Below are 105,862 nucleotides of genomic sequence, written 5' to 3'. Positions count from 1 at the left end.
ATGCAGTCCAGGGATCATTACGCTGTGTAGCAGCGATAGTGTCAACGTCCAGAGAGGATAATGTGCACTCTCAGGGGTAGTCGTGACTGGCCTTCGGTGGAAGCGGTGATCGGGATAGCGCATCAGCGTCGGAGTGCTTTCGCCCGGAACGGTACACCACACGGATGTCGTATTCTTGTACTCGCAATGCCCAGCGGGCAAGGCGGCCCGATGGATCTTTGAGTGTCGACAGCCAACATAGTGCGTGGCGGTCGGTCACTACGTCAGAGGATCGGCCGTATAAATATGGGCGAAACTTGCCAAGCGCCCACACAATGGCCAAACACTCCTTTTCTGTAACGCTGCAATTGGTCTCCGCCTTGGTTAACGTGCGACTCGCGTATGCAACTACGTGTTCTGGCTGGCCAGGGTGACGCTGTGCCAACACAGCGCCAAGGCCTACACCGCTCGCATCGGTATGAATTTCGGTTGGCGCTTGTGGGTCAAAATGGCGAAGAATGGGTGGCGTCGTGAGAAGAAGCCACCCATATATATATATATATATATATATATATATATATATATATATATATATATATATATATATCGCCTCCGCGGCACTTGTAGCCGCATTGTGCGCACACATGGGGCCCACGTTGCCGGAGCCGAGCGTGACGTGGCGAAAGCACGCGGTCAAGGGGCGCTGCTCGCTTACTGCAGTCGCCGCTTGGCGAAGGCTGTCGGCCCGTTTGAGTGACGGTGGGGCTCAGAGTGCAATTAAGGCTTCACTTTTGTATAAGGACGAATCGCTAGGAGTCAGGCATCGCAACATCGTCGTGGAAGGTGGGGGCTTCTGTACGTGACGCGAGTGCAGCGTTCGCACACTTTCTGAAGCATGCGCTGTCTGCACTAGGACGCATTGAGGAGCAGGAGGAGGAGACCACAAGCAAGAAGAGGAAAAGCAGGGCGGTCAACCAGACGACCAGCCCGTTTACTACCCTGCACTGTAGGAGCAAGGCAAATGCGGAATAGAAAGAGGAAAAGAGGGAGTGAGCGAGCAGTGTTTGTCGATGTCTATAAAGGCTATAGGACAGTCTTGTTACAAAAGTACAAAATCAAGGGGCTGACAGATGGAATAGCACACTGTGGTATAACGGTTACAAACAGGGATAATGTGCCTCAGAAATTTTTTAAGGCTGGCCAACGTTTCCATAGGATGGCTTATCTTCGTCAAAGGCGAAAAAGGCCGCCTTTGACGAAGATAAGTCCTCCTATCGAAACGTTGGCCAGCCTTTCTGAGGCACCTTATCCCTGTTTATAAACTTCATACCATAGCACAAAAGTGCAGAATGTCTATAACATAGCCTGCTGACTTATAGCCTTAGACATTTCGTCAACCATTGCCCGTAGGTTTTCTGCAAATAACATTCGCTAGAGGAAGTCTAACGAACAACACAGAACAAAAATAGGCCTAGTAACTTCTGTCCATTCGTAGTCAGTATATTTTTCTAAAGTCAGCGTAACCAGCATATAAGAACAAGCAGACTGATTTTAGCCTTATTAATCTCTCTTGATATAACCAGCACAAATGCAGACACAGATCACAAGAAAAGCGACAAGGACAAGGGCTTCTTGTGTTCTGTCTGCTTTTGCGCTGGATAATCAATATGGAATACAAACTAGCTAGCCCGGTCTCACACCTTTATTGATCTCTCGACTTCCCAAACATACTGTTACAAGGAAAGACAGGAATCCTAACCAAGGAACGTTGTGATCATGCACTTTATTCAAGAACAGATATAGAAAGGTGGGGGAAGGGACAAAAAAAGTTCTCCGGCGATTACCATACGGCAATACAGCCTTTAACCGGGTTCCGCAAAGAGTAGTCCACTGTGCTATACTCAGTGATAATTGCCGAGGTTTTACGTGCCGAAACCAGGATCTGATTATAGAGTGTTTTATGTGAGCGTCTTTACGGTCCGCTCCGCTCGGGCGGAGGGGCGGGCGATTTTCACGTTTTAAAGCGAAAGCTTTACTGGCCGCGAACTTGCGATTTCGCCGTGGCGGTGCTCCGAGGAGGCACATGACGTCACAACGCGCGCCTCGCCACGGATATTTCTCTCTCGCTCGTTCCCTGGTTACTACTGCGCATGCGCCGCTAGTAGCACCGAGCCATAGGTGTTCCGCCGCTGCGCAGCGCCGCGCCTTTCCGCCGCCGCCGTTTAGCATGATCTCGCGCCGCATTCCTCGTCGTTGCGCTCGCCTCCGCTCGCTTCGCCAGCTGCGTCGCATGCCTGATAACATGTCGGAGGATTGAAAAGGAGAGCTCGCGTGCGCCGCAACCACAGTTGAGGCTTTAGTATGGACGGCGACAATTCTGTAAGCAGGAGGAGGCCTTGAATCGACATCAGAACGAGATGAAGAGGAAACGAATCGCCCAGGAAACAGACGAACAGCGCGCCGAACGACTGGCTAAACGCCGCAACATAGCTAGACAACCGGACTAACCTGGACTTGCAATCAAGATTAACCAAGGCTAACCATGGTTAATCACCTTAGCTTTCGCTACGTATATCCTGGCATAGCCGAGCTAAGCCACTGCCAATTTTTCAGTTATATGTTTACGTAGCGGAGAGGACCTTTCGTAGTTGCAGCGCCCCCTGGCCAAATTCAGGGTAATGAAAGAAAACAAAAACACCCATTGATCACTTTTATGACGTAAAACAAATATATATAACTTGTTTGACCATGAAGTATCTAGACGTGCGCTTGCAATGCGTTGCCGGTCCATTTTATCCAGTAGAAAATAAAGCGCCGTCTTGGGGAATGCCACGTGATAGCCAGCGAGCTTGCTTTTGCATCCAATCCAATCCTTTCTGAGACCAACGCTAGCCAACGCGCTGCACAGCACTACAGTGTACTAGAATAATAGTTTACTGTAGCAGCACGCTCCGCTCAGGCCGCTTGTAAGTGGACCGTGCCTGACGCTCCGCTAGCCCGCTTGCGGCTAAGTGGAGGGCGCGTGCGCATTCGACAAGAACACCACATGTTATGCTGACGCCGCCAACCACGACCTCACGAACTCCAAGGCAGTAACCACAGTTCTGTACAACACACTCTAAGCACTTACCAGCGCCTCCATACGCTGCCACAACATTACCGAGGCCGAAGAAACAGCCATTGCGCTCGCTCTTGCCCACGGCTACAGGTATAGACAATCGCTCACAGTTCTGACGGACTCCCAGGCGGCTGCCGCAACTACCTACAAGGGCGCATCAGCCAACCTGCCCACAATATCATCCTGAGCGCGACAGACACTGGCGAGCGTACTAATGCATTCTTATGAGGCATGCCGTATTGGGGGACTCCGGATTAATTTTGACCACCTGGGCTCCTTTAACATGCATGCACCTAAATTTTAATGCACGAGCGTTTTTGCATTTCGCTACCACCGAGAGGCAACCGCCGCGGCCGGGATCGAACCCGCTACACGAGCTTAACAGCGCAACGACACAGCCACTGAGCTACCGCGGCGGGTGCCACACTGAGTAAAAGTTATTTTGTTCATTTAAGGCAGCATTTCGCAGCATTTAGAACAGTGCTAGACCACGGGACAAAGAAAGACAGCTCAAGGGCGCAGATAAAAAGAAGTTATGAGGTTTTACGTGCCAAAACCACGATTTGATTATGAGGCACGCCATAGTGGGTGACTCCGGAATAATTTGGACCACCAGGGGTTCTTTAACGTAGACCGACATCTTAGTACACGGGTGTTTTCGCATTTCGCCCCCATCGAAATGCGGCCTCCATGGCCGGGATATAGAAAGACATTGGTATAGAGACAGAATGAAATATAGAGGGTGCCCGTTTATGTTCGGCACAGTGGTGTTATGAAAAAAGTTGGCGCGTATACCTTATTGTAGCTCGAAGCTACAAAGTAAGTCCACGCGCATTTCCTCCGAAAGAAGGTTTCGCAGTTGAAGAAATATTCCTTTTGTTCCGAAGAGCAAATCCGGCACCACTGGCTTTACAAACCGAGTAAGACAAGGAGGCTATGAGCGAGGGCGAACCAGTATACAACTCGGAAGTGCAGAAACCATCTATTAACAAAATTAGTTCAGCGGTCAACCGCAAGGTGGAGTTAGATTTACTAAAAAGAATAACAACTGAGTAATACGAAAGTAAATGGGTTGCGAGAACATTCAGCTATCTGTACAGAAAGAAACGTTGACTCACAATGGAGGAAAGGAGCTAGGAAGCTTACCAGCAAGTAAGTGACCGGTATGGTAAGCAACATGGCAACAAAGAACTTCAAACACAAAGTCAGAGGCTGGGAAAATAATGATATGTGCTTATTGCATGTTTCTTGTGGGCGATGCACGCGGGCGCCCCGACAAAGACGACGAACTCTCTCTGGCTCTCGAGCTATCGGCTGAACTAGCCTTGTTATCATTATCATTTTTAGGCACCTAATTAAACCGCCCGATTCTTGGCCAATCCCCCACTACGGGTATGTGCCACGGCCACTCAGGACAACGACAACAACAACAACAACAGCCAGCGCTGCAGTTATCCTTTGTAAATATACTTTGTAAATAGTATCCAGTTCTTAATCCTTCGTTCGCCTAACAATATCATGGGTGGCGGCAATGGAAAAGAAACCTGCTGTAGCTACCTAAGATGAAAGAATGAAAACAGGAAAGAAACAATTTATGATAACTCAAAGGGAAGCTCCCTACTTTTCGAAGCGAGATCAGGATGCCTTAGAACGCGTAGCTATAAAGCGAGGTACACCAAAGAAGAAGCAGCATGTGTTTGCTGCGGTAAAACCATGGAAACGATGCAACATGCTTTAATCACGGCGGCCTCATTTTGATGGGGGCGAAATGCGAAAATACCAGTGTACTTAGATTTACGTTAAAGAACCCCAGGTGATCCAAATTTCCGGAGTCCCTCAGACGGTGTGGATCGTGGTTTTGGCACGTAAACACCATAATTTTAACATGCGTCATTAGAATGTGAAGATATCTTCCCAGCTGTCGCTTTACGATCAACTGGCCTCCTTGAAGCCCTTCGGTTCAGGGATAGCAGGGGGAAAGTAAACATGTCCCCAATAGAGACTATAGTAAGAGGCGATTGGAGGTTTGGTGGCAGAAAACTAGGGAGATCAAAAACAAGCGAGGCGTACAAAAACAAAGCTCCGAATAGTGTTTCAGAAAGTTTGTTGCTTGCGATTATTTGTGTATGATTAACTCTTTCCGTACCGCGCCCATTGCGCATCGTTAGCCCTCTAACGATGGTTTGAAACGCCGATTTCGAGACCTTCCGCGCCGCTCACGGACACACTGCGCTATCGGACGTGAAGGAGAACTATATCTTTATTTTCTCAGCAGTTCGCTTTTCCTTCCAGGCCGTGATTTTTGAACCCGCTCCGAAGTTTTCGCGATCGTTAAAGTAGAAAGCAACCAGCCGCGGTTGCTCAGTGGCTATGGTGTTGGGCTGTTGCGCACGAGGTCGCGGGATCGAATCGCGGCCACGGCAGCCGCGTTTCGATGGGGGCGAAATGCTAAAAGACCCGTGTACTTAGATTTAGGTGCACGTTAAAGAACCCCAGGTGGTAAAAATTACCGGAGTCCTCCACTACGGCGTGCCTCAGAAAGTGGTTTTGGCACGTAAAACCCGATAATTAAAGAAATAAGTACAAAGCAAAAATGGCAGCCCGCTATAGATGGTTCGAAACGCCGCTTTCGACATCTTCCGCGCCACTCACGGGCACTCTGCCGTAGCCCGTGAAGGAGAACTATATTTTTGTTTTCGAAGCAGTTCGCTCTTTCCCCGCCAGTCATTAATTTTTTAACGCACTCCGAAGTTTTGCGATCGTCAGAGTAGAAAGCAAAAATGACCACGTCCGGGAGCGGCGCGAGATCTGCGATCTTTCGAAACGCGCGCTTCGAAAGATCGCAGATCTCGCGCTTCCGCTGTGCCTGCTTATTTATTCAATGGATCGAACAGTATAGAGTCTAAGGATGCTGCCTTCTGGTCGGGGTTGGACTCCGAGAGCGACGACGACGCAAACCAGCCCGGAACATCGGCGGCCTCAGCCCGGCAAGCCTAAATATAGTGCTTGCACTTAAATTTTTGTAGTGGTATACCTGTTCAATGAAAAAAATTTGATTTTTTTCAGAGATGGTGCCTATTAGACGGCAGTACATTGTGCATATATCGTAATTTTTGTTACACTTTTTGCTTAGTAGATACAAGCGTGTCTTTACAAACTTTGTTCAATTTTACCCCGTAATCTTGATTATGTCAATTTATACCTTTTTTATGACATGCATCTCGCTAACAAAACTTTTATGCTTGAAAAACGCATTCGTTCTGCTTTTTGTGGTAGGGAAAGAGTTAACAGCGTGGTAGGGAAAGAGTTAAGCGAAGTAAGAACAAGAGCTTGGTGGTGCAGTCTAGCACCCCGTTTCAAAACGGACGCTCATAGCATCCATCCAGCATCCATCCAGAAAGTTGGCATCCACCAATTATGGGAGCCAACGTTTCCTTTCATGAACCTGCTGTCACCTTGCGGGCTTTTGCAAAGCTAACTACAGTGTCCAATACATTTTGTTCAATATTCTGGAAGCAGACAAAGTTCCAAGGTACAAAATCATGGGACGTAACCAAGTGAAAACACATGCAGTTGCCAGCGGCATCCAATCACAAGCAGAAACCTTGTACGGAAGAGTTTCCTTTCACGCACCTGATTGCGTGACCGTCGTCTTTAATTTGTACTTCACAACATTAACACCGATGCGCGCTTCGTGCATCACTATCTTTTCATAAGGAAGTTCATACACATGGCTATATTGACATAAACGGCACATACGCGTATTTCACGATTACACAATGTAAGAGTACAAAGAACGACAACAGACATGGTTACAAGCGCCGCGATACGCGAGTATGAAGATGACAGCACACAGCCCTGAGCTTAAATAGACACTAAAGATAAATACTAAGTCAATTTGGCTCTCGTACAGATTATTCCTTCAAAACTCTCCCTGTATTTTTGCAGCAGAGAAAGATTGGTTATTGGTAGAGAAGATGAAGGCCAATCTCGCCTTATTGAATTTCGCGCCACGACCTCGGCGCCGTAGATGTCCACTGTGGCGTCACGTGTTTCAAGGGCATTTGGGTTCTCTTCGCACGAGAAAAGTCCGCAAAAGATGTAACGCTAAGTGTCTTGTTTGTATTCGAACACGATGTAATCATGGTGTTATCAATGAACACTTGGCTAGACTAGGTCAGATGTGAAAATTTCTGAAGATCGCGAATAGCTGGTTCGGGAATCGTAACATAGCGGCGACACCTTCTTTTCATTTTTACGTCACTCGTGGAACACTGAAATCCAGTTCACGGTGGGACGGACATGCGTATTTGCAGCTCCAGAACCGTAAATTTCAAGTATATATGCACATAATACTTCTCTTTAGTGTCCCTTTAAGCTGACCAGAGGTGGCACGTACAGCAGCGTTGTATGTAACAGCTCTGTATGGAGTCTGGCGTAGACCCCTCACAATAACAGGAACGAGACACGTGAGAAACAACAGAAGGGGTACAATACATGTATACAACAATGTCGCCCGTGCAAAATTGCATAGCGGTCATCCCAAAATTGGCACATGTCACTAAAGCTAAAGAGCCTGACAGGGTGCAATCATGCAGTAGCTACAAAGTTACTAGGCATTACACGCTACCAGAAGTTCAAGCTCATCGTGCTTTTCAGCGCACGAACTATTGGTGCAGGTTTAGTGACTGAGCCACGACAGTGAGGATTTACTTGCGGTCTCGCTAACATCGATTAGGAATGCTTCGACACTTGTTTGCTCGAAATGCATTTACTGTTAAAGACTAGCGCCGCCTGTATGTGTAGGTACTCTACATGAGACCACTAGGCGTGCCAACTGGCTCTCGGCTAGCTTTGTCTCCTGAGCATTTCAACATTGCAGGCACGTAAACAAAGCTGCGATGATGCATCACACATAATCACGGTTTCGATTGAAGCCCACGACTACATTTTGCGTACTTTTGACCAGCACAGTGTTCAAGGGCGGAGAGGCGCGGTGAACTACGCATGCACTTTATAGGTGTTAAGGCGCAGTGTTGCCACAGCGCCAGCAACGGCTTTGCCTACAATACGCAAGCATTCGGAGCGCACACGCTCTGACGGCATCGACTGCGAGTGCTGTACAGAAGACGCAACAGCCATGTTGGTATCTTGAGCCAATCAGCGAAGCCAAATTAGCTCCGTGCGCCAATCAGAGCTGACAAGACGGCGAGTTTGGCAATATAACAGGATTTTATAGCATTCAGAGTAGCACCAAGAATATTCAGTGCCGTTCAATGTCCGAATCGCCATATCTGTCACAACGATATAGTTTTCTTTTAACGTGTCTAAAGTTTGATCGTTACTTGTCGTCGCGATGGCCGAGAAAATGTGGTCTTTCTCTTTCCTTCCCCATTACCTTCATTTTTGGTCCCGTTTCCACAAATGTAGGAATTATATCCCAGGCACGCGAGAACCACCAAGGGTTTGTGACTTTCATTCAGGAGAAGTGCTGGCGCAACAAAACATACACACACAAAAAAGTAACAAGAGATAAAAAGCGCGCACGGCGCCCGCGCGTAGATCACCATACCGAGCTCACACATCTACACATCAACGTTTCGTCAAGAGGTGAGACCATTCATAACTCGCGCTAACATGCGGCGAAAAGCAACGTAAGAACGATCAGAATGCGGTGGACGCTGTTCGCACAGTTCCGTCGACGACTTGCACGCGGCGACCGCTTCAGAGGTAGTCGGACTTGACCTTGTACGCCCTCTTCCAAATGTCGCACAGGCACACCGTGCTGTGGAACCTGAAGAAGATGGTCAGCGGCGCCGTTACGTGGGTGATGATGGTCCAGGCCCAGAAACCGTAGAAGGTCATCTGAACGGGGTTCGAGTCGGCGCGGCGAGTCTCCAAGGTGTTGATGGCCCACATGGAGAAGTTGCACACTATGAGGAACGTGACCATCTCGCGGCCAGGCTTGCGATTGGCCTGGTCGCTGCTGCTGACGTAGCGGCGCGACGCGTCCAGAATGAAGATGGTCTGCAGGGAACCCTGGATGAGGCAGGCGAGCGCCGTCAGCAGCGCCAGCATGGTGTTCTGGTCGAGCGTGAAGTGGCTGCCTATGATGCTGAACATGGTGTACAAGTACAACCCGCTCTGGGCCACGATGAGGAGGATGCTGTCCAGGTCCGTGTTTCGCAGGCGGTTGTAGCGCAGCTCGCGCACCTGGAACAGCGCCGTGGTCGTGGCCAGGGAGGCGAGGAAGTAGACGGCCAGCTCGGCGATGTGGGCCTCCATGACGGCCAGGTTCCGGTACTGCGGCTTGTTGATCAGCACGAAGAACAGGATGAGACTGATGATGGACAGCACAAGCACCAGGATTCCCGTGAAGAGGCCCTTGTTGGCCTTGGCGCAGTCCACCTGGTAGTAGTGCCGCTGGCGTGGTGTGTGCACGTGTATGGAGCTGTCCGGAGTGTTGGGCACGGGCTGCGTCGAGCCCACGTTCTTCCACATGATGTACAGGATGCCGGCGCTGATGAGGCTGTACTCGATGGTGCAGGGAAACAGGAACGGGCTCGCGTTCTGCACCAGCTCGCCCATGATGTTGGCGCGGCGGCAGTTGTGCGTATCGTGGTGCAACCCGTGCTCGCCGGTCGACCTCTCGATGCGGTGGTGGTCCTTGGAATGCGTCTCGTAGTGCACTGGGTTCAGGTGCTCCTCCTCCTCTTCGGACGCTATATGTGCGCAGAAACAAAGAATGACATAAGCGAATGAACTGGCAGGTCCTGTGACGGCGACAGCGCAGTACAAGGCCAACAAAATCGCAACAGCGAAGGCGTTGACCATCGTAGGCGACACGAACGCTAACCAAGATACCAACTCTGTTTAAAGGTACCAGAAACTCACTCTGTGCAGGGATCTACAGCTCGCGTGCCGAACGTGCGAAATATTCAGTCCGCCCACTGCTACAAGCATAATACTGGTGCGAGTTGTCCCTTCTACTGTCCAATGTCGAACACTTGGTCATCGACCACAGAGCAAACTGTAGGTTTTACTGAGCTCACTTTGGATCAGTGGCTATAAAGTTCTGTGTCTACTCTAACAATTAGCAAGGTCAACAACAATATGAACTTAACGCATGCGCACTGACCAGAGAATAGATGTAAGATTATGAGCCCGTGGTGACATCATCTATGTGAGACGAAGAGAAATACACCTTATTGAATGTTCTCACTCAGGTAGGGGCGACGTTCACATTTTCACAATTCTAACTTTTAATTCTGACCTTATTCTAAATGGCAGTCACAGCCGTCTCAGGCACAGCACAATAAAAAAGCAGCGCCGTCAGGGACACAACAGAAAGAAAAGCAGCATCTAGCTAGCGCATTACGCGTACGGCTGGGGGAAAAAGTTCAAGACCGTCCTGAAGCCTGTTCCTGTTCCTGCGTCCTGTTCTTTCTGCGTCGCTGAATTTCGCCTGGTGTAGCGAGCACAACGAGGAACTGGGTGATGCAATACGATTCCCGAGCGAGGAAATATAGTTGGCCATCCTCAGTTGGAAGTTGCATGCACAGGCCTCTATGGTGAAACTAACCGTTTTCTCTGAGGGCGTGGTTCACTAACTTTTGTTCCTAACTGTGCGTCCCTGTTTAGACTGGTTTAGATCACTTCAAGCAGATATCACAGTTTCAACGAGGACCTTACACCTCTGGGAGTGGCCGATTTCATTTCTGAGACTAAGAAACTGACAGAGGTAACCCACGTGCATCATTTCGACCGCAGGGAAAGGCTGGCCGCACAAAGAGTAGCCCCCTGTCGGCACACAACCTGGCAATCACTAATTTAGAGACGGTTAGCGCACAAGTCGCTAGAAAAAAAAAAAGTTTCGTTCGAAGCCAAAGCATTTATTGAGAGCGAATTATTAGACAACTATACGAAGTAAGTTTAATCGTTTTATCATAAACATGCATAAACTGCTGTAAACACTCGCTTGCTAACTAAATTAACAAGCGCGTTGCCACACGCGCACAGTGCTTGTGCTTAAGAAAAGTGACCAGTTACATATACTGGATTATCGTCCGATATCACTAACCTCCCAATGCTGCAAAATTTGTAAACATAGTGCTAATCGTATACACAACTTTTGGAATTCTGCATAGTGCTGCATTAACAGAGTACCAACATGCCTTTCGAAAAGGATAACCAAACTAATAGCGGTAGTTCACCTATTCGCTTTATCTCTCGATTTTAACGGCCAAATAGGCATAATGTTTCTTTATTTTAATAAAGCTTCTGACAAGGTCCCGCATGACAGACTAATTTTAAAGCTTAAAATCATAGGTATCCCTGGAATATTTATCATATGGATTTCCGCATACCTGGGGACCAGGAAGCCGCACATTGACATTGGAGGACAACTTTCTGCCCGTCTGACAGCCACGTCAGGGGTGCCACAGGGTAGTGTCCTAGGCCCCCTGCTCTTCTTGGCTTACATTAACGATATTGTAAAGGTAACAATTTCAGGTGGGCAAATTCGAGCTTTTACAGATGATTGCGTTTTGTTCGAATAAATATTTTCTCACACTTATCAAATTGAGCTAAACCACAACCAGAATAACACATTGAAGTGGTGCAAAGAGTAGGGGATGGTTGTTAACAACGACAAAACTGTCTCTCTATTACACGTATAAAAATGCACACCTGCCTTTTGCTTACAAACTCGGTTCAACTTCGCTGAAGAAATGTTGATAATTATAAATAGCTAGGTGTTACATTAACAACTAACTTATCGGGATTATATACATGTTAATAACATTTGCTCACCTACCTTTCGAAAGCTCTGCTTCCTAAAGCTCAACTTAAAACCACCCCAAGCAATGTTAAACTATTATGCTATTATTTGTTTATTCCGACCCAAATTAGAATATACCAGTACAGTATGGCACCCACATACTGAACTAAACATTTAGTGCATCGAAAGAATAGAGATGAGAGCAGTCCGGCTTGATTATAATAAATGCTCACGATCTAACTCTCCGTCGGAAATAATGAAAGCTAATGACATTCACCTTCTTAATGCGCATCGAAAACAGTTTGGAATTGACTTCCTTTCACTGCTTCGTAATCACCGTATATTCACCCTTACTAACCAGAACCACAAGGCATCATCAAGCTCCCTAACATCTTATTTTGCTAGAAATGACACTTATATAGCTATTTTCCCAGAGCAGTGACACTGGAATTCGCTGCCACTGGAGATTCTTGCATGTAGAGATTTCGCTGCAAAACTTTGGAATTACTTGATTAGTGATTACTGTTCTAGTGTATTGTACTCTTGGTGGTGAGGCTGATGTGGCTGTTACCACTGACTGAGTTTCTTTCGCCCCTCCTGCTTAGACCAAGATCGCAATATGTATGTAAAAATAAATAAATATTCTTACTTTCCATGCACGGTTTCGGATTGTAACGAATTAATCCAGGCATCTTATTAGTCTCTGTTGCCACACCAAAGTACCATTGTTGCACTAATTCACACACCTGTTATCGCAGCACCCGTTAGTACACTTATCTTTAAACAGATTACATTGTTGTTATTTTTCATTCATTATCTCTGTTATTATGTATAGTATGTAATTTTGAAACTGCCCCTGCTTGGACCCAAGGGTCTGCAGTATGTACTAAATTTTAAAAAAAGCACGAACACATCCTCACTCAATCACCGCGAACAATGGCGTGATGAGCGGCAGCAGCGGCGAGCAAATTCTCTTTCGTGCTTCACCTCGTTTCCACGCGAACTAGGCGCGCGAGAACACAACGCACACGAAGCCATCGGCTATCTCCGGTCGGCTAGCCTTAGAACCCAGCGCTGACTGCCTCCACAATAGGACGCGCGCCTGGCCGCGCTTAACCACCCCGGCAGGAGTAGACGAGGAGATTCGCGCTAACCTGCACCCCCCCCTCCTCCAGTGCGCGCGTGAGAAGACGGCGCGCATCCTCCCCGCCTTCCTCCCTCGCGAGCGCGAGAAGACGGCGCCACATCTACAGACAGACCCCTACAGCATACGGCGCGCGGCCGCGATGTTATCGCACTTTATGTGGAACGTCACGGCGACGCCGATGGCGGAAATTAGCCTGGAGTTTCCAGGTGATTGCTATCGTAACAAAAACACAGTTATTGCGTTCCATTTAATGTGTTCCATTTAACGTTTTTCATCTAATGTAACGCAAACAAAATGAAACAACACATACCGATGTTGGGTATAGGATTCATGGCCATGGCTAAGAGATTGGTCTCGTTCCTCTGGATGAATTCCAGGAGCTGGTGCTTTGTTTCTTGAATTAGGACGTGAAGCCACACGCAGATGTTGGCGGATATCATGTGCATCAGGCCGAACCTCGCGAACGTTGTGAACTTGTTAATGGCAACCTATAAGAAAAAGAAGAGCACGAAACCTATTCAATGTCGTTTTATGGGCAGCTCCAACCAGCTCGCCATAAAGCACTCCTGCGTCGGAATTTTGCTACCACACCATTGCGAACCATATTCTTGCGAGTAATGCTACCGGTTTAATTATCGCCGCGTTAACACCTCGTGTCATACAGTATACGAGAGTTCCAACTATTTTGTCACGCGTATAAAAAGAAGACAGGCACCGATAGAGAAACCTCCAGCGCTCGACTGGCCTCCTTGGTTTGAAAAGTCAGGAGTCGGAAACGCGGACACGAGAGGAAAGGAAAGGAAGTCTAGTCCATGCACTGTCCGTGTTTCTCAAACCATGAATCGTTACTAGCCCGCTCAGCCTTCTATCGTACTAAGTGGTCTCCACGACCCGGTGCGCTGTCTTTCTTTTTTTGTCTCTTTATACGATGAGCCGTATATGCATACTTCACGCTTCCATACTTCACGCTGTTTCCTCTCTACGAACGTGCATCGACTTGTTCAACTTTAATGTTCTTCTGCAAGTACGACCATTTGGTCGGTAGAAGTCACATGCTCACGGATTCTACGCAGGCTAATCCGGCCGGAGAATGTCATCAAAAGCGGTGCCGTCGTAGCAAACACGCTTTCGCAGTGAAAAAGACAAGAACATTTCGTATTATGCGAAGAACTGCATTAGAATCTTTTTAACAGGAACTGTAGAGGTAGCGCATCCTTCATCACGTGCATACACCCGTGAGAAAAAATGCCCAGACCACAGGTTAATATATATATATATATATATATATATATATATATATATATTAGTTCGTGTCGTGTGAAGTTTGGACCGTAGTAGTCAATTTCTAACCACGTCAAATAATTGCGAAGAAATTTAGCTTTTCTTGCGCAACCCGTTGGCAGTGCACACTTCTTCCCCTCGCGGGCGCACGTAACACACATTTATAAACACCACATGTTAATAAGGGAAGCGCAATGAGCGGAAATATTTCAGACGAACTACCATGTCGCTTGCAATGCACCAAGAAACCAAGGGGCGCCTCTAAATGCTATGAGCGGGCAACAAGTAACTGACCATTTTATGCTTATAACGGACAAGCATGTCTGACAGCTTCCGGAATTCGCTCACCGATAATCGCCTGACTGTCAACCGGAGTTTAGGAACAGACGCTTTCGTAGGTGACGCGACAGACATTGAAAAGGTTTTCGCAAGGTGCCTCGAGATCGATTGCCGTCGCATAGCGCCACGCGCGGTTGAGACGCAAAGGTAGCAGTTTACTCGCTGAATCCGTTGCCTTTTCTGTTTCCTGGATGAACGGAACTGGACGTACGCACAAACGGCGATCTAAATATTGAACGTATAGTAATGAGCACTCGAGCAGACACTCATCGTAGCCGATAAGCTAATGCAAGAGCTATTTTACAGGGCGTTTCTTGCAGGGCCGACAGCGAGACCCCGCTGACGCGTGAAAAATGCCGCAGCGGCGGCCCGACGTCACGCTAAGCACCACCTCCCTTCACCACTCCCCACATATGACCGGGGAACAACACGCGCACGCCCACTTCCGCCGGCAACGTAGAGAGAGAGAGAGAGAGAGAGAGAGAGAGAGAGAGAGAGAGAGAGAGAGAGGAAAATAAAGCACATTAAGCGAGAAAACGATGTTTCGTCTTCCCCGAGGCATGCAGCTGCGCGAGTTCATTGACGCCGGCCAGCCAAGGCGAAAATAACCTACGTTCGCGTAAGGTACCGCGAACGACGAAAACAGTCTAACCATTACAAGCAGAGAAAGACGCTTGCGAAGGTTTATTTGAGCAAGCCGCGATTTTTTTGCCGTTTATGTTCACTTTTAGAAGGCGGTCAGCAACGTTTCTATTTTGAACCATTGCTACTGCGCTGGCGATGTTGGTGTAGAAAGTGCCGACACCGTCACACGATCAACAAAAGTGAGTTGCACGGGCGTCATTCGCACAACTGGAGACTCTCTGCGACGGTCACGCGTAGGGCAGCGAGTGGGCTTTCTTCTGTCTCTTTCGAGGAGCGAACGACGCGGTTTCCTGTCTACGTTAGGGGAGCCTCAGAAATCGGGGGACCCAGTGTTAGGGGACGCAGACTACCGGGCGTACAAAAGAACGCAAAAGAGGACAAAGGCACGCAAGAGGTACGACAATGGACATTTGCCTTTTGCTTATGTTTGGGAAGGCACTCTCTAATGCCCCCCTATTTCTGCGGCGCGCTGACGATAAGATCCAGGGGCTCGACTGTTCGTTAGTTACAACAGTACGAAGAAATGAGACAACGAACCCACATAAAGCATAAATGAACTGTTATGGTTCATTGAAATGTAGAAATAATACAGAAAAAGGAAACGAATGCGGTCGAAAAGACAGCTTGGCGCAGTTGTGAGCCGAATCCGTATCCTACCACTTTACGCGTGCGCGTGGCAGATGAGCGACAGTGGAAGCGCTTCGCGATTGTTTAGTTTCGATTGTTTAAATGAGCGCTTCGAGCTCACTTAGTGCGATAGCAGCACAGCAGGCTTACGTGTACACCGCCGTCTTGTAAAAAAGAAAATACACACACACACAGATATTATACATATATATATATATATATATATATATATATATATATAGTTCTTTGTTCTATCCTCGTCTGCAACGCACAATATACGTCGTTCTCGTACGCTGCAGTTACTGCCTGCAGGGGCATGGCTTCGAATCCCGGTACTGGGCAAAGTTTCATTTTACGGCGAGAAGGATGGTGAGGTGTCCTTGTGACGTAAAGGTCGACCGGACGCAGCAAACAAGCACAACTTTGAGCGTCTAACTGCTCCCACAAAAAATGTGCTAGTCTGCAGAAAAAGAACATTGGGGCTATTTGTACGCACGAAGTATAGGAAACGCTTCGTCAGTGCTGCAAATATTCCGCGTTACTCAAGAAGCATTTTGACAAAGATAGCAGAGGACACTGTTGCGAAGATTCAGCCCGTACACTGTGCCCCGTTCCATTGCAGGTGATTTGATGGACCACTTAGCATGTATTCTCTAGTTGTGGGTAGTTCCTATCTACGCTGTTTCGTGTCCAACGGCATTCGCTTGAGATTTAATTGACATCTTGGACTCGTGGCTACGTGGATTGTTTTCCAGGAAACAAAAACAAGAAAGCTACTTAACACAAGTTCCGGGTTTCAGCAATGCTTGAAATTTAAGAAAGCCGCTTACCCTCGAGTTGATGAAGATGAAATAGAGCTGAAAGAATGTGAATGCCATCCGCGTGGCTGGCGTCAGGCTAAAAAGAATGTTGTAGCACTTGGAATCGGACTCCATCTCGAAGAACTGCCCGAACTCGAGCCCCGAATAGATCATGCTCCCGGTTCCAAAAGCTGAAAAAAAAAAGGCAAACAATTGAAGCTCTTGATTTTGGCAACGCTATGAAACAAAACAACAAATTGAGCAAGAAAATACAGACAAAAGAAGAAGGGAATGGTCAACCAACTGCCGAGGTTAAAAAAGCCAAGGTCGACGTGCATAGCGGTTCCAATGATTCTATAAATAAATGTTGCTTATACCTCTCTATTCCGTTTCTTTTTCATGTTCCTTATTCACTCATTCCGTATTTTATTCGTACGGCATTTAACGCACAGTTACGTCGACCTTGTCTTGTTTAGCTTCGGCACTTGGTTGACCACTTCTTTTTTCAACGCTTGACACTCTAGAATGCGCCCCTCGCCTCGGTTTACTTGTTGATCTTTCAGGCTAGTGCGAGGTACAGGACCTTGTTAGCCCCGACTACTTATGGCTCCTTCGATACACCCGCCCAACTCAGTGGCTATGGTGTTGGGCTGCTGAGCACGAGATCGCGGGATCGAATCCCGGCCCCGGCGGCCGCATTTCGATGGGGGCGAAATGCGAAAACACCCGTGTGCTTAGATTTAGGTGCACGTTAAAGAACCCCAGGTGGTCAAAATTTCCGGAGTCCTCCACTACGGCGTGCCTCATAATCAGAAAGTGGTTTTGGCACGTAAAACCCCAAATAATATTATTTTATTATCGATACACCCGCCCAAGGCGGAGGCGACGCACTGGTGGGGCCGGCGGCTCTTCGTTCCTCTCGGCTTTTCTTCGTCCCGCATGGATGAACGGATACGTGCGATACGAGCGTCCCCTTCGAAGCTGGACGCCAAGTGCCGTCATCTGGCGAAGGGCACGAGATTTGAGTTCGATGGCGCTTGACGGCGGCACGGCAGGGGGCGACGTCGGCACACGCACTCAACTGCTTGACGTCACTTTGCACTCCGAGTGCAAAAAACAAAAAGAAAAGGATCAGATATCTGCAGCGATAGCCCCGGCTTCGAGCTCGTTTACTGCGATAGCAGCACAGAAGCAGGCTTAGGCGTACACCGCTATCTGCTAAAAAAATTATATATATATATATACACACACATATATATACATATATATACACACACATACATATATATATATATATACACACACACATATATATATATATATATATATATATATATATATATATTTCTTCGTTCTATCCTCCTTTACAATGAACAATATACGTCGTTTTCCTGCGCTACATTTAATGTCCCGTTTACGGTTAATTATACTCTTTTTTTATTACGTCCTTAGTTTATAATTATTGCTACGCGTTCTCATCATGGAAATGAATCATTTGATGTACTTTTCAATGTTCATGCACGACATCTATAAGTCGTCCAACCGACCGTTCTGTTTCTGGAAGTGTTACGAGATAACCAGGACCTCGATACGCCAAACCATGAATTAATCATGCAAATCATAAAAACAAGCAGCATTTACGTCCTTTTAGACAATCGGCCTTTGTACAGTGCTCCCCCTCCTCCTTTTTCCCACTGCAGATAGCTTATTTAGACACACATGATTAAATGAAAATATATGATGGCATACGGCAGAAATATGAAGGGTTTAGTCGCAGTCGTCGTAAATGCCTCACAGGTCTGCGTTTATCATCAGTAGAACACAACCACCGCTCAATATGGATGACTTCCTAAAAGGAAGTAGAAAGATTAAGATAATGAAAGATGACCAACGATCAACAAATGCTAGGTGACGAACTTAGAAACGGGCGGCTACAACGTTGACATTACGCGTGTAAGCGTAATGGCGTTCAATTTCGTTCGGGTTCTCCTTTGGTCAAGTTCTCGGTGACATAACTCGATGGGAGCACTCGCATCGCTTCCAAGAGCAGTCCCACGCCGAGGTACTGGGTTAGGCTTTCGGACGCCGATTGCGCAATAGTTCAGCAAGGCTCTCCACTCGGTGCACGTTCGTGGGAACCACCACCGAGCACGGACGCCGGACGCGACTGTTCTCGGAGCGCCCGTACAGGAAGCACGCTTCCCCAAAAACCGCCGCAGAAGCCAACGTGTCGAATTGAGTGCGCCCCACACAGCACATCCTCCTGGTCGCACTCGGTGCGACGCTTATTCTCTGCGTTGGCGGTCCTCTTCACTCTCTTCGGCTCTTCCTCCGTCGGCGATTCACTTCCATAATATAACAAGCCAACATAGTTATGCGGCGAATGGCGGCTGCTTTCTCAAGAAGTTAACGTTGATGCTACCTGGCATCATTAGATAATACAAATTCAATTCTACACTTCGTGGTGTCTCCTAAGGAGTTTACAGTGTCCTTGTCAAACGGCGCTGCTATGTTGTCAGCACTGCGGCATGAATCTCAGACGCGTTACAGGCCAGAGAAGCCGACCGTTCGTGCGGCCTTAGCATTTTCAGCTCCATCGCCAGACAGTGCTCGTAGAGGCGATTTCATGGGACAGCATTTTCGATCAATCACATGTGGGGCCACTCCTTTCGGCGCACGCCGACTGGCTAAATCATAGAAAGGGGACGTCACACACACACTATCCGTCGCCGTCACTTTCACATCGCGTGTTGATTGGATGGGAGCCACATGGGGCCCCACATTTAGGTAAAGGACAGGGACAAGTTGCCCTGGCGACGAGAGGTAGCGCACTGCTGTACTAAACAAAATCACTTTAGAGAGGACTTTATATTCGTCGTTGTTCGGTTCATAACTAGCGACAAGTGGTTATAAGGGCTATATCTTCGAGCCATGGTAAACCTTTCCAAATATCGCGCCGTGCCAGAAATTGAAATTCTACTTCTGTCTTGTGCGATACGATACGTCAAGCTAGAATGATCGGTGAGGAGAGAATACGGCCCACTGTGTGCCTTACGCGACCTGCCGCTATCGAGAACGATCGACCGATTGGTTGATAAGTCAATTGATCGCAACGTGCGGGAGTAATACCATGGGCTACGTGAGAAACCGTGCAGGGCGTCCGACGATCGACCGCCCGTGGTCGTCGTCTCGCGCGCGGGCGCCGCGAACGTACCGACTGCACCCAGCCTGAGGTAGAAGCTGCCGGCGTGCGTGGTGGCGTCGTGCACGCGCTTCTTGGGCGTCGGCGGGATCTCCATGTTGGTGCCGCGCGAGCTGCGCATGCCCAGCAGGCGGCGCACCTTGTCGCTGAAGCTGTCGGTCAGGTGGTCCAGCTTGGAGTTGACCTTGTCGTGGCGCAGCAGGAACACGTACACGTACAGCAGGAATGCGATGCTGCCGAAGTACAGGTACAGGTAGAAGCCCTGCAGCACGCGAGGCACTAGCCGTCACCGCCTTGCCCCCTGAAGGCATCGTGTCGAGATGCAGCGGTTGTTTTAGGGACGTACGGCTGTCTCTCGTTGTTAAAAGCAAGGGAATAGAAAACGCGGGCATACCGATTATGTTGCTTGTATAAATTCGTCGCAGCGGAGGGCTTAAAAAATGTCTGATTGTCGCTCGTAATCTTACTAATTAACTAATTTCATTAATTAACTCATCAGTTATGTAATCGCACATGTTGAAAATGCGGAGATGTAGCCTGTCAGCGATCAAGATTAGTTCACTCTGCACCATTTATGAGACTCCTGAACCACGTTAGATACATCTGCTTCCAAACTTACGGCGAATGCACTGGCGCACCACGGATAATTTCGCCAACGAAACCCGTGGCCTCCGCGATCGTAACGACAGACCTCTGCGATTTCGGAGGCCACGCGAAACTACACAATTTTCGTCGCATCCGCAAGAGTTGCACGCGACGGTGTCAACCAATGCGATTATGGACGAAGAGGTGCTCTCGAATGCGACGTCCAACGCAATGGTGAACGAAAGAACGAGAGAGACACAAAGGACGCTACAACATCGCCCTCGATTTCCAACAATGAACGTTTATCACGCGACTACAAGAGCTTCAAGTATAGCAAAAATGAAGCCGTTGTGGGTGTAACGTATGTGTACGGTGTTACACAGTGGGACATAAAACAAGCAGATGCCGTTTAATGTCGACGCGGTGAGCGTGCGTGTGCTTACCTCGTAAAACGAGACGGGTATTTTCTTTGAGATCACTTCAGCCAGGGGAAAGCAGATTCCCATGATTACGAGCAGCTTGGCGTAGAGAGCACTCAGCATAATGACCAGAGAGTCTCTGGAAAATAAAGACACAAGGTCACATATGCAGGTACCCGTCACATTAGCTGTCTGCACTTTCTCGGTGATGGCGCGAAGTTATTTTGTGCATCCTATCCTGTCCTCCTCGTAGGCTAATGAGAATTTGGATTTCACTCCCAAATTGACAACATTTGCGACAACGCGCACGCGCAGGTGCCAGACACCTCTGTATGCAGGGCCGGTGCCATCCGATAACTTCGGGTCCGATATTTCCCGTCCAATGGCGAATTTCGTTAGATTAGATTAGCAGCAAATTTTCTGCTGGCTTTCTGAATTTAGACATAATGATTTTTTGGTAAAACGTACAGTCGGCCATGTAACTTTAAGGGACTAACGAAAAATCTCAATTCCCGTGAAGCATGGGCACATATCCTCGGATTCAATGTTTCAGACAGTAGTGGTTTTTGCTGCCCACACTGCGATCAGATTACATACACCATGCAGCAATTCCTATTTGTCGTGGAACTGGTGTCCCAAAAACGCTTGCGGCCAACTGCACAAGTGATTCGCAAAGCGGCCTCGCAGCCGTCGCACTGCCTTCGCATCATCGGAGCTCTCCGATTGAGGCACTCACAGGTCCCCGTGCGTCCGGCGCGCGCTGAACATCCTCCCGTTGCTGCTGGTGGGCAGGCTGCACAGCGAGCCGCCGTACGAGCTGGCGCGCGACGGCGGGATGCGCTGGATGTCGATGGTGAGCGCGGGCTTCTTGCCCCGGGGGCTGTTGCCGGTGCCCAGGCCGGAGTCGTCGCTCGACTTGCCCGGCGGAGGCGGGCACACCTCGGCGCCGCCTGAAAGAGGAAGGCGAGGGGGCGACGTCAGCACGCTGCCCCAACGACCGAACAGCCGAAAAAGGATAAACGGACCTCACTTCAAAACTACACGCGAGAAACTGCAACGACGGACGCGCGGTCGCCGCATGCGCCTCGCGAGATGACAAATCGAGCGTCAATGCACATAAACGATGCATTTAGTGAATAAACAACCTAAAAAGCTTGAAAAAAAGTAGCGCCAGAAATATTTTATCTCGTTTTCATTGCTTTATTGGTCAGCCGTCGACCCACTAATTACGTTATGCGAAACCTCAATTAGCCGAGAGCGCAGCAAATAATTCATTACGTTACCTTTTATTTCGGCAAGTTCAGAAGGCGCGCCGAGAGAAGCGTCGTTTCGTACGTGAAAAAAGCGCGGCGGTCTCGTGGTTCACCAGGTGCGCCCGACGCGCACACACACGCACTACGGCCGTGCTGAGTCAGCGCTGAGTCCACTACGTGGCCCCCTGCATTTCCACAAGATGCGAACAATTGGAAGGGCCAGTTTGGCAGCTTTCGGCGACGCGGTCATCGCATGGCTTTCAACCGCTACACCCCACCACCTCCGCTTTCGCCGACACGATGAGTCATTTTTCACGCCCGAAGCCGCGATGCGCTTGACACGTGTCTTGAACGTGTGGTGCAGAATTTTGTCAGGATCAGACCCAAGTCGCTATGCTTTGTTGCCAACAAAAATCGAGAGAAGACAGAAGAAGCGAAGTAAGAACAACAAAGCTCAAGACGCGTCCTCTGATGAAGCCTGTATTACACATCTTTCTGCAGATCTCGACGATAAAACGCTTCACACACTGTTCTCTCCTATACTACCTATGAACCTGTGCCCCTGAAAGGAAAAAGTTGCCATCCACCCGAAGATAGCACTAAACTGCAAAGAAACGCATACGAGGTTCCGAGAAGCGATGCTTCGTAGATTCGTAGAAGAGAAATTTATCCATGCCCAGGGACCCACCGAGTGGAATTCATCTCCTTGAGATGAATTCACTCACTCCTCCACCACTCGAAGTTCTTTGTTTTTCTTTCAATCAATTCAAATAAACTTTCTATGATTTTCAAAGTGTAGCTTTCTTTGCTTCTTGCAGGAGCTGGCTGCTGCTGTCTCGTCGATAATACAACATGGGCCACTGGGCATGGGGCAACGGGTATGCGAGCATTCTTGGCCGATCTGTGCCACTGGGTAGGTGCCCCAAACGACAAGCAGAACAAGAGGTAAACAACGAAGAAGGAGCTGAGTGTCAAGACGTCATGTCAAAGAACAAAGTTAAATTAAAGAACAAAGAAAGCTTCGCTTATAACCAATTCCCACATATCCGTATAATCCGCCGACGTGTTTCCTTTTTTTTTTCTTGTTGAAGTACTTCTTGCTCTAGCCTCCTCGTTTATGCATTATATGTAGGGCCTCGGAGGTGTGCCTGCCTTTTCTCCAAACCAAAATAAAAGTCGTTTTACGAAGACTACATGGAGCACGACCCCCGACGGTTTCAGATGAGTTGAAATTAAGGCCGTCGTGCTGAACTCATACGTCACCCGAAAGGTCTGAACAAATAAATACTCGGCTACTCTGTGATTGTGGAGGAGCGGTGCTGTAGGCGAAAGGTGAGAAAGAGGGCGAGAGCCACATACTACAAATGTTAGTCCATCCGCACTCAATCGGTTTAATATAAACGTGCTCACGCAAGGTGCCCAGCGCGCGCGCGCACTCACACACACACACACACACACACACACACACACACACACACACACACACACACACACACACACACACACACACACACACACACACACACACACACACACACACACACACACACACACGCACACACACACACACACACACACACACACACACACACACACACACACACACACACACACACACACACACACACACACACACACACACACAAGCTCGCGCACGCACAAGCACAAAAATTGTGAGAACAGGTAGTGTTGACTTCAGGAAGTTGTTAAAAGCGCGAAAGGCACGGACGACCAAGAAACGACATACAGAGTGTCGTCGCCTCAGATGTTCCTGCCTTTCGTTCTGTTCGCAGTATGGAAGTAAAGCGTAAACTTGTGACGGACCAAAGTGTCCGGCAGTGAGCTCTCACGTGAGGCGGCCGAAACAGACTCCTCAGGACGACGGTGGCCCGTCTGCTGGTGGCGGTCGACGAAGGTGAGCTCAGTCCATGGAAGGGACTGGCTTGCCTACCTACAGTCGTAATCGAAGCCGCTCCTTACACCGCCGAAGCACGCACGACAAAGAGTCCCGAACAACTCGCCACAAGAACGCGCGCTTTTCCACTCCCCTCGCGAATCGGCGCGCTTCCGCGATTCCTCACTGTCCCCGACTGCTGCTGCTTAAGCGTCGCACCCACTCTGCGCGAGGGAAGTGCGGTGGCTCAGCAAGGGTCTGTGGAGCAGGCTGCTGCAGGCGTATGCTAGAGGGTCGCGATCAGTACCGACGAAGGAAGACAATGAAGAAGGTCCTTGGCTCGGAGAAATCCTCGTGAAATACTGTTGTGTAACGAGTAGCTCGTAAACTTGGCAGCCACGCAGTCAAGGCAGTTTGTCAAAGCGTAAACTCGACGCTGACAGCGAGAGTTTGCACGGCTGGGGACGACGACGGTGATAGTAAGGAGCAGCGAAGAACTCACTTTTTCACGTTACGCGTTTCTACAACCTTGGGGGAAGGAATGAAAGTAAGAATTTATCGTACAACGACGCTGCTTGTCTAATAGAGATCACGTGCCCGTCGTAAGGCGCCACCAACATTGACGTGGCTTCACCCTTTAGAACGGGCGGGCGCTAGCGCTGCGCCATAGTCGTGATGACAAGAATTAAAACAATAAAATAACAGTTTCACAAAAGAAAGGAAACAAACAAAATAGTTTTAAAAAATTGGCAAAAGTCTGAATTGTATGACTGTGCGGAGTTCATGGACGTCCGCTTGCTACACTCCATCAGTGGTGTCCACCACCACCGACGCTTTAGAGAACAGCGCCACCTGCGGCGCAGGCTTTTTCCGTGTCATGTTAAAGGGTCCCTCACCAAGTCTGGCCATTCTGAGTTGACAAGCACAGAGCATACAATGCGCGATCACGATCGCGTCTGCAAAGTATTACATCGCTACGCGCCGCGGGAAGATCTCAAATTTCAAACCGAACTCCATTTGCCCTTCTCGCGGCCGCCGCACTCCAAGCCGGATGGTGACGTACACGGCCAGTACGCGTACGTACGCGTGTTTGTGCTGTGACGTCGCTCGTGGTGACACGTGACTTCGAGAATTACCTGTTATTTGAGTAATATGTTGCTAGAATAGACGAATTGAAGCTTGGATAAATAATAAAACACACAAACCGAATGTCTGCGTGTTTTCGTCTTACTTCGCACTGCAGCAAGATAGATGTACTTCTGTTTCGTCTGCTTGTTCCCACGTCGTGCAGTCGCGCGTGCAGACACCGAAGCTAAGCCGTCTTCTATCGTGTTCCAGCGCGCCATCATGGTCTTTGATCCGCTTGTATCTCCCTCAGTATTCGTCTAGCACTGACTTATACCGCTAGCCAGATGTCCTCGTGCACAGCGCGCAAAATCGTGCGCTGCGCGAAGAGCTTTAGATTAGGGGGACTCAAAGGTTGGAGCCCGCTAGCGCTTAGGGGCACGGTACCGCTCGTGTGCTACGCCGTCAGCGGAAGTGCGCCGCGCCGGAAAAAGCGAGGAGAAAAAGAATGAAGGCGGGGCCCGTGCCGCACGCGTCACGCGATCCTCGAGCTCCGGTATGGGAAAACGCAGGGAAGGAACTTCGCTTGCGGAAGCTAGACAGCGCAAGTGGAGAGAGCGTCGATGTTTGACGTGAAGCTCGGCTTCTAAAATCATGGGTTCGCGGAACTGAAATATTTCTACCTCGGCTATTAATGAGCCGATCTGAAGTTCTTGCGGAAGAACGCTCCGGAGAGGGCACGTAACAACTTCCAGCATATAGCCGAAGTTTGCTGTGTAGCCTGGTGAGGGGCCCTTTAAGCAGGCTACGGACCGGAGAAGAAATGCAGGGTACGATGTGCAATCAGCTTGCTTTGCACCTTTCGCACTCCTTAAGTGATCCTGTGAACTTTGAACACAAAATAACTGCCGCCCGCACAACCAGTGGCATAGCGAGATTTTTTTTTTTTTTTCTGGGCGGTAGAGGGGTCGTGGAGGCACCCACTGTACGGAGGTAAGGGAGGATTGGGGGCCGGGGAGGGGCGCTGTAGGTGGTGTTGGCGCTGGGCTTACAAACGCAATAATTTAGGGGTGCACGTGCACTTCAGGTATGGTGCCATGCAGTGGCGTAGCTAGGTCGTCTGGCACCCGGGGCCCATAGGTCTTCTGTCCCCCCTCCACCCCCCGGGTGTAGTCGAGGAAGGCGAGGATATCGACAATTTCCGGGTGTCTTCAGACGTGTATGCCCCCCCCCCCCTCCTTTGCTACGCCACTGGTGCCATGCTTCAAGTAATAGTTTGATAGACCACTTCTAGCGTACCTGCGCATCCTCCCACGTGCACTTCGTGCTCACTCTCTTCCTCTTCTTTCTTATTCCCCATTTTCCTTACCCCCAGTGTAGGGTAGCAAACCGGACGCTCGTCTGATCGACCTCCCTAACTTTTCTCTCGTTTCTTTCTCCGTCTCTCTATGAGGGGAGGGCATTCGCCCGGCGTGCCACGCCCAGGCTACGCCTCTGCGCGCAAATGTTTGTGCGTTTACCATGTCAAGACGCACGAATGAAATACTGAATAAAGCGTCAATGAAACACTCAGTGCAAACAAAGCAACAACTCCACGCAACGCAGAACCCTGGCCAAGAGCGGTATGTTCTGCGTGTAGCTGGCTTCCTTTGCGTTGATTTCTGCGACAATGATACTACATATTTTGCTATCAAAGCACGCACTAAAACCGGTCTCTTAAGACAGCCACTGTTTCTGTGGCATGCTGGCACGGCGAGCGTAAAGTGCTACTTTAGGACGTGCACGATCAGCGCCGCCCCGGAACTCCCACTTCCCCCTCATGGGAGACCCGCACACGCGGTCTGCGGCAAAGAAGGGAAAAGCTACAAAGGGAAATTCCGCTAAATTAACAACGCTTCTGAGAATAGTTGCAAAGTCTCACTCGTGCCAGCTGCAGCAATTAAACAATTATATTTGTACGGCTTATTTTCTAACATACTTTCTTCTATACTATGTAGTTATTCTAGGTTTTTGCAGTGATAGTTATGCATCATTATGTACTGATTGTATCAAGAACTGTATCAACTGCGTTTGTATGTATAATTATGCACAGAGTAGTTAATGTGAGATGCTTTTTGCTAATTATTATACCTAGTGTTTCGTTTTTGTATCATGTTACTTATTGTTAATTACTTTTGTTTATTTTAATAACAATGTGAAGTAAACAAGGCACTGTTCGCCAACTACAAATAAAGATTTAAAAATGCTAAATTGTGTTTTTTCTTTCTGGGGAGGTGAGAGCTGGTCATGCCATTTTGGGCTTTCTTCCTCTCTCTCCCCATCGCTGTCTGGATGCAAAGTTCTTTCCGTGTTATTATTATTATTATTATTATTATTATTATTATTATTATTATTATTATTATTATTATTATTATTATTGGAAACAAAAACACCTGATTTAATTGATATAGCGCTTATATTAAGATAAAATACACCACATCTGTGTCAGATATTTGACTTATTATGTTGGTAAATGCGAAACCGTCGCACACGGTAGCTACGCTGATCACTCCCCACCCGCCAGTATCGGTTCCGAGAAACCAAAAGCGCTGTCAAACTCTGCCGGACATCTGCAGAAGCTCCTGTAGCTGTCGCTTCACTGCCGCAGGTGCTCAGAGCACTACAGACCACCGAGCAACACCGACCTGCGGCCACATTGGCGCTGTTCCGCTGGCTGGTGGAGGGGAAATTGAAGGAGGCGCTGCGCTGGATGGTGACCGGCTTGGGCCCCGAGGCCTCCATCAGCGGGCTCGTCTCCGGGCAGGCCGAGGTGCCGTCGGGGCTCTCTGGCGGCGGCGTCGGTGACGACCGGTCCAGGCCGTCCCAGCTGCGACCACCGAAGTGTAAAAGAGCGATGGTAAATTTAAGGCAATTGCTGTAAGCTTCTGTCTTGCTTACATTGTTTCCTCTTAACTTGAAAGATTACCGCGAGTACGCATATCTAAGAAGAGGATGCTGACCGTACGCGGAGCATCGCTTCATCATCAGTCAATATCCTGCCCAATGAGAACAACTTGCCAATCACTCTGCAAAGTCGCACAACTGGGAAAAGACACCGTAAAGACGCAAGCGTCGACACACATATAACATGCATCGCTACTCATACCAGTAAGTTGAATACTTGTACAGTGCGCTAGCCTCGAAGACAGCGCCGGCAAGATTGCGCGATAGTGTTCTCTTATTTTTCGTTAAGATTTTATAGTAAGTGAAGAGAAGTAGCCTCAAACGTTATACGGCGGCAAGGACTCCTATATATTTATTTAAAATAAAAAACTATTTTTTATTGATACCAGGAAACATCAAAATAATTGGGTATCGCACTGCGCTCTTTCCCTTAACGTCAAGACAAAATGTAGTTCATCAGTGGATGGCTCTACCCGTGCGGATGCAGAGCTATATGGTGCAATAACCTTCCCCGTGTTGCATGAGAAAACAGCCTGCTCACGAAACGAGCATCCCCGACTTCATGCTTGATTACTGTTATCAACGCGGCGTCGATATGTGGAGTGCAGGAAAAAGAGAAAACCCTGCGTTTCGCTCCTTTTTTTTTTTTCTTTTTGTCCTCCCCTCCCCCCCACCGAGAACAAGTTTCCATGTCGCTAACATAAATTGTTCAGATAATCCACGACATGGCATCCGAAACCCAAGTGCGCAGCGAAAACCTCGGGTCGCCTCATGCTCAAGGGTTATAGGCAGCGAAGACCTCCCGCCACTAGCGGAGGCCGCACTACCACTGCGATTGGGACTTCATCGATTGGCGCGTGTCGCTAACAGGCAGCTCAAGTTTGGTGCCGCAAGAGGCTTCCATAGTGACCCGTACTTAGCCTTCTCCCTTTGCTCTAATAAGCTTGGTTCAGCCGATCTTACCTGTAAGATTCCAACTCGGTCAAGTATCATGAGACGGCGCACAGAACTCGTACGTGCGTTTTTTTTTTTCATTAATATCTTTGAAAACGTGACTTTCCCGCCGACACTACACCCCTCCCCTTCTGCTAAGGTAAAATGGGCAATGACAAAGAGCTAACACGAATGAGGTAACATGCCACAGCAAAGATGCCTGCACATAAACACCGCAGCTCAACTTCGAGACGTTTCACGCTCACGGAGTGTTGCTATCGGCGACACTTTATATACAGAAAGTGAACATAGGATCTGGTCCACGGTGCTCTGGTCCTATACAGGACTTGGCATACTAGAATAGCACGCTGCTCCAGATGGAAGAGATGTAGCGCGCACACTTCGCGTTTTCTTTCTTTTTTTTTTTTTTTTTGCGCATGCATCCCGCGCACACAAACACGCGCAAGCGCCGAGACACTATATATATTTACCGAGCCACATCGAGTCATCTGTGGCGCCGGACGGAGTGGCTCAGAGGACGTGAAAGACAGCGAGCGCGGTGGACGAGACACAGGCTTCCTCCGCTCGCAGCTGAACATGCTACCGCACTGCGTGACCCGGTTTCCACGAGCCAATTTGCCGCCCACAATGGCCTTGCCACTGAGCAAGAACAAAAAAGAAAGGATAGTTCGGTTGCAAGAATTTTGTAGTCACACGCGCGCATCCGTTTTCGTTCGTTGTTCGTCTCAGACGGCAAATGGGCTCGAAGAAGCCGCTGCGCTGTGGTATACAGTGGCACTGCTTCGTTGAGCCAGAGAAGGGCGTTGCTCCGATGTACCAAGGCCGCACCACTTCACATGCACGAGCTACATATGGGAGAACGCTCGGCGCGTGTCTCGAGTATCGACGGCGAAGTCACAATACGAGCGACGGCAAGGAAGACGGCAGTCGAACTACGAGGTGACGATTAAGTTGTGGCTCGCTGAACGGACCGAAGTAACGAAAAATGTGATGTAATAATAGTCATTACAGTTCACAGCTTCTTCAGATGGCAAGGACTGGCGTTTCTTTCTTCCTTATTTTTCTCTCATTCTTTTCTCAACCGGTTTATTTATTTAGTACATGAATGGTAATGATTACCGTAAGTATTTGTGTTCCACCCTTAAGACTCTTGACCACAGTGACCTTTATCAAATGTAGATCGGAGTGATGTGCCGTACGCCGATAGCCACGGCGAAGGTCAATGGGGCAGAGAAAACACCCGCTCGTCTGCAGGGTCATAAACGCACCTGCAGCCGAAGAATAACCCACGCCTGTCTCTTATTTACACAAGTGTGGAGGCGCAAAGCACGTACAAATTTATTAGTTTTAGATAGGGGACGCAAGCCGCTTGGATACCAGCAAAACCCAAGCCTACATAGGGTTCTTCAGTGTACGCAAGCCACTTGCGTCCTCTAAGTCATCGCTCTCTATTGGCAAGGTGAGAATAGGGGGAAGTTACAGACGTAACATGAAGGAGATTTATATGCTCGGAAGAAGCGTTGCTTCTGAAGAAATATGTAGTAGCAAATCAATTGTAAGTACATGAATACTCTCAGAGACGCTCACGCATTCTCTACACGCTATAGTATCGAATGGTGGATTTTTAAAGGATCCTAGAAAGGTGGCGTATTACCGAGATGCTGGCACGCTGACGAAAACGCATGACAGACGCATGCGTTTTGTGACCACTTGCAGTATCGTGAAATGATGGCATAAAATACTAAATGCCGGCCGAGCTGTCACGAGACAAGGCATGTATCCGCGTGTTGCATACACGGATTATGCACGTGCAGGCGAGGCCATCGTGTGGTAATCGCGAAGTCCACAAGATTGACACTCTGGCCAACTGTTCAGACCGATTAGTGAGATTTATGCGCACTTCAGCAAGCTGAAGTGGTCCTACAAAAGAAAGTACTCCATGACGTCCGGCCGATAACGAGAAAGAGGGCATTTCCGCTGTGCGTCGCAGACGCCGCTCCTTTTTAGAAAAACAAGTATGCGTACAAAGGCGTACACAACGCACAAAAAGCTGATAAATCGATGACGAAATGATCCGACAGACTCGTGCGAGCTGCAGTATCTTGGGAGCAGCCCAACAATCACTCGTCAGCGACGTTCGCGCGACGTTAACAAAGGCGAGCGGGGAGGTGTGTATCGAAAGAAAGAAAAGCACGTTCTGTGCACTTCAGACAGTGGCAAGTATATAGGACATTGCTTTCCGTGGCACAGTCGCACCTGAAGGCATCCGTGTAGCTCACCAAGTACTTCATGAGCCGTCCACCTCGTGATAAGATACTTCTGTGCGACTCCGAACACCGCGCTGGTTCCAAAGTGAAGACGAATACCTACCGCATCCGCATAGAGCCCCCCGGTACGCGCACTGTAGGTACGCACTCGTTCGCCGTTCCCTCGCTCTTCGAAAGCTCTGCCCCGGTTTATCAGCCGCTATCTCGAGCCCGTGCGATCCAGAGGAGGCCCCGGGCGTGCCTCTAGATGCGCAAAACTCTTTTCGTTCTGACCTTTCAGCGGAACTGGCCAAGACGCCGCGCGCTTATCTTCGTCGCCTTCCGCACCACTTCAGGAGGCGCCGAATGCGTCGAACGATAGCAGCCTATACACAGCAGATCTTCGCGGCGTTCGAGAAATAGCGATGCAGCGCGATACGGCTCGCGGAGAGCAGATGGACGTCCACGTACACGTGTGCTGCGCGATTGTGTCTACACGACCACACTCAGTCTCGTTGCATCGAACAAGATTCGATAGCAGGCATGTATACACATGCATACTGCGTGTTTTTGTGCGTAGCGCGCGCGTGGTCGTAAACACTCTAGACACTTGCAGCTACTCGACCAAGCCGAGTGATTCTCAGACGATTAAGTCACTACAGGCCTTTAACAAAGGTCAGCCCTGCGCCCCACTTTACTAAAGCGCGCTTAAAACACGACCGAATAACGACAGCGACATCTGTCAATTATGTAATTGACGGTGGATTCAAAGAATATGCTTTTTTTCTTTGCGTTAGTGCGACTGCCCCTGCAACCAAGTCTCCGAAACAACTCTGAAGCTGCAGAAGGCGTTGCTCTCAGTGCTTCGCCAATTGCCATTACAGCGCTAAGTACAATTAACTCTGCGGTAGCTACAATACTGAATTTGGTAAGTGGGTCAATATACAGAAACAAATAACAGACAAGCACGAAAATGAAGCAGAAAACAAAGAAGATGACAGAAAAACGCGAGAAGTTGGTCTCTCAGAGACAAGTTTGTTTTCGTTTCGCTTTCAAAAAAATGCCGCACAAATCACTATATCCGACGCCAAACAGCTATCGCTATTAGAATGTTTGTAACGGTGCGACGTTTTCTGAAACGCTCGTCAAGCGAATTGAGGATGCGCTAGGCCCGGAGGTCCAACAAGGCCACATATATATATAACAGGGCGGCGAACTGGGCCATTAGTTCCGTTGCAAGTAATACCTGTTATTTCTTCCTCCTCTTCCTCGGAGCAACGAAGAAGGCGCGACGCAGAGCATGATAACAACTACCGAGTTTGTTATAGTTTTACAGCTCGCGGGTCCGACACCTACCACGACGGTATCGATGAGGGCGAAATGACAGAACATTCGTGTACTTCGATTTACGCTCATGTTGAAGAAAGTCAGGTGGTCCAAATTAATCCGGAATGTCCCACTACGTCGAGCCTCATAATCAGATCGTGGTACCGGGACGTAAAACAGCACAACTAAATTTACTTAACTTTTTTCGCTTGGTGTCGGGCGCAAGTAATGAAGCCGCATGGCATCTCGTCATTCTTGCGTTCTTAAGAATGCCGCCCCCACACGCACACACACACATGCGCACATGAAAACACGGTTCGAAGCCGGTCGCCTCAGACAAGCCGCCGACCGCGATGCAACATCGCTCAACATCATCGTGCAACGTGTCGAGCAACCAGGAAACCATCGCCGGTGTTCTCCCTGATAAATCACTATCCGGCAACTCAACGGAGCGCGGAAGAAAAAGGCAAATCGAGGATATACGGGTGAGAGAGCTTTACCGTACGAGAACCGCCTCTTTCACGCAGCGCTCGGGCGATGGCGCACAAGCCGGCTTTCCAGGAAGACGCACGAGTCGCCGCAGGCTCTTGAACTGCCCGTCGTACGCTGGCAGCCGGGGTGCCACCCAAACACGTCCAAACCCCAAACTACACCGCGCATTGTGGGACGATGGCCAGTGCGCGCTCTTCCGCGAGAAGAAAAAAAAAAGTAATTATAAGACAAAAGCACAAACGTTGGAGAAGGAATCGGAGCCGTTAAAAAGCGTGGGTGGGTCAGAGAGGGGGAGTGAGGAGCAGCCCGTCCTGCTGGGCGAAATAACCGACGGCGCCCGCCCCCCGTGGCTTCCGAGAAGCAGCTCCGCGGGACGCCACCGTACTGAGCCTTGCTTCAACTGTAGGCCTTCCTGGACTGTCTCCTCCTCCTCCTCCTTCCTTCGGCTTCTGTCATCCAGTTCATGATTTTCTTTTTTTCAGCGTTTGCGCCTCCTTCCTTCCTCATGCCTATATAGTTCCCTTTTCGTCACATATGTCCATATGCGCGCTGAAAAACGCGCTCCCTTTGTGACGAGCAATCGCGGACGTGCCCGCGTCTCGAGAACGCGAAAGCGTCGGATGCGAGAAGCGCGTCATCTTATGCTCGCTCGCGTGGGCGGTGTGCTGCGCCCCGTGGACTGGGGAGCACCGAGCCGATTCTCGCAGCAGCCGAAAACGGCATGCTGTGGACGGGTGAAGCCTGCGGCTTTTTGCCCCTGCATACGCAGCCCCGACAGCTCAGAACGCGATACGTCATCCCGTTAGCGTGGGAAACGCAAATAACACGTGTCGACGGGACACCTGGTCCTGTTGTGCAGAATAGCCGCCAAGAACGTCTTTCAAAGAATTGCATGGGAACAAACACAGAAGATCTGAGGCAGACTTATGCAGTGTGTGCGTTATGCATAGATGTAAGCTTCTTACCCGACGTTATGACATGGTAGAATTGCAAGCAACACGGCAAAACCGGCAGGAATTAGGTGACGGGCAATTTCTGTGACAAAGCCCGTTAAGATATTACGTGCCACTTCCCTGGAGTAATAAAGAAGATGACAAACGCCGTGCCACTGCGCATTATTCCCCTTCGGCCATCTTGCCTATACTTCTATCCGCTAATTATCGGTAGATAAACGATGCCTTACTTTTCGTACATTTGGGCGATCGGTCACTATATATATATATATATATATATATATATATATATATATATATATATATATATATATATATATATATATATATATATATATGCCATATCCTATCCGATGCCATATCCTATAAGTTGATCCTTCGTTTGTTTTAGTACAAGTTGAAAGTAGTCTGTTCGATGGGTGTAACGCAGCAACGTGCGAAGCAAGAAAAAAAAAAGCTCAGCACCAAAACAGTGCCCATATGCGAAGACATCCTGGATGCCGACACAAGGAAGTAATTTGCCACATCAAAAGGGAAGGGTAGCAGCGACAGACATCGCTCACCTCCTCGCCTCTTATCAACGCTTCTCGCCCTTGGCACGAGGCTGGCGAGCCAGACAACTTTGGCGACGGAGAAAGGGTTTGTTAAAAGGGAGCTCGAGGCTGTTTAAGGATAAATTAGAAGGCCGATCGAACCAGGAATGCTTAATCCTACGCTCCATCTAGCGAATTCCGTGCAGTGTAGCGAAATCTACGGCTCATGCCAACCAATCAAGAAGCAGAACCGGATTCGCGTCAGAGAGAAAGCAAGGATAGATTTCTTGCCAGTCGTTTATCCATCGATGATCCTTCTATTCAGCCGGCGTCGCACGCTAGGAGATTATCGGCAATCAATGATTTTCCTTCCAGGCTGGCTCACACCACGCATACGTCGTGTCGGCCAACCTGAACGGGTGTACCCGCTGCTGTAGTGCACGGGCTTTGCGAGAGTTGGCCGCCTGTGTAGAGGCAGAGGATGCCGTGGGCGCAGGCGCCTTCGCAATCTGCAAACAGCCATACGCCGAGCATCATGCCGCCTCAGAATCTATTTGTGTAGAGCGTGGAATCGATAGAACTGGCCAGATCTCCTAACGAAAGTCAAGCGAAAGCAGTCAACCTGGCCCAAACGCTGGATAAGCATGCGTACAGAGAAGATGTCTGATAACATTTACGCGCATGCTGTTTGAAACCTAACTAATCGGTTGTCCAAGCTTCCTCATTGAGAGAGAGAGAGAGAGAGAGAGAGAGAGAGAGAGAGAGAGAGAGAGAGAGAGAGAGAGAGAGAGAGAGAGAGAGAGTTCATTGAAAGCTAAAGATGTCAGCCCTGTTACATTTATGCGGGCATGCTACTTCAGATGGGGCGACTTAAATGACATGAAGAGGAAACGAGAAGAAAGGGGGTTAACCGAGGGGCCCGATTTTTATTAATCATATCACGAGAAGCCAACAAACAAGAGAGAGAGAGAAGGGGAGGAAAGACAGGGAGGTTAGCCAGTGTACTGTACGCTAATAACCAAAGACACCAAGGAAAACATAGGGGAAATTACTTGTATTTCCTAATTGAATTAAAGAAACGATACATTAATGAAAATTAAAAAAAATTAAATTATGGGGTTTTACGTGCCAAAACCACTTTCTGATTATGAGGCACGTCGTAGTGGAGGACTCCGGAAATTTGGACCACCTGGGGTTCTTTAACGTGCACGTAAATCTAAGTAAACGGGTTTCGCATTTCGCCCCCATCGAAATGCGGCCGCCTTGGCCGGGATTCGATCTCGCGACCTCGTGCTCAGCAGCCCAACACCATAGCCACTGAGCGACCACGGCAGGTATTAATAGAAATGAAAGTGGATGAAAAAACTTGCCGCAGGTGGGGAACGATCCCACGTCTACGCATTATGCGTGCGAAGAGGAAACGAAAGATGATACAAGACAGAAGCATGGTGCGTATTACGTAATACGACGTTGTCGATATCAATTACTGGACCTCTCTGCCATTATTTAAACAAATTATATTTCTGTCTCTTATATTACTGCGCTGCAGAATTTAGCACTGAATTCTCGGGAATGGTGCGAGGTACATAGTTATATAAGAGTGTGTTTTGCGTGCTGGCCGACTTCAATTCTACTATTACAATGTGCCCCCTGCAGTTATTAATTGAAAATTAATTAGTGAATTAAAATATATTAGTCGTACATGACGCTTACCGCATAAATACTCATGTGCACACTGCTGCTATGCAACTTAAACAGCAAATAAATATAATTTCGCCCGTACACTTAATTTCCGATAGTCGCCGCAGAAACATGCAGTACAGCATAGGTGTTTTTCGATAGCAATTACTGGGCCTTTCTCCATATAAATTATATCTCCTCGTTACTGGGGCTCTGTGAATCAGTCTGCAAGCAGCAGTTCCTGAAAAAAAGCTCCCTCTGCATTTTTCTTTTCTTTCTTTAAGGGGCAATGTTTTTCTTGGCGAGTTATCGCCACATTTCCGGTTCGCCTAGAAAGCTTTGCCTAAACCTATAGGCAGAGAGCCAACATATTGCTGGACACACGTGCAAACACTCTGGCATGCCGCAAACGACGCGTTGAGCGTACACCAACAAGCCCAGATTTTAGAGCTCTCGCGCCGCTACCGATGCAGCCAGTGCATGTAAGACGCGTCATGAGTCCACACGCAGCGTGATCGTGGCGAACGCCTCATAACGCAACGACCAGAATAAATCTGAATACGAAAGGAGAAACATAAACGCCATTATACTCTTCGTGTGGTGCCTCGTGTTTCGCTTAACCGAAAGCACATAGACGGGAACCTAAAAACGAGAGAGAGAGAGAGAGAGAGAGAGAGAGAGAGAGAGAGAGAGAGAGAGAGAAAAGCCGCGTGGTTGCTTTGTGCATGTGCTATGATGTGTATGCAAAACAGTCCGCCGAAAGCAGCGACGTTTCCCAAGACCCAGAGATATACGAAGGCAGTCCACGTGCTCGGTTTAGCGCGGTTGTTTTGAGCGCCTCTTCCCCGAGAGACATAAACAAGTACGGCTACACTATCGTGTACACCGTTCGTACAAGTCGCGCATCATGATAAGACACCAAGGCAATAAACACTCCGCAGAATAGTCGATTCGCCCGTTCGTGCAATGTGCAACGGTGCCTGTCCTTGGGAATCTCACGACTGTCGCTACATGACAATAGGGAGTTTTAGAATAGGGGCCCCAATAGTTTGGGGCCCCAAAGAGCTTTGCGGGTGTTAGCGTTGGGACACGAAGGAGTGAAGAGTTTTAGAATAGGGTTTTACGTTCGCGGATAGCGTCTTGCGCTGACAGCGCCACTACGGTGTCAAAGGAAAGCTATTAGAAATAATTAAATAAAATATACCATTTTATAATAGGAATAATAATTTTGACTTGCGTGTATTCGCATTTAATTACAATTTAGAGGCTATTCTGTAAGCAGCAAGCAATTAGTCGCGCTTAGTTTTGAGCAAACCAACTTTACTAGCCTTCAACAGCCAAGCTAGCCGTGTTAGGCCTACGAGCCATAAAATCCACAATCGAATTCAAAATCAGCGGCGTCTAATGAGTCAATCTTCATAACACACCCTAGTTGAGAGAAAGCGATAACCGCAGTTACTTCTCCTAGCTTGCGAACTTCACGCGTTACCGCGAATCGAACCCAGTTTGGTGCTAGGTTAGAGCCGTCGCTTCGATGGGTGCCGCCATGTTTGCCGACGCAAAACTTTTGGGGCCGCTATCTGGGCTCCCGCTAAATCGGTGAAATAGCGTTCCCAACGCAAAACCCAAAGGCAGTTTGCGTCTTGCGCATGCGCAGTGGCTTCGACGCTATTTCTTTGGGGCCCCAAAACGTTTGGGGCCCCTATTCTAAAACTCCCTAATGCCTCTGGCGATCTAAACCCTCCCCCCATCTCCCACCCCCAAGCCATGGTGTTAAGCTCGGCGGCTTCGTTTAGCCGGCAGCGGTGTAGCCACAATGAGCTGCTGATGGCCAGTTGTCTCGACGTTGTTGATTCATCGCACCACAGTCGCACCAGAAATATTTAAAGCTGTGTACACGCATAACAAAGCATTGAAACATGCTAAAATGATCTTTAGGCCGTCAACACGCCTAAAATACAAGTTGTTTACTAACTGCGACAGCATGGGAATTTTGACTAATGAAGAGCCTGCCATCCCAAAATATAGCTAAACACCACACATATAAAATGAACGCTACAGCCCAAACGAAAAATTAGTAATGAAAAGCTTTTTCATTCTCAGAACAACCGAGAGCCCCCTTGATGCCACATATATCCGCTTTCCGGATGACAAAAAAGTTACTAAAAAAATAAAAATAAATAAGGAGTTGCTGTAATAATGCAATATCTGAACATGCATGGTACAATTCAGCAAGTGTGATTCAGAAAGAGAGGCAAGAGGAACAACGTAGTGTCTTCCGCTCACAAAAATGTCTTGCAAAAGATAACTTAGTAAAAGCGTAGGCGGTACTTACGAAGCATAAAGTGTTCTGCCGCGCACCGCTAGTGACGTGGGTCTGGACATGGAACACAAACGAAAAGCTTATAATGCAGCACCTACAACATCCCGCGATCCCAGAACAGGTGTTTCACACACAACCTCGGCTAAAGGTTTTACCCAGCAAGACATTTCACAACATATCGCTGTATAGAAGAACCGGCAGAAGAAGAAAAGAGAGAGTTCTGAAAAGGGAAGCCAAAGGGGGTGGGTTGTAGGAGAGAAGTAGAAGATGCTGCATCCGCACAGCACGTACCTCTTCAGGTTGCATTTCCTGTACTGCACGAGCCTCAACAGAGGGCTCGCCGACATGGCTGCGTGTTGCAGACGTCTGCCTGTTCTTCAAGCGCCGTAAGAACTTGGTTCGCGACGCTGGGTCCGGCTGTATAGGGGTCGATGGTGCTGGACAGCAACCTTCTTTGAGCACCGGCGCTTACGGTGCCGACCGACCCGGACCGAGCCTCGTCGATGGGACGCAGCGTCGGATGTAGCACGCAACGGGGACGCCGGGGCGCGCCGTTTGCTTCGACCGCAGCATGGAGATGAGAAGCGGCGGCCGACCGACTGAACGCGACAAGCACACACGCACGCGGCTATATTCAGCCACCACCGTCAATGTCGCGCGATTGGTGCGCGAGCAGGCGCAGCCGCGGGCTCTTTAATCCTTATCTCTGCCCCGTGGCCGAAGGGAGACGACGACGCTGTAGCAGAGTTCCGGGGCTCCTCGACGCGGCGGTAGCCAACCTGTCGCTTGCACCAACCTCCTCCTCCTCGTTGAACGGTGCACGCGACCCGTGCCGCGTTGTGCACCTGTGCACGTGAACGCGCGGGCAGCCAGGTGTGCGCGCGTCTGTGTGCACGCCCACCACTCGAAGTCAAGAGCGATGGCCTTGGAAAAAAAAAAAAAGAAGGGGTATGGACGCCGCACGACACGAAGACACGCCGTTTGTGCACACCTTGTGACGACGGGCCGCCCGCGACGACAGGATGAGGCGGGAGCAGGCGGGAGGGGGAGGCAATCGAGCTTGCCAAGCGCTCGATTGCGGCCGGGGCGTGGGCTTTCCTGTCGAGCGCGAGAGTCTCTTTTGGACTGATAAGTCCTCTATATGTGTGCTTGTGTGTGCGCGTGTGTGCGGGAGCGTCTAATTAATCGCGCGCGGGCTGCTGCGCCCCTACGCACATGAGGCCGGCAGGTACGACGAGTTCTCACGCAATCCCCGCGTGCGTCCGAAGCGCGTGCGGAGCTAGGCCGAACGTGTGTGTGTGTGTGTGTGCGTGTGTGTGTGTGTGTGTGTGTTTGTGTGTTTGTGTGTATGTGTGTGTGTGTGTGTGTGTGTGTGTGTGTGTGTGTGTGTGTGTGTGTGTGTGTGTGTGTGTGTGTGTGCGTGCGTGCGTGCGTGCGTGCGTGCGTGCGTGCGTGCGTGTGAAAGAGAGAGAGAGAGAAAGAGCTTTCATATACCGCTGAAAAAGAAAAAAAACAGCAAAGTGAGGAAGGTAGAAAGAGGGAAAGAGACGCGAACAAATACCGACATGGAAAACATAATACAGGGAGGTTCAGAGGTTTGAGTGAGGGGCGTTGAATGTCGTGAACGCACATGTAATGTTTCACGCCTAAACGAGGAAAGTAGGGAGCGAAGAAGAGCCCGTAACTAAATTACTCACTCTCCTCACTTTTTCTTCGTACATGTCCACTCTCCCAGGTGCTGATGGGACGACGTAAACGCTTTCTCTCACGCCCAACATGCCGCCATTCGTAGCCGCCAGACGGAGAAGCGAGTGTAACGAATCAAGAATTATGAAACAAAAACTTCGAAGGCCTACAGTGCGTGAGGAAATAAGCTTCACGGCACTGATGTAACCACAATTAAAGAAATATGAAGTAATAACGAGTCAGCCAGTCTGATGACCTTTTCAGAAAAATACATCGGCGCGTGACGAGAGAACTGTTCAGACTCCAGATGACACGCGTATACGTTCCTCTGTCATTCTGCCCCTGGGGAAATTGCAGGAAACGATAACAAGAAAGGCTTATATACAGCGGTAAATGATTGCCTCAAGCACGCTCGAAGCAAACGCATTCAACATGCTCAAATTCGTGCGCGAAGCGGAGCGTCCATTTAATAACAGCATCATGCTAGTGCAACCGAGTGCGCGTGACAGACGGGAAATTGTTTCTCTTTTCTTCTTCCGCACTCCTACAGACAAGCGGGCCCGTCTGGCTCACCTCCGGGCTATTCAGGAGGGTACCGCGCGCGACGTGGCGCACATTCGGCGGACGGCGTATTTCTAAAGGCAGAAAGAGGACGGTTGCGGCCATTAAAAGCGTAACGACTTGCTTTGGCGATGTCGAATATGAAAGCTGCGTTGGCGAACATTGTGCTTTACGTACGATAACGTTCGTGCGCTTTGCGTAGATATCGGGCTGTAATCCTGTATGCCATGTGTAACCTTGCTTCAAAAAGAGCTTATATAGATGCGCAAAAAAATATCGAAGAGCGCTAGTATATATTGGCAGCAACTACAAGAGGCGGATCTCTGGCGTATTTCAGGCGTCGCTCGGCGCCGGCACGTCTATTTTACGTCTCGCTGTGACCGCGGAGCAATCGAGGCCAAAATTTGCTCTATATACTGTGTGGTCATCGATCGGAGCGGGCAACCCTTGGCGCGTGTTCTGCCCATGGTAAGGGCGTGAAAGCGGGGCGCTGACGCGTACGCGGGAAGTACGCCCGAAATATGCCTCCGTGTATACGTGCCACTGCGAATTTACATGCACTCAACGCAGACCCGTGGATAAAGGTGGGAGGGTGGGGCTGGTGGAGGGTGAGGGCTGACGAAACCGCGAGCAACATCAAAGGACGCAGACACCAATTGCGTTTGTTTCAGTCGAAGGGTCATCATACACGTTTACACGGAATGGCGCAAACGAACGAAAAAAAGCAGGGAGCGCTGTTAAGAACGGCCAGCTGCAGTGCAAGTTTGCCAGCCATTTACGCAACGGTAGCAACCTCATCTTGGAATTCCGCCGCCAACCTCTAGCCGCGGCGTGACTAAATCGACTTTGTGTCGGGGAACAATACGCGCACCCTCCACTCTCCGTCGCTTCAGCTAGGATGCGTTGTGACTGAAGGAGTTCGACGAAGCAGGCTTTGTGCGCAACACGACAAAGCTGACCTGATCTCCTACGAGCGGGGGAGCTGCCGCGGGAACGCCGACGGACGCTCCTTCCCATGCACCGACCAAGACGCAAGACAACGCGCTACCCGGGACGGCTCCGAGTTCTATGAAATTCGTGTGGTGTCGGTTTCGGACCGTAAACACGTGTGTGTGCGCATGTGTGTGTGTAAACCGACCTGCGGAGAGGTGGCTAGTTTGCGATTACTAAACGAACGCTCGCATCACCTTCTATCGCGGGAGGACCGAGTGTTTAAAAACTGCTGTTGTGCGGATGCTCGACACACTTCTCTTAAGCAGTCATGTTGGACTGAGACTCTCTCTCAAGCAGTCATGTTAGACTGATGTGCTTTCTCAAACAGTCATGTTAGACTGATATAAATACTGTAAATAAACCCATATTCCTCGTTCTCGATGAGAAACAGTGCTTCCCTTCATCAACGTCCTCAGCGTGGATAAGTTGGACGACGGCATGGGCCAGCTACCTTCTAATTCATGCCGGACTCCAATCTTGACAACGGATCACGAGCGATGGGATTGAGCCCCCAATCCTGACAGCGCGCGTACGCGTACACAAACTAGTGCGTGTGCGTGCGCGCGCGTACCGCCTCGCCTGTCCCGTCTTGTAGCGCGAATCCCTGTAAACATGATGCTTGACGAAATAGCTAGGATTCAGAGTGTGGGTCAAGGGCTGTCATTTGTCTGTCGCGCGTTCCCCGCAATCCCGAAGCAAACCCGCAGCCTACGTCACCTATAGCCTTTAATCCTTTCTGGAAGAAGCTTTTCTTCTGTCAGGATACGGAGGTCCCCAAAGAGCTGATTGCGCTCTGTTCGTTCAGAAAGTGAGCAGCCCCACGTATGCGACTAATCCGGCCGTCAAATATAGGAGGCCAGGCAAATGAGTCGACTCGCCAAACCACCATGTATTCTTGCGGCAACTTCCAGTTGTATAGCACCGGTGGCCCACAGAGGGCCAGCAAAGATATAAAAAGTACAAGAAGGAAATTTAGGAGGATGAAACGAATAAGCGTTTCTCTTGTTTGATCAATATCGGCCTATATATGTACACTTAAGGCTCGAAGCTTGGGCTCCAAGCGTTCTCCAATGATCTCTGTCGTGAGTAAGTCAAATCATTCCGGTTATGCCTGCAAATTTCCTAATCTGCACCAGCATACAATTGGCGTCGAAAGATCATTTTGCCGTTGGCCGGCCGCCTTCGCTAATAACACGCCCAGCACCAGGATTGACTGGTATATGTTCTTACGAACAATTCTGTATATCGCAAGAGCAGGTCCTTGCCCTGAACTACGTTTCCCCCTTCCCTTGGCACCCATTCTGTATATACTTTCACGGACCGAGTGTTATCTGCTCCACGCATTACATGAACTAGAAAACTCCACGTCTTCCTCTTGACTATTTTTCTGATGCCTGATCCCAAAAGCCGTCATCGAGCCCATCCATAGTCACCGTCACCCAACCGGCAACCGTCACGAAGGCTGTGTGACTGCTGTATGAATGAGGCTTTATAACAGAGCCATAAGAAGTCGATCAATCTGACCGACAGCTTCTCGACACGGTGTTAATAAGCATTGCTGTCGTCGGAGCTCTTCCACGAGCACCGCCATGCACCGTATATGAAATGAACAGTGGACTTCCGATTTTGAAAGATTTGGCGATTTCTGGCGCGCGGGCGAGTCCTGAAAAATAAAACTCCGGCAGCAGGTGCCGTCGAAACTGTAGCCTGCGGTGCTTCTAGGGCTTTCAAAATCAAACAAAGTTAAATGTGCGCTTTTGGTGGATTCATCTACATGATCTTTTAAATGAAAGCATCATTGGAGACATGTATAGGAACGTCTGTCGGGTTGTCTAATTTCCCGCTCTGACACCTACGCTGCTTTAACGATGCCTCAAAATTTGGCACATGGCCAGACGCGCTCGTTGTTTTGACTATTACGTTCTACCAACATTGAGTGCAACCTCAATTTTACCTCGCTATTATCGTTTAGACAGCGTATGTATGCATGTAGCGTAACATGAGAAATCACTCTCGTCGTGTGGAGTTTTCACTTCCACAAGAGCATGCAGTGGATTTCAGGTCACATTTCGTGGAGGCTTGGCAATAGCAGTCTGATTTCATGCCATTTGAACACGTACAGGTTGTGCAAACGTACGCAATTTGAACTATCGTATAAAGAACGCGATGGCTTCAGGGTGCTTTATGGCGCACGACTAGGCCAGCTTGCTTACAGAGGGAAGCTGATCGACCGCGACAATCGAGTGTGAGCAGGACAGTAGGTGTTCGGTCAATCGTGGAGGTGGGGCGGCGGGACACGCGACGCCTGCGATCGGAGACGTCGGTTTCGACGGCTGTGCACGTGCAAATTCACATCCGAGTCGCGCACGCGATATTGCTGTTCCCCGACTCGACCCGAGGGGTCCTTCGTAGAATGCCTTGAACGCCTTGTTACTCTTCCGCGCGCTCCAACGCACTTCCTCAAAGCCACCATCCACCAGCCCTTTAGCGCTGATGGCATTAAAAAAAAAAAGCACACTGAGAAAGTTAGGTCAGCCTGAGCCTGATCTCTCTGCACGAGAACTGCGCTTGTTAAAGTGGGAATGCGCAAGCATTGACTCTTCCGCGCGGTACTTTTCACTTGGTCATGTGCTTGAATTGGGCAAAGTCAATTTTGACGGTGGGCCACCCAAATTTTGGGGGTCGGCCAAGTCAATTTTGGGAGTGGACAAGGCCGGTTTTAAACGTGGGTCAACTCTTGACTGCCATTTCTTGTGCCATGTTGTATTTTCATGCTTTGTACAGACCCTCCTGCATGGGCCAAAACTGTTGCCCTGCAGCATTTTGAAATAAAACAAATATATAACTGAATTTTCGAAATCGGCCAAGTAAATTTTTGGGGTGTGAGTCATCAAAATTTTGGGGGCAGGCCAGTCAATTTTGGGATTTGGGCCGCTCAAATTTCGGAGCTGGGCGAGGTCGGTTCTGAATGGGTCAATTCAATTTTCGAATTGTGCAAAGTGAATTTTTTTCATGCGGCTCCCTGAATTTTCTTTTTTTTGGGGGGGGGGGGGCAAGTCAATTTTGGGTGTATGCCAAGTCAATTTTAGGAGTGGGCCAGGTCGGTTTTAAACGTGGGTCAACTAAATTTTCGAATTAGGCAAAGTACTTTTTTTTTTTTTGTGGGCCACGGCTTCCGTCGGACGCCGTGGCTGTTCACAATGGGATTTCGCACTGCGAGCCCCAGCATGTCCAGCGCCGGGATCGTGACGTCATCAATTCGTTACGCGAGTTTTGGTACCATCAGAGATTAACGCCGGACGCTCGCAGGATTTTCCGCTTCCTAGTAAAAATGCTATTGCAATTATGGACCACGAGCGAAAGAGAAGAAGGGGGAGGAGGAAAAGGCAGCGAAGTTATCCAAAGCCCAACATCTACAACTAAGGCCGTGCCCAGTTGGCTACTCTGCCCCTATAGGACGGGAAATGGGGGATATAAACAATAGAAAAAGTAAGAAAAATATTACAGACGTGCCGCAAACTGGGTGACGCTCCCAAAGAATGCAAATTACATTAAAAAGAGGCAGTCACTATGAACACACAAGCAAAGGAATGTTCACTGACTGTCACTATCTCTCCAAGAATCATTGTACAGCTCAAGGAGAGCACCTCTCGCCCGCTCACCCAGATGACACAGAGCTCGGTAGGAAATTCCATCAGGTCCTGGCGCTGATGCACGGCCACACAAAGCTAATGCTGCCTTGAGTTGACGGATTGAGAATGGCAGATCCATGCGGTGATCACCTGGTGGCGGACTCGAAGGCGTTGGAGCTGTAGTTGGTTGAAATGCATGCTTTGAACGGCAGCCCAAACCACACGAGCACAGAAATAACGTACACATAATTACTCAGCGCCGTCTTCTCTGTATACGTGTGTGGTCTGAATTGCTGTCCAAAGTATGCTGGGTATGACGGGCCCTGCCTTCATTTTTTTGTCGCGTCGCTTTTTTTTTTTTTTTTTTGCGGTGCGGCAAACTTCCGCTGACGGCGTCGCACGCGATTTGTTGTGATTGTCTCGTTTCGCGCAGCACACGGTTTTGCGCGCTGTGCACGAGGACACCTGCCTAGCGGTATAAGTCAGTGCTATACGAATACTATGGCAGACACACGCGGATCAAAGAGCATGATCACGCGTTGGAACACGGCAGAAGATGGCTTAGTTTCGGTGCCTGCACGCGTGACTGCACGACGTGGGAACAAGCATAGGAAATGGAAGTACATCTGTCTTGCTGCGGCGCGAAGTAAAACAATAACACACAGACATTCGGTTAAGAATACCTTAGTAACTTGCGATTCGCTGATGATATTGCCTTGCTTAGTAACTCAGGGGACCAACTGCAATGCATGCTCACTGACCTGGAGAGGCAAAGCCAAAGGGTGGGTCTAAAAATTAACCTGCAAAAAACTAAAGTAATGTTTAACAGTCTCGGAAGAGAGCAGCAGTTTACGATAGGTAGTGAGGCACTGGAAGTGGTAAGGGAATACATCTGCCTAGGACAGGTCGTGACTGCGGATCCGGACCATGAGACTGAAATAATCAGAAGAATAAGAATGGGCTGGGGTGCGTTTGGCAGGCATTCTCAGATCATGAACAGCAGGGTGCCATTATCCCTCAAGAAAAAAGTATATAACAGCTGTGTCTTACCAATACTCACGTACGGGGCAGAAACCTGGAGGCTTACGAAAAGGGCTCTACTTAAATTGAGAACGACGCAACGAGCTATGGAAAGAAGAATGATAGGTGTAACGTTAATGGATAAGAAAAGAGCGGATTGGGTGAGGGAACAAACGCGAGTTAATGATATCTTAGTTGAAATCAAGAAAAAGAAATGGGCATGGGCAGGACACGTAATGAGGAGGGAAGATAACCGATAGTCATTAAGAGTTACGGAATGGATTCCAAGGGAAGGGAAGCGTAGCAGAGGGCGGCAGAAAGTTAGGTGGGCGGATGAGGTTAAGAAGTTTGTAGGGACAACACGGCCACAATTAGTACATGACCGGGGTAGTTGCTGAAGTATGGCAGAGGCCTTTGCCCTGCAGTGGGCGTAACCAGGCTGATGATGATGATGATTCGGTTTGTGTGTTTTATTATTTCCTTAAGCTTTAATTCGCCTATTCAAGCAACATATTACACAAATAACAGGTGTCTTGAATAAATATCGAAGTCACGTGTCAATATGAGCGACGTCACAGTGCAAACACCCCGTGTACGCTGGCGCACTAGCCCGTGTACGTCATCCTCCGGCTTGGAGCGCGGCGGCCGCGAGGAGAAGGGAAAACGGCGTTAGGTTTGAAATTTGAGGTCTTTCCGCGGCGCGTATACGATATAGTACTTTGTAGACACGATCGCTATATCGCAATGTATGCTCTGCGCTTGTCAGCTCAACATGGCCAGGCCTGGTCAGGGGCCCTTTAAAGGAATTCATGGAGCACGTTTGTTTTCAAGCAGTTGAGGAGCCCTTGCATCTGTTTTCACAAATTCAAGGGTTTTCAAGGATTTCAAGGACGCACACGCACCCTGTGTAGCACAGTGATAGCGTATTACCTTTCTTTTTACCCCGCAGGAGATCGAGCGGAGTCACCACCTGGTGGACAATGGCTGAACCACGCATAGTGCGGCATGGCCTCCGTGATCGGCCAGCTCGCACTAGTGTGGATGGATGGAGGGTGGCGTCGTCTGCTAGCCACTACTAGAGATAGACTTCACTGCCTTTCTAATTTATTAAAAAGGCAGAGAAGTCAGCCTGAGCATAGTCTCTATGCGGATTGTGTTTAACGCACTCCGCAAACTTGCACTATATCCTTTGAAGAGTGTTTGTTGCGTGGTTGTAGCGCCGACGTAAATGCTGGTATGCATTTTTGACGATATAGAGACGCATGTCGCCTCGCGCTGCATAGTCCTTGCGCTGAAATAAGATCAGTGACCGCACGTATTGAGCGTGCGATGTGTGACCATGGCGCCTTCCGTTCATCACAATCATTCCAATTTTATTGAGCATTGTGTTTTACGTATATCACACACACACACACACACACATTATATATATATATATATATATATATATATATATATATATATATATATATATATATATATATATATATATATGTGTGTGTGTGTGTGTGTGTGTGTGTGTGTGTGTGTGTGTGTGTGTGTGTGTGTGTGTGTGTGTGTGTGTGAAGCCGTTTTAAACCAATGAAATGGTCGCTGCGAGGCCTGAATATGCAGCCCTTCAGCGATAACTTGCCGCGATGTGTTGATCATTCTGCATGAAAATAACTCAACAGTAAGAAAAAAGACTTTTCAGCATTTATATGCTATATAGCAGGATGCACTTGGATCTTAGGCGTATAATTGCATGGCTGTAGCTTATGGTTACGCGACAATCCTTAGCTATTCCTGAGCTGTCCTATTATATGTATATCCCACTACATATAAATACTAATTTCGCCTCGCAAATGAATTTTGGTGCTTTGTTACATTGATTATGTGCTACAAGATACAAGCGGAAAAGGAGTATTACTAGAGGATCGTGCAGAACATTGTGATCGCTAGACGAAGGACGTCATAACACTGAGTTGCTGGCGGCAACTATAATGCGCTCTTTAGTGTGGTGTTGTTAGCTTAACGGCAGGTAGCTGAAATTTGCTTAAATAAACAGAACAACGTAATAAGTTTGGCCCTTAAAGGGCCCCTCACCAGACCCCATAGAAAATTTGGTTATACGCTGGAAGTTACGTGTCCTTTACGGAGCGTTCTCCCACAAAAAAAAATCAAATCGGCTCGTTAATAGCCGAGATAGAAATATTTCAGTGCCGCGAACCCATGATTTCAGCAGGCGGGCTCCACTGCCAAGCAAGACGCTCTCTCCACTCGCCCCGTCTAGCCTCCGCAAGCGAAATTCGTTCCCTGCGTTCTCCCATACCGGAACTCGAGGACCGCATGACGCATACATCACAGGCCCCGCCTTTATTTACTTTTTTCTCCTCGCTTTCTTTTTCGGCGCTACGCATTTCCGATGACGGCGTCGCGCGCGAGCTGTTGTCTCGTTCGCGCAGCGCACGATTTTGCGCGCTGTGCACGAGGACATCTGCCTAGCGGTGTAATTCAGTGATACACGAATACTGAGGCAGAACAAGCGGATCGCAGAGCATGATCACGCGCTGGAACACGGTAGAAAATGGCATAGTTTCGGTATCTGCGCACGTGACCGCACGAGCGTGGGAACAAGCAAACGAAGCGGAAGTACACCTCTCTTGCTTCGGTGCGAAGTAAAACAAAAACACGCAGACATTCCGTTTGTGTTTTATTAGTTCTCTAAACTTCAATTCGTCAATTCAAGCAACAGATCGCACAGCTAACAGATGTCTTGAATAATTATCGAGGTCACGTGTCACCACGAGCGACGTCACACTGCGGAGGGCAGTACGTAGGCGCAGGCACACGAGTACGTCAGCGGCCGCGAGGAGAAGGAAAAACGGCGTTCGGTTTGAAATCTAAGGTCTTTCCGCGGCGCGTAGCGATGTAATACTTTGCAGACACGATAGTTATCGCGCAATGTATGCTCTGCACTTGTCAGCTCAACATGACCAGAACTGGTAGGGGGCTCCTTAAAATAATTGCAATTAGCTCACGTCACTATTACGCACGTAATCATGCAAGGATAGCTTTGTGTTTCAATGCTACGCTTTTGCTGTTAGTTACCGTGTTAAAGAAAACAGTCCTGAGAGAGAGAGAGAGAGAGAGAGAGAGAGACTTTTCTATACCGGCGCGCGCCTAGCCAACCACTTCGGAAGGGGATGATGAGAAAATGTCATGATACGTACATTGCACATCACATGCACACAATATACACAACGCACCGTACACACATGCAAGCTAAATAAAGTGTCCAGTTAAGACCATTGTCTATCAGAAAGGTTAAAGCTGACTTCGTTGTTCCCACTGTCAGCACTCTTCCATCTAGAGACTCGCTTCGCGGTTATACTATTACGCATCACTGCCAAAACATAATCCAGACACAGCTAAACCGAAAAGCCCCTCACGCAGTATAGAGCGATTTGAACCATGCACCTTTTGCTGACGCAAGTTCGTTAGCTATCGTGATTGGCTAACACACATGTCAGTCGGTCTATAGCATGCGAATAACTTCATCAGTTCGTCTTCTTGTTCGATGACGCCAAGCGCCCCCTATATCTTTCACAGCGCCGCAACGTTTCAGTGTGACATGCCGATCAGTAAACGCACTACGCTTCACGATCAGCCCGCAATAAATGCCATGGATGGCCATCGTGGAGAGAGACGGCGCTTACCGAACATGAGATCCGTCACTCGTCCTTGGGCGGCAATGTATTGTCTAGCTTAGCCAGTAGATTATAGTTAAGAATTTGCGTTGCAGGAAACGGCGTATATATATTGGTGGCGCGACAATGTGCGCGCGTACGTCAGCATCGTTTCTGGGAATCGGATGCTACAAGACCGACAGACACTTCGTCTCAATCGCGCCGGGCGGCGCGCGTTCGCTCATAAACACATCGGCGCGTGCCAAGTGCTAGATTAACCGCCCATATATGCAGGCCAAGAAACCCGACGACCGATCAGCACAGAGGAAGCGGCTAGTTTCAGTCCAATGTAGGGCGCCTGGACGCGGCCTCGTGCCCTTGGTACTCGTTTACAGCAGACAGCGTCCCCGATGTCGGCCGAGAAAGGATTCTCGATCGTAGTGGCGCACCAGCGGCCACACAGACCTTTCTACCCAAGCGATGCTTCTTAGCACCATGCACTGCTCGGTTCGAGGCATGTGGTGCTTGTGCGCGAAGCTTTAAGAGGTTTTAACGCGTTCGTATATATCGCAGTTTATAGAATACCAGAGAGAGTCACGCGCGGCAGCGCTCTCGTGGCGACGACGTCAACAGCGCACGAACAAACCTAAAGTGAACTGTGTGACAAAGCAAAAAACTAAAGACCTTTTAGAGCGAGCGGTATGCCTACAGCGCGCCAGGGGTCGCCACAGGCCTGTCGCCATTGAACGCCCTCTGAACCGAGAGCAAGCAGGCATCAGCCGCCGCTGGGCGTGCGCGCAACGTTCCGCCGAGACTCGTTTAATACTATTTACTTCATATGTGGAAGAGCAGAGTAGTAGTAGTAGTAGTAGTAGTAGTAGTAGTAGTAGTAGTAGTAGTAGTAGTAGTAGTAGTAAAATTTATTCAGAAGTTTCTGCATGACAACTATAGACGAGCGGATCTAGGGCCACTGTCTAATGTACATAAACACTTTCACTTCTCTTATCATCACCATCCACCCCAGTATTTTCACTCCCTCTGCATGCCCATGCAGTGAAGAGTAGCACAGTACAGCGCACTAGCTCAGGTCGACCTCTCTGTCTTTCCTATTAACAAAATCTATATATTTTATTTAGAAAGAAAAAATGTGTGCGATGAACTGGGCAGAGAAAACGTGTCCTGTCGTGAGCTGCAAGAACTGCGACATGGACTTGTGAAACACAGACTGCGTGCGAGTTTTATCCACCTCAGCTGCACATGGAGTGCCCGCATTTATGACCGCTTGTTATGCACACCTCTCCGCAAGGTGTGCGCAACAAGCTCTACCGCCAGCGCTGGATAGTCAATTGCCCGCAATGACGTTCAGGCTCACACCACCTGCAGCAAAAACACATCGCTGCAGCCACCGCTGGAACAAAATATCACGCGATGTTGAAATTCGATAACCATGCAAGTCAACGCTACGTCCTCCACACGCAAGCGCTTTCCAGCGAAGTCGAAGGCAGAATAATAGGCAGGAGCCGCGAGTTTTCTCTTACACAGCAGCAGAGCGATCGCTAGTACATGCACCATTTTTTTTTTCGCCACACTTACGCGAACATATTGTTACGGTGAAGGGAAGGAAGAAGTTGGATTGGACTAGAGGAAGACGAAGTTTGGCAGGTGCCTGAACGCCATTAAGCTCAGTTGTAAATATACATTATTTTACACTCGTGGGCCTGCTTTCTTCCTGCAACGCCCGGCGGAGGAGCTCCGTCCCGGTGCAAGTTATAGAGCCTCACTTAATGGGGGGAAATAGGGCTTCAGCCTGGCGACGTGAACAATATTTTAATCTACGCTGTAAGTAATGAGACCACCATTCCGAAATTATGTAATCAGCGCTGGCGACAAGAACTGTGCGGTCGGAACCAACCAGCGTGGTCGAAGCAGGTCGCGAACAGGCTTTTTCTGCGCGCGCACACGCCTGTCCCCGCACGAAATTGTTTGCACATACAGTTAACGACAACAGGCGCATGGCCGTAGCAGCCTTACAAATCCACTGCTGTAAAGGCTACAATTTAAAAGGCATAAAAACAAGCACCAGGCTGCTACATTCGTCGCCTTTAACCGGCAGGCTTGCAATGCACGATAACACTGCAGCGCAGACAAAATGGATACATGAACGGTATACTTACACTGCCTCTGCAATTTTGGACCGCAAGCGGCTTGCATACGTAGAGACCCCTACGTAGTGTTCTGCGCATGCTCAGTACCGTGGTTACTTGTTTTTGCGTAAACAAGCCGCTTGCGTCTCCTAATCTAAAGCTATATAATATACCTATGCTGCGTAGCGTATACGCACTCACTGCTCACCGTGGTGGCCGAAATAGCGGCTACATGGCTGAGCACGTGCCTGCGGCCACGTGGCTATTGTAAACAAGTGAACAAGCGCCTATCAGAAGGCTCTGAATGGGGGACGCTGTCATGTTAGAAAACATGGCGGCGCCCATTGCTATGGTGCTGTAAAGTGTCTACACACACATTTATTTTCCTGCAGCGCCTAAAATACCTGCTCTGAGTTAAATGTCGTTGGGAACTTCTTACTTAGTTACCAAATGGAACAGGCGTAACTATAACAGCACGTCCATGTTCTACTTAGCTAGTAGTGCAACGACACTGACGGCAATAATAACTTCCGTATATTTGATTCCTTTGCTTCCCTTTTACGAGAACGAGGAAGCAACACAGACGTTTTAGAGGCGTTGTGGTCGAAGCAATTGCCACGAGTTGGCGCTAGCAGCGCTGCACCGCCGTCCACGTCTCCGGTGTTCCGGTATTCTGTAAACTGCAATACGCATATTATAAAGTAAGGCTCTCTGTGGACGCGCAAGTCACGCAGAGGCAACACCGGTTCCAGTAGCCATGTTCCGTCTTTATTTACTCTGATCCAGCGCTCTAAAATAATATATATGAATGTATGGCGGTGTGTACGTTCTATTTCAATTCTTATTTCCTAGGGGAGAAATAAATGCTTGCAAATTGAAATTGAGGTGACGGAGCAAGGCTATGGCGCAGACTAAGTATGCTTCGCTAAAGCTAACTATTGACGCAACGTTACCTCAAAAGGCTCAGGCTGTTAAGCGCGATATGTCTATGGGCTCCTGCCGAGTTGTCGTATAATCCCGCATAGTCTCGGTCATCTCGCCTATGATACGGCGCGCACCGGTAATCACGCATTACTGAGCTCAGAGAACTTTACGCAGTGTATAGGATAATCTGTCCTGTCTATTCCATCTTTACGCCTCTATACGTTAAGCCGTGATGCAGTATTCAAAACTCGTATGTGGCGCCGACGATATGTCCCTGATTATCCGCGTCGGATTTACTTCCCTTGACGCTTATCCTAAAGACCGTGCACATTTTGTCTCTCATGCAGACCTTTATAGGGCTATTGCTTGCCGGTGGTTCTTGAAGGGTCAATATCGAGCGCTCCGTCGCTGATACTTCCGGGTGCTGTGCAGGCCGCACTTAAACGACGACTTCGTGCCCTCGTGATGCCACCCGCCACAACCCCCTTTCCCTCAAGACCTCTCTCTCTCTCTCCCGGGCCCTCGAGCGCACTGAACGGCCCGCCGCGCCGACCTTGGAAGGGATGTTCCTCCCATGGGCCATTAGCTTGGCGATCAAGGAGGCCGTCTCGTAATCACGAGCACTTTGCCAAGCCTCTGCAACCGCAAAGCCCTGGGAAAGGCGTGCAACGGCCCTCGCATAAACTAAGGTTCGGCCGCACGCACTGCCCGCTGCGATACAGCGCGTGTACAAGTCACCGCCGACACAGCGTCGAGTTGATTTCTCTTCGTTACGGCTACACAATAAGCCGTGGCATCAAATATACCGCTGTCGGAAGTGCATAACAAAGGACAAAGTGATCGTAAAGCGAGCATAATTAAGGATCAACTTCGAAGGACGCTCCGCGCTGGACCAGAGTTTGGTCGGAAGTTACGGCGATGAGCATTACTTAGACGTTAACCACCAGGCAGTCCTGTCATCAGTGCGCGCCCAGACTGTGAAATAGACTGTGACGCGAAAGCAAAGGAGCTCACTTCAACGCACAACTACTGCGCAGATCACTCTACCTGAACATGACCCTGAAAATATGAACTAATTGACGAAAGGGGGCCAGCGTCGAAGGCCAGATTGCTACGCGCTTGCTCCGTATACGGGGGCGAAGACCAGCGGAACGATCCGTCGGCATGGGCGAGATTTTGCGACCGATTCGACGATTGTGGTTCGCCGAGACACAAGAGTGCTTTAGTTGAGCGTCTTTACAGTACGCTCCGCTCCGAGCTGCCCCGCTAAGCCACAGAGGAACGGCGGGCAATTTTCGCGTTTTAGCCCTTTTTCCTTCATTCCTACTAGCACGTACTCATTCCTGTGCCAGGTGGATTCCTGGCCCAAACGCCACCTCGAGCCGCAAGAGGAGTCACTGCACAAGCCGTCTAACTTTGCTCATGTAGCCCGGACGTTTGTTGCGGCGACGCCTATCACACCAAAACAAAGCCAGAATTAACTTTATTTGGTTACAAGAGACCTAATAAGTTCGGGTACTTTATAGTGCTAATATAAAAAACTATAAAAAGGAAGGAAGAGTTCTTGCGGCTTTAGCGCTTGTTTATTAGCTGAACAGCACTGCAGCAGATTAACTACCATACTGCGTTCGCAAATGGGAGATGTGGTCGAACGTTCGGATAAATCGGCAATATCAAACATGAAGCTAATTAGGATAGAGCAGAACAAGTTTTCCTTCTGTAAGCCTGCACAACGTCGACTCCACACTTATACAATGACATCGGTCGTGCCGAAACAGCTCGCTTCTTTCCAATAAATTGCGAACAGCTCAAGTCGACAGTACACGAGTAGATCGCTCTCCCGAGATGCCTAACGGAGCAAACAGGGGGGACAGGGTGCCGAGTTCTGGCGCCAGCAAGGCGACGTTTCGGCCCATCGCTCCCGGACGAAGAAGAGTCCCTGGGAAAACACGAAGGGAGGGAACCGATGGCCCGTATCCCGTTACGGCCAACTCGATCGCCAGGAACATTCCATGGCTTCTCGACTCCCTGACCTCTCCTTTCCTCCACCTACCCTACATTCTCAGATGAGCTAACGAGACTTTTAGACGCGCCCTCACGAAGAGTGGCACGGAGAGAGGTCGCGACGCGAACCCCTGCCGAAACGCCCCGCATCGTCGAAACATCTGGACGACAGTTCGTGCGATAGCGAGCTACTGGCCAGCGAGGGCCCGCAGAGCTGGACACTACGACAGGAGTTCAGTGCAGCATTGCCCGAGGCAGTAGCCGAGGACCAGCCACTCCCGTGTCTTAAGCTGCGCACATCAAGCAGCAACGTTTCAGCCTGAGCGATGCTTGTAGATTACTCGTCAAGAAGTAGAAAAGCGCCTCCGTGAATACGGTGTCGCACCCCTCTTAGTGCGAGCAAATCTTATGAGAGTACGAAGCGACGAACGGTGCAAGAAGCCGTGCCTAATCTGAAGGGATGAGACATCCCAACCAGGGACGGTGCTGCACGAAAGCAACAACACACAGCGCATGCGGGCTCTCCCCGCCGGAAACGGTAGATTGGCGCCGTGTTCGCCCGGTCGGGGAGCTTCAAAGGCGATTGCTTTCGAGGAAGAGGGCTCGGCTCCACGTACGCCGGAGCGCAGCCGCCGGGACTCCCGTGCAGCGGCAACGCGCCATAACTCTCCGGGAGTTATATGGCGTCTCTGCTGCAGCTGACGCGCACCGGCTATTTGAGAGTATACGCACGAGGTGAGACGCGCGTTCTTCGCCATGAACGAACTCGGTCACGCGTGTCAAGGACGCCAGAGCCGCATTCGACGTCCCAGCAAGGAAATATTTGAAGCTGAACAAAGGTGCGGCCTCAGTCACTAGCGCCGACATTTCTGCAAGTCATCTCGTCTTCGTCAACGCTCCAGCAGTTATATACTACAGGAATATATATTTTGCGTGGGTTCCGCACTATCAGGAGTTGTTTCGCCTCGGAACGCGCATCAGTATTTTTGCCGCTGAGGACGAGGTCGCGGTTTCGATTCTTGGCTGCAGCAGTCGCACTCCGCACCTCGTGAGGTCCTGGTTAAGAAACCAGCGAAAGGTCAACCTGCATGCATCACGTTCTGTAATTCCGTTGACCATATAGCCTTCCCACCCGGATGTTGTGGTGATGGGTTCATATTATAGAGCAACATCACTTAATTGTGTCGGAGCCAGGTAGCCAAAACTGCGCATAAGAAAAAAGAAAAAAAAAAACTGCGGGCACGCGGAACAGATTCCAAGTCGAGCGTCTTCCACCAAACCGTGCCCACGGCGCCTGAAAAAGGCAAAATGGGAGCTCGCGCAGAGAGGGCCCGCGGGGCAGGGGCCAGGAAGATGGGGCCGCGGGGTTACGTACACATTCAAACACGCACGCGCGCGCGGCGGCTGTGAACGGTTGACTTCGCAAAAACAGAGGCCAGCACTGCAGTAAGCGCGCGCGCACCACCCGCGTCCAAATATATCCTCGAGTTCGCGCGGTCGCTCAGTACGAACGCCGTTTTACGCGTCGAAAAGCGACGGCTTGGGAAAATACACACATTCGACGAGACCGCGCTCGACACGATCGACACGGAAGCGGCAACGGCGCCACTGCGGCGTGAACGCCGAGGCTACTGCCCAGGGCATTGACCCTCATCACTGTGCACAAACACCCACGCGTTTTGAGTGAGCGGCGAACGAAATCATCGCGCGGGAAAGTTCGAATATGTGCAGGAGTGTACTGCACTTAATTAGCTGGTTGCATGCTATACACGCTGAAGTAAATCGAACGGCGCTAAAGGCGTCACTAGTGAAGACGAAGTCAGAGCTGCGTCTGTCGTCACATGCACCGTGACACGCTATACGTTTTGTCAATTCTGCGTTCACGAACTCGAATTACCAGCGAGTAAACAGGCGAACCAGAGAAGAAGCTCAGGAAGATGACATTAGTTGAGATTACGAGGAGAGTTAGGCAATGTCATGTAATGCGCAGAGGAGATAACCGGCTGGTCTGTTACAGAATGCGTGCCAATGGAAGACAAACGTAGTCAACGACGGCAGGAGATTTGATGGCGCGATGAGATTAGGAAGCTTGCAGGCACAGTAGGGTCGGCTGAAGCAAGGGTCACTGTGACTTTCTTCCAGCAGTAGGCATGCTGACAATGGCGATGATGCGCACCGCTTCACATCTAAAATGCAATAAAAATTAATCTGCAGTCGACAGGATTGCATTAAGCAATAAATAATAAAATAACAAAAAGAACACGGAGCATATGTGCTCGGGAATATTAGGAAACCTACATCTGTAAAGGTAAAGGAATGAGCAGAAACGATCATGCAAGAAGTGGACGGTACAACGGGGCGCGCTCAAAAATGCTCGATGCTGATGGCAAAACATTTCCGGATATTTCGCACTTTACACCGCACTCTTCAACATCCTCGTACCACGTTTTCGCGATCAGAATATATAAACCATAACTGACCAATTGCACGGAAAACCGAACAAACTATGAATCGATCTCTCTTTCTCGCTCTCTTACGAATAAAAATAAAGTGTTGCAATGGCTATACCACGCGCAACAAACTGCACCGCCAGTGCAAGAACACAAATTCCGTTAATTAACGGTAAATAAAGTACGACATCGTGAGATTGATGCGTAATTAAATAAGCTAATCTTGGCGACGATCAAAGCGTACACATAGTTGTTGAAAAGGCAGATGATAATCACTCGCAGATGCTTGCATTGCCAAACACAAGGTGAAATTCTCGAAGAGGAGTCGCTTCTGACCGCCTTAATCCAGCCCCGTCAATTGAAAGCCCGAGTGTCGAAGACGATCTCGTATCTCGGCAACGCTCAGGATGCCAGCTATGCAGATTACGGGCGCGATTGGCGGCGGCTTCCTTCGAGAGCTGCGCCTTCGCCACCGTATAGACGACGATACCGCGTGCGCGACATAGGTAAACAGTGCCGACAACTGCCGCGGTAATGCGACCGCTTGTCCGATAACAGGCGAGACGTGACAGACTTGGGCGCCCTTGCAGCAGTAGGCTCACACGGCGGCGGGGCCTTCTATCGGCCGCTTCTCTGTTTGCGTATACGGTTTGCTCACTTTCTGACCTGGTTGTAGCGCATAGACGTGGTGGTGGTGAAACAAGACGTAAAACCGCGAACAAAGTACCGGCAAGTGCGCAGCATATTACGCAGTGTAGCCGTAAGGTTGGGTGTCTCAAGGCTGCGCTACGCAGGATCGAAGCAGCAGAACTGCCCGCATACACATTGAGGCGAAAGGGAGGGGATCTTGCTTCAGGAAAAGCACTGCGGTCGGTCTGAGGCCATATGCTACACGTACACACGGACGAGAATAATATGTTTTATATGCGGGATGTGTGCGTATGTACGTGCGTATGTATGTATGTATGTATGTATGTATGTATGTATGTATGTATGTATGTATGTATGTATGTATGTATGTATGTATGTATGTATGTATGTATGTATGTATGTATGTATGTATGTATGTATGTATGTATGTGTTTTAATCTTCAACAGAAACTTTAAAAATCACCCGTGGCATGTAGCACGATTCTATATACTTCTTGAGCATGATTGCTCTCAGAGGCGGACATTATTCGAATGAGAAATCAAAATGAATATTTGAAAGAGCGTAGGTTAGGGCGTGTTGGTATTCCATAACTGAGGTTTTAGTTTTAGCGCTGTGTCCGCGTCTTGCCTCTGCCTCTCGTCCCTTTTCGTGCGCTAAAAACCTCAGTTATGAATATTTCAATAAGTAACAAAGTTTCGCTAATTAACTATTAAACGATTACCTTACGGCATATGGTAATTTATGAATTGCAGTAGGCAGCTTAGAAATTCATATTGTTACGAACAGCCTGCACAGGTGCCGACCTGCAAAGTTTTCCCAGCCAGTCGCAGCCGCGGGGCTGGCGTTCTTCGGGGAAGCGACCGTCGTCCCCAGCCGATCGGTGCCGGGATGTCTGCTGCGGCGACAACCTGCTTTGTGAAGACCAGAATGAGCCGCGTCAACAGGGGGACGGCGCCGAGATATGTGGAGTCGCCGCCGCCTTCATGGTCTGTTTGGAGCAGGGGAGCTCCTGGAAGATATTTGGCGGTGCCGTCTCACGTAGCTTAGAAGTCGTAAGTGAATGGACAGACTCGGCGGCCATTGTCTGCGGCGTCGACTCTGGGATAAAGAGCCACCTGCTCGGGTCAAGTACCCTGTCTGCGAGAACCCTCTCACTTTGGTGTGGTCAGTGCAGCCTGTGCGGAAGTGAGTGCGTAAACCCTCACCCTCAAAGGCGGGTCGGCTACGATGACTTTGGACACTCCGTTTGGTCGAACGGCCGTTTTCCCTCACCTAGGGATCTAAGAAGGACAGAGTGGCTATAAGCAGCCGCTGTCGGCTCTTCAGTGTGCATCCCTCTTTCAGTTATGTTTGACTGATGGACTGTATCGTTCTCATGTAGATACTGCAAATAAATCCCATAGTCCTCGTTCTCGATGAGAACAAGTCTCTCCCTTCAACAACGTCCTCAGCGTGGATAAGTTGGACGACGGCATGGGCCAGCTACCATCTGTTTCATGCCCGACCCCAACCATTACAATATACACTTAGTACGAATTCTGATAATGATACCATAGCGCAATTCTACTCTTTGAGCTATTACTCGAAGAGGCAGATACTATTTACACTAGAAACAAAACTAACATAAACTAAATAAAATATCCCTAAGCAACTTTCTAACTAATTATTCTAGCGCACATAATGCAATATATGAGTTTCGCCAGTGATTTTGCAAGGCACATCCAATTGGAATGAATTTTGAAACTAGCACGACGTGACGCCAATTGACGTCATATGTGCACTAACCTACACCGTAGAGGGTGTATCCGGTGTTTCAGTATTCCGTAATCTCCAATACATTATACTGACGGCGGCTGTTATGCCGTATAATGCACAACCTTTGGGTGGCATTCCCACCAAAGCGACCAGCGCGACCAAAATGGTCGCAAGGGTCGCTTTGGTCGAAAAGCGGCCGTTTCGGGTCGGCCTCTCCCGATTTCGCAGCTTCGCGAGTGCAGCCGCAAGCCTGGTTATAAGCTAGACAGAGGCACAGGAGCAGGACCTCGGAATACGGCTATTTGACCTGGCCGTGCGAGCAGATGCGAACGGCACCCATCGCAAGACATTTTCGGTGTGGTGCGATCGACGTGCAACGGGTCGCGCTTGCCGTCGATCCACCTGTCGCCGCGAGTCGCTGCTCGATCACCAACATGGCGGTGGCTCGCGCGAGCTCTGTCAATCACCGGCGTGAGAAGATGTGAAATCTATACACAGGCCGTGCGAAGCGGATCGCTAGACACGCAAGAAGACATCGAGCCTATCACTGACGCTTTCTGCGCATGCATCGTAAATCAAGTGCGCTGGCTATAGACGACACGCGCAGAAGACAAACATTCAGCTCTGAGCTGACTTAGGTGGTTTTGACGCACAACGAACATGTAAAGAAAGACTATCGCGCATAACCGCTGTATACAAGAAAAGCGAGAAGATGGCTGTGTCGACACTGCGCGCTCTTCTTCGCTGCTCGTCGCTTCGAACGAAAACTTGTGCCAAGTAGCCCTTCAAAACTTGGCTATGTGTATTGATCTTGCCTTCTGAGAAAACTTACGCCATTAAAGTCTGTCCAAGTTTTTATTTTGCTTGCACGGAACGTGACGCGTAAGTTCTGCTGAATCTTCGTGACGTTACGCTGCGCAGCAGAAGCGGCCGTCTTTGGTAATCATTACACATCGGAGCACAAGCGGGTCATTCTAGTGGCAGCCCGCAGTAGAACCGGGAGGAACCGCGCCAGTGTGGGTTAAACTGGGAAGCCTCGAGTGCCGCCCCAGTGCGCTGGGGCGATAGGCGCCCCACTTATCGGTGCCGTCTCAGCCGACAACGCTCAGTGTGGGGCCAGCAAAAACAGGATTCCCACCAGACGATCGACATTGTTCGAGGTATACACGTGAACGAAAGAAGGCTTGAGAGGGTAGTGTAACCTACGCAGCAGGACGCACACGAGGACTATAGGACTGAGTGCGCCACTGCAGGCGTCTTAAGTACGCCGCAAGATTTTCAGCGACTATACACCTCCTATTGCAATTCTAGGATACCATGATTCAAACTATGTAAGGATGAGAAACTCTAGACGTCACGATGTTCAGCACAGTGTTGCCCCCGTCGCGGTGGCCGATTACACAAAATTTTGTATTATTTTGTCTGGATTCTCGCTACGCAGCAACAAGCTGATGATTATGATGATGATAGCTAATGGCGTACCTTATAATCGATATGGCCGCAAATAGTCACCGATACCCTGCACGAGCTAATTAGGATTTAAAGTAACTATCTCAGCACGTCTGCTTTTTTTTTTTTCGTGTTTCTGTCTCCTTCAGCTACGGTCGCAAACTGAATGTTTTGTCTTCCGGTTAAACTCCCCGCTAACCCCCATTTCTCTTTCACTCATCCATGGCAAACTGCAAGGCTGATGATGACGGTGATGATGACATTCTAATGAAATTCCCTTTGAATTGGGGTGGCGCGACAAATAGTCGCCCGCGGCACACGCAAAACAAGCAAACGTATATGCGAGGAAAACAATACAGCAGCGACATGTCTGGGGAAGGACATTTGAGGCCTGATTCGCAAACGTTTTCGCTCGTCATCGCTTCTTGCCTGCCCGGTTGTCCGCTCGCCGTCATGAATGACCGCGGGGTCCGTACTCCCACAGGAATTGTTTGGCGAACTGCAGTTTTAAATACTTTGTAAGGATGATTTTCTTCGAATTCTATCCATTTCTTGTCATCCGTAGCGCCCAGTGACTTATCCCAGCGATAACGGCCGCGCACTGCGAGGCAATGACAAAGGCCGAACGCGCTCTAAAAAACAAAAAGAGAAAATTATCGCTGCAAGCTCTGGCCCTTGGACCGGAAAATAAAAGCCATAGACGTATGCCCCGCGGAAGCCGGACGACGGCAGCCACTGCGGGAGCAGAGCCCGACAGTGCGTAAAGCACCGTCTCGCACGCCCACTAAAAGCCCACCGATGCTGTCCTCGGAGATCCCGCTGGGCGACCACAGTAAAGATTACCACGAGTGTTCAGGCATTGCGTATATTTTACGGTCGGGCCGCGCACACAGTTTACGCGCGCAGGCAGCGCAAACGAGACGCGCGTGCGTACATCTCACGCCTTGTGGATAAGCGCCTATCGCGGGGACTCGAGCGAAGCGTGTTGCAAGCGTGGTTGCGAAACGACCGAGACAACGGGCGGTCGCAGAACGTGAACGAGGAAGCAGGCTTCGTTCACGCTGGCTCGGTGCTGGACCGAACGAGCGTGCTGGAACGTGCGTGAACCTGCGTGGGTGGCGTTTGCGCCGCGAAACTATACAACACAGCAATGCGGGCGTACGGGGCCAAATGTGCTTCTTAACAGAAAATGAATTATATTATCATCCCGAACAAGGTTCCTGGGCCACTGCTTAAAAGCAGTTCTTATGACTTCGTCAGTCTGATTATGTTATTGCTTACCAGGACAAGATACTCCCCCCGTCTCCCAACAAGGCGGCCGTTTACCATCATTCGTATACCTTTGTTGATGCTATAGTTCGGAAATCCTGCGCGTGCACTGACAATTTGAATTAGCGAAACGTCTACAACGTAAGTAATTTTCTTTCGTTCGCTAGGCTCACATGTACGCCTTTCGGCGGAACGAGTCGTCAACGCTCAGCTGTACATCGCCTGTATTGCGCTATGCCGTCAAGGATGCGCTGACCACGATCAGCGGAACGTGGCGGCCACGCCAGCTGCACCGACCAGTATATACGGGAAGACAGAGAAACGCGCTGGGATCACACACTGCGGCCAAGCGTGCATGGTGCGAGGAATACTTCTTGCGCGCACCCACGCGACACAATATTCAAGCAAACGGGGAGGCTGCCGAACTAACACAGCAGGTGCCTGTTACGTGTACGGAAACATGTGATACGAGATAATGCTTGCACAACTTTTACCGCTCATTTATAACGTGGCAACCTGGGCGCGTCCAGATTTCTTTGTAGATCACCGTCGTAAGCTCTGCATCAGGGAAGCAGGCCTATACCTTGAAGCCGCGTAGCGAGTGTATTGAGTAAGCGCTGCAGCTTGCAGGAACGCGTGTACTGTTCCTTACTTGACGTCCCCGAGCGAGCTGTCTTCGGCGTCCGTGTCGTCTTCCATTCTTGAAACGAGCAACGCAGTGACACGCAGCTCGCAGTGCGCGCGCCTCGCCTCTCTCCTTCCTGTCCACGCACGACTGATGGCCGGAAGGCGCGCGCGGCACGGAGGAGCGTACACTACACACGTCGCGGCATAGTTGCATTCAGTACACTATAAGCAAAGCTACAAGAAGCAACGGGTCTGCGCCGGTGCGCTGCGGCGCCCCGTAATATAGTACCGATCGCATTGTTCGGTGTAAACCCGAGGACGTAACATGCACAGTGAGCGGGACAGCACCACTGGATTTTTACAGCGAGGCTGTTCGCCTGTCGGTGGTCGGCATTTTTTCGTGTCTGTGTCCGTTAGCAAAAATGTGGCGAAAGTGCAGGGCCAGAAGCAGTGGCTCGCACCCCGGTAAGGCGGAGGCTTCAAGCGTTCGGCGAAGTGAAGCAAACAGCGCATGCATTCTTTGGAATCGCACATACAACATACAGAACAGCATGCGTTTCAATAAACGACAAGCACAAAACAAGCATCCGAACAACATAATTCATGATAAGGCGCTCCTGATAACAAATGCGAAGAACGTAGCGCTCCCCGCATACGTTTCCCGGTGAAGATTACCGTTGCGCAAGCTGCCGCGGCGACGGCAGCTTGCGACGTGGGGAGTGGCGTCCCTGGCCTTTTGGATATAAAAGAACCAGCCTGGCAACTGATTTCCATGTTGTGCAGCACCGCTATGGGCGGCGACGTGCTGTCAACGAAGGAGGAAGGAAATAATGGAGAAGGACGGCAGGGAGGTTAACCAGTTTAGCTTGACCGGTTTGCTACCCTACACATGGGAGCGGGATGGGGGGGATGAAAGATGGGGAGAAGAGATAGAGAGCACATAACACGTCACACACATCGTTAGTTACAGTCTGTCACTCCTGCGCGGTACGTGACATCACTGTCACAGCCGCTTGTCCAAGTCCGTCTCCTTCATAAACCGAAGTAGTCCCTTCAGATGACGAGCTGTCAAAATAACCATTACTAATATTACTGTAAATTACTATTGCTACCATTACTCTAAAGCGATGAAGCATTCGATACCGCCTCAGAAGTTGTAATGGTGGTTTTCAACAGCTTCGCTGGACGCCCACCTTCACGGGGCCGGGTGGCGAGTCAATATTTTTTCTTTATTTTTTCTGCAGTGCATAAACCGTTTGAACCAAATAACACTTATTTCCTTATATCTACCGTGAAGTAATGTGATGGCAGAAATAATAATAATAATAATAATAATAATAATAATAATAATAATAATAAAAAGTCCCTGTTGTTACCGCGGTGCGCATTAAGCTAACCGACGAGCAAACATGGTGCTGCCTTGACTCATCTCACCGCGACTGAAAGGAATGAACTAGAAAGCATTTACGCTTTTGCCGCCTGAATTTCGGCGTGCATTTATTCCTGTATACAGTTGGACACGTCGGAATGCAATCAAAATGTTAGTACAAGCAGGACATATAAATCAGTCAATTTTTTTTTAGTCGCACGGTTGGCCATACGGCATATTACTTTAATAAATTCGTGCAGTCCTTCGTAATGAAGTTGCATAAGTTGCCTGACTGCGCATACTTAACTGCTCGCGGTTTGTGTGCAGGTCTTTCCGTATAGATCGCACGTATATGATTACAAAGTGACCCGTTTCTCACTGTTAATTAAATTGCAGTGTTTCTACACGTAAAAATCGTTTTTGCGTCGATATTTCTACTATTGGAGTGACAAAATATTGTGCGGAAGACGAGCAGACGACAACGCGCGCATGAATAGGCACGAACAGGCGCCCGCGTCATTTTTCAACAGCGCTGAACGCAACTGCACACAACTGAAGTACAGTGCATGCCCGATGGGAACCCCGCGGACGAAGACGGGCGGGGGTCCGCTCGCGATGCGGGGCGCCAAACGACGTCAGAGGTGTCGAGCCTGCCAATGCCTGTGAAGAATCGCTTCTGCATCCTCTATGAGCCTGCGCTACAGAGCGCGGTCGCGCGCACTTCGCGACGTACGCTGGGCGCAAGACAAAAGAGTCCCGCCTCAAGGTCATTGCAAAGACGCGCGGTTCTTACGCAGTCGCGGAATGAGCTGCGACCCGGCCGCTTTCTGAGGAACCTACACAGTTGCTCTGCATACGCGCGTTACGGGAAAATGCACGCGCCACAAAAGATGAAGGACAGAATGATTTAGCTATACCACAGCCACTGGATGAAAATACACGTGCTTGCGTGTTTTCATGGAGCGGTCGTGGCTATCTCTACGAACATGAGCGCTGCGTAAATAAGAGAGTCAGGCATACGTGCGTATTGCAAGTGAACCAGTGGCTTATTTGTTTAGTCACCCATTAGACGTAACAAATTACAGACGGTTTTGCTCCCATAATACCTCTCTCTCTCTCTGAGGAATTTTGCAGACGACGCAAAGTTCCGGTTTATTCTGGACGAAACTGGCGAGTGATGCACCTAAACGTGGTGTTAAGAGGAAACTTCAGCTCGGGCCCAACTCCGACGCGGCCTATTCAAATACATGTAAAACGCAGAACCGTTTTTCTGAGATAACCCCTGGACCGATTTTAATGAACTTTGTCGCATTTGAGAGAGAAAACTAAATTATAGTGACTGTTGGAAGCGGAATTTCGATTTAGGGCTTGCATTTTATTAAAAAGATTTTCAAATATTCGACAGTCTCAAAAAAATAGAAGCACGAAGTTTACACATTCGTAGCTCCGCATAAAAAAGATATCGCGGTTCTGTAAACGGCATCCATTAGATCATTCAGAGCGGACAAATTAGATATGTCATTTTGTATCTTACGTGAATTTGTTATGTTGTTTACAAGGGTTCTGCAAAAGCTGTATTTCCACATTACTAAATTTTTCGATATTCTTGTGTAACATATTAATTTTGTCCGCTTTAAATGTACGATTATATGCAATTCACAGAATTGTATTTTCGTTTTCCTTTGTTGAGTTACAGAGTTGTAAACTTGATAGTTTAGCTTTTTGAATATTGTCGATTTTTGCCAAGTTTTGATAAAACATTGACAATCTAACTCAAAAATTAGAAACCAACAGTCACTAGATTTAAAGTTTTTCTTTCAAATGCAAGAAACTGCGTCAAATTTGGTGCAGTGGTCGCCGAGAAAAAGGAATTATGCTTTTACATGTATTCAGATAGGAGCACCCGAGCTAAAGCTACCTCTTAAGACTGATTGTTTAATTAGGCGGAATGCAAAAATTAATTGAGTATCTCCAAGCGACGACAAACAACATTACCTTGGTTGGGTCCAGCTACGTGGCGTTTGCATATTTCTAAAGTTTGGCTCAAATTAAGTGATGACACCCCGTATATACGGTGTGCCAGCGAACAGCGAACAGCTGCAGGCAAGCTGTAGAATGAACATATATAACTGAAAAATACGGTGCGAGGTGCGATCTCCAGAACTGCAGTGTTCGATCGTCAAACCTCTGACAACCAAACACTGTAGGTCTTATATTTGTATATCTCATTTTTTTTTTTGAAATCTGAACAGCTTGGCTAACGCTACATAGCTGACAAAACCATGTGTTCCTCCGCGTCAGAGCGTCATAAGCTCAGCCTCGAACGGCCGAGCACGCCTCGTAGCTGCCGCCCCAGTGCCAGATCATTGCGAAGCAGAGTACAGCTTGCAGACCTCCGCGTATTGCGCTGCCGCTACAGGACACACGGCACATACGGTCTCCTTTACATCGCTAGTTGCGCGATCTTCATCGGCGTCGTTTCTTTGTTCGCCTCGACGTTAAGTCACTATATTACGGCCACTGCAGCCTGTAACCGTGCGGAAAGCATCTAGGCGTCCACTGAGAACGTTCGCCTGGGGCCGTTATGTCGCCAGAGTTCTTAAACAACGTTTTCCGCGCGTTGCGCAGTCTTTGTCAAAAGTTTCAATGTCACTGCGCACGTTAGCGGACCTGTCGTGAGACCGCGTACTCGGAACCCTTTGGTACTTTCACTGCTCCAAAGCCTCAGAGGCTGAGAAAATGCCGATTCTTACTTTCTCCGAGAAATGGGAAGTTGGGAACCACACACGCTTAGCGGTGGCGCCACTTGGAGTAGTCGATCATGCAAACGTGACTACCGTGCACAGACGGCAAAAAAAAAAAAAAAATAGAACGATGATTAAGCGATGATGCAGGTTTAATAAAGTCTGCCAGTTGCAGATAACACATTTTTTGAATACAGCTTGCATAGCACCGTTGTGCGACAAGCTGTGTAGTGCCGGGCAGTGAACGCAAAAGCATAACGGCGAAACCCGCAGAAGTGATTAAATCCAGACGTGGAAGCAGAAGGTGACAATAAAATAAATGTGAGCATGAGGGATGCAGCAGGTTTCAATCGAAATCGTGAATGAGTCTGCAAAACTATTTTTTCCGCCATCATTTCACAGCATCGCTTGTACGTATACCCTTATCATTAATGTTTTTGGCGTCTTTTCTTGTTGTTTTCTGTACCGGACCCCGTCACTCGGATAATGGTGCGAGGACATTTCCTTCCCGGCGCACAGCTCTCAAGTGCCAGGACCTCAGGCAAAAACACTCAAACTAGGGTCGATGTCCTAGACGTGAAAGCATCATATGTGTTTCTTATCAACAGACGCGTTCCATTCCACATTAAAAGAATGAAAGAAGAAAGCTCTGCTTTTCACAAAGCGATTTTGGGGTGAACGACTTGGTTATATCCGTCACGTGGTGTCGATAATTGAGAGCCCGCCACTCAATGGTGCTAGAACCTAGGCACTGTGCTCCAGAGATGTGCGATATATATATATATATATATATATATATATATATATATATATATATATATATAAACGAGAAGAAAGGGGGTTAACCGAGGGAGGGGCCCGATTTTTATTGGTCATAAGAAACCAATAAACACCGATACCAAGAACATAGGGGAAATTACTTGTGCTTAATAAATTAAATAAAGAAACGATAAATTAATGGAAATGAAAGAGGATGAAAAAACAACTTGCCGCAGGTGGGGAACGATCCCACAACCTTTGGATTTCGCGCGCGATGCTTTACCAATTGAGCTACCGCGGCGCCGTTTCTCCATCCACTTTCATTTCCATTAATTGTTGATTTATTTCATTTATCAAGGACAAGTAATTTCCCCTATGTTGAGTTCTTATGATATGACTGTATAAATATATATACTTAGCATACTTTATGTCCAGTGCAAGACGAAGGTCTCCCTTTGCGATCTCCAATTACCCCAGACTTGCGAATTTCTTAATTTCATCACCCCACCTAGTCTTCTGCCGTCCTCGGCTGCGCTTCCCTTCTCTTGGCACCCATTCCGTTATCATAATGGTCCACCGGTTATCTAACCTACCGCCGGTCGCTATATATATCGATTCATAGAACCAGTTCCCAAATTAACATGAAACCTTAATTAGGGTATATCTCAAATGGCATGTGTAGCTTTACCAGGTAAAAAGGTCAATCAGATTCGAGCTCCATGCATGAAGTGAAGGCTATGTACACTGTAAACGAAAATAAACCCACCTGGGAGTTTTTAAGAGGTGATGTGCCCTAAAACCTCCCCTCTCAAATATTTACTCCGATGTATGGGAGCAAAACAGCGCCATCCCCTCGTTTCACTCCGCTGGCTAACTGCGGGAGTATTAATGCGACATGACGCGATTTTACTCCGCTTAAAAATCTTGTTCTCCCGTGAAACTCCGATAGGGAGTTTTAAAAAACTCCCCTCCGCCGATACAGGTTGGTCACGTGGCGCTTCCCATGAGGCTGTGCGCCTCTCCAGCGACCGGGCGCGTTCGGCGGAGCGGGCAGTGTTCATGGCTGACGGTTTGTTTACGTCTGTGAAGTGTCGTTCCGTGACAGCTTTTCGTCAATTTGTTTCCCGTATTTCCTTCCAGAAAGTGTTATAGGCATGCCTGAAGCTCACTGTATCTCAGCATCAAGTACATTAGCTGTGATCGCTTTGCTGACAACGATGATTGCAAGAACCACGTTTTCAAGTGCGGAAAAAGGCTTAGGTATACCTCGAAGCTGCTCACTGGCTCGTGATGTCGGCTCACGTTCTGGCTGTGTTTTCGTGCTGCGTCACCCTGTCTTGTGTTCTTCAGTACGTGAAATGCGACTTCTATGTCCTTTTGAGTACATGCTGACAACGTCCAGTGTAGTGTTTGAAAGGACCGCGTAGCAATGGCAACAGTAGCCACTGTTCGAGCGACGACATCCGTGCTAGTCGCGCCTGAATGGCGTAACCCAAGTTCGTTTCGGTGCTGTGTTGCCAGTGAGAAAGACCGGAGTGCAAGCAACTGTTTTTATGTATCTGTGAACGGATATCCTCGCCCGAAGAAAAACGGTAGGACATAAGTATGCGTACTGAAAATAAAGCTTCTTATTGAGCGATGTGAATCGAATTGTTATCGCGCATATATGTTTTGGTCACGTCGTTGCTTCCTATATTGCATTAACATTACGCTCTATCCGAGACACTGATTTAGACGCATGCCTGCTGGCTCCGAGTTTAGGGATTCACTCGACAGATCAGCGATGTAGCTCCTTTTCGCAACCGAGACAGATTGCTCGGACGCAGAGCAAGTAGTGCGGTGTAGAAAATGTATGACTGCGCATTTCTCGGTGTTAATTATGTCGGCTGCTGCGGGTCATGCTCAAACGTAATAATTTCTTGCTACGCTACCACTATATCGCAAAAATTTAATTTTGCTATGCAACACATGCACTTACATTTTTCTTGCTTACTGTAACTAACGCACTACTTTTTGGCCGCGAACGCCGGCAGTGTGCGAAGTCGCTTCAGCACTCACAGAATGGCATGATAATTTTGAAAAATTACGCCATTAACTTTTTTTCTCTCACTATTTTGAATTAACAGTGTTGTGTTGCTTAAGGTATTCTGTTAATTTCAGAGAGAGAGAGATCTCGTATGAACGAGCATGTGAGTCGTAATTCTGAAAACAGCACAGCTGCTCCCTAGGCGGTTTCGAGGCACACAATATCGTGGCTATATATACTGGCACCGTTGCTTCTTGAGTATCGCGTGTACGTGTGATGTCTCAAATTTCTGCGTTGGGCGTTTCTAAAATGTTTATGTATGTCATGATATATGTGCTTTCATTGACTTGTTCCGTCGAATTCGACGCGGTCTCATGTGCGTATTTCGAAATTTGACCAGCAGCCTCTGCATGTAAACATGTTCGCGCAAACTCACGCGATGGCTCTTTTTATACTCCCGTTGCACCTCGAAAAAACTCCGTCAATAGCAAAGCAAAAAATAAAGAAAAAATAGAAAAAAACTCATAATTCCACGCGAAAATTCCGGTCGTACGGAGTAAAAATTCTACTCCGATCATACGGAGCAAAAAAAAACTCCGAACCGGGGGGTCGCTATAGGACAAGCAGTATACTCCCACCTCGGAGTTATTTCCGTTTACAGTGCACTGTAAACGGAAATAACTCCGAGGTGGGAGTATACTGCTTGTCCTATAGCGACCCCCCGGTTCGGAGTTTTTTTTGCTCCGTATGATCGGAGTAGAATTTTTACTCCGTACGAGCGGAATTTTCGCGTGGAATTATGGGAGTTTTTTTTCTGTCTTTTCTTTATTTTTTGCTTTGCTATTGACGGAGTTCTTTCGAGGTGCAATGGGAGTATAAAAAGAGCCATCGCGTGAGTTTGCGCGAACATGTTTACATGCAGAGGCTGCTGGTCAAATTTCGATATATGCACACGAGACCGCGTCGAATTCGACGGAACAAGTCAATGAAAGCACATATATCATGACATACATAAACATTTCAGAAACACCCAATGCAGAAATTTGAAAGACATCACACGTACACGCGATACTCAAGAAGCAACGGTGCCAGTATATATAGCCACGATATTGTGTGCCTCGAAACCGCCTAGGGAGCAGCTGTGCTGTTTTCAGAATTACGACTCACATGCTCGTTCATACGAGATCTCTCTCTCTGAAATTAACAGAATACCTTAAGCAACACAAAACTGTTAATTCAAAATAGTGAGAGAGAAAAAGTTAATGGCGTAATTTTTCAAAATTATCATGCCATTCTGTGAGTGCTGAAGCGACTTCGCACACTGCCGGCGTTCGCGGCCAAAAAGTAGTGCGTTAGTTACAGTAAGCAAGAAAAATGTAAGTGCATGTGTTGCATAGCAAAATTAAATTTTTGCGATATAGTGGTAGCGTAGCAAGAAATTATTACGTTTGAGCATGACCCGCAGCAGCCGACATAATTAACACCGAGAAATGCGCAGTCATACATTTTATACACCGCACTACTTGCTCTGCGTCCGAGCAATCTGTCTCGGTTGCGAAAAGGAGCTACATCGCTGATCTGTCGAGTGAATCCCTAAACTCGGAGCCAGCAGGCATGCGTCTAAATCAATGTCTCGGATAGAGCGTAATGTTAATGCAATATAGGAAGCAACGACGTGACCAAAACATATATGCGCGATAACAATTCGATTCACATCGCTCAATAAGAAGCTTTATTTTCAGTACGCATACTTATGTCCTACCGTTTTTCTTCGGGCGAGGATATCCATTCACAGATACATAAAAACAGTTGCTTGCACTCCGGTCTTTCTCACTGGCAACACAGCACCGCAACGAACTTGGGTTACGCCATTCATGCGCGACTAACACGGATGTCGTCGCTCGAACAGTGGCTACTGTTGCCATTGCTACGCGGTCCTTTCAAACACTACACTGGACGTTGTCAGCATGTACTAAAAGGTCATAGAAGTCGCATTTCACGTACTGAAGAACACAAGACAGGGTGACGCAGCACGAAAACACAGCCAGAACGTGAGCCGACATCACGAGCCAGTGAGCAGCTTCGAGGTATACCTAAGCCTTTTTCCGCACTTGAAAACGTGGTTCTTGCAATCATCGTTGTCAGCAAAGCGATCACAGCTAATGTACTTGATGCTGAGATACAGTGAGCTTCAGGCATGCCAATAACACTTTCTGGAAGGAAATACGGGAAACAAATTGACGAAACGCTGTCGCGGAACGACACTTCACAGACGTAAACAAACCGTCAGCCATGAGCACTGCCCGCTCCGCCGAACGCGCCCGGTCGCTGGCGAGGCGCACAGCCTCATGGGAAGCGCCACGTGACCAACCTGTATCGGCGGATGGGAGTTTTTTTAAAACTCCCTGTCGGAGTTTCACGGGAGAACAAGATTTTTAAGCGGAGTAAAATCGCGTCATGTCGCCTTAATACTCCCACAGCTAGCCAGCGGAGTGAAACGAGGGGATGGCGCTGTTTTGCTCCCAATACATCGGAGTAAATATTTGAGAGGGGAGGTTTTAGGGCACATCACCTCTTAAAAACTCCCAGGTGGGTTTATTTTCGTTTACAGTGTGTAGTCAGCTGTCGCAATCCAGGCCTGCCGAAGACTTAGGAAACCTACAGCCATGACAAAAAAAATTTGCTTTTGTACTGACTCTTGAGACCACCTGATATTTAAGCAACGTTCTGGCAACATTCTGACACATTTATGTTTACATTTTGTACAAGACTGATAATGAATACTGAAGGTAACATGATCACGTTCAAGTTCCTTGCTGCCGATCTCTCCATCCTCCAAGCGTCCGTCTCCTCTTTTAAACTCTCCGTCGTTCTGGTCCCGTCGCCTTCCCCTATTCCGGAGTCAGGCGATGGACGGCATCATGCCCCGTCAATCCGTAGGTTGGTAGCTCCATTCCTCCGAGGAGAGCTTGGCCCAAACCACGCGCACATCACTGGGCACGAACAGGGAAAGAGGGCAGCACAATGGCCCCGTCTTCGGCGCGGAGGTGCCAGTTTGGGCTGATGTCAGGTGCATGATGTGAAGGAATGTACCCCTCCAAATTGCCCGAACCCTTCATGGCAGAGCCCAACTGTTTGTCATGAATGAATTATGGGGCTTTACGTGCCAAAACCACGATTTCACTATGAGGTGCGCCGTAGTGGGGGACTCCGGATTAACTTTGACCACCAGGGGATCTTTACCGAATGCCCCCAATGCGCGGGACACGGGCGTTTTTGCATTTCGCCCCCCTCGAAATGCGGCCTCCGCAACCAAGATTTGATCCCGTGACCTCGTGCTTAGCGGCGCAACACCATAGCCGCTAAGCCAACTGTTTGCCCGGAATCATCGCAGTTGGAGAGGGCTCCGACGCGGTCGTTGGCTCGTTCTACATTTCCGCGTCCTCCGCGACCGACTGGTTTCGCGTGGTAAACGGCCGATCACAACAGTGCCGAGCACTTTCATAAATGTGAGGTGGGTTTGCGCAAATGCACGCTTCGCTTCATGTTTCATAAATCCAAAGGCCTAAGACCAGTTCAAGGTCAACAAACAATACGCTAGGCTGCCCGCTTAAAAACGAAGATCGAATTAGAATTCCTGCAATTCCACTAATTTCTATTCTACAGATGACTTTGTAGGGATGAACTGCGTCTTTGAAAGTTCCCATGCCATGAGACAGCTCAGTTTACTTCAAGCCGTCCTTGTCCACGCCTACTTCGTAATGCGCTAAATATCGAAGCTGTTGCGCATGCAAAAAATTGCCCGGAAGCCGTCCAGCAGTGACCTGGAGCGTGAAATGTACGCACAGCAGATGAGCTTGATACGTTTTTGTAGCGCGTGTAATACGATATAAAGAGAGTTCGAGGCTTTCCCCATAAGACGGCCCATCGGGCAATTCGCCGTAATTGAGCTTTCAGCGATACGACCTTGAAGGTAAATTGCCGAACCCACGTCCCACCGCTAAGACAGCCTGCCCCGAACTGTTGCCGCCGCCCTCATCTCAGATCATCGGAACCGCCCCGAGGACGGCGAAAGTAAACAGAATGCGTTGGCACAACGTTGATGTTTTCTTCTTATCTTTCTAGCAATTATGGCCGGCACGCCGTCCCGGTCAGCAACAAGGACCACAGTTTAAGGCCAGCTGCAACGAAATCTCACTTCTTGAGCTCAATGTGTTGAATACAAAGTAACTGTAGCAGAGCCGGAAGACGAGCAACTGCACGTATCCTGAACTAGCAGTGTTCAGATTGCCCCGTCGTAGACGGCAGGTTCCCCTGGCGGTGTGCCACGCAGATACACGATTAGGTGATTTGACGTCTATCCCAGAATCACAAGCGGCAGGCCGGGATAGCAGCCAACAGACATGTTGGTTCGGGTCAGGCCTGCCAACGCTGGGTTAGACGTCACTTCCAGTTTCGCCGGTATGGAAAGCGTGGATATATGACAGGTATTTTTGCTATACCGGTTAACATTTCGCTCATAAAATTGTGCACTGCGCCCTCTCCTAGATACACGAACCCATCATACATTCAGTAACGAAATTTAAAGTTTATTCCGATTTATCAACAGCTCTTAGTCGAATAATTAGTGCATTATCCAGATTTGCGGACTTACGCACGCTAGCTGAAGAATAAAATCGAAATTCCCTCCTACCTATCAAAGACAGGAATGAGGAGAAAGATAAGGGTAAAGGTGGTGATGACAATGAAGCGCAACAAGATGATAATTCAAGTTATATGCAACAAGAGCCTAGGTGTTGATTAAACACTTGCGTTCAGTCAACTTTCACGCAAAAAAAAACGGGGGAAAATATTTAAAGCCTAAGGGCGTCAAATATTTTAAGTTGTCGGCATCGCCCACACGGTGCCAAAACAACACTTCACGACACCTCCTTCCATTAAATGTTGAACAGCAGCAACGTCCCATTAAAGCCGTAAGGTGTGCGACGTTTCGCAAGCAGTCTTTTCTGCAGCCTCCCTTCCCTTTTCCCTTTGATGACCAAGGCCGAAGAACAGGCGTGCATCGACATCTTAAAAAAATATTGTAATAATAGTAAGGAAACGTACTACCAAAGCGGCCTATCTTTCACGACACTTCTCAAGGCAAGGCTTTATCACATGACATCTATCACTAAATGACATGCTGTCACTGTCACATGACAAGGCACTCAACAGGACGAAACATACGAGACTCTCTCGTGGGATGCTAGCGATTGCAGAATTCTAATCACGCTTATAGCGCGCCCACGACTTCCAGTTCACTCCCGAGAGTGCAAATGTACCCTTGACGTACCAGCCACACTCGCGACAACTTATTTTGATGAGAAAAAGAGATGATTTATTCACAGAACGTCAGGGTGGTCGGCTTGACTGAAAGTGCTATATCTTGCGAAGCCCAACGTAGTAAAAAATTATGGGGTTTTACGTGCCAAAACCACTTTCTGATTATGAGGTACGCCGTAGTGGAGGACTCCGGAAATTTGGGCCACCTGGGATTCTTTAACGTACACCTAAATCTAAGTACACGGGTGTTTTCGCATTTCGCCCCCATCGAAATGCGGCCGCCGTCGCCGGGATTCGATCCCGCGACCTCGTGCTCAGCAGCCTAACACCATAGCCACTGAGCAACCACGGCGCGCGTAGCCCAACGTAATAGGGAAGGAGGAAGGTAATGAGCGATGCGACGAAACCTTAAGGTAGAAATCGCGCAGACACTTTTCATTCGCCCCGGTGCTCTCCTCTCACATTTATTTATACTAACTACAGAACGGTAGAACCACAGTTTGTGGATTTAGTTAGACCTACATCTTACACCATTTATAGTTTACACGTCTTTGCTCCGACGAAGCAATCGAAAGATCAAAGCGTACCGACTGAACTGTCAGCCACTATATACTGTGCGCAAGATCTTTGTATGTATTCCTATGCATGGCACACTAAAAACACGACAGCCGAACCATGCAAAGCGGACAGAGCACGATGAAACCCAAGCGTCGACACAAGCGCAAAGTGGCGTATTTGAACTAAGCTATGGTGCCAGCGAAGCAGTTCGACAGTTGCCAACTCACTTGCCCACGATGAATTGGACTTTCTTCCTCGGCCTGCAGTAGTCGCACCCAGGGCCGCTATTCGGCGAACCATCGTAGCCGCATCGGTCGCACGGAAGCCTTCCAGACGTTGGCAGGCACCGGCTCAGGCGACGCACGAGAAGTGCCGACAGTCCGGCCAGACGGCCCGGCTTATCCGGAGACGTCACCAGCATGGCAACCCAATGTCGATGCTTGCGGTGTCCGAAGCTCTAACACTGTCAAGCCCGAAACAAGCCACGCTAATCAGTCCCGCAGCGCTGCTTCTTTCCTTGTCTAAATGTTTAACGGCCTCGATCACGAAAGGTCCTGCAATCGTTAGCCAAGCCGCGGACGACAATCCTGCAATTACCGCGTCGAAAGAAGTGACGAACAGCCTTAATACTAGGAGCGTAGCCTCAATGCCAGTGTGATGTAACAATCAAAGCGAAACTCCTGGCTCAGCGCATCACTCACCCGCCCTTCGGGATCACATTGAGCCCAGTGAATAGCAAACGGCTACCGGAAGCAGCTCTTTCAGCCACGACGGAGGGTTTCGAGACAGCGGGAGGTTTGGATTAGCCGCCCACGTTGTGACGCATAGTAAACGGAGGCTTTACCGATAAGCAATCCGCGCGAGGCAGCGTGGGACGCTCCCGGAGAGAGCACTCTGAAGTGGCCCTCCACGAGCCCGATCAACCGGCGCTTTTATCAAGTGAGAAAACAACACCGCGAGTCTCGGTTCTTCTTCGGTACGCCAATCTCCGGTGGTTAGCAGCGCACACCACGGCGAGTTACTCGGCCGTCCAACTGCGCCGGACGCGACACACCGCGATGGCACTTTCGCGTCGCCTTGAAAGTCGTTTCTCTCTCTCAAGGAACAAGACCCTTCGCTAACGAGCCCCGTAATTCGAGCGTCGAGCTGGCATAAACAAACTGCCGACCTGCGTCCCGTCAAACGCGGAGAGGGTGACGGGTTCAGAGAGAAACAAAAGGAAGCCGTGTGCTCTGTTCAATCAAAAATAGAAGCGCCAAGCCGGCGCTTGCTCGTCTCCAGAGCAGAGGACAACGTACTCGGCGGCGGTCGGTCGCGCACCTCAACGACGTTCTGCACATCCGCATGCGCACACATCGGCACGTCGCGTCGACGAGGTTTTCTCCCCCTTCCTCCGAGGCGAGGCAGTCGCCAGGTCGAACCGCGAGATGCGTCCCTCTCCTCCTCCTCGTCTTCTTCGCAGTGTGACGTGTGACCGTGGTAACCGTGGCGGCGACGAAGACAACACGACCGCTGCTCTTGGCGTGCCGGCGGCCCTTCGAGGGCTTCGCGACGCGCGATTCGCCGCGCACGCACGTGCCGCGCGCCGGCTAACAAGACCCGTCCCGCGCGGCGACAAGTTCGCACGTACGACGACGCACCGGCGATCAGAGCGCGCGCTTTCGGAGGATAGTGGACGCGCTGCGGAGCTGGCGACGGCGGAGGCAGCGGCGCCTTGGCAACCGGCCGCCCGTTGCCCCTCTTCGCTCGTCTTCTTCCCCCACCCCTCCCCGTTTGTTTTTGCCTCGAGAAGCAACGCCGCTACCGCGCCCCCTTCCAACTCCATTTTGTCTTTCGCCGCATACCCCCCCCCCCCCTCACTACGGGTCCCGTCGTCGTCTCAGCGGGCCGCGTTCCCTCCCGTACGCGCACGCTCACGGGCAGCCGTCGGTGCTCGCCGAGCAATCCAGCGTGAGCGCAATCTCTTTCCAGACTCAGGTGCACGGTAGTCTACCGTACGGATGGGCAGAATGTGACACTGCCTTTTTAAGTTCTCAGTGGAGCACGACTGCGTCGACACACCGCTTCTACCTGCTCAGCAAAAATGGGCCGCCGTGCGAAACGCTTCCTGGGAAGAAATTACGCCTCCTTGTTAAAGCTTGTTCTTGTTCCCTAGTGAAATGGCGCAACCCAATCTGGTGTATCGGCCATGATCGGGCTTTGAAAAAACTGTTAGTAATTCTTTTTCTTGTATATAAATTAGCATGAAACGAAATAAGTATCTTGCAGATGGGACTCAAAGTGTATACCTTTACAGATATGAATAATCAGTTATCTAGGTGTTTTGTGAATATTACGAGCATAATAAGTATACAGAAGAATTCTAGCATTCAATTCTTTTTGTCTCACGCGGAGAAATGCAGAGTGCTTCACAAACGTTACTGTGGCTGTAAGACAGTACAGTAGCCCCAGAGGAAAGAATTACAGGAAGAGTCAAATTCAAGCTAAGCTTTTGGAAGGGTTCTTCTAAAATGTTTTCTTTTGAATAATGAAACGGCGGCATGTCAAAAAGAAATGTTGCAGAGATCCACTCTCATTGCATAAAGGGCACAAAAGCGATGTATACTCAGACCAGACCTGTGTAGACATAAGTTCAGTGGGGGGACTCGGCGTCGCAATCTTGTAATCGTTACTTGCATTTTTCAAGAGGAGCACCATTTGTTGTTCTAAGGAAAACTGAGATACGGGAAATCAGATGTTGCCAACGATGATTTCGCGAAGTTATTTGTAGTAGTATATTTTCGGAATTGCGCCGCAGTGATGAAAGCTGACGTAGGGTAAAATGGGGATTATAGGACCACCGTGGGATGCTACTGCGAGTGCATTTGTATATTCGCATAAGGCTAGACCTTCGTGGCCTGGCGCCCACACTAAACGAACGAGACGCAAGTGCCTTGGGAGAAGAAAATAGAAAGCGTCTAATGAATTTGACAGTTTGGGTGTGGTCGGTAAAGAGCAGACAAACAGGCAATCAGCTAAGATTACGGCTGATGACAGAGATGATGATAGTCTGCGTAAAAATAAGACAATTGCCAGTAATTTCACCTGAAAGATAGGCGTGAAGTCAGGTAGCCGAATGGAAAAAGACAATTATGAAACATCGTTCCAGCGCACAATTGAACACGGACGAGAAGAGAAGGACCACACAAACGCCGGACTTAAACTAAATTTTCTTCATGGAAAACAGGGCTTTATGTACACAAGGGGAGGGGGAGAGGCGGGCGCTGTTAGTGCATCGGACCACCCAAAAATTTTTTCACATGCATGCAATTTTTCAATTTTCGCATGCGATTGGGACAACTACAGTCAGAGCAAATCAACATCGGCAGCTCGGGCACCCCGCAGGGCTCGGTGATCTCGCCGATGCTCTTCAACCTCGTCCTGCTGGGGTTGCCCGACCGATTGTTTCAAATCGAAGGACTGCATCACACGGTATACGCGGATGATATTACGATCTGGACGACAACGGGCCGGCAGCGACGGAGCGATCGAGCAACGTTTACATCAGGCCATCCAATGCGTAGAAAACTACCTCGTGGGCACGGGACTCGCCTGCTCGGCCGAAAAATTCGAACTGCTGCTATATAGACCAGTCAGAAAGGGGCGCCCACCTAAATGCTACACCCCCCTGGAAAAGCAAAAGATCCAATTAACGGCATCAAACGGCCTCCCCATCCCGATAGTAGAAAAAATCCGGGTACTAGGAATGATGATAGAGCATAAGGGTGGCAATGGCGAAGCACTTCGTAAGACAACGGCAGAGGCCACCAGCACGATGCAGCTCATTCGACGCATCACCAACAAACACGCGGGCATGCGCGAAGGCAGCGTCATCCGACTCATACAAGCCTTCGTCATTTCTCAGATAAGGTACACGGCAGCGTTTTACAACTGGACGGTTGCGGAAAAAAACAAGCTCAACGCGCTCATACGCAAGGCGTACAAATGTGCGTTGGGACTTGCGCCTGGAGTTAGCACCACCAAGCTCTTAGAACTATAGGCCTACACAATACGCTCGAAGAACTCGTGGAGGCCCGACAAGTGTCCCAGCTTGAACGCCTATCCAAGACCCGCCCGGGCAGACACGTACTTGAAAATCTCGGCATCACATACCACTCGCAGCACGGCGTCAAGGTAGACATTCCAAGACCCATACGCGAGCAACTATACGTACCCCCATTGCCTCGCAACATGCACCCCCAACACCACACGGGGAGGCCTAAAGCCAGGGCAAAACACATGAATAAAAGTTACTCTAACGACAAGGAGGCGGCCTTCACCGACACAGCCCGCTATCGAGACAGGAAGAGTTTCGTGGCGGCAGTTACTAGCCACCGAGGCAACCACCTCACGAGCGTCACCGTGAACACGGCACATGCCGAAGCGGCAGAGGACGCGGCCATAGCACTGGCCCTCACACAAACCAAAGCTACGTGATCTGCGACTCGCAAACGGCAATTCGCAATTTTGCAAATGGGCGCATCTCGCAAGAGGCGTATCAGATACTCCAGCGACATCCCATACACCAGGGAGAGGCCGACGTTGATAACCAAAGGTATTTGCTATGGATCCCGGCACACACTGGAATGAGCACCCCCAACGAAGCGGCTCACGGCGTTGCTCGAGGAATGACTCACCGAGCAGCATCGGAGGAAGAGCCCCCGCGGGGTACTGCAAACGTCTGGGCATGGGAGGATCGTATGACCAGTTTTCACGACGTCACGGCACACTACCAATTACAAAGACGCATATACCCATTCCCTCACGCTAGGTTAGACAGGACGCAAGCAGTACACTTCAGACAATTACAAACAGACTCTTACAGAAACCCGAGACTCATGCACGCCATGTATCCAGACATGTACGCTACAAACAGATGCACATCGTGTGGCGAGGTTGCCACACTAAACCACACGTTATGGGAGTGTCGGGACCTAACAAACAAGTCGGGCAGTGCCGACCCCTCCGTCTCTTCCAAGGCCAGCCTCCGGTCACGCTGGATGGCCGCACTGCTCAGCTCTGACCTGACAGCACAACTCTGGGCCGTCCAGCGAGCCAAGGAAGCCGCTTCGAGACAAGGTCTCGGAACCGCATCCGCGGCGGGTGCCCAGACCCACTAAAGAGACGCCGGACTCAAATCTTGTTGATTTGAAATAAAAGGTTACGCTCTCTCACTCTGATACTGGCGACAATCTTCCGAGGCGTCGAAACCAAAATAAAAAGTGAAAATAATGAAAATAAAAGTGAAAAAGGTGAAAAAACGTGATAAAACCTTTTTTCCCATCACTCAAGTACAATCTTGCTCATCTCCCGCCTTACCTAGCTGAATCGACCACACAGGTTTGTCCAGAGATAAGTTCTTTTTTCGCGAGCACAACAGAAGGATGCAGATGCACCTATTAACTATTATTTTTATTCTTTTCACTTTTTCTTTTGGTTTCAACGCCTCGAATGATTGTCGCCTTTACCAAAGAAAAAAGAAATTTTTTTTGGGTGGTCCGGTGCACCAACAGCGCTCCCCCTTCCCCTCCCCCCTCCCCCTCCCCCTGTGCACATAAAGACCTGTTTTCGCTAATAAAATTTAGTTGAAGTCCGGCGTTTGTGTTGTCCTCTTCTCGTCCGTGTTCAATTGTGCGCTGGAACAATGTTTCATAATGCCAATCACAACCAACTAGCCCAGCTGTCCATACTTAGGAAAAATACCAATTCAGATGTGGTGATACAATGCCCACACCTGCCTTTTCTTCACAGACGGAAGCATCAGTTGCTATAATGGTATTTGTATCTAGGTGTGCGGTAGTCTTCCCAAATACTATTCAGATATTGATAGGGAAGGTGTTTAGCATTATTTGGAAAAATATAATCAAATTCGAATTTAGCGACTGGAACCTAGGAATTTAATAACACGACCTCGCATAGGTGAACAGTTAATGGGTTTAATATTTTTAGTACGAAAACAACTTGTGGGCAACGTGAGTGATACCACTGATAGTTAAAAAATGAGACCGGTTCCTTAACGAAAACGCATTGTTATCTCCGCTCTGGCGATGCATATATCTTTAAAAAGTTTGTACTGTTAGAATACGGAATCGCATGAGAAGAGAGGGCAGGCGTGTTTCTTGATATAATATATCGCTATAGCGACACATTTAGGAAGCCCAAGACATAAACGTAATGCTTCTCGTTCTAATAGGCCGAATTTTGTATGGAGGTCCGCCAGAAAACAAAACGCCGCCGAACTCTTATCATCGGGTGAACATACACGAAATGTATCACAATGAGGGCAAGCCGACGCAATCCTAATCGATTGCTGCCAAGTCTGCGCAGCATTCCCACTCCGCGTCCTCCCTTGGAGGTAATATGCTCTACGTGCGGACTCCAATTAAGCTTTTCGATGTACATTACACCCAAATATTTAAGAGAATTCACCGGTGGGATACTTTCTCGTCGATAAAGAACCAAAATTTGCACAGGAACGCTTTGAGGGAAATCTAGGATGGCGCTTTTTCTGATATTAAGAGAGGTTAATGCCATCAAGCCACAATTCTATAGGCGGCTCATACAGGACTGTAGAGTTTCGTACAAAGCATGTAGGTCTACCGATGCAGCAAAAAAAAATAATAATAATAATAGCAAAGAAAGATGCTACGTAGTCGGCGTATAACACACACACAACCTGTTTCAAAGGTACAGTACTCAGTAAAACATTAAACAGCAATGTAGATAGGACTGATCCCTGTGCTAGACCTCTTGACTGTTTATGCGTTTAAGACAATCCGCGTTGAGAGAAGTAAAATTCCCTGCTGTTTAAAAATTAATCATCCCACGCGACAAAATACGTCGGCAGAGCAGCATTCTGAAGCGCGTTTGTTAGGTTTACATGTTCTATATATGTATACGTTGTCATACGCCTTAGTGATATTCAAAGTGACTAAGCCGCCCAGTTGAAAAAGAGCAGAAATTTCTGTTGTACGACCGAAGTTCCTGAAGGAAGGAAGGAATAACTTTATTGAAAGGGGTTAGGATGAAAGCTTATGAGCTCGATGGGTGGGGCCCCCAGCTAGTCCAGGGCTCCACTGGCTGCTGCCGCCTGCCTGACGTGATCCAAGCTGCACCTCCGGGTCAGAGCTGGCGAGTTGTTCCGAAGTGTTCGATAATTGAAATTTACCTAAAAAGGGATTTAAATTTGGTGGTCTATTGTGGCAGCCCCACGAAATGTGGTATAGCGATGGCGAGCCGCCACACCATGGACAGGTGTGCCCATACATCAGCGTTGGAAAAATTTTGTTTAATCTTTGTAGGTTTGGAAAGACCCCCGTTTGAATCCTGAAATTCCTGCAGTTGCGACAGAAATTTCTGACGTTACGACAGAAATTCTGACGTCGCAATAGAAACATTCTGTCGCGGCGACCAAGAGTTTTGAAGTCGCAACAGAAACGTTCTGTCGTGACAACAAGAGTTTATGAAGTCGCAACAACTTTTTATCGCGACAGCGATTCTGACGTCACAACAGGAACTCTCTGTCGCGACTACACACTTTCTGTCGTGGCGTTAGAAATGTGCCACTTTCTGTCGCAGCGGCATAAGTTCTGACGCTGCCGTGGAAGCGCTTTTCGTCGCGACGCTTTAAAATTGTATATCAGTTTCGCATCGGTGGTGTACACTGTACTTTTCTCTTGCGCGGTATTCAATCGTGCTTCTCTGAAGCCGGCAATGCTGATAGCGCCGACACCGGTATTAAAGTCGACGTGGCGAATTGTCATAATTGTGCCATGACGACGAGGCACCAGCAACGCCCAGCCGCGCTCCTCAAAATCGGTTGCTGATCAAAATCACACCATCTGCGGGAATGGCTGCGTATCCATTTTGTTGTATTTGGTAAGATGTGGCACACAGGCCTGTGGACTTACACGTGCCGTTACGCTGACACATGAGTTAATTACCCAGAAAATTTGCATAAGCTTTTGCGAAGCGAGAAAGAAGTTTCGGGTTGTTCCACAAAGTTTCATGAAAAGCTGTTTCGCTCGGGCGTCAGATTTCTGGCACAGTGCTGCCGTGGGAAACCAGTACGCTGTCTAAATGAACACTTATCCACGAATGTTTATGCAGCTATTCTGCACTGAACACACGAATTATATGCGCGCTCAAAAGTGTAAAGAACGAGAGACAGCAGTCAAAATTAGCAGTAACAAATCTAACAGTGTCCCCGGTCACCGTTGTCTATTTCTGAATTTCTTATTTAATGTGGACATCGTAAGCAAAATCGATGTTCTAGCACTCCACGATGTACTTGTCGATGGTAACAATACTTTTGCTCATCAAGAGGGGTGCCAGTTGACGGGGCGGAATGAAATCGCATCTTGGCTTTCAAAACACAAATGTGAACATTAATGCAGACAGATTCTTACTGTTGACATGGCCAAAATGTACAAGCACTGTCACCACAAAACACCTTTATAAACTTAGAGAAGGGAAACTGTACCTTCCACAGTGCAACGGAAATAAGAGTAGCGGTAGCGTTGTGAACTAAAGTATACGATCGAGAGATGGCGCTGACAAAATCAAAACTAATATCGTCATCATAACGTTGTGCGCAATATGGCCGCTGCGGTAGCGGCTGGTGGGGCTCGTCGCGCAGCTCGCTCGTTGGTTTTGGGCGTTTTGTTACCGCTTTCCGGGCGGTAATCGTGAGTGAAGTACTATAACATGACTACAGATACCTTTATTATGTCGCCAGGTGACTGAGAGGCCTCAACTGGCAAAAGAACACTTGGAACAAATAAGCTCACTTCGTTTATTGTCAATGGTGATTGAAGCAGTACATGCTCACAATTTTCGTACAGGTCAGATGCACTTAATGCTGTCAGTCACTAAGCTTACAATATGCAGAAACACAGATAGACACCTATTTAATGCAACTGAAATCTGAAAGCGAACGAGGTTTTCTCATCGTGTTCGGCGTGCCGCTAAAGTAGGGAGAGCGAAGCTTCAGACAATATTTATGCGGGGCTACCCTCGTACTTGTAGTTACGTACAGTGCTGCTTGACGTGTTTGATACGCATATTGTCTTCGTTCGACAATTTCAGCTAGATTAAAAAGTAAACAAAAATTGCTCGGCAAAGATGTACTGTCAGCAAAATAAGCTCGATCTGCAATATCCCATTGTTTTCATAAGACATTTGCGAGAGGCACCGTAGTGTGGTGAAAAAAAAAAAAAACGTTACGCTATATTTTACTGCCCATAGTAAGACGTGTATGTGTATATATATAACTTATTTCTCCATAAAGTATCTAGACGTGCGCTTGTAATGCGTTACCGGTCCATTTTATCCAATGGACAATAAAGCGCCGTCTTGGGGAACGCCACGTGTTAGCCAGCGCGCTTGCTTTCTGCATCCAATCCAATCCGTTCTGATACCAACGCTAGCCAAAGTGCTGCGCGGCACGCTCTAAGCGGACCGTGTTCCTCGCTCCGCTATCCCGCTTACGGCTAAGCGGACGGCGCATGCGCATTCGCGCTTCCACTCCGCTTAACTGCTTAGCGGAGCGTAAACACGCTCAACTAAAACACTCTATTGCCTGCTCTTGACACTTCTGCTGCACATTTCGTGTTCAGGTGCGGCAGTAAAGGTCTGACACAAGTGGAGTGCTGGCAAGGAACGTTATGGAGACAACAGTGCTAACAAGGACTTCCGCAAATATTGTGTGAATAAACAAGAACACTAAACAAACATTTAAGCAAGCCCAACTAATGCTCACGGATCCTTGGACAATGCAATTTACGGTTTCATGCTGAAAAAAACATCTCCGTTTGTGTGTTCAAACAAAGAAAAGAGGTTGCAAGGAAATGAACACTTCAACTTAGAAACAAAGATGAGCATGGGAAGCCTCAGCCTGGAGCCAATGTTTCAGTAAGCAAACATGTTTGTGAGGGCCACTTGTCTGTTTGAGAAGTGTGGAATAGGCCGATTGTGTGAACGTACCTTTTCTAGCTATCTCTTACGGCGCAGGGCTAGTTAAGTTATTGATTTCATGCGAACTGTACACTAACCATTTGTGATTAACAAATGTAAGATAATGCACATATCCATATCTAATTTTAATCCTAGCACTTGCTATCCTAACATTACCTTAGATTTCGTCATGTCATTTAAATATATTGCTGCACACATTACAAATAACTTAAAGTGGACCATTAATATAAAGTACGTCATTAACAAATTCTAATCATTTGCTGGGGTACTTACGGTGCAACTTTTTCAAAGCACCGTCTACGTTAAAACTACAGCTTTACAAGACTAATACGTTGGAAACTTGAATATGCATCTGCAATATGGGATCCCAATCCCGTTAATCTTATTACTTCACTTGAACTAGTAAAAGATAGCTCCACTCGTTTCCTAATTATAACCGTACTGCGAGTTTAACCTCAATGAAAACTAACCTAGCGCTTACTCCGGTGGCTAACCGCCGTAAAGTCGCCAGTCTCTCGCTATTTCGCAAAAATTTTCCATCACATGACACTTCACGTCGACTTTATACTGCGGTTTCAGTACATTTCAAACCGCCTCGACCATCACAGTAAGGTACGAATTGATTTCATTTTGAGTGAATTTATTTGAATTTTTCATTTCCCGTACTTTCAAGAATGTGACTACCTTCCTCAAGTATCGTGGCCACCACCGATAATAAACTTTTTGCAAAGCTGTAGCTAATATTGTATTATCAGGATAATTATTATATTACCAGAACTAACTGCACTTGTTTGTTTGTTTGCTTTACTCTACCACTTTGTAAGCACTCCCCTCTTTTGTGCCATATGCCATGAGGGTATATTAAATAAAAAATAAAATGAGCAGTGACTGCCAGAGTTTCAGTCAACATGAAGTAACATTTACTCAAAATTGCATTGGGTGCGTTTGAACGTTTTAAAATTCTTTGCATATTCATGTAACAAATTGTTGTGAGTGAGCCTGTGCCTGTCAAGCTGATTTACAAAGAGCAGATGACAGAGTTTGTGCATTAGCAAGTTTGCTAATTGTTTCTGTTCTGGTCGTAATGGCTACAATGAATTTAAAAGAAACAAGCTGGCACTAAACATGTTGCTTCTCCAGTTGTCATAGAATGCCCTTAAATGCAAGTAAGCTTGTATGTAAAATATTTGCATTCCCACTCGGTACGATAGAAACTGTAGGCTGCTGCTTTCCTGATAAGGCTCACACCCCTGTATCTGGTAAACTTGCAAACATTTCATGGGGAGGCACATAGTTCAAGAGGACCTGTTGTCATTATGGTGACCATTGATCTTATGGCCTGGCGTGGGCAGCTTGCAGACCAATAATCTCTCTTTTGGCCATCTTCCTGAAAAGAGAAATGAAGCCATGACAAACATGCAAGCAAAAAATTGTGAAGTGAACTTTAGTCAAATCAACAAATCATGGCTCTGGATGAAGTGTTCAGAAACATACCTTGTGAGGAATTTGGCTCCTTAATGTTACTTCCAGTGGTGACATTTACTGCTGTCTAGTATGTCCAGCGACAATAGAGTCCAAAGGGATCAGCAAATATCAGCAGCGCCTTGGAGGCTGCTGATGTATTCCGGGGAATCCACGAATATTTAATAGAATGGTTGACCACGGTAAGTAATGCGTGAAGCTGTTTCCAGCGAACGCTTCAATTTCTTTTGTTCAGTGATTACAGCTGGTGGACACGTTGCATGAAACAGCAAAAAAAAAAAACTAATTAATTTCGGATGCCACCACCCCCCTCTACTCAACCCTAAGGAAAGTAAATAAACATTTTAGGAATTTACTTATAAAATAAAAAAAAATACATATACCCCAAAAAGCTGTTCTCCCGATTCTTATCGCGTGCCTATTTCCATCCCAACCACACTGCGACAATCAAGACCAAAGGGAAGAGAACCTTCTCCAATCCACCTTCTCCCACCTTTATTATCTTGTTATCTTGTCGCGCCAAAAGCAAGCTTCTTTCGCACAGCTAGAATTGTGTCACCACAAACCGAGTCGCACACCTTAATTGTCAAAGATTATGTGGCAAAGTTAGCTTCACTGTAGTTCTTTAGTCTTGTACAGTGCCTGTACCCTCAGGCTCTTGCCGCCACAGCCGGGCCGCATGTATTGAACTACCGGAAGAGAGAACTACCCTGCACTGCGCTCCATCCCAAACATGAAAGGGAAAATCCACTTCAGAGAAGCACGAGTCTTTAGAAAGGTAACAGGCATTCTCAAACAGAAGCATCGCAGTGAAAAATTCGTCCCGGTCCGGGCACCGTACCTGCGACCGGGAAGAATTTTTATTCAACTGCTAAGCTTCTGCCCGAGAAACCCATTTGGATTTGTCGATGCTGATGTTGAGTCCTTCTCAAGATGACACATACCCATGAGGGGGATAATTTGGCCCCACAAATGAGAACTTGAGTGTCCATGAATAAAAAAAAATTTTCAAAAGTCAAGAAAGAAGATCTTATTGTATGAGAAAATATAGCGAACGCTTGAAGAAATGTAATTAAAAGAACATGTGACAAAATTTCACCAGAGGGATGGAATCTAAAAAGGCGGCAGCGTAAAAAGAACAAACAATACAAGATTCAACGTCTCCAGACAGAGCGCTGCAAGCGGAGGAGGCACACCGAGCAGTGCAGACACAAGAGACGACAACTAAGGATCAACCGGTAGAAGAGACAACACAAAACCAAGCAAATACAACATTATGCACAAAATGAATAAAGAAACAATCAGATGGTTTTCATTTAACGCCAAACCTTGCTCTCATTATTGGCGCGCAAAAAAGGAGCGGAGCAACTTGCACGTAAAGAAAAAAAAAGGAAGAAAGAAAACACGGCAAAACACAGACAGAGACGTCACGCGCGAAAAAAAAAAGAAAAAAGAAAACCACAGGGAGAATTAAAAGAAAAAAGCCCCCCCTAAAGCATGCTCACCACACGAAGCACGCAAAAGCGAAAATGAGGTGAAATAATGTTGAGACAAAATATTTACAATATAGACTGCTGGCGAAGTTTGACTGGCATGGTGTAACAGTCGGTGTGACTAACACAGCTTCGCTGTTCGACCATTTTCACGGATTGGAAGGGGCGGTGACTTTTCTTTATCTCTTCAAAAATTGCGCACCGGGTTAAAATGGCTTACTACCTTATGACTTTAGAAAGCGAAATTCTAGCTATAGACATTTCTATTCAAGACATCACCCCACTGACTTTAGCTAACGTTTAATTCCGGAGGTATACTGAATACTAGTGTCCTAGATACAGTAATTGCGTCCTGCAGAAAAGAAATAGTATTCGCCGGAGACTAACTCCCACCATACTTCGTGGGGGTTCAAGACCGATTCGAGCGGTAAACGTTTGTGAGATTGGGCTGCTAACAATAATTTATGATGCATTAACGCACGAACACCCACATTTATTTGTAGTCAGTCCCTTTCCACAATAGATCTCACTTTCGCTAGTTGTAATTTGTCTATCTCCACTTGGTCTGCTATAATTTCGGGCACCAAGCAGTGACCATTTCCTATACTTTTTGAGCTCGTATGCCCATTGACTCAAATAAATACGCATTCAAATACTTTTGTTCGTTGCAGCACATTCAAAAAGGTCTTACACCTGGTTTTATCGAATCATCAATGGGTTAATGAAGAGTAAAAAGCCATAAATTTATCGTCTGCTTTAGAAGATTTCGTTAAATAAATCTAAATTCACTGTGCACATTACCTACGTCACCTTTCATGACTGCGCCGCGATTCCGAAAATATACGACGAATAACTTCGCGAAATCATCATCGGCAACATCTGATTTCCCGTATCTCAGTTTTCCTTAGAACAACAAATGGTGCTCCTCTTGAAAAATTGAAGTAACGATTACAAGATTGCGACGCCGAGTCCCCCCACTGAACTTTTGCCTACACAGGTCTGGTCTGAGTATACATCGCTTTTGTGCCCTTTATGCAATGAGAGTGAATCTCTGCAACACTTTTTTTTTTTTGACATGCCGCGGTTTCATTATTCGAAAGAAAAGATTTTAGAAGAACCCTTCCAAAAGCTTGGCTTTAATTTGACTCTTCCTGTAATTCTTTCCTTTGGGGATACCGTACTTTCTTACAGCCACAGGAACGTTTGTGAAACCCTCTGCATCTCTCCGCGTGAGACAAAAAGAATTGCATGCTAGAATATTCTTCTGTATGCTTATTAGGCTCACAAAATTCACAAAATATCTAGATAACTGATTATTCATATCTGTAACGGTATACACTTTGAGTCCCACCTGCGAGATACTTATTTCATTTCATCCTAATTTATATATAAGAAAAAGAATCACTAACAGTTTCTTCAAAGCCCGATCATGGCCGATACCCCAGAGCGGGTTGCGCCATTTCCCTAGGGAACAAGAACAAGAAACCATCCCTGATAATTATCTATGCATGCGAAGCAATTATAGAAGGTACAGACGACGCAAGTGTGTGCTGAGACAATGGTATGACGACGATGGTGTGGCGATACAAGACGACCATGGTATGACGACGGTGTTGCGACGACGACTGTATTGCAACCATGAGGTGACGACGATGGTGGGAATCGATGTCGCGACGACCATGGCATGACGACGACGATGTGATGACGACGGAATGACGACGACGGCATGTCGGTGTTGGGCGCTCACCTCCATCACCTGCCGCCGAGGTGTACCTTAATTCGCACTGCGTTTGTCTGTACTATATGTAAGGCATCGGCAAATCGAGCTACCTTAATTCGCACTATATCGGACGTTTGTTTGCACTATATCCGATACTGGCCAATCGGGCCGCCTTCATTCGCACTATATCCGGTGTTCGTCGGCCCTATGTCAAGCGCGGCTTTTTCGATCTGCTTCTGTCTCCGGGATAGGCGCACATTTTTCGGGATACAAAATCGGCGCGTCCTTGCGCGTGACCTTCTTCTGACCTTGGTGCCGACTATGAAAAGTAATTTTTCGTCTAAAAAAAGAACTAAACCAAGCTTTTATAGTTCTTTTATCTTTTTTACATATGCTCAGTTACACGTTAAGTGGTACAGATTACCGTAATCGGCAAATTAAATGTACTTTTCTGTAGAAAGTTGTTGAATGCTCTGTGCAATCAAGAAAAAATAAATGCAAGTGATGCTCGCAGATGATGTGGATGCACACAGTGCAAGGAGGCAGGCCTCGCAGTGGACAGTTCCTGCGGTATTACGTCTTGGTCAATCCTTGCTTATCATTACGACGCATGCCTTCAGCGAAGAAGCCTGCCTGGAAGGTTGCGCGCCCGAATTCCGACTTTTACGGTCGGGCAAAACTCCAACAACTGCAGTTTTATTTTGCTTTGTGCTCCGAGTTCTTCTCTTTATGACCTTATTGTTCTCGAGCCGTTGAAAGTGAAATGTAAACAATTCGTCAGCGCGTCCACAACCTAGTTGCTACCACGGTGTAAATAAGCGCCACGGTGTTTACGCTTTAGTCAACTGCCACAAAGAACACATTTTGACCGAGATTGCAGCGCTGTCGTACGCCTCGCGTAGCATGAAATACGCGCTGGCGCGAGGCGACGCTGAGCTCTAAAGACCTTCCATGTGGTTACTTTGCTGTTCTGACTGTTCACGCGCTCGCTTGGCGCGCGATTACGCTGTAAGTGTCCCATCGTACCTGTGGGAGCCTGGTTCTATACGCGGACACATGTCACGTCATGCAAGTGATCGATCATTGCAGGTGGACTGTTAAGGAAGTGATCTGCGAGAAAGCCACCAATACGCTCTACAATAAAGATTATACAGTACCTCAAATGGAGAGCAAAAGAGAAGAAACGAACTGGCAATGCTCCATTTAAAGATATTAAGCGCCGAAAAAGTTAGGCTAGCCGCATTTACGGAAAACAAAACCCAAGAACAAAGAACGTTTATTAATAACCTCCGCTAGAAACGTGCGCTAAGATTATCATCAGATCTAGGGCAGATGTTCCTGGCGACCCGGAATCGTAATCGGCGCACGACCACAAGAAATGGTCATGAACGAACCGACAGCTGTTGCGAGCTACCGATACAACAATTGCAGCACCAGCCGACGCACACGAACATCGCGTTCACGCATCCCCTGTGCCCACGGCACTATGCGCAACCACGACAGACGGTCAGGCAACGCGGAAAGGGCATGGAACCCCACGGCGTCCTCTTCGCATCGTAGCTTACACACCAGGATTGGGGGGGGGGGGGGGGAGCAGGAGGAGGCTCCCAGATGGTGCCTGAGCAAACAACGCTCTCAAAGCGCCAATGGTGCGCCGATAAGCGCGGCAAAAGCACGCGCGCACGCACGCACAGAAGGCACGAGGAACCCGAAACTGGAAAACAGCCTTCGGCGAAGCTGGATTGCCCAACTCGGAACGGGCCCCCTCCGTCGCGCGACCCACACAGTGACCGGCACAGTGGAGAGGCGTCGCGGCCGAATCGCAAATTCGAACGCCATTAGGGGAACCGAGCCCACGGGCTGGGTGCGGCGCCGAGCCCTAAAGCGGCGGACACTCACGAAATCTCCAGCCGTCGAGCACGACTCGCTGATGTCTCTTTTTCCCGACACCGAATGCGGGGACCAGTCGCTCTCTGCATTTGCCCGTTCCCTCCTTGACCTGCAATTGCGCACTGCTGGACGTTTGCAGAATATCCGTACCGGCATGTACACTGCAAATCAATCTCCAGGGGAGGATTTGCAACGAACGAAGACGGATCGCAGCTTGGCTTTGCTTGAAAGCAGCACTGAAGACTCTGCGACGTCACGTATTAACGCCCCGTGTCGCAGAAAATCCGGCGTCGGCTGAGTTGTCCGTGGGCGAAAATTGGCGTATATACTTAGGTATATGTATATGCCACGCCTTGCTATTCGACAGGCGGTATATGCGGGTTATATTGCCACACCATTCTATTACTAAAGTTGCTCATACCTTGTCCTACATTCTTGACAAAGTTATTCCTCGGAATTTTGAGAATGACTGCCCACAACTAAACGTCACGAAACAAAACACCGACAGCGCGCACCTTTTATGTTAAATATTCCCAGACTTAAACATTAAAACTGCGAAACAGTAACACAAACCTGAAAATGATGTAATTTTTTTGACGCGGCTGAGTACTGCCTCCGGGATCGGCCCAGGCATGAAGCCGCGTTTCTACGAGAAAGCTCGCCTTCGTGTATAGCCGCCAGCGTTTCCCGGTAAACATTACGGCTACATAGGCAGCAGTTTCCGGGTAACCTGAGAAGCATGGCAGGAATCTTTGAAAGCTATCGGGTTCCACTCTTAAAGGCGAAGCTTAACCGTGCTCCAAGTTTTTTTCACAGTATCTTTGCGTACTTGCGCTGTTTCAGAATGCACAAGTTGAGCTGGTGCTCTTCTTACTTATTCTCACTTATTAAGAAACAAACAACATTCTTCAGCCAGACGATTAGACTGACCTATGTGCTGGTATATATTGCTGCAAATCGAAGAAGTAATTTAGAAGCGGACAATAAATATGTACGGCCTGAATAACAGCAGCATTTCAAATTACAAAAGGACTCCCTGACTGAACAGTTGGCATATATTTGAAATAATTATTAGCACTAAAAACACAATCATAATCATCATCCTCCTATTTATGTCCACTGCAGGACGAAAGCCTCTCCCTGCGATCTCCAATTACCCCTGCTCTGCGCCAACCGATTCCCACTAGCGCCTGCGAATTTCTTAATTTCATCACCCCACCTAGTCTTCTGCCGTCCTCGACTGCGCTTCCCTTGTTTTGGCACCCATTCTGTAGCTCTAATGGTCCACCAGTTACCTAACCTACGCATTGCATGACCTGCCCAGCTCCATACTTTTTTCTCTTAAAGCGAATTGGAATATCGGCTATCCCTGTTTGCTCTCTGATCCACACCGCTCTCTTCCTGTCTCTTAACGTTACGCCTAACATTCTTCGTTCCATCACTCTTTGCACGGTCCTTAACTTGTTCTTGAGCTTATTTATTAGTCTCCAAGTTTCTGTCCCATTTGTTAGCACCGGTAGAGTGCACTGATTGTACACATTTCTTTATAATGATAATGGTAAGCTTCCAGTCAGGACCTGACAACGTCTGCCGTAGGCGATCCAACCCATTTTTATTCTTCTGTAAATTTCATTCTCATGCTCAGGGTCCCATGTGAGTAAGTGACCTAGGTAAACGTATCCCTTTACAGACTCTACACTCTAAGAAAAATACAGGGAAAAACGGGGGTAACTGGGCTGTTAGTCCTAAAAAGGGCACTTTCGTCCCTCAAAGGACTAACTGCATGAATGTGCGTGCCATGTGCAAACTTCGAAGAGTAAGTCCATAGTCGGAAAGAGAGCAACGGGAGGACGAACGACAACAGTTACTCCGAATGCACTTCGCTGTTTTCGTCCGTGTCACGGAGCGACGCGGCGGGAACGGTATTGTCTATAGATTGTGAATAGTTCGAAGTTAGTGCACTGTCTATTGAACTACATGCAAAATAGCACCTTGCCTCTTCGTGAGAAAATTGAGTGAAACTTAAAAGCTGGAATTTGAAGGGTCATGCCCTTCGTGCGCACACCATAAATGAGCGATACACATTAAACGCGCAAGTCATTGATATACGGCTAGATTTTCTTGGTCAAGAGTACCTAAGTTCCTTCCGTCCCAAGGAGGTTACGGACTTAACTGAAGCGATATGTAGCTCAAACTGGACACGCTAAGCGACAGAGAAATTGGCCTTCTCTGTCGTCTTGGGTGCCCCGTTTGAGCTCACTACACGTATACATCGCGTAGTGCCTCAGTTTAAATCACCCTAAGAATATTCGGGTTGATTTCTTTTCGCTGTCGCTTGTGGTTCCAAGTACACTCAACGTTAGACTCTCACTGCATAGCACGCACAAAATGACGAGTCGCTTTTATATTGCCGCACTTGCGTTCCGATGCTTAACCTTGTCTTAATATCCGGTCATGTCAACCGACAACCGTGGTGAAGTTTTTTTTTTTTATTGCCTGTTTTGTACTACTATATCAAACAACAAATGGCATTTGAGAAAACAAGACAAATTAGTAAGTTTTCAGCGCCAAAAAAAAAAATAGACAACCGTGGTGAAGTGGTTAGAGTACCCGACTTGAGGGCGAGAGGACTTGAGAGCGAGAGGCGAGAGTGTGTCTCCTTGTGTGGCCCTTTTCTTTATAGGTATCTTAACTCCCACTGAAATGCAGTCGCCACGGCCGGGATCGAACTGGCGACCTCGAGCTTAGCAGCGCAACACCAGTGTCACTTCATGGGCTACCGTGGTGGGTAACACGCGAAAACGGAAAGTAAATGGCGCGCGCGCGCGCGCGCGCGAGAGAGAGAGAGAGAGAGAGAGAGAGAGAGAGAGAGAGAGAGAGAGAGAGAGAGAGAGAGAGAGAGAGAGAGTTGGCTATCCCAATCCTCGTCCGCAAGCCGCGCCTCCCACTGCCTGTTAATTTAAAGTCTTAGTGTGTTTAGTAGTGTGGAGTTTATATGTGTCGGTCTGTTTGGACACATCCACGTGATGTGCGGTAACGTTGGGGTGTCACCGCACCAAGGGCATTCGTCATTGTATCGTGTGTCGTGAATACGGCTAAGTGTATGTAGGTTTGGGTACATGGTTTGGGTCCTTGGTAGAATCCCAGAATTCAATTAAATTCATGTGCGAATGCCTAAATCAAAACAGAAAAATCTTGACGTAAGGAATAAGGAACGTATACGCATCTGGCGGAGCGCGTGAACACCTGCGGTTGAGAGGCCATTGTTTCGGAAAGCTAAGATTCTTAGAGAAAGCTTTAAAGACCAAGCCCTGTTGGTAATGGAAGGCTTTCACATAAAAAAAAAAAAATAGGGGAGGTGGCTGCGTCAGTGAGCCTTCTGTTTCTTTGTACGCGAAAGAAATCAGTTTACTCGAGGCTTACATCGCCACAGCCAAACTTTTTTTCTTTTCATTAACGCATCTGCACATGCGCGAATCATTTATATACAGTTCGTGGCGACGTTGTGGAATGAACAGTTGATATTATAGCATTTCTCCCGTGTCAACCCCTTCTTTCTTTTGTGCTGAGTTTGTTTTTTAGCGCTGATCAATCGGGTCAAATTTCAGATTAAGTTGTACCCTTCGTGGTGGCTCAGGGGCTCTACGGCGTTGCATTGGTGAGCGCGAGGTCGAGGGCTCGATTCCCGCTCAGATTTCGATGGGGGTGCGGAATGCGATGACGTCTGTGCGCACCGCACTTTGGACGCACGTGTTAAAGGACTTCGGATGGTAGAAATTAAACCGGAGCCCTCTACTTAGCCACTGTGTTCCAGCGGGACCCTAAAACCCGTGAATTAATTATTTTGGATTTCATCAACTCCTGGGTAAGTTGCGAGCCTGAGGTCATGAAGATACAGCGAGACTAAAGTCGGTTTTGGTGTTGCCAAACAACCGCCGTACATACCCTCGCTAAGTTAATGCAATAAATCAATCATATGTCAACAAGCACAACGTGATATTAAGCGTGCACCTGCACAGCATTTTCTGGATATTCACGCGTGTTCATGTTGTAAACGCTATAGATAGTCAACGTTCCGGTCGTTTCTTTTCACTGACTACCTTCACGACCGTTCGATGAAAACTCGCTTTGTTTTCATTACTGAGCGGTCGTGCCACACCTAAAAAAGGAAGCGGCAGTACAACCTTCTAGAAAAAAAAATTATTTGCCTTTATATGATATCGCATATATGCGGGCGGCCGCATAGCGATCCTGCGTGTTCTGTCCGAAGCAGACCTTCGCTCTGTCAAACTTGAATAGCACAGCTGGCGCACAGACAGAGGACCCTAATCAGCGCTCTATACATTGTCCTTCAGTAGCTCGTTTGCTGCGCCATTCACCTTGTTAGGCAGAACTTGCATGCAAAGCGATTGCTCGGCAGCTGCGTTTCCGGAGATATGCGAGACCCTTTCCTCAAGTCGTCAATATTTGTGGCGCAAAAGGTGAGGAATGACGAGGAACAAACGGAGAGAAAGAGCACTTCACGTTTTAAAGATGTTGGCCGCGTTGCGTGTACCAGGGTTTTTAGAAGCGCCTGCGGCAGATATTATAGTTATAATGTGCAGCTGGATTACTCGAAAAAGCGGAAATTACTGGCACCGGAAATCGAAACGCATGATCGACTAATTAAAAAAAACGTTTGCCAATTAAATTTTCAGCTGATTACGCTTGACAGCACATATTGCAACTTACGATTTTGGCTGGCGCATTTGCAAGGCGGATCCACTTGGAAAGGAAGGATTGATAGTTATGCACCAACTCGCTCAACGTCGTAGTTTGCAAAACTACATTCATTCCCGCACACTGCGTACACCTGACATGCGCATGTCTGAGCGGGGTATCATGTGGGCGTCCGGTCTTCGCTCCTCTCTATTTCGAAAAAATTTTTAGTTCCCATCAGTGACGGTTTCGCAGTAGCGTGTTGTACAAATGCTTAGAGGAACGGTGAATTGGGCTAGTTGCTATTGATTAACAATTACTACAGCGCAAACAACGAAGTGGAGACACGAAACGGCGCATGGTTCTGTCGTCGCCCCTTCGTCTTCGTTGTTTGCACATACACCAGAATGTTTATTAAGTTCATTTAAAAGCTACAAGGTAGGATAAAAACATACAGACAAGGGCCCCATAGTCGACTGTAACGGGACCTTTAATTATGGGTGTCGACTTCGTTGCAGGCACTGTAGTAATTATAATTGTCATCATTGAAAAATAATGAAAGAGTTACTTGTCGCTGTGTTAACCAGTACCCGTTTTACCCGGAGAAGCTTTCTCAGACGCGAGGTATAACTTAATTACCTAGCGGATTTTTCGTAACATCTGGCGAGAATCAGCCTAGCGCATTTACCGGCTATAGCGAATTGTATAGCGGATTTCGCCATGACGGTTATTATTTTTCTTTTTGTCCTAAGCAGACCTTTACATACGGAGAATTTTTCGAAACGAAATCAATAAACACTATGCAGTTGACGTAAAAGAATATATCTCAGACGTGTACTGTAATACGTGTATTTAGGACGTTGCCAAGTAGCTAATATTTGAAAGCTGCAGACCTTAAAAGTTCTCGTTCAAGTTCTTCGTAATCTCGTAGAGAATTTTCAGCAAATTGTTTTGTCGTTTCTTCTTTTTTTTCTCCATTTTTTCCCCCCGGATTCTGACTTCTCTCAAACGGCGATCGAGAGCAATACTTGCAGTAATGCAGTAAAAAATGGCACAATTGATCGCTGGCACTGCTTCGTCCGTCGGGCGAAACTGTCTTAATATTTTTTTCTTCAAATGCATTTAAACGTTAATTTTTCAGCTAATAGTGCAACAGCGCAGGGGACACACGTGACTATAGGCTGCGGTGCTTACTCGTTAGTGGAAGTACTATGCAGAACTTAGTGCTGTTTCTACGCAAATGCACTCGAGTTTTTCCAGCTGCTCCTATGTCTACGAAGTAATGCTTTAGACAAGGTTACACTGTAAACCACTTAGAACCCCTTAAGAAGGCTTCGAGCACCAGAAACACCATTTTGCCGAATAAATTAGCAAGAATGTGGAAGGGTGTTTTGATTACAAAAAAAAAAAAAAACGTTTTCTTTTATGTGAAAGCGTATTATTCACTGAAAGCACCCTTTTGGTGCTCAGGGGTGCTTAGGATGTTATGGGCAATCAAAACACCTGCTCTTTGTACATGTCACAACCATGCTGATATTTGGATGTCGCTAGTCGAAAGACACTGAATACAGACTAGTGCGATTTTATATGAACAGATCTGTGTGGGTTTGATGTGCCTATTAGTTGACAATATCTAAAGAGCATTCTGTCGAAATTTATTATTTAACCGCACCGAACAGAGATGCGCCCACTGACATTACATTGCAGGTTGAAAAACCATGGCTTTACAAACCGTAATGAGTATGCGGGCGCATACAGGCAGCGCAAGCAGTGTTTGCATGCGAGTTTGCCGTGCATATGTGGGTTCTGTGTTGTGGTTGCTTTGTTGGTGTGTATAGGAGATGCCCGGATATCGAAGTGCTGTTGTGACATTTGCCCTATCATAAATTAATAATGCAAATCTGAGAGGAAAAACTCTGCAGAATTATTTTTTTTCTAGCTGGTTTTAGCGAATGTATCGCTCCATGCAGCAACTGTACGTTTTAGTGGCTCCAAGTTTTACTATGTGGCGCTGCCTAGTGATTATTCACTGGAATCGCAAGGTGCGGCAATGAATAGCGCGTACATGCAAGCTTCTAAGCAATGGATGCAAATGCCATTTGCACCCTCTAGAGAAAAGGGTGTTATGGCAACTCAAAGCACTCAATTACAGGTGCTTTGGTTTGTGGAAATGCACGTTTCCTAGGGTGTAAGCATCTTGGTTATGGACACAGTAAAACAACTTTAAGGCGGTAAATTCGTTTACAGTGTACGTGCTACTAAGTAGTACCATTAACTACTAAAATGTGATGGTACATTCGAGCGGTTATTTTTGAGCGATCTATGGAGCACTCTCGTGGTGCGGTTCGGCTTTTCCAAGTGGAGTTCTTCGAACACATTCACCTGGTTCGTTTAGAGCGCCGTGCTCAAGCTCAGGGCGCTCACAGGCGCTCTCACCTAGCGCGACCGAGATCCGGGTAAATTTTGATCACGTGGTTCTTCCGATTGCTCGCGGAGCAGCTGAACATTTGGTCGGGTACGCCTTCGCTGGGCCAATGTCGAGAGGTATGGGTGCGAACCCGAGTCAGAGTGCGGTAGCAACCAGTCGAATGTAAAACGAGAAGAATTCGTGGTATGTGGCGCAAGGTAAAAGCCCACAAGTAAAAAAAAAAAAGACAGACTACAAGCTGGCGCACTTTTTTTTTTCTTTTTTTGCCTTGCGCCACGTAAATCGAATATGCTATGCTATATACCAACTAGCCCAACATAGTACGCTTCTAAAGCATGAGAGGAAGTCACTTTTACCGCAAAGTGATCGCATTTTAAGATGACTGACTCGAAATATGGGCCTAGTCCGCCAGAGGAGTTTAATATGAAATAATTTTCCTTTTCCAAGATAATTAGACCAAAGGTCCATTCCGTGCCGAATAAAAAGTTTACGCTGAAACTCGAAATTGCAAGGAAAAATAAAAGCTATCTCCTACAGCTTCACAGACGACACTCCCGTGACAATACCCATTTTAACAGATGCCAGCTGCTTACAAAGCATCAGATACGTAACGACGCCCAGTTACCACGAAATGACCAATAATAAGAAAGTGCAGTTTTACCATTTGTAATGCGTGTAGTCTACCAAAATTTCTTACAAAACCCGGTAAAGAGCATCGTTTCCGTTCTTAATTATCGCCAATGTATAACCGTCAGCTTGCAACACGCTTGTGAATTAGCACCTACTTAAAAAAAAAAAAAAAAAAGGCGCAGCGCAACGTCCGCGCAGTCGTCCCATCTATACGTTGCGCATAAAACATGTAAAGAGAGGGAAACGAGTAAAGTTTGTATGCGGCCGCCACAATCCGTCACGACAAGCCCCTTTTTGCGCTCGTCGCAGGGTCAGCGCAGGTCGCCGTCTGCTCTCAGCGAAACATTCGCATCAGTTCAACGCGCCGTTAACAACAGCGGCTGTCAACAGCAAAGAACACGCGCCGACAACACCCGGGAAATGGGGGCGCGGCCCGTGCAGGCTGCTCAGCTTACACCAAACACGCGCAGGCACTCACTCTTTGGCGTTCTTGCCGGGGTAGTCCCCTTCGAGGTAAGGTTCGCTGGCACAGCCGGCCGACGAGTCGGACTCGAGCTGCTCTGAAGTGGCCGTGGACCCAGGGTCCACGGTTATCTCGGGAAGCACGCCAGCCGGAGGCAGGTGCGGTGCGCCGAGTCTCACGAGCTCGATGGCAGTCTTCTCCGAGAGGGGCTCCATCTCGATGTCGGAGTCGATGCCCCGGTCCAGGTCCATGTAGTAGGAGTCCCGCGAGCCGCTGGAGCCCGCGCGTAGCCGAAGGCTCAGGTTGATGCTGCTGCGGTCGTCATCTGACGCGGCCATCGCACGGACGCCACCATCCGAGCACAAAAGGCTTGCGCGACGAGCGGCCACTCAAATCGGCCGCCGCGCCGCCACAGCGATGCTCCGCGGCTACTTTTGACACAAGCACGGCACGCCGCACGCACTCACACGCACGCACATCGCACCAGCCACGCCGCCCCTTCGTGAGCCAAGACCGGCCATCAACACCGCCTGCGTGACCCTCGGACGCTGGCGCCATCTCTCAACACTGGCTGGCACTTGCGTGTGATCGTTGCTGGATGATGAGACTACTTTGAACCGCGGCGCTTTGAGTAGAAGTGCAATTCAACGCGCCACAGGTAGGCAGTGATGTAAGCTCGGTTTTGCGAAGCTGACGAACTGCACACCTGCTTGGCAAGTGACGCGTCATAGGGCGCCACAGGTGTACCACGGCCGCGTGCGCTGTCGAAGGGGCGCACGGTGTGTTAATTAAACGTGTAGGTGTTCTCTAGCTGAACCCTTGGGCTCCATTCAAAGCATCTCTTGAGACAATCACGTCTGAGTCTAACGAAATAAAGCGTTACACTCTACCGTCAGAAAACACATAAGTTTCATCTAGGCGCGAAGAGTGTCTGTGTCTGCCTGAATGTCAGCAATAAGCGAGAGCTGCCGCGACCATCCTAACTAAAATATCGTTTGTCTTTTCACTCTGCCGTCACCGCAGGCGGCCCACATTCTTTATTTGGCCGTGAAGGTATGCACTGATATTAATTGGCCAAAAAGGCTATCTTTCTTAACTTCATATAATAATGCATGACCAAGTATGTTCCCCTGAATTTGTGAGCCAACTGCTTCGTTAATTGTTTCTGATGTTCCATTTGTGCTTTTAATAAAGTGTGTTATATATGATGTGCATTGTAATGGCAAAAAACCATTATAATGTTTTGAGTACTCGAATGTGAAAATTTTTTTTAATAACGATGAGAAGCATAGGTGAGAGTTTTCATTATTTCGGGGGGGGGGGGGAACCAGCTTTCCGAACTCCATATTTATATATATATATATTGCTTGCACTTGAAGAAACTTCATGTGACCTCGAAGAATTGAGCGAAGAATAGCCTGAGTCCTCTCGGTGGTGTAATCTTCCTTCGTGTAATTAGAGAGTTTTAGAATTTTAGAATAGGGGACCCCAAAAGATAGCGTCGAAGCCACCGCGCATGCGCGAGATGCTAACTGCGCTTGGGTTTTGCGTTGGGCACGCTATTTCACTGATTTAGCGGCAGCTCCTAAAGTTGCCCCAAAAGATTTGAGTAAACAAACATGGCGGCGCCCATCGAAGCAACGGCTCTAACCTAGCACCAAACTGGGTTCGATTCGTGGTAACGCGTGATGTTGGCAAGCTCGGAGAAGTGACTGCGTTTATCGCTTTCTCTCAACTAGCGTGTGTTATACAGATTGATTGATTAAACGTCGCTGATTCCGAATTCGACTGTGGATTTTATGGCTCGTAGGCCTAACACGGCTAAGCTCGTTGGCTTGGCTAGTGAAGGCACGTGAAGTTGGTTCGCTCAAAACTAAGCGCAACTAATTGTTTGCTGCTTACAGAATAACCTCTAAATTGTAATTAAACGCGAATACACGCAAGTCAAAATTACTATTCCTATCATAAAATGGTATACATTATTTAATTATTTCTAATAGCTTTTCCTTGACGCCGTAGTGGCGTTGTCCGCGCAAGACGCTATCCACAAACGCAAAGCCCTATTCTAACGGCGTTTTTCACTGGTCGATCTGGAGCGGCCGCCGAAATCCTCGAGCGAGCGCTCGGGTTTCACAAATCCGAATCGGCCAGCGGAGCGCAAAAACGCTCCGCGGCGGATCACACAGGAAGTCTGCGTACAAGTCTCACGAACCGGTTCCGAAAACCAGCCCTACTTCCGTTCTATACGTTTCCACGGCAACCAAACTCGCCGTACCCGTGTGTAATTTGACCGTGGCAGTCGCATAGTCCGTCATTTCCATGTCGCGCCCGCAAGGATTGTGTATGGACAACGTGCATAGAAGTCTTCGTACAGCACTTGCGTCACTTCGTAATCGCTGTCGTCCGCGCTCTCATCGCTAAACGCGAGCGCTGCAGCAGCACCGAACGCAGCCATTTTGCGAAGCAACACAATGTTGTGCGTACCAACCGGGTACCGATTTCGCTTGAAAACGGAAGTGACGCGAGCTATTTCCGCCCGAATCCGCGCCTCGGCGGCGGAGCAAGTGAGAGCGATCCGGCGCGGGGCGAGTTGATCCGAAACGACCAGTGGAACGCGCGAACCCGCTCCAGATCGACCAGTGAAATTCGGATTCGTTGCCACGGAGCAAGAAATTCTGCTCCGAATCGACCAGTGAAAAACGCCATAAAACTCTTCACTCCTGCATGCCCCAACATTAACACTCGCAAAGCTTATTGGGGCCCCAAACTATTGGGGCCCCTATTCTAAACCTCTCTATTGTCGCATACTTGTATATCACTAATGCTGCTTCGCCTTTCCGGTGAAATTGCAGCCTTTCTCTCTCTCTCTCTCTCTCTCTCTCTCTCTCTCTCTCTCTCATTTTTTTTTTCTGTGAGTCCCAGCATAGGCGCTGCTGCGCATAACTGCTGTTGATATTGATTTCGAGTGAATCCAGCTTAGCCTCATTTGGTTTACTGAGTGAATTATACAGTGTTCTCCAACTATCTTGCACCAAGACTTAAAAAAATAGCAGTTGCGTTACTCGAAGAAAATCTAGTGTATCTTGTTTCCAGTACAGTGGAGTAGCCGCCAGTTCTTTCGTTACTGAAATTTCATTCGGTAATTGCAATTAATTATCTAAGTCGAGAAGTACTGTCCTAATATTCAAAGTGTCAATGGGGCATTTGTAGGCACTCCGAAATGACATCTAACTGCGGTGTTTTCAGCGACGTACTGATTGCGTACAATTTTTTCCGACTGGCAAAGAAACCTCACGAAGTATGAAAAATACCACATGAGTGCGTTCCCACGCGCATCATAAAGCAGCCCCCTCAAATAAGCTGATTGAAATGAACTACTGTGCCTGTCGTAAACCCGAAGAGACAGCGCATCACGTTGATAGTAGTAGGGAAGGAGCACCAACAGCAGGTTTTTCTTACTCCCTACGTCACACTTATTATCCGTCTCTCGCCAAGGCCGACTGGTCACATTGATAACGAAAGCCCCTTGATAACGCGGCGGAAGCGCCGCTCTGACCACGCACGAAACGCGAAAAGCAATGGAATAGGCATAGAATGTTTCAAAATCCCGGCTTTGCTCGCACCATGGTATCAATCGTCATTTACAGCGCATACATAGACGAGGGACAAAAAGGACGACGAAGACAAGCGCTGACCAAAACTACTAATGGATTCTTCGATAATAACCAGGAGTGCCTGATGCGGAATAGAATAAAACAAGTCCTTTATGTCTATGGACGTAGCCTTAAATGGGACGTCAGAATGTTGAGAAAGGTAGTGCATCGCCTAGAAAGATCCTTCAACCAGAAACGGGTCATTAACATCCAGCTTCTTAAGGTGACACTGAAGCCAACAGGAAAGAGAATATTGCCGCGTGCCTTTTTCCGAAATAATAACACGGAAGGGCGTTTCCGGCTTGTGGATTTTCGCGGAGAAAAACATCCGAAGGGCCAACCGTTCCTTGCTGTCTACCGATTGTGCAAGAGTGCCTAAATTCAATTCCAATAATATGCGTTTTGCCTGCGATTTTACCCTCCTCAGATCAACACCAGTTCGTCTAATAAAGAGAGAATCAATGGAAGCTTTCACTTTTTCCTAGAAGTTATCATGGTTGCATGTGACGAAAAACCCACCTTCTTTGTCAGCTGCTGCAAGACAAAGACTATTGTCGGTGAGGTAGGAACACACCCTTTCAACAGGAATAACGCTTTGACGAGGAGAGTACGACCGCAGCACGTCCACACCCTCAGACACGCAACGGTCACCCTCACATTCCGGAGCATGCCTCGACACATCACGCACCATAGTAAGCCCGCTGGAATGTTCCTTCCCACTGTGGTGAACTTTGGCCCAAGTGCGAGAGTCTGTGCGACGAAGTCCGGCAGGGACACACCTACGTCTGTGTGAACTTGCTTCGCTGTCTTGTGGGTAGAGGCCACACGCCATTTGCAGGGCATGGGAAAAAAAGAGTGTGTAATATCATGGGCTCCGAATGGATGAGGCAGCCAAGGATTTATCGTCAATCTTTAAGAATTCAAGTGGATCGAGGACCTGGGAGCCGTCAAGTCAAGGCCAGGAAACGACGAGAGCTGAATGTGCTTATTGACAGCTCCCTGGAACAGAAGTGGCAACAGGAATTGTTTTGTCTTCGCAAATGGCGTCAGCCAGCGACCAGGGCAGCCAACCGGGTAACGCTGAGCACGAGGAGTTCGGAGCTCATCTGGTGTTCCAGGACTACCAGGGACATGCTGCAGAGATTGAAGGCGGCTGCGCGAGCGACGACTGCTGAGCGTCAGGCCCAGGCCTGCAC

The 105,862-nt window shown here is 48.3% G+C and overlaps 1 protein-coding gene across 6 annotated transcripts; it reads right to left on the bottom strand.

The window, feature by feature from the left end:
- Window positions 1-6,702: 6,702 nt before the first annotated feature.
- Window positions 6,703-101,462, bottom strand: LOC142578747 (proton channel OtopLc-like). 6 transcript variants are annotated; one of them, XM_075688277.1, is made up of 9 exons: window positions 38,875-39,441; window positions 38,596-38,637; window positions 27,818-27,999; window positions 21,658-21,871; window positions 20,946-21,060; window positions 19,930-20,179; window positions 16,746-16,906; window positions 13,334-13,511; window positions 6,703-9,819 (listed from the first exon to the last, which is right to left on the bottom strand). In XM_075688277.1, the coding sequence occupies exons 1-9, from the start codon at window positions 38,928-38,930 to the stop codon at window positions 8,822-8,824; spliced, it is 2,196 nt and encodes a 731-aa protein (XP_075544392.1). In that variant the 5' UTR covers window positions 38,931-39,441; the 3' UTR covers window positions 6,703-8,821. The 6 variants fall into 6 exon arrangements, with proteins under 6 accessions (XP_075544392.1, XP_075544390.1, XP_075544391.1 ...); XM_075688275.1 differs by lacking the exons at window positions 38,596-38,637; window positions 38,875-39,441 and adding an exon at window positions 101,029-101,462; XM_075688276.1 differs by lacking the exons at window positions 38,596-38,637; window positions 38,875-39,441 and adding an exon at window positions 76,423-77,799.
- Window positions 101,463-105,862: the final 4,400 nt, after the last annotated feature.

This window comes from Dermacentor variabilis, chromosome 4 (assembly GCF_050947875.1).
Source record: "Dermacentor variabilis isolate Ectoservices chromosome 4, ASM5094787v1, whole genome shotgun sequence".
NCBI classification, from domain to species: domain Eukaryota; kingdom Metazoa; phylum Arthropoda; class Arachnida; order Ixodida; family Ixodidae; genus Dermacentor; species Dermacentor variabilis.
The sequence above is the reverse complement of the archived record's forward strand: the minus strand, read 5'-3'. Positions and strand labels throughout refer to the sequence as shown.

Coding starts and splice junctions, on each gene's coding strand:
- LOC142578747 (XM_075688275.1), bottom strand. CDS start 101,351: ATGGCCGCGTCAGATGACGACCGCAGCAGCATCAACCTGAGCCTTCGG. Junction 20,180..20,945: donor TACCCGTCTCGTTTTACGAG/GTAAGCACACGC, acceptor CGCGTGCTGCAG/GGCTTCTACCTGTACCTGTA. Junction 13,512..16,745: donor TCATCTTCATCAACTCGAGG/GTAAGCGGCTTT, acceptor TTTTTCTTATAG/GTTGCCATTAACAAGTTCAC.